At 55.5% G+C, this 105,425-nt stretch overlaps 5 protein-coding genes and 2 long non-coding RNA genes across 27 annotated transcripts; 5 read left to right on the top strand and 2 right to left on the bottom strand.

Annotated features, from left to right (window-relative positions):
• Positions 1-934: 934 nt before the first annotated feature.
• SORBS3 (sorbin and SH3 domain containing 3) lies at positions 935-22,463 on the top strand. 6 transcript variants are annotated; one of them, XM_026519023.4, is made up of 21 exons: positions 935-1,456; positions 4,037-4,193; positions 4,447-4,564; positions 6,029-6,222; positions 7,049-7,112; positions 9,252-9,290; positions 9,757-9,850; positions 11,841-11,928; positions 12,177-12,263; positions 12,362-12,415; positions 13,203-13,289; positions 13,868-13,914; positions 14,321-14,460; positions 14,670-14,722; positions 14,848-14,894; positions 15,078-15,192; positions 16,649-16,774; positions 17,974-18,264; positions 19,062-19,162; positions 19,707-19,813; positions 21,622-22,463. In XM_026519023.4, exons 2-21 carry the CDS (start codon positions 4,092-4,094, stop codon positions 21,681-21,683), a joined length of 2,016 nt encoding a protein of 671 aa, XP_026374808.2. In that variant the 5' UTR covers positions 935-1,456; positions 4,037-4,091; the 3' UTR covers positions 21,684-22,463. The 6 variants fall into 6 exon arrangements, with proteins under 6 accessions (XP_026374808.2, XP_044247083.2, XP_057166199.1 ...); XM_044391148.3 differs by having other exon boundaries at positions 4,007-4,193; XM_057310216.1 differs by having other exon boundaries at positions 979-1,456; positions 4,492-4,564; positions 9,784-9,850.
• Positions 22,464-25,716: 3,253 nt separating this feature from the next.
• PDLIM2 (PDZ and LIM domain 2) lies at positions 25,717-38,392 on the top strand. Of its 4 annotated transcripts, XM_048212167.2 has the most exons (11): positions 25,868-25,886; positions 26,111-26,231; positions 27,313-27,444; positions 28,140-28,291; positions 30,722-30,791; positions 30,899-31,050; positions 31,206-31,284; positions 34,736-34,818; positions 35,065-35,210; positions 36,683-36,800; positions 37,842-38,392. In XM_048212167.2, exons 3-11 carry the CDS (start codon positions 27,352-27,354, stop codon positions 38,017-38,019), a joined length of 1,071 nt encoding a protein of 356 aa, XP_048068124.1. In that variant the 5' UTR covers positions 25,868-25,886; positions 26,111-26,231; positions 27,313-27,351; the 3' UTR covers positions 38,020-38,392. The 4 variants fall into 4 exon arrangements, with proteins under 4 accessions (XP_026374800.3, XP_057166198.1, XP_026374802.2 ...); XM_026519015.4 differs by lacking the exon at positions 26,111-26,231 and having other exon boundaries at positions 25,717-25,886; positions 27,350-27,444; XM_057310215.1 differs by lacking the exon at positions 26,111-26,231 and having other exon boundaries at positions 25,717-25,901; positions 27,350-27,444.
• A 5,312-nt stretch (positions 38,393-43,704) lies between these two features.
• Positions 43,705-48,254, top strand: CUNH8orf58 (chromosome unknown C8orf58 homolog). 6 transcript variants are annotated; one of them, XM_057310208.1, is made up of 7 exons: positions 43,705-43,785; positions 44,973-45,484; positions 45,823-45,963; positions 46,086-46,203; positions 46,335-46,447; positions 46,685-46,773; positions 47,287-48,254. In XM_057310208.1, the coding sequence occupies exons 1-7, from the start codon at positions 43,737-43,739 to the stop codon at positions 47,396-47,398; spliced, it is 1,134 nt and encodes a 377-aa protein (XP_057166191.1). In that variant the 5' UTR covers positions 43,705-43,736; the 3' UTR covers positions 47,399-48,254. The 6 variants fall into 6 exon arrangements, with proteins under 6 accessions (XP_057166191.1, XP_057166190.1, XP_057166189.1 ...); XM_057310207.1 differs by having other exon boundaries at positions 46,661-46,773; XM_026519003.4 differs by lacking the exon at positions 43,705-43,785 and having other exon boundaries at positions 43,805-45,484.
• A 672-nt stretch (positions 48,255-48,926) lies between these two features.
• CCAR2 (cell cycle and apoptosis regulator 2) lies at positions 48,927-62,951 on the top strand. Of its 3 annotated transcripts, none has more exons than XM_026518999.3 (21): positions 48,927-49,156; positions 50,016-50,112; positions 50,385-50,476; positions 50,895-50,986; positions 51,186-51,300; positions 51,469-51,598; positions 51,783-51,879; positions 55,445-55,564; positions 57,413-57,635; positions 57,724-57,837; positions 58,190-58,353; positions 58,806-58,977; positions 59,065-59,295; positions 59,404-59,625; positions 60,165-60,309; positions 60,424-60,506; positions 60,909-61,055; positions 61,198-61,309; positions 61,412-61,600; positions 61,759-61,964; positions 62,143-62,951. In XM_026518999.3, the coding sequence occupies exons 2-21, from the start codon at positions 50,055-50,057 to the stop codon at positions 62,185-62,187; spliced, it is 2,757 nt and encodes a 918-aa protein (XP_026374784.1). In that variant the 5' UTR covers positions 48,927-49,156; positions 50,016-50,054; the 3' UTR covers positions 62,188-62,951. The 3 variants fall into 3 exon arrangements, with proteins under 3 accessions (XP_026374784.1, XP_044247121.1, XP_057166187.1); XM_044391186.3 differs by having other exon boundaries at positions 48,943-49,156; positions 60,427-60,506; XM_057310204.1 differs by lacking the exon at positions 48,927-49,156 and adding an exon at positions 49,644-49,729.
• A 250-nt stretch (positions 62,952-63,201) lies between these two features.
• BIN3 (bridging integrator 3) lies at positions 63,202-105,208 on the bottom strand. Of its 6 annotated transcripts, XM_026519009.4 has the most exons (9): positions 105,107-105,208; positions 83,802-83,850; positions 77,300-77,340; positions 76,826-76,887; positions 73,300-73,436; positions 72,765-72,805; positions 67,140-67,281; positions 66,842-66,976; positions 63,202-64,103 (listed from the first exon to the last, which is right to left on the bottom strand). In XM_026519009.4, exons 1-9 carry the CDS (start codon positions 105,112-105,114, stop codon positions 63,957-63,959), a joined length of 762 nt encoding a protein of 253 aa, XP_026374794.1. In that variant the 5' UTR covers positions 105,115-105,208; the 3' UTR covers positions 63,202-63,956. The 6 variants fall into 6 exon arrangements, with proteins under 6 accessions (XP_026374794.1, XP_057166192.1, XP_057166197.1 ...); XM_057310209.1 differs by lacking the exon at positions 77,300-77,340 and having other exon boundaries at positions 63,202-66,976; positions 105,107-105,188; XM_057310214.1 differs by lacking the exons at positions 76,826-76,887; positions 105,107-105,208.
• LOC130543368 (uncharacterized) lies at positions 84,650-86,607 on the top strand. The gene is made up of 2 exons (XR_008958689.1): positions 84,650-84,794; positions 85,696-86,607. It is a non-coding gene; the product is annotated as an uncharacterized LOC130543368 (long non-coding RNA).
• LOC130543367 (uncharacterized) lies at positions 87,407-98,863 on the bottom strand. Its single transcript, XR_008958688.1, has 2 exons — positions 96,748-98,863; positions 87,407-95,760 (listed from the first exon to the last, which is right to left on the bottom strand). It is a non-coding gene; the product is annotated as an uncharacterized LOC130543367 (long non-coding RNA).
• Positions 105,209-105,425: the final 217 nt, after the last annotated feature.

Here is a 105,425-nt window from a genome sequence, read left to right as displayed (position 1 = left end):
ATGATGTGGTTGGAAACACCCTAAAGTGCATGGTGTGGCCTCAGGACACCAGTCTTACACCCAGTAGGCATGCAGTAAACGTTTTCATATTTCTATTATTTATCGTTGATCATTCCCCAGATGGATCTGAAATTGCCCAATAACTACTTGCTATTTGGTTGGTTTGGGCGACCCAAGCCAAGGGCTAAGAAGTACTCCAGTTTTTCCATTACCAGTAAGCATTCCAGTTAAGCACCTTCACATTCTATATAATATGCTCTGTGCGGACACAGAGGCTTGGGGGAGAAGGCAAAGACGGGATGGCCAGAGGGATTGGGAGCCAACGGGCGCAGGCTCTTGGGACTGGTGTCAGAGCAGCGGGAACAGCGGAAAAGCAGCAAGATCAAAACAAATACGGTGTATGGGAACACCAAGACCCTGGTAACCCCATCCCCGCCAAAGGGACCCCGCCCTCATCCTCTTAGGGGCGCGGCACGCCCAGGGGGCCGCTCCCTAAGGCCGATTTCCTCCCAGGCTGCCCTCAGCGGTGCTTGCACGTGTGTGAGCATCCGCCCATTTGCTGGTGCACGCGCGTCTGTGTGAGTGTGTTTGTTTGCACACGCCCGGACGCGCGTTTACGAAAGCACAAAATCTCCCCAAGTGGGGAAGGAGGCGGCGGGACCTTAACTCGGCCCGCTGAGCCACTCTACTTGTTGGGGCGCCCTTATCTGGGCCCCAGCCTGTCTGCATCTCGGCCCTGTCTCCGAGGCTGCCGGCCCGGTATCAGTTGCTGGCTTGACCCAGGATCTCTAATCATTCCCGCCCTCTGTCCTGGCTCCGCCGTGCAGGGCTCCCTTCCCACACGCTGGAAATGTCGCTGGAAACTCTGAGTGGCGCTCTCCCCCCCCCCCGCCCCCCCCCCCCCCGCCACACACACACACACCGCTCGGACGCCAGCCCTGCGGTGGGGGCCTGGGAAGGCAGCTGGGAAACCAAAGCGGGCTCCCCGGGGACACTCGGCGGCCCCTCCCGGCGCCGCCCGCGGCCGGCTCGGCCCCCTCAGCAGGGGGCCACTTCGTCCCCGCTGCGCGCCCAGACGGAGGGCACTCGCACGCCCCAGCCGGCCGGCCAGAGCCCCCGCCCAGCAAGCTGGAGAGGGAGTCGCCGGCCCCTCCACCCTACGCGCGCGGCCCACAGAGCAGATTGGAGGGAGACAGACTGCGCCGCCCGCCCGCGCGCCTGTTGCGGTCCTCCCTCCCTGCGCGTGCCCTCGGCCGTCGATCCCCCTCTTCCTCCTCGGGCGCCCTCCCTCGCGCAGCCCGTCCTGACCCGGTCACGAGGGCGGGCGGCACAGCCCGAACTACTCCCTGCCCTCCCACCTCGAGGGCCTTCCGCGGCCGCACCAGGCAGGAGCCGGGCAGAGATGCTCCTGCCCTCCCCGGCGTCCTCAGTCCGTGCCACCTGCTCGCTGGGGAAGGTAGGTGCCGGGAAGGGGAGGGGGCAGAGAGGAGGCGGGGGCCCGCGGGCTGGGAGGGACCCGTGCCCAACCCGAAGGGAAGGCAGAGTGCCCCTCCCCCTGGGGTCCTCGTTCCCAACTCCGGGGTGGAAAGAGATAAAGAAGTCCAATCTGGAAAAAGCGAAATTCAAGAAAACCTGTCTTTGTCCACGTGGGCTCATAACTGGAAAATACCTGCAAGAGCTCCTAGGCCAAGCCCCCAAGGTCAGGGCTATACTTGGAGGTGGAAAGGAGTCTGCCAATTACAGACAGTGGAGCGACTTCACATCTTCCAGCTCTTTGGGTGAAGGACTGCCAGAATTCTGAGAGGTGCTCCTATCCTCAGATTTCCTGGCACCTCTCTGTCCTCTGCCAGACGCAGGACCAATGCCTCCATGCCCCCATCTCTCTATGAGAAGTCCCTTTCAGTTTCTCCTGGCACAGCCACTGAGAGAAAAGGTGCAGTCTTCCCCCACGTGCCCCGTCTATCGCTGGAGGGTGCCTGCCACAGGCAACAGTGTTGGGGAGGGGCAAGCTGGGCCACCAAGGAGAAGCAACCCCTGAAAAGTTGGATGGTATAGGGGGACGGCCTGTCTTCCCCATCCTACTAGAGGGCAGATTGGAGGGAGACAGACTTCTCATTGAACAGGGAAGGGTGGGACAGGAGGAGAGGGAAGGAGGCCTGGGTCAGCTGATGGTTGGGACTGCTGATGCTGACCTCGCAACTTGGTTTCAAGCAGTCAGCTGGGAAGGGAGGGGTTGCTGCTAGGAGCCAGCCTGCCCCAGGCCTCTGGATCTCCTGCTCTCCCCTGCCTCAATTTCCCCCTCAACGGGAGGGAGAACAGCGGGAACTGGGGTGTGTCTGCATGTTTTGCTTTTGGTCAGAATCCTAATTGGATCCAGCTGGTGAGCTGCCCCTCCTCCAGCCTCAGCCCTCACTCCCCCCACAGCCAGGGATGGGCATGGAAAAGCTATGTCTCCAGTGGGTCTTTCAAATGTCAGAAAAAATCCCCACTCAGAACAGAGACAGGGACCTGCCACCAGCCTTGTCTGTACCATCCAGCCCTCGTGGCCTAGGCAGGAACTGGGTACAGCAGTAATCACAGCCCCCTATTGTACCTTCACCCCCTCTAGTCTGCTGTTGCGTTGCTCATATGAACCCCCACTGCATACCCCCCAACTACCATTCAGCTGACATCCCTCTGTACCCACAACTCCCATGCTGCTCACATACCTCCCGCCCCCATGGTATCTCCCACGAGTCACATTCACAGCACTGCACTCCCATTCCACCACACACAAACACAGCACCTCACCAGGCCCTCTGGGCCTTCTCGTGAGCCCCCAAACCCCGCAGTCGCACACAAGCCTAACTCCGAACACATATGCCAGAATGGGTCCGGCCCCAGTGGTGGAGGCTGGCTCAGCTCCGGTCGGGTCCAGCTGCACAGGTGAGGAGGGTCAGGCTCCGCACCACAGCCTGCAGGGTAGAAAAGCCCTGTGGGACAGCCTGACCACCTCCCCCTCCTGGGTGCCTGCAGTAACCTTTGCATGGGAAGGAAGAGCCAGGCCGGCCAGGCAGGCATGGTGCTGCCAGATAGACCCTCTGTTCAAAAAACCCTCTGGAGGATAGGAGCACCTGGCTGGCTCAGCCGGTAGAGTGTGCGACTCTTGATCTTGGGGTTGTGAATTTAAGCCCCATGTTGGGTGCAGAGATTACTTAAAAAAAATCTTAAAAGACAAAACCAGCCTGGAGGTATAAAAGAAAGTGGTGTGTGGGGGTGGGGGACACTCAGCACCACGCCTCCATGAGCAAGTCTAACTTGGCTCTTGTCCACTGCTTTGCTTTCCATCCCATCCCTCACTGGCACCCTGAGCCCTCTGAGACTTCAGTCCCAGGGAAGAAGGCCAAAGAAGGGAGCTGATACTGCTTTGAGCTCAGAAGGAGTGGTTCCTGCTGCCTGGAAATGCCCCCACATGCTCCCCCTCCCATAACCTTGGCCCCGTTGGGCAGTAGGCAGGTGGCCTTGCTGTTGTTCAGGGCCTCTCCCGCAGCCCAAGTAACCCCTTGTGCCTGCTGGCAAGCAGATGCTCTCGGAGGGACTGGAGGAGGCAGAGGGAACTAAAACAAAGTCGTGAATGCTCAGGCCCTCCTCTGCCAGCAGCCCCAGTTCCCTCTGCCTTCCCTCTGGGGGAGCAGGCTGCACTGTGCGGTGAGAGCCCCAGAGGGGCTGGCCAGCGGGCCGTGTGCCCGAGGCTTTGTCCAGCAGGCCCACTCCTGGCCAGCCTCCCTCTTCTTTGCCTAGCTTCCCCCTCCCCCACTCCCACCCAAAGCTCCTGCCCGGGCCCTAACAAGCAGCCCATTGTGCCTCTGGGAGCCAGCATGGGCAGCCTGCAGGCCAGTGCCCACAGAGGCCTGTTTCCTGGGTCCTTGAGCTCCCCCCAGCTGGCCTGACCCCCTCCCACAGCTGTCCCCTCCTCCCCCAACCCCAAGGTTGAGCCCAGAGGGCACAGGAAGTCTGAGCCCAGCAGGGCTTTCCCTTCCCCCTTCCTTCCCCACAGAGGACACACAGAGGAGCAGCTGGCACACCCGGAGCCCTCCAACCTTGATCCAAGCATGCAGGCCCCACCCTGCAGCCTCGCCACAGGTCTAAGCCTGGACGACTTCATTCCCGGCAATATCCGGGCCCACGGAGGGTCGTCCTCCCGGGGGTCACGGGTGAGTGAGACAGTGAGGAGAGGGTTCCTGTGGGCCCAGAGTTGATGGGGACCTCCAAGGACAGGTGGGGGAGCAGAAGGATTAAAGGAATGGAGGGAAGGGGCAGAAGATAGCTCTAGAGAGCCTAGTTGGCTACCTGCAAAGGGGTCGGGCTGGCCCTCCAGCCCTCACTGTGGGGTAAACTGTGTCCATGCTTCCCACGCTTCTGCGGAACCTTCGGGCCTGAGCTGCTGCTCCTGGCCCCTCCCCACAGGTGCCTGTGATCCGGAATGGTGGCTCCAACACCCTTAATTTCCAGTTTCACGACCCTGCGCCCAGGACCGTGTGCAATGGGTACTTCCCCCAGAGGAGAGATGCTTCCCGGCACCCAGGTGGGTCTGCTCGGGAAAACCTGTTCCAGAAGCCCCACGTCAGGGGTGGGGGGGATCAGAGCCTCCTGGGCCCTGCCAACTGGCACCACCCTGTGATGGGCAGGAGGGGCCTGGAGGGCTCCTGAGGTCCTGGGCCTCTGAGCTCAGCTAGCTGCCCTTCTCTGTGTGAGCACTGATGGCCCGTGAGTGTGAAATCTGCTGAGGGAGAGAGAGGGCTGACGCATCCCTTCCCGTCCCCCTGCCCCCCCACCCAGTGCTGGGGGAAGGAAGTGTGCAGGGGACACGGCCTTGGGAGGCAGGGGGACCTCTAGCAGTCTGGGGAATAGCTTGGACTGGGGATGGAAGGGTGGAGGGATGTGAGCATATGTTGGTTGTAGAAAGAGCAGGGGGCCAAACCCCACAAGTCTGTACTCAGCCAAGCAGAAGTTTGGAGAGGCAGCTCTGAGAGCCGGTCAACCCCTGGGCTCGTACAAGTCATCCCAGCCTGGGCCATGGGGTCCAGAAGATCTCAGGACCTCCTGGGTGCTGGTCTACCCTGGGAGCCCCTTTTCTGAGGAGGGAGACGTCTTTTATTGAGCACTCCATGCAGACCGGCACTGTGTCAAGTAGTTTACTCATTTAACAAACAATTGTTGAACCTTAGAACATATGGGACACTGAAAAGTCACATTACCAGCCTTCTCTCATTTAATCCCTTGATGTCTTGGAAAGATAAAGCACAATTATCGACCTCTTCCCAGTGAGGGACCCGAGTCTTAGAGATGTTCAGTCACAGAGGCTCAGCTGAGATTCAAACCCTGATCCTTCCAGCCCCAACAGCCTTATGCGGCTACTCTGGTGACTTGGGGGCTGAAGGTTCTGGGGAAGTTGAGGACACAGTTGCCATGTCTGGTGAATGAGTTTCTGTCCCTTAGCAAGAGCCTTATGACTATGTGTCAGGCACTGTGCGGGCACGGTCACACATACTAGGTCTCTCTGGATGTTTGCCATGATTACCCTCGTCTTACAGACGTGGAAACGGAGGCACCGAGAGGTTGCTTGCTGTGCCGCAGGTCACACAGCTGGCAGAGCTGGTGTCTGAACTTTTTGTCCCCCCTTCAAGCCAAGCGTCTTTTCTGCCACACGCTGCTGCCTTCCCAGCTAGGACTGTCCCCAGCATTCTCTGCAAGTAATGATTCCCAGCCCTCATTCTGAAGGCTTTTGAGACAGCCCACAGAAAGGACAGGGTGGACACGGGCGCGGATTTCTCAAGACAAAATCCATTTTCATTCACTTTTACTAAAAATAAACAAAGGCCTGTGGTCCTGCTGGGGTTGGGGAAGAGCCTGCCTCATCAAGTCAAACAAACAAGGAGATGTTGAACCTTTTGAACCCATGGGATCAATGTTCTGAAGAGCTCAGAGACAGACCAGTCCAGGTGGGGCCCCTGCCTGTTGCTAATATTCTGTTGCTCGTTCCTCACAGACCCTGCTTGGTATCAGACCTGGCCCGGTCCTGGAAGCCGGCCCTCGGGGAGCCAAAAGACCCCTGCCTCCCAGCATCCCCAGAACTGGTCAGCCACGTGGACCAAGGACAGCAAGCGTCGGGACAAGCGCTGGGTCAAGTATGAGGGAATCGGGCCTGTGGATGAGAGCGGCATGCCTATTGCCCCCCGATCTGTGAGTCCAGGGCTGGGGGCCACTGATAGATGGGGCCCAGGGACCCATGCTAAGCTCCACTTCTGTGAACTGAAGTGGGAGCAACCAACAATGCACCCAAACCATTTCAGACTAAAGCAGGGGTTCCACCATGATGGATTCGGGGGGGTGGTCATCAGTAACATAAATTACAGGCATTCTTGTGGTCTGAATTGCACAAGTGGTCTATGGGGGGAAGGGAGCCCCTGCTGTTAGGGCTGCCCCGGGCAGGGACCACCTCTGTTCATAGCTCCAGGGCCTAGCACCGCCACTGAGTGAATGAGCCGGCAGAGTCCTGAGTGAGATGCCCTCACACACTGCGGCAGGCATGGAAGGAGCCAGGGCCCAGGCTCTGAGGGGCCTGCCCTTCGTCCACTCCCATGCCTATCCTGAGCCAGCCACCTGCCTTCAGTTCTGCATCTGAAGCTGAAGTTGGTAACATACCTCCCAGGGCTGTTTTCAGTCTCAGGGGGGCAGGAACTGTAAATGCCATTCTACCCCTAAATTATTGCATTTATTTTTCATTACCTAGAAATACATGTTTGTTGTAGAAACATCAGAGATATAGAAAAGCAAAGAGAAAAACCAGAAACCACCCCAAATCTCACAGCCTCGAGATGGATCATCACTGAGGGAGATCCTTCTCCACCCCTTATTCATACGTAATGTGCTATATGAAGTTACTGTTATTAGACCTATCACAACAGCCTGCTCACTTCAAGGGTGGCCAGAGAAAGGACTCAGGAAGGGAATACTTCCGTGGCTTCCTATTAAGAGGGTGGCCTGACTTTGTCTTTTCTGGTCCCAGAGTGTTGATAGCCCCAGGGACTGGTACCGGAGAATGTTCCAGCAGATTCACCGGAAAATGCCAGGTGAGACACCCTTCCAGGGCCCTCTCTCTGCTGAGTGGGCTCTGGCATTTGGGGCTGGGGAAGGGGGGGGCAGAAAAGGGAACTTAGCCTCTCAGGGAGGTCTTCTCCACCCACCCCAGGCTCAGTGGTGGGTCCTCCCTAAAACAGGCCAAAGGGGAGGAGCCTCCTAACTCCTTTCTGTCCTTCTGGACAATGACCAGACACCGTCCCTGGTCTCCTCTGAAAGTACCGGGAAGCCATGAGGTCACTCATATGTTCAGTCAGTCCCCTGACTAAGTAGTGAGCACTTACGGTGTGCTGAGCACATTCTAGGTGCTGAAGATGAGACAGGGAATAAAAAAGAATGTCACTGCCCCAGTGACGCTTAAGACAGAGGGAGAATAAACAGACACGTATGTAATACGGCAGATGGTGGTGAGGGCAAGGGAGAAAAAGGAAAGGGCAGTGCCCAGTACAGGCTGGTCATGGAAGGCCCAGATAGGTGGCATCCGAGCCAAGAGCTGAGGGAGGAAAGGAGCCAGCCCTGCAGAGCCAGGGGAGGAGCAGAGACCCAGAGGCAGAAGCGGACCTGGCCGGTTCTGCAGCAGCAAGGAGAGGCTGGACTGGAGTGACAGGGGCATTGGTGGGAGACGGAGTCAGAGTCATGGGATCTGGTCATGGAGGGCCTCTGGGGCCTGATCAGGGCTTTGGCTTTTACTCTGCAAGAGCTGAGGAGGCAAGGGGAGGTTCTGAGCAAAAGAGTGACATGCTCTGGAGGCTCACTCTGAGGCCCGCTTGGAGAGGACGTGAGGCAGTGGAGGACACAACGGACCGCTTAGGGGGCCCGGCTTTCATCCAGGGGAGAGGCCAACAGTGTCTCAGAGCAGGGTAGTGGCAGCGGGCCTGGTGGGATTCTGGAGACAGTCATGAGAATTTGCTGATAGATTGGATGTGGCATGAAGGAAAGAAATCAAGGATGACTTGAAACCTGAGCAAGTCAAAGGATGTTGCTTCCAAATTCAGGGAACAGGGAGGCAGCTTCGGGCTAAGAGGCTTCAGTTTTTGCTGAGGTCCATCTGGTCGGAGAGGTCAAGTAGGCAGTTAATATGCAAGTCTGTTGTTCAGGGGGTGAGGCCTACGCTGCAGATGGAAACACCTGGGATCACACAAGAAGATTTTGATTGAAAGCTCCCCAACTAATTCTAGTGTGAATCCCCGCAGTAGATGGGGCTTTTTAAGCCAGAAGACTAGACAGGATCGCCTGGGGAGATGGACAGAGGCCCAAGCACGGAGCCCTGAGGCACTTGGACGTGCAGAGGTTTGAGAGAGACTACGCAGGTACAACAGAGAGGAAAAGCAGAGGGTCTTCCTGAAGCCAAGTGAAAAAGGAATTTCAAGGAGGAATGATCCACTGTGACAGATGTTGCTGATGGGTCAAGTATCTTGATTTGGTGACATGGAGGTCACTGTGGTCTTTCTTAAGAGCGGTGGGGGCAATCGTGGTGGAGCTAAAAACCTACTTACCAAAAAGGGGAACTGGAGACAGTGAGTTAGTGATGGCCAACTGTTTGCTGCAAAGGAAAACAAAACAATCTGGGAGCTGGAGGATGGTATGGGATCTGGAGAGAGGCATTCTGGTCTGCATTTAAGACAAGTGCTGTTGTGGCACGTCTGCATGCCAAGGGGCTCAAGTGCGTTGGTGGGTCAGTAGCTTTTCCTAGGAGGCCCCTGAAAGTCGTGAGCGCAATGAGGAGTGGGTCTAGGGAAAGGGGGAAGGACAAGCATTGAGAAGCGGGTGCAGAAAGGGAAGGAGAGAAGGGGAAGTGGAATTTTCCCAACCTGATGTGGTGAGGGCAGGTTTACAAAGGTCAGGGAAAGGCTGTGTGTGGGAACGCCGGGAGGGAGGAGCAGGAGCTTTGGGCAAGCCCACTGCCTGGTTTGGCTCACTTGGGCCCTAAGCCTGCCAGAGGCATTTCAAACCCTCCAGAGAACTGCCCTCCTAATTCCTTCCCTCCCTCGGGACATTCTTCAGGCCCTGACTCAGCCCCTCGGCCCCTGCTCTAGGCAGGAGGATGGCTGCGAGTAGCTGAGGCAGCCTCAGGGGGCTCGCCATCCTCGCTTGCGGCCCCACCCCTGATCTGGTCCTTTCTGCTCCCGCAGACCTGCAGCTGGACTGGACCTTTGAGGAATCACCCAAAGGTGAGGGGGGCGGGTGGCCCGCCCGGGTGGCCCGCCGCAGCTTAGTGCCTGCATCTGCCCATCTTGTAAGCCTGGCTTTGAGGCTCCCCAGTTGGCTTAGTTCACCTTGAGAAGTTCGCCTAGGCCATTTCCGGTGAGCTCCAAATCCCCTGGGAGGTGGCGCTGAAGAGCCTCAGCTTCACTGTCCAGTGAGTGTCTTCGCCCTGGCTGTGCTTTCTCTGGGCTTCTCTCTCCTCGTCTGTAAAATGGGGACACTAGCTGCCCCAGAGTTGTCACGATTTAGTGACGAGTGTAAAGCTCTTGGTGCAAAGCCCCCACATAGTGGTCCAGAGCACCCCCAACCCTGTTCCCACAAGCCGCACAGGAGCAGGTATGGGAGTGAGTGGGTGTCAGAATCTTCAGTGCTCACCCAGGTACGCTCAAGCTCAGCTCTCACCTCCCCTGGCCTCTCTTCTCCCACCTTCAGTGGCTTCCTCCTGTGCCGCCTCTACAGACTCAAGGCACCCAAGGCCCCCGCAAAGACCGGCTGCCAGGCCAAGCCAGGCCTCTTCTCTGAGTGGGTGAGCCATCCTGGGAAGGGGGCCCAAGGGCCGCAGAGGGGCACTGGCTTCCTGGCGGGGACTGGCACCCCCTCGTGGCCACTGATGGTACAGCATCTCCCCACCCCATCTCGCCGCTCCGCTTCTTAGGGTCTCCACCACTCCAGATGTTCTCTCTCCTCCCTGCCAGGGCCAAAGGGGAATGAAGGGCTGGGGTGGACTTTGCACCCATTCCTGGTCAGGAATGCCAGTGCTGCTTTTGTGGTTGGCGGGAGGAACTCATCATGCCAAAGATCCACAGGTCATAATGGGGTGGAGAGCAGGGTGGCCCATGGCTAGGTGTGGACCTGTGGCCATTTACTCCAAAGCCTGAGAGAAAACAAAGGGTGTAAGAGGATCCCAATGTTCCTCCCAAGTGGGGGAAGATGAGGATGAGAGAGGAGCCCTTCCACATAAGTGAAGGATGTAGTCTCTTTGCTCTGCACAAACCACGCAAGCCCAGCCCAGGCTTCCAGGGACCTGGCGGGAGGCGGGGTGGGGGGCTCAACCAGACCTTGAGAATCAGCAGCTTTGCCTCCAAGTGAAATCAATGAGTTTCTTATTCCTTTACAGGAAGGGATTACCCTCATGAGCGTGGCCATACCTGGCCTGTGGCTCTTGGCATAATTAATAAGATAGAGGCTAAGAGCTCAAGATTTGAATCCAAGTTCAGATTCAAGCTGGTGTGCTGCCAATAGCCATGTGACACTGGGCAACTTTACCAGTCTCAGCCAGCTGCTGAGGGGACCACACGGTGGTTGTGAGGGTTTAGGCACATAGCAAGTCTCCATGTGTTATTATTTTTTAAAAGATTTTATTTATTTATTTATTTATTTATTTATTTATTTATTTATTTGAGAGAGAGACACAGAGAGAGTGCGTGAGCATGAGCGGAGGTAGGAACAGAGGGAGAGGAGCAGAGGGAGAGGGAGAAGCGAACTCCATGCTGACCAGGGAGCCTGACATGGGGCTCGATTCCAGGATTCAAGGATCATGACCTGAGCCGAAGGCAGTCACTTAACCAACTGAGCCACCCAGGCGCCCCTCCACGAGTATTATTAATATACAGGCTCAATTATGACTAGAGCTCCCTAAATTAGGAACGATGTATTCTATCCTCATTACCAGTGGTATTATTAATATTATTTCTAAAATAGAGTCATAGTTACACCCAATAAACCCTGACCCTCGTCAGACATTCCGTCATTTGATAAGCTTGGTACAGTGGTGGAAACGTCCAGACTCAACAGAGTCTGGCACACTTAAGCCAGCCAAGAAAGGAGCCCTGGAGGGGAACGAAGGCAAATGTGACAGTGTGGAGCCTTGGTGGCTGGAGTGGTTTCACAGATGACATCACTGACTGCAGCACCCCCAGGGAACTGAGGCACAGGGAACAGAAATAGCTTGCCCAGGGCTCCCGAGTCAGGGCTGCAGGCCCTTTGCCCTGCCTGGTTCTCCTTGGACTGGGAGGTAGTCCCACCCACACCCTTGGGCATGTGTGCAAGGCCGCTCGGCTGTGACAGCCAGGAAGACCAGCTTCATCAAAGCTGCACAGACATACATAGCCACAGCTGTGGGGCCAGACTGAACACACATGCAGGGTATTTCACTAAGGCCAGTGGGAGGGACTGGCCTCTCATGGAGCAGATGCCTGTGTTAGGCCTTCTGGGCGGTTCACAGATGTTCCCTCACCTGAGCTTGGCCATACCCTCACCAAGGTGGGACTCCTTCTCATGTTACAGGTATTGAATCTGAGGTTCTGAGAGCTCAGTCACTTGCCAAAAGGTCACAGCTAAGTGGTGGAGCTGGCATTTGAACTCAGGGCGCATAACTTTCCATTGTGTAACACTGCTTTCATAGGCTGTCAGTAGCAGGGGGCAGAGGGTGGTGGTAGCGTGTGCAGGGCTGTGTTCTCACTTACTCCTTAGTCTCCCTAAAAGGAAACTGAAGAGATGTGCTCCCCTTTCTTTAGAAGAAGCTGGGACCCCTCTGAAGAGTTTCCTAGAAGCACCTTCAACTGTAATCCTGGAGCATCCTCCCTACACCAGACCCCAAATCAGGTAGCCTGCCCAGCCTCCTCCCCTCACTGCCCCTGGCACTGTGCTCTTCGGCCAGACCCCTCTGCTAAGAGCACAGATAATGCCCTTTCAGTTGGGGGCCTGTCTTGTGCAGCTGGGAGAGCCCAGAATCCTTAGGAGGGCACTGGCAGGCAGAGGGGTGAGGCGGTGGCCTACAAGCCTGCTTTTTGAGCCTGGAGAGTGTCTTGGTACCCCTCTGCTCAAGCTGATGCCCACCTACTTCCATGCAGGTGCCCAGACGCCAAGAGAAAGCAGACAATGTCTGGACGGAAGATTCTTGGAACCAGTTTCTGCAAGAACTAGAGACTGGGCAGAAGGTGAGTGTCCTGCTGTCCCTCTGAGAGTGGACATACTCCTTAGCTAGTGCATTTTGGAAAGAGAGTTCACCCCTCTGACTCACCCTTCCCACCCTTAGCCCAAGAAACCGCTAGTGGATGACCCTGTTGAGAAGCCCTCCCAGCCCATTGAGGTGAGTGCCGCAGGATAGGGTGGAGGGGGAGGGAAACAGCTATGCTGGGGGACGAATGAGGGAGACTTCTGGGTGGTGTTAGCCCCAGTGACCATGGGCAAAGGCCACAGACCCAAAGTTCTGACCCTCTCCAGTCCCATACAGTTTACCTCTATATCCCCAGCACCTGGGACAGTGCCTGGCATTACAGTATGCACTCAAATGGGTGTTGAATACGTGTCTATTGACCAAAGCAGGAGCAGAGAAGGAAGTGGTCAGTGTGGACTTGTCAGGAAGTATTCTTGGAGGTGGAGCTGGGCTCTCTGAGTTGGGAGGGCTTGGCCGAGCAGAGAGAGCGCTCAATGGGGGAGTGCAGAGCAAAGGCTGGAGGGTCAGTGGGAGGGAAAGCAGGTGGAGTACAGGCTGTGGAAAGCCGCAGAAGACTTGAGAGAGGAAATAAGGAGCTTTATAGGCTCTTGAACAGAGAAGTGACAGGACAAAAGGCACTATCAGGAAGTACTACGGTACTATCATGTGCGTAGGGATGAGTGAGCTGGGTCGGATGCGAGGGCCAGTGAGAAGCTGTGGAAGGGCCATCCTGACACCCTGAGACACCGCTCCGGGCAGGCCCACAGGCAGGGAGCGGGTCCTGGCCCCGGGCCCTGAGCCTGCCCTTTACCCAAGCACAGTGTGCTTTGCTTTGACCTGCTGCCCACTAAGTTTCTCACATCTGACCTTCCATCAGTGCTCCCCCACTGTGCCCCCTACCCACCCACTGCCCAAGTCTCTCCCCATAATCCGCCCCCAGGTCTTGCTGGAGAGAGAGCTGGCCAAGCTGAGCGCGGAGCTGGACAAAGATCTGCGGGCAATTGAGACCCGGCAGCCGTCCCCCAAGGTACCGGTCTCCCAGTCCCCTCCTGGGTGATTCTGGGACCCGGAGACCCCCCCCCCCCCCCCCCGCACAGCAGCGGAGCGTGGTTGGGAGGGACGGGCAGAGCAGAGGTGTCGCCTCCAGCCGCACTCGGCACGACCTTGGACGGACTTCATCCCTGACTGCAGTCTCCTTTATAAAATGCAGGGCGTTGACTTTTCCAAGTGACCCCTAAGAACCCTTTCAGGCCGATTCCACGTCAGCCTGACGTCCGGGTGCCGGGGGCTCCCCGCCCCCACCTCGCCCCGCCGCCCCACCCCCGACCTCAGTCCGCGGGGACCCCAACCCTTACCCGGCCCCGGTTTCCTGGGCCGGCCTCCCCTCTTCCGCCACCCCACGGTTCCTCCCCCCGCTCCTCGGCTCCTCCCGGGTTCCCGGCCGGCCCGCCCTCCTGCGCGGGCGACTCTAGGACCCCGCGTCCCTCCCACCCCTCCCCACCCCTCCTGCCCTTCAGAGCCGCAAACTTTTCCGGAGGCGGCGGCCTCGGCTGCCGCGGGGACCCGGAGTCCCGGGCCCTGACCGCGCCCCGTCTCCCCGCACAGAGCTCCCAAGTGCCCCGACGGTCCCGGGAGCCGCGGCCCCCCGCGCGGTGAGTGGCCAGGCCGGGCGCGGGGGACGTGGCGCGGGGCGGCGGCGGCCGCGCGGGGAGGGGGCGAGCACCGCAGAGGGCGTGGGAGGAGGAGCCTGGAGGCCGGCGGGTGGGCGCGGAGGGAAACTGTCCCCGCCCGAGGACTGGGTGGCCGCGGCCGGCGGCGGAGCGAGGCCAGCGGAGCCTCGCGCTTCCCACGCGCCCTCCCGCCTCCCGCGGCCCCAGGCCGCACCCTTTCCCGGCCGCGACTGCTGGGGAAGTAGGACATCCTGTTGAGGGCCCGGGACGTGGGAGACGCCTTGGGAGGAAGCGGCGGGAGACAGGGGGTGATATTGGGGCGGCAGGGGTGAGTGGTGTAGGGTGTGAGGCCCCAGACAGGTGGCTCACGCACTGTGTGGCCGCGCAGCCCGGCCCCCGCCTGGAGCTCCAGTTCCCCGAATGCACTTTACCGGGGTTCCTCCCGGCCCCTGAGCCCCCACAGAATGGCGGATGGAGCAAGCCCCTTCCTAGGTCGCAGGGACTTTGTCTACCCTTCCTCGGCGCGAGGTAAGGACCAGATCCTGCTCTTTTCTCGCCCAGAGGCCGGCCACCGTGCATCCGATATGCTGGTGCTCCTTGGGGGTGGGGCGGGAGGAGGACGGTCATAGAGCCCCCTGCTAACACTGGCCCTGTCCTGGGATGGGGGGAACAGAACCCCAACCCGACACCACCCCCCAGACATGGCCTTCCCAAGCTGAGGTAGCACTTTTTCACAGACCCTAGTGCCTTTGAACGAGGGGGCAGCCCAGCCAGGAAGGAAGAGAAGAAGGTAAGGAGGGGCGGGAGCATTAGGGTCAGGGTGCATGGGGATCTGGAGTGGCTCTTGTGATGGCTCTTCTAGACCTGCCACCTGCTTCACTAAGGTGACTCCCTCTGTCCTCTCTCCCTGCCCAGAGGAAGGCTGCCAGACTCAAGTTTGACTTCCAGGCACAGTCCCCCAAGTAAGTGCCCTTCTCTCCAACTCCCCCCCCCAAATGTCTCAGCACCCTATGGGAGGAGAGGGAGGACAGGGCTGCCTCCGCCTCCCCCCGAGGGTGGAAGAGACTCTGGGTGCACTAGACAGGGTCTGAAGGGAAGGAGTGGGAGGACCTCACCTTGCTGTACGTCCTTGCCCTGGCCTGCAGGGAGCTGACTCTGAAGAAGGGTGATATTGTCTACATCCACAAGGAGGTGGACAAGAACTGGCTGGAGGGGGAGCACCATGGCCGGCTCGGCATCTTCCCTGCTAATTATGTGGAGGTAAGCAGAGGAGCAAGCAGGAGCCCAGCTGGGAGGGTGCATGCGTTTGCAGAGACTTAAGAGTACAGACCCCTTCATCCCTGCACAGCCCCTCTGTGGAGCTGATTGCTCCCCCACATCTTACCGGCTTCTTAATAGGTAAAACTGTGAACTCCAGGGGGCAGGGGCCAAGTCAGCCTCATTCATGCCCTTGGCCTCCCGCATGGTTGGGCCCAGTGCTTTGCCTGCACTCAGGACATGTTTCTTAAATGAGCCCATGGAGAACCACATGACCCCGCTCCTGCGCCAGAGGCCACCAGCCCAGACTTTCACCATTCAGCATCCATCTCTCTCACGCTGTCTTTGGGAAGGATCCTGAGGGCAACTGGCACGAAGTGTGTGACAGCTTACAAATCACATATATATTCATCACTTCCCTCATGTGTATCGTTCCTCTCATTAACCTGAGAAGTGATCAGTCATCCCCATTTTACAGATATGCTTGCTAAGGTTCAGAGACAAGTGGTTAAGTGCAAGATCCAGAAGTGTCTGGCTGGCTCAGTCGGTAGAGCATGCAACTCTTGATCTTGGGGTTGTGAGTTCGGGCCCAGCATTGGGGGTAGAGTTTACTTAAAAATATGATATCAGCATTTAATGATATAAATTTCCCTCTAAGCACTGCTTTACCTACACCGCACAGATTTCGATATTTTGTTGTTGTTGTTGTTTTCACTCAACTCAAACTACTTTCTTATTTCCTTTGTGACTTCTTTGACCCCTGGATTGGGTTGTTGTTTAGTTCGGGCTCTCGATTTCATAAGCATCAGTAGGCCTCCCCTACCTTCAGAACCTCGCTCTGATTCTGGAATTCCACAAGGTATAGCCAGATTTCCATGGTATCAGTAACTTACATCTCAGTATGAACTAGTTGGTATCAGTAACTTACATCTCAGTATGAACTAGTTGGTATCAGTAACTTACATCTCAGTATGAACTAGTTTATTAGCTTCTTGATTTTTTTTTTTATGAGTAGGGTGAAGCAAAGAGAACATGGGGATTCTGGGCACCAGGTGCAGTAGAAGGGAGGGAAAGAGGGACATTTGGTTCTCAGCCGTGATAAAATGTTAGATCCCCACTTTCAGATGAGGTGTGCCCTGCTTTTTGAAATTCCTCATTTACTTATGGCCTCCATTTTAAGCTCTGTGTTAGGACTGGCTTCCATCTTTGCTCTGACATTGCCTACTCCACACCTCTAGGGGGAATTCTTCCTCCAGTGGCCTTCTGGGACTAACCACCCTTTGGCTGTGCTCACCCTGGCCACCCCCACGCTTGTGTCTGGTGTCCGTGACCTCGCTGGCCTTGGGGGCAGATCGCGCTCATACCATCATCTCTTTGTTACCTCACTCCCCTGGGAGCCCCAGGTCTGTGCCCAGTTGCTGCCTGGGCTGAGTCTTTCTCGTGACCTTTCTTCCTGCAGGTGCTGCCTGCAGATGAGATCCCAAAGCCCATCAAGCCCCCAACCTACCAGGTGCTGGAGTATGGAGAAGCTGTGGCCCAGTACAATTTCAAGGGGGATCTGGAGGTGGAGCTGTCCTTCCGCAAGGTGCGGCCCGGCAGGAAGTGGGGGGCCGGGGGGGCGGTGAAGACATAGGTAAATATGTGTATTAAAAACATCTTTTTAAAGAGTCACGTGTGCCCATTTTCACACAGTATTTAAAATTTTTCCTAATCTCTCTGGATATGTTTCCCTTCATTTAGCCTATTTTTTTTTTTAAAGTTTGAAACTTCTAGAGTAGTTGTGGATTTTTTTTCAGTTGCAGTTTGGTAGGCTGTGAGGATCGCAGTCAGCATTTTTAGAAGAACAGAATGGAAATGTTAGAATGTCCTGCATGTAGAAAGGGTATCTGATCAAACTTTTAAGCGGCTACATATATACCCATGCACGTGTGTACTGGCTTGTTATTAGGGCATATTTTTCCCTGTAGATCATGGTCGAAGTAAGTTTGAGAAATGTCCCAGAAAACAGGGAACTGATCTCCGTTTGGTTGATTTCTGGGGCAGAGGCCATGCATGCCCCTTGTGAATGTCCTCCGGAAGAGGTGGCCCCAAGGAGAGAGAAGGAAGGAGGTGGCTGGATGGAGAGAGGTGGGTGGCAGGAGATGGCTGGAGACCACCCTCCCCAGGGCCACCTCACCCAATGTCAGTGAGCATGTGGGCTGGAGGACACACTGGCCGCCCTCAGAGAGTTTGTGTTTTGAGGCACTGGCGATGGCTCACCCAGCGAAGAGGCGGGGACAGGACCATGTCATGACAGTGGTGGCTCGTGCCTGTGCAGTGCTTCTTGCCAGGCTGCCACTGACAGCCTTTGCTCCTCACAGCAACAGGATTGTTATCCCCACTAAACACGTGAGAAAACCAGGCTCAGAGAGGCAAAGTAACTGATCCAGGGCTGCACGGCTTGGAACTGGCAGAGCCCAATCTGTTAATAGCCACCAGAAAGCTGGGGAGAGGATGCTGTGAAGTCCGAGGGGTAGGTGTCGGGTAGGCTTCCCAAAGAGGCTGGACTTGACCCACACCCAGTGCGGAATGTTGTGGGAAGAGCCCAGACTTCTGGGCTCCCTCAGGCAGCCTGGGCTCGGCTCCCCACTACCACTGCCTCATGATGTGATTTCCTGCTGACCTGCTCTGAGATGGCTCGCTCTGTGCAAGGCGCTAGGTCTACTGGAGACAGACCCCAGGGCCCCCTCGGGTCATGGTGCCCAGGAGGGCCTTGTAGGCGCTCATGCCCTTCTACACCCCCAGGGGGAGCGCATCTGCCTGATCCGCAAGGTGAACGAGAACTGGTACGAGGGGCGCATCTCAGGCACAGGGCGCCAGGGCATCTTCCCCGCCAGCTACGTGCAGGTGTACCGCGAACCCCGGCTCCGCATCTGTGACGACGGTCCCCAGCTCCCTGCGTCTCCCCGCCTGACCACCGCCCGTCTGGCTCGTCACTCTGGCTCCCCGTTAACGCCACACAGCCCAGTGGATCCCACCTCCCCCCGCCGCACCGGCTTCTCCTTCCCCACCCAGGAGCCCGGAGCCCAGACCCAGGTAGGGTGACCTGCCTCAGACCAGAGAACTGAGCCTGCTCCGCACACTGTTTCCTCCATTCCTTTGGTGGGTTTGCACTTTGGAATCCTTCCTGGTCTGCCCCAGGACAGAGCAGTGGGAGAGCTGGGCAGAGCCTTGCGTGCAGAGCCACCCTTGCCTTGTGGCCCTCAGAGCTGCAGCTGTAGCGGGGGAGGCGTGGGCCAGCCAGCTCTAGGTGTGACCCCAAAGCCAGTGCAGGGCTCCTGACCCTATAGACTCCAGTCTTGTGATCTGCCTGTATCAGTTTCTGGGACACGGTCACGTGGGGGTCAGAAGACTGCCATTCACCTGCCGTGTGACCTTGGGCGGGTGATTTACCCTCTCTGGCTTTGGGTTTTCTCAGCTGTGGAACAGTGGTAGTAATTCCCCCCTGGAGAGGGTACTTGGGTACGTTTGAACTAAAAGTTTGTAGTCCCTGATGGGTAAAAGATTTCATTGGTCCTCATGCTGAGGTAGCCCGTGAACAGGTGCCTTCGCGCCTGCGCTCATCCGTTCCCTCCGCAAGCTGATGTGAGCGGCACGGCCTCCCGTCCCCAGCTTTGGGCTGGCCTTTAGAATCAGACATCTACCCTCCCTGGGCCTCAGCTTCTGCACGCCTGTGAAGCGAAATGGTCAAACAGACCTCTCTGTGCCTTGGGGATTGAGAGGATAAGATGGGGACAGGATGAGAAATGCTGCTGCAGGGAAGGTGGGAGGGCCCGTGGCACTCTCCTCCCTCATGCTCGTGTGTGCCTGCCTTTCCTCCTATGGACCCCCAGGGTCTCAGCACCCCTGGGTCAGCTCTGTCTCATCCTGGAGGCTCCAGCCGTCCCCTGGACCTGGGAATTCCCCCAAACACCACTCAGATACACTGGACCCCGTGAGTACCATCTGGGGACGCTTGGTCAGGGGTGGAGTGTTGCTTGACAGGCAGTACTGAGCACACTGACCGCCCCCATAGCCTGGTCCTTCCACCTTAAGACGGATTTGGTAAACTCGTACCGCCGGCACTAATGGATGATTTGGTGGGGGGCCACTTGTCTGTGATGGTCCTGACCTGTCCCTGCCAGCCCTATAGCCTTAAAGCAAGCCTCCCACTCTCTGCCCTTCGGCCTCCGTCTCCTCACTGGGTTTCCAGCCCTGAGGTCAGTGCATGTGTGTGTGAAGTGTGGGAACTGGTAGAACAGACTTGAAGGCAGTGGGAGCTCCAAGGAGGAGGGGTTGGGGTGGGTAGGGCTTGGAGCACAAGGAGCAGGCCTGGGGGATGCATTGAAGCCAGAGTCACCATTCTAGGAGCTGGGCCAGGGGCTAATGGGATCATCTGTAAAATTAAGGGGATGTGGCAACACTTGGGTTAGATTCTCTGGGCCTGGTCTGAGGCAGGGGCCAGGCTCCAGTGGTTGCCATGATGCTGTCTCCCACAGGTATCGGGCGATGTACCAGTACAGGCCCCAGAATGAGGACGAGCTGGAGCTGCGGGAGGGGGACCGGGTGGATGTCATGCAGCAGTGTGATGACGGCTGGTTTGTGGGTATGTGGGCCTGGTGGCTGGGCTGGGGGGCAGACCGGAAGGGGGTATCTACCCCTGGGTGGGATAGCTGGGGGGTCCTGGGGGGTATGACCCGTGGGGCCAGTCAGAAAGGGGTATCTTGGGGGTTGCTGGGGAGATTTGGGTGGGCTGCCACTGCCTGCCAGTGCTGGTTCAGCAGAGATTGTGGTCTGACAGATGAGGCCAGGTCATTGATGAAGTCAGTGCAGACTCGGGGCAGCAGCGTTCCCAATCCTCACACCCCTGCTCCTTCCCACCGCATACCTGTCTCTGGAGCAGTTTTGGGGGAAGGAGCCTGTCCCCTGAAACACTAAGTTCCTGATGGAAAGGGCCAAGCCTCAAGTCTCACACCCATGTATCACCCCCACTCCCCCCAGTTTGCAGCTGGCTCCCCAGTCCTCAGGGCTGGCCCTAGGGCAGCTCAGGCAAAAGACTAAAGCAGGAAGCCTCAAGTTGGCCTTGGCCTGGTTCAAGGTGACCAGCCCAGCAGGCTTCACATGGCCTTTTCCTCAGGGTGGGCAGGGCCATATAGGCCTGAGCAGAGCTGAAAGCGTGGCAAGGCTGCCTGGGAAGAGGTGGCCCCAACGGCGGTCTCTTGACCTGGCAACCCATCCTTTCTCATCTGAATCCTAGCACCTCATTGCTGACTGAGTTTCAGACACCCTGCAATTATGGAGCACTAACTTGTTAACAGTTCTTGCCTTGGCGGGGGGTGGGCTTGGGGGGCACATTCTTGGTTTACTCTGTACACCTCTGCATTTGAATTTTTTTTTTTTACCACTCACAAAGTTTTGCAAATATAGACAAAAAGAAAAAGCACCACTTTTGTGGGATTAAAGCCACAACTGCTTTTAGAGTAAAGGTTTAGAAAGTTCAATGTCTTAGTCACACTAGCACATTTCTTTTTTTTAAAGATTTTATTTATTCATTTGATAGAGAGTACAAGCAGGGGGAGCGGCAGGCAGAAGAAGGAGAAGCAGATTCTCCACTGAGCGGGGTGCTCGAGGCAGATGCTTAGCCAACTGAGCCACCCAGGTGCCCCCACACCAGCACATTTCAAGTGCTCGGTAGCTACATGTGGCTAGTGGTTATCACTTCAGGTAGTGCAGGTCAGGGAAGGCTTCCTGGAGGAGGTGGGGGAGCTAGGCTTTAAAGGGCAAGTGAGGCATCTCAGGCAGCGCAACGGTATCAGCAAGGCCTGGGGGCAGGGTGAGCATGGCCTGCTCCTCAGGAAGTCAGGATGCCAGCCTGCCAGAAAGGGAAGGTCAGGACTTTAATTTCATTTTACGTTCCTATATCTTCTAGCATTCTCCCTTCTCCACCCCAGAACACGGGTTTCTTTGGGGTTGTAGCAGACCAGAGGCCTGGATTTTACTCCCACCTCTTCCCCTAAGCAATAGAGTGCTTTGGGGAATTCATTGGCCTTCTCTTTAGGCCTTGCCTGCCTGTCCCACCTCTAAATTGAAGGTGAGATCAGTGAGTTTCCTCCACATTTAAGTTCTGGATTCAAACTCCTGCTTCCTAGCTCTCCTGAGGAAGGTGGAGTAATCCAGTGCTACGTGCCAAGTTATAGGGGACTCAAATTCCAAGTCCTTGAATTTAGAAAGTGTAGCGTTGTCCATTTGCCCACTAGGGGGCAGAAATGAGTAAAACAAATCCTCCCTCCCCGGGACGGGGACTCCACCTGCAGTTCCGGGCACTGCCAGTAGGGGGAAGGTCACTCACCCCTACATTCCTACTCAAGAAGTCTGGGGAATTCCGTTTATGCTTTTTCTCTTTTTCTCTTTCAGGTGTCTCCCGGAGGACCCAGAAATTTGGGACATTCCCTGGAAATTACGTAGCTCCGGTGTGAGTGGTCTCCGTGGCAACTCAGAGTCCAGCCAGGATGGGGTGGGGAGCAGTAGCACTTACAGGAGGGAGAGAGGATTCCCCCCCCTCCATCCTCCTTCCCCAAGACCTGAGCTGCTGGCATCTGCAGACAACCCCAGCAGCTGTTCTTCAGAGCCCCCCCTCAAAGCCCCCTGGACTGCTTCCCACCCACAGTTCACAAACATTCCTCCAGCAGCCTTTTTATTTCCTCCCCTATCCCACTCCCCAAATATAGAGGTCTGCTTTGAACTGGAGACTGTTTCCAGGCCTTCTTGAGACCAGAGCCTGGAGCCCCCCACCCCGCCCTGCTATGGCGTTTCCTTTAACAGGGACTGGCTCCCAGCTTCACCCCCATGGGGTTCCTCTACCAAAAACCAGCTCCCTCACCTAACAGAGACCAAAGGCCGCCTCTGCCTAGAGCGGATTCCTCCCCTTTCACTCCAGCTTGCCCACTGCCCCCTTTGCCTTCCTGCTTCCAGCTGGGTTGGGAGTGAGGTGGGAGGGAGACACAGCACCTCCTTAGTGCCCAAGGCCTGGCCAGAAGTCTTGCTCGAAGGCCCCCTCTTCCCCCAGGCTGCCAAGCCCTGGGCTGTGCGTGTCATCGTGCTGCTGTTAAGGCCCAGGAAGGGCTGGGCCTCAGAGGACTGGCCTACGCCGAGCGTTCTCCGGGAGACTGAGGCGCACTGCCCTTCTGCCTCCCCAGCTCCTCCAACCCCCACGTCCCCTCTGGAAGAGAATGTAAAATAAATCTGGATGCCAGGGACCTTGCCAGTCCTTTTCCTTCCCGGCAGGAGAGGGCTCCTCCTGCTTAGGATTGTGGAATTCGTTCTGCACTTGGCTGTGCTGGGAACCAGGTGGGGCTGTGAGGCTCTGTGTGAAAGGGGAGGGTGGAAAAGCGCCATCACTGTCTGAAGGTTTCAGCCCTCAGGTCGCAGGCAGAATGGGGCAACCCCCAGGATCAGGCAGCCATCTGACAGGCAGCGCCGAGAGCCAGCGTCGCAGGGCCCAGGGTGAGCCCGACCGTGGGGAGAAACCAGAGCGGAGCTGAATGCGGCCTTGTGTGCGGGCTGCTTTGATCCCGGAGCCGCCGTGGGGTTGCTGGACTGGATGACGTTTCTAGCTGTTGTGCTCCTAATGTTTTCCTTCTGTGCGCTCCATTTCCACACCAAGCTCTCGGAGCTCTCCCGTGTGTTTGTTTACTTTCTTCTTTGGGCTCGGGTTTTTGCGCCATCGATTGCGGGAAGCTGGGAGTGGTAGGGCACGGCTCGGCCAAAGCAACTCTTCTTGCCCAGGACTTCAGAGTCCTGGGCTTGTGGCTCCTGCAGGGTGACGGCAGTGACCCAGGCTGGGCCTGGCTGCTGTGCTAAGGAAGAAAACTCCATTCCTTGGCAGCTTCCAGGAGTCGAGCAGGGCATAACGTGCTGCATGTGTGTTATCTGATGTAAGCGTCCCAATGACGGGGGTAAGATTCCATTTTATGGGACGAGAGACTGAAGCTGAGAAATCAAGTTGTCTGGGTCACATCATTATAAAATGCGAAGGTCCGACGACTCTCGCCACCTCTCTGCACAAAGCGTACTGAACACCCAGGCAGGCCTTGTCCTGCACAAGGAAGGTCATGCGTGAGGCCAAGGACTTCCCTGGGTTGGGCCTCTTTTATGTTCTTCCCGGCAGTCCTGTCTGCTAGGCCTGTCACTTGGGGCACCCCCACCCCAGGTGGGTGGGAAGAGGTGGTGGGGCCTAGGTCTGCCTGAGAATGACAGGGCCATAGCCTGGCCCCGGTAGTTTCCTTGAGCCTGGGTGTGGCCCGGGCCCCAGTGCTGGTTACACAGCAGCTGGAAGAACAAGACCTATGTGCACTCTGTTCCGTCCACCCCAGCCCTCACCATGATCTGCTCCTAAGTTGGCAGGTCCAGCCCCTCTTGTGGAAATGACCGTTCTTCAGGAACCCACTGGCCTGTTCCTGATCCCCGTCCCAGCTTCTTTGCATTCCCTGATGCCCTCAAAAAAGATACCAGGGTTGACTGAGACTTCCTTTCCCTGGGGCAGAAACCAAATCCACACCCTCGGCAAATCACCCCTAGGCCCTTTGGCTGTCTGCATCACAGCCTGGCCTGTACAGTGCCCGCCTCTGTGCCTTGACCCAGCGTGAGGCCGGAGGGGAGAGGAGGGTCACAGGGCCGAGGGGGACCTGCGGAGTCTGAGTCGGAAAGGGCTGTAGGCCCCTGCAGGTGCTCATCGCATTGGAGAGGTGAGCCCCGTGACTCGCCCAGGGCTGCGGAGTTGCTTAGAGCAGGAGAGTACTACTCCCTTCCGGTCCACGGGGTCTTGCCCTTGGGTCAGTCGCTTTTGTCTTGGTCATGAGTTTTGTGAACGCAGAACCCACAGAGCAGAAATCCTGCAGATTAACCTGGAGATGCTAGGGACTAGGGAAAAGTCAGGAGCACAAAGGGATATCAAACAGAGGCCCTGCCACAAATTGGGGGTGAAGGAAGGGAAATTAATCCAATCATCCAAACAATATTCGTTCGACATTTATGGAATGCCTGCTGTGTGCCAGGCATTTTGCTGGGCTCTGGGAATGGAGCAGTGAACTAATCACCCCCACCCCCACCCAGCCCCTGCCCTAATTGGAACCAGCAGCTTTATACGGGAGGGCAGTCCGCCCACAGGAGGCTAAGGTATGCACTAGCCCCATCTTACCCATGGGGAAAGTGAGGAAATTACCCGAGGTCACACAGTAAGAGGCACAATCTGAGGCTAGGTCTGTGTGGCCCCAAGGCTGTGCTTGCCTGTCCTGCAGTTTCCTGCTCTCTCGGGGGCTTCCAATCTAGTTGGGGCGGTAGCACATGTGTCACACAAAGTAGCCCTTCCAGGAGGCCCAGGACCGGTTGGTGGGAGAGTGGCTTACACACCCTCAGGGCGGGAACAGGGGAGGTCGGCTGCAGTCTGCCAGTGGGTCAGCGCAGGGAGGATGAGATCCAGGGCACAGGTAGGCGGGAAGAGTGGTGAGGGCACTCCTTGCAGAGGGAACTTGGAGGGAATGACTCATACCTGAGGCAGGCAAGTTACAGCTGTGCCCACAGGTGTGCTTCTCTGAAAACAGAGCAGCCTGACAGAGTGCAAAGTGGAGACCGATGGGAGATGTCAGAGCCCGCTGCCGTGGGCCCTGAGGTCTCTGGGTTGAGGGTTGCCAGGTATGATTCTGGGGAACCATTTGCCAGATGGTTCTGAGCTGGTGCCTGGGGCCTCTCCTGGGCTGCCCTCTCCCTCTCCCTAGAGCCTGGGTTCCAGGCGGTTGGTTGGCAGAAGGCTGGCCACATGGCAGCGAGGGCTAGTGGTGATTGTTGGGGCTGGCCCACCCCCCAGGCAGGGCAGCAGAGAGGGTGATGGGAGGGCAGCCAGGAATGGAAAAGGCATCAGCCCAGGAGAGTGCCCGGCGACCGCCAGCCAGGATCCCCCCAGCTCCTGGGCCGGGAAGGTCGCCCTGAGCCGAGCGGGCTTGCGAGGCATCTCTGGCAGGGAAGCTGTCGCAGCCCCAAGAGCCCAGCAGCCCGCAGCCACCGTTGGGGACCGGAGCTGAGGAGGGCGCGGGGGCCGCCCGGGCTTGGGATCTGTGGGTGTCGGGGCTGCATCCGCGCCAGCGTCGGAGTCGGAGCCGCGAGTGGGCGGAGGAGCCAGGCGGACAGCAGACAGACCCAGCCGGCCCTCCTCCGCCCCGGCGCGGGGTGTGGGGGTGCTCGAGGGCCCGGGTGAAGGCGGGTGGGCGCGGCCGGCCTGGGAGAGCGTCAGGGGGCGGCTGCCTCAGCTGTCTGCGCAGTGGGGCTCGCGACCGTCACCGGAACGCCTCCCCCGCCCTCCCGGAGCAGTTGGGAGGAGAAGGGCACCTCGGGGAGGACTACCGCAGCCTCCAGGGAGCTCTAGGGAGAGAAACCCCCGCGCACCCTAGCAGGGCGCGGGCCAGGTGGCCGCGCCGGGGCTGGGCTGCGCGGAGGAGGCGGCCTCCCGGGCCAGGGGCGGCGGCAGGGGCGGCCCCGGGATCACATGGGCGGAGGCAGGTCCTGGAGCCCCGGGCGGGCTCTCCCCAGAGTCGGGCAGACGGCGGTGGCGGCGGCAGCGGCGGTGTCTCCTCACCCTCCCTCCTTCCCTTCCCTTCCCTCCCGGGTCTGGCCTTCCAGCCCGACGGGTAAGCGGGAGCCAGGTGAGCGCGCCCACCTGCGCACCGTCCGCACGGCCGGCGACCTTCCCGGCTACGGAGACCTCGCAGCTCGGCGCGCCCGCGCCCCCTCGGCGCTGCTCTCAGCGCCCCGGCTCCGTCCTCCGCCCACGGCCCCTCTCCCTGCAGCCTCGCCTGGAGGCCGGTGCTCCCCGCGTGCTGGGCTTTCCTGATCCCAGGCGTTCCTCCTCCAGCGCCCGGCCCGCGGGTACTTTGGCCTCGGAGCGTAGAAGGCGCCAGAACTGGGAGAGCCGGGCCGACGGGCTGGGCACCTCCCCGTGGCCCGGGGCGCGGAGTCCACCGGCCGGCTCAAAGGTCTGAGAATCCAAAGCCTCTGTGAACCGCCGGCCTGGGGACCAGGGGACCTGGGGACCTGGGCAGGGACGGGGGCTAGGCCTGGGCAAAAGGCGAAGCCAAGGACCAGGGAGAGAGCAGACAGCCCTTCTTGCCTGGGTGCCCTCTCCCCAGGCTCTTAAACACAGGAAGTGGCCCTAGTGTCCTTGATAGATTCCGACAGCACTTGCAGTGTCCGGGCCTCCCCAGGGGCAGCCCCAGGGTGGGTGCTGGGCAGGGTGGTGGCCCAGGGCTGGCATTACAGCTTCCTGCCTGGGCTGGCTCCTGGCTCCATAACTAGAGGCTCAGGAAATCCTAGCAGGGCTGGGTCTGCAAGAACACTCCCTTGCCCAGTGGAGGGGGCAGTAGATGGGAGGCCCGTGGCCCCAGCTAGCAGGCAGCATCAGTCAGCTCGCCCTGCTCGCGGCTGCCAGGGGGTGGGTGTGCCCAGCTAGCAGATGAGCCCGTCCTTCTGGCTGGGGCTGTTCAGAGGGCAGCAGGCCCCTGGAGGAGGTGGGAAGCCTAGTCTTGTCTACCTGCAGCGCACTGCCAGGGGCTAGGCAGGCAGCCAGGAGGCCCCTCTGAAGACCCTGGACCCACCCAGCCAACTCCTTGAACAGTCTGTGGTGGCATCACCCCTGTGTGTTTGCTGTCACTCCTATTCGCAGAGTGCTGCCCTCCCCCAGAGTGGGGAGGAAGTACCTTGTGCAGTCAGTTTTGGGGACAGGAAGCAAGCACTGGTGGGACTTAGCCTTGCTGGTGGAGGAGGGGGAGAGGCAGGAAACGGTGACATCTCCTGCCACCTGCCAGCCCCTGCCCGCCTGGTCTCCATCCAGCAAGCCCTGTGAGGCACCCTAACAGCCTGCCTTCTGGGAGCTGCTCCGCTGAAGAAGGTGGCGGTGGCGGTGAAGGGGGAACTCAGAGTCATGGCTTCCCAGGGTGGGGGGAAGTGAAACGGGGTGGGGGGGGAGGAGTTAGTCACTTCCTCTACCCTCCCCCTCGCCACCCCCCAGCCCCTAACTGGCTGCTCTCTGGACCTGTCATCCCTTCTCTCTTGCTTCAGCCACCACCTTCCAGGGTCTCCATCCTTTCTTCCTCAGATATGGCACTGACGGTGGATGTGGTGGGGCCAGGGCCCTGGGGCTTCCGGATCACTGGGGGCAGGGATTTCCACACGCCCATCATGGTGACCAAGGTAAGGGCTGGTTCCAGGAGCTAAGGAGGTACCCCCAGAGTTTGGGTCTACTCTGTCTACCTGGTCTCCACAGGTACCTTTCTTTTTTTTTCTGGAGTCAGAAGGCCTGCTTCTAGGACTGTTAGCCTGGGGAGAACCGGGGCCCCATTGCCATGGGGATGTGGTGACCCCTTCAGGAACAGACTTCTAGGGAGAGAAAGGGATCTGGGCCAAGTACGGGGCCTGCTCCTTCTCCTTGGTCACCAACCCGATACCTGCTGGCAGCCACTTGGGGGAGGTTACCAGAACAGGAGCCCCAAGTCCTTGGCAGTTTCCTCTTGACCCCGGCCCGGCCAGGGAGCATTCATGCGGCAGCTACCTGCATGGTGTGGTTTGCACGGGCAGGGCTCTCTATGCAGAAGCATTTCCAAGCACAGCCCCTGAAATTCTGCCCTTTCTTCGGGAGGCTCTGTGAGAATGCCAGTCCTGGGGTGAGGGGGGTGGTTCCACTCCAGTTTTTGGAGGGGATTAGCTGATGAGCTGGACAGACACTGCTGGGCAGGGAGACAAAGGGGGACTCAGGCCAGCCTGGTTCAGATCCACTTCTGTGTTTCTTGGGCAGGACAGAGAGAAATTCCCTCTTCTCCGTCCCTACAGGAATGTCATCGCTGTCGCAGCAGGGCTCTCTCCGACCGCTTGTTCCTCATCCCCTGCAGGTCACCGAGAGGGGCAAGGCTGAGGCTGCCGACCTCCGGCCTGGCGACATTATCCTGGCCATCAACGGGGAGAGTGCCGAGGGTATGCTTCATGCTGAGGCCCAGAGCAAGATCCGCCAGAGCCCCTCACCCCTGCGACTGCAGCTAGACCGGTAGGCCTTCCACCACTGCTGGGCCTGCCGGCATTCTTCTCCGCTCTGCCAGCCTGCTGCGCGGTGGCTGCCCCCCCGCCCTGCGCTCAGTCCCGACCTGGCCTTCCTGGGCACTTGGGACTCATCTTTGAGAAGGTCCAGGCTCTGGAGCTGTAGCAGGGTGGGCTGAGGGGTGTCCCAGTGCCTGGCTGGGCATGCAGCCATGGGCAGGGCAGGCTGGCATCAACCACCTGGATGCCCGGGTTTGACTGGTTCCCAAGTGTGCAGGGTACAGGGTGTGGGCATGAAGTGGGTTGAAGAGGGGAAAGGTGTGCTTTAGGCTGGGTTTCCTGGGCCCCTGCCTCCAAGAAGGGGTGGCCTTTGTTCAGGTCCTGGGGGGTGGTTTGAGGAGTGTGGGGGCTCATGCCCCATAGAACCCCTCTGTCCCTCCCCATTGCCTCTCTGGGCTGTGAAGGTGAAGGCAGAGTCCCAGGCTTGGGTTTTCAGCCAGGAGGTCTGGGTTTTTGGGCGGATGTGTGTGTGGGGGGGACAGGTGGCCCCCTGGGGTGGGGCATCAAAGTGAGTCATGGGGCAAGAATGCTGGGAGACCCCCCCAGCCAGGAGAACCCTCGGGCAGGCCTGGGACCTGAGTCAGGTGCCTCCTGCCTCTCCGCCACCCCTCCCCTCCCTGGGCTCTCACTGGGCCTGGCTCCGTGCCCTCGCTTCACCCCCACCTTCCCCCAGGGTTACAGAAGCTGGCTCCCATGATGCTTTCAGGGTCCCGGCCCCTTTAGTGACTCCCTCTTGCCACTCAGGCTCATGAGTGTTTGCAGGAGTGGGACCCAGAGGAGGAGTGTGGAGAGTACCTCATGGCATCTGGGAAGGGAACCAAAATCCACAAGAGACTGCAGAGTGGGGTGGCAGAGGGGCAGGGAGTTGCTGACACCATCAGTTCCTCTAGGCTCCTCTTAGAGGGACCCAGTGCCGTCAGCGAGTGGGCCAAGTCCCTCCAGGCCTCCAGCTCCATGCTGGGCAGGTCAAGACTCCCTGCCCCTTCTTGCTTTTGTCTGGCCTGCTCCTAAACCTCCCGGTCTCCTCCGCAGGAGCGCCCGGAAGCTCTGTGGCAGGAAGTGATGCTTGGACTGGAGCCAAAGCCCGAGCTCCCCTCACTCTGACCCCACACCCCTCCCTGGGGAGGCTGAGGCTGTGCGGTGTGTGGTGACTGTGTGCTGGTTGACCCCTCTAGAGGTGGCCAGAGATCCAGGAATGGTGTAGTGGGGTTCGGACATGGCAGGCTTTCTTCACCCTCAGCTGGTCCCAGCCCTCCAATGGCCTTCTGTTTAAGACGCCAGTGGGAAGGGCCTTGGAGGGAGGTCCCCGGGGAGCTGAGGTGGGGGCACCTCTTTTGCTGGCTACCTTGGTGATTGGTGGGGAGCTGGGCCTGCTTGTTGCCCTGGCTCTCTGGGTCCTGCAGGATGGGGTGGGGGGACAGTCTCCACCCTTCGTTTCATGGAGGAGAAGCCTTCAGAAGGGACCAGGGAATGACTATCTCAAAGGCATTCCAGCCATGAGCAGCAAAGCTGGCGGGGGATAGCCTCGGGCTGGGCAGAGGAGAATGGGCAGCTGGCCCAGCCTTCGCTGGGCTTTAGGAAACGCACTTTCTCTCTCTCCATGGGTGAAAGATGAAGGATTATTTATATGAAACAGCAGTCTCCCCCAGAATCAATCTACCAACTGAGGCTGACCAGCAGCAAAGTCTGGATGAAATGCCAAAAAAACAAAACAAAACAAAAAGAAATAAAAGGAGGGGCGCCTGACTGGCTCAGGTGGGGGAGCACGCAACTCTTCATCTCTGGGTCTTGAGTTTGAGCCCCATGTTGAGCAGAGAGATTACTTAAAAAAAAGAGGGACGCCTGGGTGGCTCAGTCTGTTAAGTGTCTGATTTTGGCTCAGGTCATGACCCTGGGGTCCTGGGATGGAGCCCCGTGTGGAGCCCTGTGTTCGGGCTCCACACTAATCTAGGAGTCTGCTTCTCCCTCTCCCTCTGCCCCTCCCCCTGCTCCTGCTTGCCGCGTTCTCTCTCTCTCTCTCAAGTAAATAAACGAAAAATCTTAAAAAAAAAAAAAAAGAGAGAGAGAAAAAAGAAAAGAAAAAAGAAAAGAAAAAGACGGGATACTGTGAGTTTTTAATAAAACTGAATTTATGAAATTATGTCCATTCTACATATTGATGCTAAATTGCCCAGTCCTTTGAGAAATGATGGTGGTGGTTAATAATAGTTGTCTGTTTTGGATCTGGCAAAGTTGAAAGTTGACACCCTGATGTCCACATGTTTTGAATATTTTATGAGTCTTGCGAATCTGTTGTGGGAAGAGCTGAAATCTGCAGCCCCGGTCAGGTGAGCTGCGTTCCCGGACTCCTGTGACCTGCCGCCCTCTGGCCTCTCCGCAGGTCCCGGGCCGCTTCCCCCGGGCAGACCAACGGGGAGAGCTCTGTGGAAGTGCTGGCGATGCGCTTCCAGGTAGGATGGCGCCTTCTGCTGGGCAGTCCAGCGCCTGAGGTGGGCGGAGCCCCGAGGGGCAGGGCCGTGGGGGATGGGTGCCCCCTTCCCAGCCCTTCTCTCCACAGGGCTCCGTGAGGACGCACACGGACAGCCAGTCCTCCCTGCGGTCTTCCTGCTCCAGCCCCGTGTCCTCCAGCCCCCAGCCAGGCAGCCCCTTCTCTACCCTGCCCCCCAGCAGCCCGCATGCCCTCCCCGGAGAGGCCGTGGGCAGCCGCAGGTGAGCGCAGGGGTGGACACGACGGCCACAGGGTCCCGAACAGACCTCTGAGTCTCAATAGCTGGGTTTAGGGGAGCCTGAGGGCGCCCTCCGTGTCCCTGAGGCAGGCTGGGTGGGACGCCTGGCACCCGCACAGTCCATTTCCTGCATTTCAGTTTCCAGAGCCTGGCACACTCCCCGGGACCCACTGCTGCTGACCGCTTCTCCTACGGGGGCCGCCCCGGAAGCCGCCCGGTGAGGGTGCCTGGGGGGAGGAGAGAGCCTCCCACCCTGGCTGGTTCCCAGTGGCCCTGGGGGGGCGGCACAGGGCAGGTCCCCTTTGGGCAGCCAGCGCCTCCATCTCCCAGCAACAAACATGCCCCTCTCCTAGGCCAGGAGGCCACTGTGTCTGCTGGTGGGCCATGCTTACTGTGCCCCAGCCCTGCGTGGCCAGTCCCAGGTGGTCTCCTACCTCCTGTCCTCCCACTCCCCGCCGCCCCCCTCCTGCTAGCGTCCTCCCTCCCTGAGTGTTGCTCTTGGGCCAGGGCTGAAATCGTTTTGCTGCTGTTGTTGGGACGGTTCCCTTTGGCTCTGGCTGCATCTCCTGAACACATTCCTCCCCGTTCCAAGCCCCATGCCCGCCCCCAACTCCCATCACCCCATCCCCCTTCCTCCTCCTCTGACTCAGCCTAGAGAACCACCAGTGGAACTGTGGTTCTGCTTCAAGTTGCCCTTGGCTTACTTTCTGTCTGCCCTCCTCCCTGCCCTTCTACCCTGGACAACTCCCCCACCCAACCAGGTCCCACAGTGAACTAGTGACAGCCCCCCCCCCCCCCCCCCCCCCCCGCCTTGGTGGTATTTCTCCTCTCTAAGGGCAGGGGGTGGGGAAGTGAGGGAGTGAGGCAGCCAACAGTCCTGGGCTACAGCTGCTGGGGGCAGAGTTGAGGGGGCATGTCCAGCCTTTGGGGTGAAGGGGATGAGGCCCAGCTGCTGGAATCCTACCTCCGGTTGATTCTGCATTCCAGAAAGCAGAGCCTTTGGAGATGGCTGGGGGAGGGCATTAGAAACTGGGGGCTCTGGAGAAGGAAGGAGAGGGCTCCTGCGGGGGCTGCATGGCAGGAACTCGCCAGTGACTCCTTGTGGGCCCAATCAGTGGCCCGCCTGGCGATGTGGGCATAGAGACGCATTCGATAAGATCCCCATCTTTAAAGAATTTAAAGTGTAGTTGGGAAGATAAGACAAGCATATAAAGCAGTTTTGGAACAATTAAGAACTAAACAGTGTGGTCTTAATTATAAAAGCAGGAGGCATTCTGGGAGGGGAGAGTTGAGTGTGGGCTGGGTGGCCTGAGAAGGCTTTGTCAGGAATTTTGCTGGACGTCAGAGGTAGGACCGGGTAGGGTTTAGATTAGAGAATGATAAGCCAGGGAGATGGGAAAGCAGTGTACAAGCAAGACCTGGCGTGTTTGGGTCTGGTGGGCGTGGGGAGGGGCTTCTCTGGGAGATCTTTGGGCTGAGACCCGCTGGGAATGCGCTTAGCCCAGGGCATGGCTGGAGAGGGTCCATCCATCTTGGCCTTCTCCCTTGTGGTTCCCAAACTTGGGCAAAGGGGGGTTCTGGTGGTACAGGGAGTGGCTCCCGAGCCAGCCCCGGCACCTTGGCACCTGTTAGAAATGCACATTCTCAGGTCCCAGACTGGACCTACCGAATCAGATGCAGGGGTGAGGGTGTGGAGCAGGGTCACCAATCTGTGTTTTACGGAGTAGTATAAACAGGAGCCCTGGACTGGGTGGCAGGGAGACTTGGGGTAGTCCCACCTGTACCATCTAACCTTGGGAAGCCCCTCTTTCTCTCTCTGGACCTCATAGTCAGGCCCCATGCTCTGAGTTCCCTTCTTTGGCCCGAGGACTGTGGTCATTCCTTCAACAGACTTTTGTTGAGCAGTTGCTTCGTGTCAGGCACGCTGCTAGGCTCTGCGGACGCACTGGTGGACAAACAGAAATTCCTAACCCGATGAAGCTTGCACTCTGGTCTGTAAATGAGGCTGTGGTCAGGTGGTGTGGGAGGCACAGGGTCCCACATCTCCCTCCTGGGAGCCACCGTGTACTTTTAGCACCTTAAAGGCTCTAAGAAGTCCCATGAGAAATATATTTAATTTTATTAATTTCCTGAACTTACTTAACTGCAAAATTTCTCCTGGGATTCCCTTCCCCCTCCGCACACACCTGCCACTCACTTATTAACATCCCCGTGTTCACCAGAACACAGTTCGAGAGGTGCTGGCTACAGATGAGCTCTTGATGGGCAGGTGAGCAGCTTATCTGGACTTGAGGATGAAAGGTTCCTTCTGTGAAGGCAGGTGTCCCTAGCTGCCTGGGAGGGAGGGAGGAGAAAGGCAGAGCTGCTCCCAGTAAGGGAGTTGGGCTCCTCTCCACCAGGGCACGAAGGGGGTCAGAGGTGCCCCCACCCCACTCTGCTGTGGCAGTGGCCTTGCACTGAGGGCTGCACTGAGCCCCAGGCCCAGGTCACTACCAGCCTTTATGGGGCCCTTCTGGAAACTGGAAGTTGCCACCTCGGGTAGGCACGTGCCTTGGTGAGCAGATGTGAAGTGAGACAGCACCCCTCCCTCTGGCCGGCATGAGGACTTAGCTTGCAGAAGAGAGCCTGGGTGGATGTCGGCCCGCCCGCTGGGCACAGGCCGGCCCCAGACGGTGAGGTGGGACATGGTTCTTAAGTAACTGGTGCTGACTGTCCTTCCTGAGGAAACCATCTTACCGTCTGTCAGCGGGCCACATGGCACCACGAGCAAGAGGAATGGAGACCTGTGAAAGAGGGCTGCAGGGGTGAGGGTCTAGGGTTGTCTTCTCAAAACCTCAAGTTTCTGTTTTTAGCTGAAACATTCATGCAGTTTTATCATTTGACCAAGTACTTTGTCCCTGACTTGGGATTTTAAAATGGAGGGAATTTGGTCTTCTGGGGAACTGTGCCCTCAGCCCGGTGCACTGTGGCCCATCTGGTTGTCTCTGAGGTACCCTTTCCGTGGGGGCTGGCGATGGAGAGAGGAGGCAGGGTAGGAGGGGTGGGTGCAGAGGGGCAGGCCAGACAGTGGAGCAGCAGTGAGGCTGAAGGCGAGATCTCCACATAGACAGCAGGTATAAAGAGCCCAAGATGGACAGTACACACCTAGGGAGGGGGGCTGCTGCTGGGGTGTGGGTCCAGAATGGGGTGTGGGTCCAAGACTCCGTGGGGCAGAACCAGACCTCCGGGGCAGCCAGGAGACCCGGGCCCTCTCAGGAGAGGAGGTGTGTGTAGGAGAGAGGTCCCTCCTGCAGCCCCAGCCCTGACTCTAGGAGGGGTCTGGGGCCCTTCACTCCATCCCTGTGTTTCCTCCTCCTCACTGCGAAAGGATCTGCTCACTTCCTCTTTGCTGTTCTGCCCCTTGCCCAAGCTCCTTGCAGAACCATTACGCTTCCACAGTTGGGCGCTGGCCGCTCTCCCCTTCTGGGACTGAGCAGAGCAGTCGCTAGTACCTGGAGGGCAGGGTTGGGGTGATGGGCCCCCGCAGAGGGCCTGCGGGTCAGCAAGAGCTGGGAGCCCTCTGCTGTTGGGCCTGGGGAACAGCCGGGCTTGGCTCTGCGGCCCAGACGGCGGTGCTGGCCAAAGGCTCCAGCCGCTGACTCCTCCCCTGGTGCCTCTCTGTCCCGCAGGCCAGCCTCACCCGTGCCGGCGACTCGGCTGTGCGGGTGCTGCCGCCTTCCCCGGGTCCCCCTTCCTCCAGCCCCAGGCTCAGGTACCAGCGGGCCCTGGAGAGTGGGGTGGAATCCTGGAGGGCCTGGGAGGGCAGGAGACAGACGGGCTTTCCAGAGAGGAGGGATGGGGTGGTAGGGTGTGGGGGGGTCCCGGCTGCTTTAAGCCCAGTTGGCTCTCCTCTGAATCCCCCCAGGATCCTTCCCCTAGGGCACTCTTTCCCTGCCCCCATGCGGGTCCTCATACCCAGGAAGGGACCCTTACTCCCTGCTGCCTCCTGTCTCTGCAGCGTGGACTCGGAAGGGGGAAGCCGCCTTCTGGAAGAGGACTCAGAAGTCTACAAGATGCTGCAGGAGAATCGCGAGGCACGGGTCGCCCCCCGGCAGTCCAGCTCCTTTCGGCTCTTGCAGGAAGCCCTGGAGGCTGAGGAGAGAGGTGAGCCCCAGGGGCTTTGAGTGTAGGAAGCAGGTTCGTGCGGGACCCCTGGACCCTGACTGGACATGACGTTGCACTAGTATTTCTTCAGTGCTCACCACAGGAGGAGGCACGGAGGGGAAGTCCCTGCACTAAAGGAGCTTTCCATCTGGTAGGAGTTACAGGGAAAATTGTAAGGAAAGTGTCAAGGGAATGATAAAGGTGGGGGTGGCGCCTGTGGGGACTGGGTCTCCAGGGAAGGCTTCATGGAGGACGATGAATTTGACTTGACCCGTGAAGAAAGATCAAGACTTTAACAAACGACCTTAAGATGGCAGCAGGGAGTTCCAGCCTCAGAGAGGGCACTGGGGGGTGGGGTGGGCAGGGAGCGCCGCGGCCCGTGGTGGCTGGCAGCCCGAGAGCTTTGGTGTGGGAGCGAGAGAGTGGTGGGGCCTGGTCTTGGACGTCAAGTCCTGGCTGTGGGGTCTCATGTGCCAGGTGGAGGAGTGCCCTAGCCCAGGAGGGCCTGTTAAATCATGCCAGGCAGAGCCTCAGATGCTGAAGGGAGCGAGAAGAGAGATGCGGGCCCTCGCCAGCCATGCAGTTGTTCATCGGGCAGACATTTACGGTGCCTGTGTGATGGGCCAGTGAGTGTGGGGGCCGAGGACAGTCTGCCCTTGAGCAATTGTTTAGCGGGGCGGACGGGCCTGCGCAGCTGCTGAGATGGTAGTCAGGGTGCAGTGGTAGTGTGTGTGTGTTGGGGGACATTGCCTAGTGCGGGGGAGAGACGAGGAGGCCTGGCCTGGCCGTGGCTTCAGGGAGGCAGATGATGGGACAGTCGGGAACACTCACCAGTACGTATCTGGTGGCTGGTTTCAACTCTGACAGTTAGCTCCTGCTGTGTTCCGGGGGGTGGGGGGTGCAGGGAGTGAATCTGGTCCATCAGGGCTGGGAGACCTTGGTGCGCCCCCGGACAGGGTCCCCTCGGTGGGGGGAGCGCAGACAGTCAGGAACGGCTGGAGCCTGGCAGTCCTCGGTGCCAACAGGGACCATACCCGCCCAGTAACATCCGTGCTTCTTCTCAGTGTTGTTCCAAGGCTGCCATGCCACAGGGCCCATAAACGCCCTTTGAAAACCGTGTAAAGCTCTTGCGGTGCTGCTATCATCTACCATTACCATCTTTTAATGAATATCGTCGTGACTGGATCACGAGGGCAAACGCTTGCTTGGTGGGATGTGGACACGGCACAGACGCTCCTCGGCTGCCTTAGCTTGGGCTAACTGCGCCTCAGCCAAGGAGCCGCCGCCATCGCTCCCTTCTTTCATTGCCTCCCTGCCTCACACCCAGTGTTCCTTGAGAGGGGCGTGCGTAAGTGCACCTTTTAGGAGCCCCCTCTGAGCTGTGCTGGAGGAGTGTGCGTGGCTAAGGACAGCCTGGCTGCTGCCAACCCGGGTCGAGCTCTCAGGCGTCTGTCTGCCCCCACCCCTCCCAGGTGGCACACCGGCCTGCCTGCCCAGCCAGCTGAGCCCCCAGTCCTCCCTGCCCACCTCCAGGGCCCTGGCCACCCCACCCAAGCTCCACACGTGTGAGAAGTGCAGCGCCAGCATCGTGTGAGTACGGGCAGCCTGGGAGGCAGGCAGGCCCTGGCAGGGCGGTGGGGGGTGGGGCAGGCCATGGGATGCCCTCAGGAGGGCTCTGCAGACAGCAGCCAGTCAGGGCCCCTGGAGGCGGGGGTTTCTGCAGCGCACGGCGGGGGTGGGGTGGGGTGGGGTGGGGTGTATGTGGCTTATTTTCAGGCTTCTTCCAAACGCCTTGCTGGCTTCTTCTTGCTGCATCTCCTCCTTCCGGATTTCTTTCACCCTCCCCAGAGGAGGAAGAAATGCTACTGCTTCTGATTTCTCTCCAAAAATCTCAAAGCTTCTGGAGATCTGCCTCTAGATGAGGTGCCTCTCCTGGAAAATGTTGCTGTCCCCCCCCCCTTTGGAAAGGGGTGGGTTTTCCAGAGGTGGGTTCGTTTTTCTCAGTGGGTGGCATCATAATACAGCCATATTCTCGGCAAACTGCTGAAAGCCCACTCCCCCACCATCAGTTTCTTGCACGCAGCGCTAATGGTCAGATGACTCACTGCAGGCAAACCGTCAGCCTCTGCGGGCTTTAGTGTCCCGCCTGCGGAATGGGCTGCCATCCCTGTCTGCTGTGCCGACGGCGCAAGGAGAGTGGTATATGGGGTGCTTCTCAAAGAGCAGCTGCAGGGCTCCCCAGGACTGTCAGAGGGATCGCTGGCCCGCACCCCAGGGCTTCCGCATTTCCAACTGGTCCCCAGGGGATGCGAGGCTGTGGGTCCTCATACCTGGGACCACATTTTGAGAACCACTGCTCCATTAACGGCCCGAAAAATTCAGGCTGCAGTTTATCTGCGTTTGTGTAAAGGAAAAATGACTTTTTTTTTTTTTTAAATTAGAGGTCCTCGGGGTGGGGGTTGGGGGGTTATTGAAGCAAGAGTCCTGAAGGAAGGCCTGGGGAGTCAGGGTCTGACATTTGGGGACCTTCCCTGACTCTGGGCTGGGAACTAGGCTCCCTGGGAAGAAAGGCATACCTATCGCCCCACCTCCACCCAACCCCCCCAGTCTGACCGCTCTGCCCTCTCCCAGGAACCAGGCCGTGCGTATCCAGGAGGGCCGCTACCGCCACCCGGGCTGCTACACGTGCGCGGACTGCGGGCTCAACCTGAAGATGCGCGGGCACTTCTGGGTGGGGGACGAGCTGTACTGTGAGAAGCATGCCCGCCAGCGCTACTCCTCACCACCCACCCACGGCTCCCAGGCCTGAGCGCCCGGCTGTGCTCTCAGCCCGCCCTCGACTCTGTGGGCACCTCTGTGCCAGGGCCATGCCGATAGCAAGTTGGCGTGGAAGGGTGGTGGTGGGTGGTGGGGCCCCTTCCTCCACGCTAGGTGCGGCCAGGGCCTGGGGCCTGTCCTGGGCTGTGCGTGAGGACAGCCCCGCCACTTCCCCCTGCAGGACAGGCGGTGCCCCGAAGTCCGAGGTGGGCGCTGCATCGGATATCTTTGTGCAACAGGGGTTAAGCAGATTGGGACACAGAGAGAAATATGTAGAAAGAGAGGGGTGGTTAGCGGTGAAAGATATTCACTTTGTAAAGTTTTCAACATATGAGCTCTATAAATATATACATGGACAAAACAAAGTAGATCTTTCCTCTCCTTCTCTGCCCTGGACCCTGGAGATGAGCTTCTCTCTACCACTGGCTAGAAAGTCTTTATTGACATTTTTCCCCCTTTTTCCCCACCCCCCCACATGAACCCCTACTGAAGAGGCTTGTTTCTTTTAGCAGAAGGTTGTGCTCTTTCTAGACACCCTCCCCCCCCCTTTTTTTAAGGTTTTATTTTCAAGTAATCTTTACATCTGATGTGAGGCTCGAACTTACAACCCCAAGATTAAGAGTTGCATGCTCCACTAACTGAGCCAGCCGGGTGCCCCTCCTGGACCCTTTTTATTTATTTATTTTAGATTTTATTTATTTGAGAGAGAAAGAGCACAAAGCATGCATAGACGTGGATGAGCGGGGGGAGGGGCAGAGGCAGAGAGAGAAGCAGACTCCCCACTGAGCAGGGAGCCCGATGTGGGACTCATCCCCGGACTGCGGGGTCATGACCTGAGGCGGAGGCAGGCACTTAACCGACTGAACCACCCAGGCGCCCCACCTCCTGGACTTTTTTATAAAGATGCCAGTTTTACTGGGATAACCCCTGGTACTTTAGAGGCATGAGTTTCTCACTGGGAGCCTGGAGAGGAGGAGGGATGCTGGAGTGCGGGCAGCAGAGAAGCAGGAGGCGGGCCCGGACGTCCATTCTGTCCAGACCCAGCTCAGGGACACAGTCTCATGCTCACTGACACCAGTGAGCTCCTTGCTCTACTGGGGTGAATGCTGCCAGCCCAGCTGACTTACCCACATGAGCCCGGTGGGCAGGGGCGGGGGCAACATCTGGAGTACTCCTGCACTTGGCCGAGGCTGTCTGCACCCATCTGAGAAAGAGAATCCCCAGAAAGAACTTTGGACAGGGCTGCAGGTTAGCCTTGCCTGGGAAGGACAGGCCAGTGGAGCCCCACCCTGAGGAACCACCACCCACCAAGGTCCTCACCTCCAAGCCAAGGTTTTCTGTGTGCCCCTTCCCTGGGAGACCCTGCTGGCTTCACTGGTAGTTGATTTGAAAAACAAAAACAGGGGCGCCTGGGTGGTGCAGTCATTAAGCGTCTGCCTTTGGCCCAGGGCGTGATCCCAGCGTTCTGGGATCGAGCCCCGTGTCAGGCTCCTCAGCTGAGAGCCTGCTTCTTCCTCTCCCGCTCCCCCTGCTTGTGTTCCCTCTCTCCCTGGCTGTCTCTCTCTCTGTCAAATAAATAAATAAAATCTTAAAAAAAACAAAACAAAAACAAAAAACAAAACTGAAAACAATGGGTGACCAGTGCTAGGTGTGTCTGCCCTCATGCATGTTTGAGTTGGGGCAGGGGGCAGAGGTCCCCTACCAGATTTAGGGCTTGATTCACCCACCACCCCAGTCCTAATTCAGGAGGACATTTCAGAAAGGTGCCTGGGTGCTGCTGGGTGCTCCAGACCCACCCCGTCACCCAGTTAGCCTGAGGAAAGAGTCACAGCCTCAGCTTTATTTTGACAGAAAAGATCAAAGCTGGCCTTCAGAGACAGTGCTATCTGGCTCTTTTTGGAAGGAATCTTGGTGGAGACTGTTTGTGTTCGCTCCTCAGGCATCCGTTGACATAATTGACACCTTTGACATAATTGTCTCACCTTTTGCCTGGATGGCTGCCTTTGTTTTCATAGAAAAGATCAAGGCTTTCTGTGGCTCAGGAATACTTCAGGCCAGAACACCTGGTCGGCCACGGGATGGCCTCCTTGGCGCCACCTACTGTCAGGTGTAGCCCACGACAGGGGAGAAAGCCTGCAAAAGGGGCATTCACCCCCTCTGTGAATACCTGGGTCCTGGCACAGCGAGAATACAGAAGAATGTAGCATTTTTCTTGCTTTCCTGAAGGTAATAGTCAAGTGGCAGCAACTGAGCTGGCACGAATGAAATCATACTCCATGGCGCTGAGTGCTAATGTGGGACATAGAGGTGTGCCCTGTGAGCGCAGAGCAGAGACCACCTGTGTGTGAGGACAAACAGGACTTGGACAGGTGCAGTGGACAAATGCCGATGGATGGGGGTGAGTGCAGGTGGGATGCTCAGCTTAGGGCAGTGGCTGAAAGAGGTACCAAGAAAAGACTGGAAAGGGAGATGGGAGGCTTGAGTGCCAGAAGAAATGGTTTGAACTTTGAACCTTGAGGATCTGGGAACATTTTGGAAAAATGCAGGGAAGTGACAGGTTGGAAAAGGTGGGTGGGAATATTAACATGGTCAGATCCCCGCCTGTAACAAAGTGGGGTGGGCCAGCAGTGTTCTAAGGAGTAGAGAACAGATGGGAGTAGACACCCTTCTGAAATGGGCATGTCAGTGAGTTGCCAAACGCCTTTCAAAGGCTGGACAGGTTCGAGCTGAAAGTCACCCGTTGAGTTGTGGCAGATAGCTCTCCTTCCAGCGGCCGAGGCTTTCAGAGCGCTCCGCAGCTCCACAGCCAGCCCCAGCCTGGGAGCAAACGTCTTTGGAAGACGGAGTTATTAGCCAAACCCGTTGGTCAGAGGAGAAGGTTGGGGGCAGTCTTTGATCTCTTACCCGCGCCGTCAACCCCATCCCAAGCCAGCTGTGCACCCAGCCCTGTGACCCAGACTTGTAGGGGGGAGGAAGACCACCTAATTATAAGACTGCAATTTGTCCAGTGCTGTGCCCTCTCCATTTTCTGCATCTGGGGGAATACCTTCGGAAATGAGAAGATTCAAGTTAGAAGTTCCCTGAGAGGGCATCTACTATATACCCCTTCAGTTAGAAATGGGGAGGTGACATTCCCAAAGTTACACAGCTAGATAATTCTCACACACAAACGGGTAAGCGCCTTGAACCTCACAATTCTGAGGCAGGTAGTGTCCTCCTTGTTCTATAAATGAAGAACCCGTGGACAGGGGAGGGGGCTGGGAGTGGGACTTGGAGTCTGAATCCCGCATTTCTGGTTTGGGGTGGGGGCTTTTGCTCCTCCATCACCAGGGGCTGCCTTGCAGGCCACAAGGGAGGTCACCATGGCTCCCAGCCATCTCTACTCTGGCAGGAGCTGCCCCTAGCCTCTTGGCTTTGCCCTTCCTCCCACAGGGCCACGCTCAGTGCTGAGCTTGCAGGAAACGTGCTTCCTGAGGCTGGGACTCCCCCACGGAGGATGAAGGGCAGCTGGGCATCCCTGGCCTCAGCCTGAGGGTGGACTCTGCTCAGCCACGTGTCTCAGGAGCTCAGGGCAGCTGCTCACCCGTCAGGTGGGCAGCGAGGGGTGGCCGTGCTGCCCTTGCCATTCCCTCAAGCGTCACTCGAAGGGGAAGGATTCTCCTCTGGTGGTGGGCAGTCGTGCAGGGGTGCAGAACCGTCCAGGTGGTGAAGCCCTGACCTAGCTCTGGTCACAGGGCTGCTCCAGCCAGGGCTTCAGAAGGCCAATGCGAGGGAAGGCTGTGGCTCGCCATGAGGGATCCCCTTCACCATGCCGGCTCAGGCGTATCTGCATGGGGAGGAGGCACAGGCGCGTGGCCTGGAAGGGAGCGTGCTTGGGTGTGTGTTGGTGGGGGTGTGGGTTCTTGGAGCCCACACAAAGCCTTGTGCTGAGACACTGCATTCCTGCTGGCTGGGCTTCCTGTTCCAGATGCATTCTTGCCCTAGAGTCACCAGGGAGACTGCTTGGAATCTGGCCCCACATTCTCCAAATTCAGGGCGAGATCTAGTAAAGGTTCCCTCCCTTTACCTCCCCACCCTCTCATTTTGGAGGAAGGAAGCCACCTGATAGGCCAGCCCTCCGACCCTCCTACCTAGGGAGGGCTGGGGTGGGGTCTGACACTGCCTGTGGGGTTTGGTGCCACGCGTCCTGTTGGACAAACATAAAGCAGTTCCTGCCAGGCCCTGCGTTCTGTTTCCCTGTCTATATCTGCGAAAGAGGAATGGAGTGGGGTTGCTGTCTAGGAGGATAGGGTTAGGAGGGGGCGACCCGGAGGACCTATGCCTAGCAGGGAAGGGCTTGGCCTGGAAATCAAGGTGTTAAGAGACGGCAAGTAATTCAGGCACTAGGCTCTCATTCTTTCTCCAGACTTGGCGGGCCTCAGTTTCCCCATGTTATACAGTTAGAATCTTACAGGTTGCGGCTCTCTGATAAGGTTCCTGTGTAAGGTGTTTGAGGAAGGGTACGAGGGAGCAAAGAGCAGAAGAGGGTGGGCTTAATGTTTTCTCCCCTCCCAGTTAACGGCCACTTCCTTCCAAAGGCTCTGGCTCCAGCCCCTCCCCCAGAGGCTCAGGTGCAAGTTTGCACGTCCGCCCTCTCCCTTATCTGCCTCCAAGGGATTTGGGTCCTGCTGGGATTTTTCCAGCCCTGTCCCCTTCCTTAGGAAGATGAGGTTTCCTTAGAGGCCCGCAGCCCCTCCGGTCCACACGCTGTGTCACATTTGGCAGCTGCCTGGGCTCCTAGCCTCCTTTCAGTCTGGGAGCCTTTGAGGGTGAGGGATGGTGGAATCCCAGGACCAAAAGAAGGTTGGGGTGGGGACAGGAAAGTGTTTACACTTCCACCGCCTCCAGGCGGCTTCCCTGTCCCCCTGGCTCACGTCCCCAGATCCTGAAGCCCCCCTCCCCCAAGCCCCAGCTTTAGGGTGCTCTGGTAAGGGAGAGGTCTGGGACGAGGAGGGGATTCAGACCTAGCCCAGAACTCAAGGCACTTACAGTTGTTGGAAAGGATTTCCATGTAGACAGGGATCATTTCCCCCTTCTATCGCGTCAGGTTTTTGAGTGGCTGAGTGACTTGCCCCAGGCACACGGCTGGGAGCGCTGGGACAACATTGTCCCGGTCTGCGCTCTTCCCGCAGCCAGCACGTGGGGCTCCATTTCCTTCCGCGCTCCCGTCCAGTCCCCGCCGACCTTCCACCCCCATCCCCGGCTGTATTTCGGCGGCAGGAAGACAGAGCAGCATGTGAACGGGTAGTGGGGGGTGCCGGGTAACCCCGCACCTCCAGCCACACAACGTCCGCAGGCGGGGGTCTCCGCTCCCCCGCCGGGGGCGGGAGCGCGGGGCTGCCCGGAGTCCGAAAGACAGCGGATCGAGGCCTTTTGCCGGCTCCCCGGCGCGCCCGGCGCGGCCCTGCTCCCAGCCCCCGCCCCCGGCCCCCCGCGGCCCCTCCGGGCGCGCCCCCCACCCCCCGCCGCCCGCACACCTGCGCGCCCCTCCCCCACTCCCGCCCCTTCCCCCTCGCCCCCGGCCGGGAGGGTCCGGGGGCCGCGCCCAGCCGGGGCCGGACGCGCGTGCGAAGCCGCGCGCCAGACAGCGGCGGGGGGACGCTGGCCGGGATCGCGGGCGGGCTGCTGCGGCCGCGGCCGGGGCGCCGCGTCGGGGCCGGGAGCGGGGCCATGCTGGGCCGGCGGCGCGTCTTCGCCGTGGAGCCGCTCGGCGGCCAGGGTGAGTCGCCCACCCCCCTGGCCGGCCGGGGCCTCCTGCCCCGGAGCCGACTCCCGCGCCCGGGCCCCGGTCTGCGCTCCCCGTCCCAGCCCGTACACCCCGCCCGAGGCGCCCGACCTCGCCGCCTCCCTTTGGACGGGCTGAGCGGTGGCGCCGTGCGCGTTGGAGACCCCCTGGGTTTGGGCGTTAAACCAGCCACCACCGTCCATCCCACGCCCTCCGGCTCCACTTCCCTCGAATTCCCGATGTGGATCCTTCGCCCAGCCTTTGCCCCCGCCGGGAGGTCCAAAAGCCCCCTCCGCGGCGGCGGACCCCTTCCCGAAGGAGACTTCCTGGCTGGCTTCCTTGGCCGGAGGGGGGGGGATCTGGACCCCCAGCTCTCCCGCGTGGCGGGCGGTGAGACGGAGGCGGCCCTCCGTCCTCTCCCGCACTAGTTTGTGCATCAGTGTTTCAGCTGGGGACCCAGCGCGTGGGTAGGGCCTGCGCAGAGGGGACAGTCCTCCGGCGCTAGTGCTGCTTCTCCTACACCCCCTCTCCCCAGTTCAGGTTAAGTTTTTTTCAACTCTCCACCAAATCTTCACTATTTCTCATTTAAAAGGACAGAAGCCCGCAGTGGATATAGCTATTGTTATTTTTATTACCCTCCCCCAGGAGCTCCAGGAGAGACTTCATCCTGCATCCTGATGCTAGTTTGGACCCCAAGCTTCCTTCTTTGTGCCCGTCCCCGTCTCCCTGAGGCCAGAGGGTCCGGGTGGGCGTCACAGCCCTATTGCCCGTGGGGAGTGGTTGAAGAGACTGAGGCTCCCTATTCACGACCTGGAGGTCTTAAGCTGACCCCAGGCGCCGGAGCCCACGAAGAAAGCAGCTACCCCTCAAAAGGAAGATAGGCCGTACAAGGAGCTGGTGGATATGCTGTGCACAGCTTTGCCTGCCACGCAGCCCAAACCCCGGGGGGGGGGGTGTGTGTGTCTGTGATGGCCAACAGAGACTACTGGTGAAGGGAACCCATGTTAAGGTCTCCCAGCCAGGGATGGGGAGAGATCTGGGCGGGGCTGTGGCTGTCCAGTCCCGTCCCCTCCCTTCACCTCTGGCCCAGGACACTCCTCCTCGGGGAATGCTGCCAGTTGCCAGGAATGCTGGGGGCGTGAGGGGCAGCCTGCCCAGCCTGATGCTGACTCTCCTTGCAGATGGGGTTGCTGAGGACTTGGCACACGGTTGTGTAGTACCTGGAGTCAGCAGCACCTACAGACGGATCCCCGACGCTGCTCAAGCGTGCTCACTGGACTCCTGGAAGGGGGATGGCCCGCTGAGAGGTCTCGGGAGGCAGGAGCCACTTCTCAAACTGGCCTCCCGGGACTCAGGCGTGGAGATGGTGGTTGGGGACAGCCCCCTGACTACCTCCCCGGGCCTTTCTCAGGACTCTCTGGACTTTGAGCCCACAGGGAGCCCTGCGCCCCTGGGCCTTGCTTCCTTGGAGCCTGCTGCCCACCTAGGCCGGCTTCTGGCCAGCCGTAAGCTGGAGCAGGTGCTGGAGCGGTCCCGCCAGCTCCCGACCTCCCCTGCCAGCGTGTCACGATACCCCAGCTCCCTGAAGTCGCCCAGCGAGCCTGAATGCGAAATGCCCCTTTTTGGAGCAGGGGAACAGGAGGCCGCCGAGGCAGAAACTGCCCTAGGGGCAGGCGTGGAAGAAGCAGAGGTGGTGAGTGCCAGCTCTCAGGCTGGGTGGAGAGTGGGATGGAAATGCCTTTTACATGGAGGGGTGGGTTGCTGGCTGGTGGGGCCTCACTGACCTGTTCTCCTTGGAGCTGTCTTGGGGTGGGGCGTTCCTTGCCTCTAACTGAAGGGTTGTTCTCGCCTCAGCCCACTCCCAGCTGTGTGGAGGTGGGCAGTCTGGGGGCCGGCCTGGCAGCCTGCCTGGCTACATACTGGGAGGCCAGCTGGGGGTGTGTGCCTCCTCTCCCTGGCCTCTCTGCTCCCACCTGCTGGCTGCCGAAGATGGGAGCCTGGCTGAGTTCAGAACCTCGCTCCGTCCCACAGGCTGGGGGCCTAGGGCCTGAAGCCTGGGCCTGTCTCCCAGGGCAGGGTCTCCGCTACCTGGAACACCTGTGCCTGGTGCTGGAGCAGATGGCAAGGCTTCAGCAGCTCTGCTTGCAGCTGCAGACCCAGAGGCCCCCGCAGGTGAGTGAGCCTCAGGGTGGGCAGGCCAGTGGGGGCCAGGTGTGGGGGAGGCAGAGGAGGGCCGGGACCCCTGGAACCAGCCCTTGAGTTGGGTCTTGAGTGCCCGTCTGTCCTGTGCGCAGGATCCTGAAGCGGAGGAAGAAGAGGAGGAGGGGGAGCCACCCGTGGCCCCTTCACCTCCACCTTCTCGTGCCCGAGGCCATGAGGTGCATGAACAGCTCAGCCAGATGCAGGGGACAGGTGAGGGGCAAGCGCGTCTCCCTGTGTGTCTTGCCTGCCCAGTCCCCCCCTCCCCCCAGACCCTGTGAGCCCTGGGCTTGATGGGTGGCCTCCTGCTTCCGGCCCTGGGTAATCTGATTCTCTTTCTGAAGGGGCAAAACCAGCCGCACCCCTAAAGGTAAGGCTGCCCGGTGCCAACCCTCCCAGGCTGTTAGAGGCCACAGCAGAGCCAGCTCACATTTTTCCACCCTCCCAGGGACCCAAGGTAGGTGATGGGTGTGTATGGAGGCAGCGGATAGGATGGACTGGGGTTATGGGCTGGTCGGGATGTGTGCATAGCCTGAAGGCCAGGGACGCTGGGACAGTGATGGAATTCCTGATGCGGACAGGTGACTTGTCCTGGCTGTGCTGCCCACTGTCTCTGGGTCAGGGCTATGTTGGGAGGAGCTATCTGGTGATCCCCTCACCCTCTGCTCAGCGGGATCTCTCCCACTGGAACAAGGTCAAGGTCCTGCTCAACCGGATCCGTTGGAGGAGCCCGAAACACCCTGAGTCCCCTGCCCCTCCTGATGGCCCTGGGACCCAGCCCAGGTAAGGGCAGAGGAAGGAGCCCGATGAACCAGGACGCTGAGATGGTACTGCCAGTCGTGTTTTTTTGGTCCCTTTGAAATCTGAGAGACGTAGATAGTCCTGGAGAGGGTGCTGGAAGAAACAGAAGGTAGTTAAAGCATCCCATTTACAGGGGAGGAGGCTGGGGACTGGGCTGGGGAAGGAAATTGCTTTCCTGAGGCTACCTGCATGGTGAGTCCGTGGCTGAGCCAGGAACAGAGCATGGGAAACCCCTCATGCCCGTCCAGCAAGCCCTTGCCCCTCGCAGCTGAACCTTAGGCCACCTCCCGGATTTGCTGGGAGAGCAAGGTTGGGACACGAAGGATTGATTCCACAGATGATGGGGGGTAATGGTGAATAACTTGGCGGGGATAGGAAGCACTATGTCGATGTCCCCAGACTCGCCACAGCAGGTATGCAATGCTCCATCAGCTCTGGGCCATTGCTGCCTTCGTTTCCCCCTCCAAACCTAAAGCTACCTTTCCTTTTCCACAGGATTGAGTCAAGGGGCGTCCCTGAAAGACCTCCATGCCAGCCCCTCCGGAAGACCTTTATGCCATCATTTGTGGTTAAGAAGCAACGAGCAAAAAACCTTTCTGTATGCTGAGACCTCCTGGTGCAGGGACGTGACCCTGGGTGGAGGGGTGTGCAGCGAAGCCTTCTTCCTTGCCCTTTGTCCTGTTGCTGCTTCTGGGCACTGCCAGGAAAAGCTGCTGATGCTCACCCTTCTCTCTGAGGAGAGGGCTGGATCTTTCTCCTCTGGGCAGCCTGGCAGAGGAGCCCTGGTTCCCTGAGAGGCCCCAAGGTGCGACAGCCCCTTGGCTCCTTGCGGGTTGCCGGAAATCCCGGGGCCTAGTCAATGTGAACGAACTTATTTATCAGGAGTCTGCGGAGCATGTTTGGCATGGGGATCTACTGGGGCCTCGCATGTCACAGATGTGTATTTGTGCAAAATGATACATGTATGTCTGTGAGTCTCACTGTTGTGAACTGGCTGGATCCAACCGTCTCTTCTGAATCATGCACTCAAAGTGTTGGTCTTCTGGGGGAGGTGACTGCAGAAGGATGGAACCGACCTTCATTCCTCAGTGGGCTGTTACTGATTGGGAGTCCTGCTTTCCTTCTCCTACCTTCATGGGTAGCCCCAGGACAGAGGTGGGGGTACTATCTTGGTGCCTCTGCATGGAGTTTTGTCTGTGAAGCAGAGCCCCTGAAGGCCGAACCTGGAATGGAAGGGTCAGGGACAACATGGAAAATAGAGTAAGCTTCAAGGTCTGTCTTCAGCTGCTTTGGTCCCTAATAACCTTTACACATCAGAGACTCATACTAGCTTTTAGACCTTGACAAAAATCCCTTAACTTTTCTGAGCCGTAGCTTCCTACTTCATCTCCCAAATGGTTTAATGATACCTGCCCTACCTACCTCACAGTCTTATTATGCAGATAAAATGAGATCAAACTGTCTCAAAGTGCGTTGCGAATGTTACATGAACAGGAAGGGGGAGGGCATGGGGTTGGAAGGAGGCCAAACTGCAGGGAGGGTGGGAAGGCCAGAGGATAAAGGAGGTTGCCGTTGGAGACTAAAATGGCCAGTGATTAGCTGCAAGACTTGAAGCATGTCATTTCACTCAAGTCTTAGGTTTCATATCTGAGAGTTAGGGCACTAATTCCTGACCTTATCTTCCAGCGTTGGGAGGACCAAAGGAAATGTTTCTGCGAACGTTGTAAATGTCTACCAAAAAATTGTGGTGGTTTATTTATTACAGCACTAGGTTCCTAGCTCTTTGCTAATTGAAAAAGGGGGAAGGTGTGTGGGGGGGCGGGGGCGGGAGGTGTGTGTGCTGTCAGCGGAAGGGCCGGGCTAGGGATGAAGTCATTGGCTTGAGTCAGACAGGAATGTCTCCTAGAAACGGTCACTGATCAGGCACCCTCTTCCTTCAGTCAGGAGGGGCTATTTCCCTTGCGGCTGCAGCCCTGGGGTCTGCCAGAGTGAGGCCAGGTGCCGGGTGGTAGGTGCTCTCTTCTATTTAGGGGTCCAGTTCCTGCTGTCTTTGGACCAGGAACCAATGCTCTAAAGCCTACTTTTCTAATGGGACAGTTAAGCGGGGACACCGCCGAGGCCCAGCTTCCTAACGCGCATCCGATCGGGGAAGGCGCACTTCCGTTCCACAGTTGGAGCGGGATGGCAGGCCGGCGTGGGGGAAGGGAGAAGTCGGTGGAGAGGAGGGAGGGACCATATCCGGGAGAGTGGCAGCTTCCGACCAGTGGTCGCGCTTCCGGAGAGGCGCTTCCGGTGGTGGCGGCAGCAGCGGCTGTGGTGGTTCCGGGTGTCTTTGTCCCCCCGGTGTCGCGGCCCTGGCCCGCAGGTGGGTTGGGGGGCCCCCCGCTGCCCCTCTGCCCCTTCGCCCCTCCCCCGGCCGAGGGGCTGCGAGGGCCGGGCAGCAAAGATGCACGGGGCGCGGAAGGGGCCGAGCCCCCCTTCGGACTGCAAGTCCCGTCTCCCTGGCAACGGCCTCGGCCCTGGGGGCGGGCGGGAGGAGGAGAAACCGCGCGCCTTCGTCCTCCCACGGTGGCCCCGCCGCGGTCCGGCCCGGGAGGCCCGGTGCCGGCGGCTGCTGAGGCGGGAGCGGAGGCCCCAGGGAACACGGGAGCAGGAGGGCGGGCGGGCGCGCTGCCGGATTCGCGTTCGGCGGGGCCACGGGGCTACCTTCCCACCAGCCCGTCCGGGGAACAACGGGCCGGGCTTCCGGGGAGAGGGCCCACACCTTCTCTTCTCCGGCACCAGCCTCCTCCATTTTTCCGGGCCTTGCGTGGAGCATTTTGGCGGATGTATTTGAATGAATGAATGTCACTGGGGGCCTTTCCAATCCCCCACTCTCCCCAAGCATCTGCGGGTGGTGTGGCATCGTGAGAAGAGCGCTAAGTTGTTGGCGACCTGGGTGCGAGTCTCAGTTTTGTCACTAACTGGTGATGTGACCCTGGGCAAGTCTCAGTCTCTGTGAGCTCCAGTTTCCTCTTCTTTACAATAGCTTGACAGTATCACCCACCACTAACTTACTGTAAGGGCAAACAGGAACAATGTAATTTTTGCATTTCCTGCTCTTTATGTTCTCTCCATGTCCTCCATTCATTCTGCGAACCCTTCATTAAGATCCTCAGTTAGTTTTTGGGGGTCGATGGAGAATTTCCCTCTGAGCTGTTAACTTCTTTCTTTTCCAATTAAAGGTTTTTTTTCTAAGACTCTGAAAGAGGACAGCATTCCCAATGTCCCAGTTTAAGCGCCAGCGGATCAACCCGCTTCCAGGGGGACGCAACTTCTCAGGTGATCACCTTTATCCCTATTTGGCCTCATACTGGGTATTATGTGCTTTGGATTAGTCTTTTAAAATGTGGCTTTTGGGGTTTCCCTGGTGGAGTGCAATTTGCTGCCAACGTTTCATAGGAAAATAGGAGATGAGCACAGTGGGGGCAAGTGAAACCCTGTGGAGGAATTGCTTGGAGTCTTTGCCCTTTGGGTCTACCATATCTTCTGTCTGACTCTAGTGCTCAAAATGGTAGATGCAGGTCCTAGAGATTGCCTCTCTGTCCACATAGGCGCAGCTTCAACATCTCTTCTGGGTCCTCCTCCTGGTTTGCTCACTCCTCCTGTGGCCACAGACCTGTCCCAAAATGCCAGGCACCTTCAGGTAGGTTGGGCATTTTTTCTAGTGAGTTTCAGCGCTTGAGACTGCCACAGCATGCAGGGGTGTCTGGTGCGTTCATTCTTGCATCGCTGTGTTCATCCTCCTGGTGCTCCTGGGACGGGATGGAGGTGACTAGACATCTGACTGGGGAGTCCTAAGTTCTGGCTCTAGGGAAATCTTTCGGGTGCTTCTTGGAATTAAAGAACTGGAAATCCTAGAAGAAGCTTGTGACCTAAGAATCAGTGTGATCTCTTCCTCCTCCTTGCAGCAGATAATGACTGTTACACGTGTGTGCCTCCTTCCTGTGAATCTTGATGCCATACTTTGTTGAAGCTGGCTGGGGTTTGGCTGGAGATGAGATGCTAACGGCAGAGCGTGGACAAATGCTCTGTTACTTTCAGACTGCACTATTCTCTTACAGGGTGGGGAGAAGCAGCGGGTCTTCACTGGCATTGTTACCAGCTTGCATGACTACTTCGGGGTGGTGGATGAAGAGGTCTTTTTTCAGCTAAGGTAGGCTTGAGGTCAGTCCCTTGAATGCTTGTTGAATTCAGTTCTGTCACCGTGCTGGTGGGGCCCCTCTGAAGCCATTGCTTTGCTGTTTTTATGCAAGGTGTGCGAAATCTTGATGGGCAGGGCCTCCTAGGGGCAGTCAAGGTGGCTTGGCCAGGGTCTCTCTCCTGACTGGGTCTCTTGGCTTGTGTGCTGGCAGTGTGGTGAAGGGCCGGCTGCCCCAGCTGGGTGAGAAGGTGCTGGTGAAGGCTGCATACAACCCAGGCCAGGCAGTGCCCTGGAATGCTGTCAAGGTGCAAACGCTCTCCAACCAGGTATTCGTCTTTCCGGCGTGTGCATTGGAAAGGGGAGGGAGGGAAGCCCCAGTGCCCTGAAAGCTGGGCAAAAACTTTACTTTTGTCGAGGGGCGGGGCTGCATCTTTCCAAGATAGTGAGCAAATCAGCCTCCGGATGCCCTGAATTTCCTGGTTACTGTCCTGCAGCCCCTGCTGAAGTCCCCAGCACCTCCCCTTCTCCATGTGGCAGCCCTGGGCCAGAAGCAAGGGATTCTGGGAGCTCAGCCCCAGCTGATCTTCCAGCCTCACCGGATTCCCCCGCTCTTTCCTCAGAAGCGTGCGTACCAGTGGCATGGATGTTGGGGTGTGGCTTTATGGGGGTACTCTGGATGAATGGGCCTGTAACTCTCAGGTGGTTGCTCTCAGAATAGAAGTGGGTACTGCTGTCACTGGAGGAAAGGGACAGGGAAGTTGGGCAGATATGTAGGGTTTTTGAGTCACCAGCCATTTCTTCTCTGTAGCTCTCAGTCTCTTCCAAACATCCCACACACTTCATCTGAGCCACCTGAACAGATTTCCTGCTCGGGGCCCTCACGGTCGATTGGATCAAGGCCGAAGGTAAGAGAATGATCAAACAGGGAAGATATTTTATTTGTCTCTAGGAGCAGTGTCTCTTTGCCACCCCTACACCAACATTCTCTTTCTGCAACTAGATCCTGGGCCCTTTCCCCTGAAATAGGCCGACACGCTGAGATGTATATGCGAATATTAGAACTTTATAAACTGGTTCAGCAAGCAGGGATTTGATACAGTTTGTCTTTCAAAATGCCATATTGAATTTTATAATTTGCTCTTTTATTTCTAGTCCTTAAGACTGAAATGCCAAAAATCAAAACTATCCAGAAATAGTAATTGTCCAAAACATGTAGCTTTGCAGCGTATGTTTTAATTTCTAGTATAAAACGTTTCTTTCTATACATTGTACGCATCAGTGTAGCATTAGAATCTGTGGGGTTGCACTCTGCCCAGTAGTCCAGGCCCGTGCCTGGAACGTGTAGATAGCTTCCTGGCCCATGTGTAGCCGGCATGGTGGATTTGGGACTTTGGGGGTGTTCTAGGCCATCCTGTATCCTCTGAGAGTTTTGGGTACTGCCGGGAGCATGCTGCCTAGTCTCTCCAGCTGACGTGTTCCTTCTCTTGCCTTACTCTCCTCCTAAAACGTTTTGCTTATATCTCTAGGAGTTAAGCTCGGGATTAGTTTGCTTAAGGCTGGTTTTAGTTCTTCTGTCGGTCCTCATTTTAATTTTTTATTAGGGAAAATTGCAGATATAAGCAAAGCAAACAGAAAAGGATGATGAACCCTCATGTACCCACCCCCTAGCTTCAATAAGTATCAACATCTTCCATTCTTTTTCATCTCTCCCTCCATCTATCTACTCCCTGCCTTGTACTTGGTGGTGGTGGTGGTGGTTTTTTTTAAGATTAAAAATTTTATCGCAAATAGTGTATAGGTTGAAATGCACAAATCTCAGCCGGGCAATTTTGACATGGAAAATTGCACATAGCCCTCACCCCAGTTACGATCTAAAACATCACTCCAGAAAATTCTCTCATGTTCAGGTTCTTTTTTGAAGTGAGAACTGTACTGATAAGGAAACAACCCCCTATTTCCAGATGCCAGTAGATTATTTCATGACGAGGGCTGAGAACGAAATCCAGTGTGAACTCTTAGAAGGAGCGTGGAGTAACTCCGAGAACAAGTTAGGCAAAGGGAGGCAGCTAGTCTGCTGAAGCTGGTGTTTGTTCCCTTGGGCTAGGTCATTAGGAATTCTGACTAGGAGAATGGTTCTGTGGTCTGGGATTGTTGTCCACCGTGCCTCCACTACTTCAAACACCTTGTTCTGTTCTCAAATCACCGGTATATGCTCTGCGTACACCTACACCCCTTGTCCTGTGCGTCTTCCTGGTCTTCAGTTTCCAAGGACTTTCCACCTCTCACATCCTGTGAGCTTATTAAAGGCATCATCACCGAATCACAGCCAGTGTCCTGAGGGATAGTGTAGCCCGGGTGGAAATCAGTGGTTGCTATTGACTTTCTGCTCTAGGTTCATATTCAGTCTTTCTGTACAGTCACGTGTATTTGATTGTCCCGGACATGCCAAGCCCTGTGCAAGGCTTGCGTTACATTACTTTGGCCATAGTGCTTTGGTGTCATGGCTCCCAGAGAAAGGAGACGTTCGCGCCGGCTGGGAGGTACCACCGTCAGTCAGTACAGAGAATCTGCGAAGTAGGAAAGGGGGCAGTTGGAGTTAGGTCACTCTGGGAGAACAACAATTTACAAAGGAGTCTAGCTACTTGAGTGTTTTGGCCGGAAGCCAAGTTTTATTTTGAATTTCAGTCTTTGGGACGGAGGTAACAGTGTCTCCGTTCAACTGCCGGTACTGAACTGCTGAGGTTTTTGGACAGGCGTGTCCAGTGGGATGCCATCTCAGTCTCCTGCTGAGGTTCCCGAGATGTCTCCCACTGGTACTGCTTCTCATGTGTTCCTGCCGAGTCCCAATAAGGAGAGAAAACTGGCCATTGAATTCCAGGCTTCAGTGGGACATCCACTGGCACTAGGGTGGACAGCATTTACTGAAGAGTTCACTCCAGTTGTGGGCGAGCTGAAGACAGCTGTCAGAATGACTGTTAGAAGCGTGGAAGCGCTGACATCCCGGAAAGGCGAGAGTGGAAGGCAGCTTTTGGATGGAGACGCTAATAAACCGGGAAATGGGCCAGGCAGATAGAGAAGAGATGAAAAACTTTGTGTTAAAGGTAATGAATGTAGATGTCCAGGGCTGGAATGACAAGGGCAATGAGGCAGGCGGGTCTGAAAGGAAGAGCAGAGGCCTTCTGGTAAATAGACTGTGGTCAGCGCCGTACCTGGGCCGGAAGAACTGACAGGTGATTTTATTTCTCTTGTGAGACATGGGGGTTTTCCCTTAACAGTCTGGCACTTTATAATGGTCTGAAGGTTTTTCCTTTCCATTTTTACTTATTGAACTCCTAACATGGTTATACTGTAAGTAATTTATCATAGAAACGTAAGAAGTAGTGCGTGCTATTATGTAGCTAAGTACTATAAAAATGTCTCGCTCCTTCTTTCCCTTTACAGGTAACCATTCTTAAAGACCTTTAGAAAATAATTTTGAAAAGAGAAATTACTGCTACTTTTTTTTGGTCTGTGTTCTTTTGTGGTCTTTATATACGAGCGTACTTTTTATAATTTAATTTTTTAACTTTAGAGTCCAAATTATTTTTTACGTTGTGATTACAGTGATTAAACGTTTCTTCCATACTGCAGTGTAGTCCTCGTGACTGTTTTAATGGCTGTGTGATGATCGTGTTTGTTTTCTATAAAAGTTCAGGTGTTACTGGATATGGATGTGGTTTTCTTACTCTCGGCTTGAATTTTTTCCACTATTTATCATCTCTGTTTTTCTTTTGAATTAACTTCCTTGGGATAATATTTTCAAGAGTGGAATTATTGGATCAAAGGGTTTGAGTGTTTTTATGACTTCAATGTGTATTGCTAAGGGCTTGTTACAAGAACTGTCTCTTAAAACTTCCTTCATAGAATCCTTTGCATGGCACCATATATGTGTCTCATGTTAAAAATGAGTTAAAAATCTTTTCTCATTTCAAAAAATTATATGTTAGCTGTAAATTTTAAAGTTCAGAAAAATACAAAAAAGAAAATTATTCATAAGCTTTACCAGTCAGAGGCGTCCATCATTAATTCTTTCTTTTTAAGATTTTTTTTTTTAAGTCATTTCTGCACCCGCTGTGGGGCTCGAACTCACAACCTTGAGATCAAGAGTCACATGCTCCACTGACTGAGCCAGCCAGGCACGCCAGTACTTTATTTTTTAGTCTTTTAAAGCTTTTTTTGCACAGTTGAGGCACTACTGTATACATACTGTCGTGTACTAGTCTTTCTGCTCACCGTGGGTCTGTTACAAGTATTTAAATATCCATTTTACTAACCTTATAACAATGTGTTATACGGCTGTTAGCAGTGGCTTCTTGATCCATTTCTTTGATGTCGGGGATTCCGGTTGTTACCAGTTCTCTTAGGCCAGTATGCACTGAACCTTAACGTGACAGTGTGGTTTCTTCCTCCTGGTGGCGGATCAACCCCCAGCGATGACTATGACTCCAGGAAACGCAAACAGCGGGCTGGCGGAGAGCCTTGGGGAGCCAAGAAACCGAGGCACGACCTGCCTCCTTACCGGGTCCATCTCACTCCCTATACTGTGGACAGGTGAGCCGCGAGGCCGGGCTGGGGCAGGAGGCTTGCAGCTGCTAACAGTTTCTTGTGTAGATGACACACAGTCTACAAGAGCAGGAGCGTGTGTACGGGGTCATGTGCCTAGGACCTTTTGGTTTGTTTCTTTTTTTTTTTAAAGATTTTATTTATTCGACAGAGATAGAGACAGCCAGCGAGAGAGGGAACACAAGCAGGGGAGTGGGAGAGGAAGAAGCAGGCTCATAGCGGAGGAGCCTGATGTGGGGCTTGATCCCATAACGCCGGGATCACGCCCTGAGCCGAAGGCAGATGCTTAACTGCTGTGCCACCCAGGCGCCCCTTTGGTTTGTTTCTTAATGCGACAGTTTTTAATTTCCATATCTCAAATTTTGACCAGCATAGCACCACTGACATGGGTGTCTTGATAGAGCTCTGGTGATTCGATCATCAGAACTAAGAATGCCAGGCTATCGTTAAGGCTTACCCATCAAAACCCAGGTACCCAGTACCATTTCTGACTCAGGCACAAAGTATAGCTCCTAAGCACCTTGGGACTCGTTCTCCAGGGCACTTTGGAATCATTTTCAGAGCGCTCTAGCTCCTGCGAGGACCCCGGCCCACAAGCTTACCTATCTCACTTAGGAACTGATTGACTTAGAGGCAGAGGAGTGACTCCACATTCATCCAGCAGTGAGAGGCAGGGCTCCAGCCACCGCCCCGGTAGCAAAGTTCACCTAAGCCCGAGCTGAGGTGAGGGGGCAGCCTCCCGGCACCTGTTCCTCGAGGTGGAAGGGAAAGAGGCCTGTCACTGCCCTTCCTGGCATCACTGGTTCTTCTCCGTGGGGCTGGGCAGGGCCTCTCCTGTGTTCCCTGCTGAGCCACCTGCCTCCCAAGGTTCATGTCCTCACAGGACATCACGGAGAGGGGTGCACGTAGAGCCTCCTCCCGTCAGTCAGAACGTGACTGCTGATAGCCACGTGCACACAACTGTCTTTTTGAATATCTACGGAAGCCTCTTGTACTTATGTTTGATATTTTGCTTTTTCACTCAATGTGTCTTAGAATTTATTCCATGTTAACGTTGGTTAGATTGATCTCATTCTTTTCAGCACCTACACAATAGTCCACTGAATGGATAGACCGTTTATTTCACCAGTTCTCTATTTCCATGTTTTAATCATCCTAAGTAGTGTTGTCATAAACATCCTTCTACAGACGTCTGTGTGGAAGGTGCTAGTACTTTACTGAGGTCAGTTCCTAGAAATGGAGTAGCTGCTCCAAGGGTCTGACTTTAAACTCGGACATCCACTGCCAGTTCTCTCAAAGAGGCTGTGTCAGTTGCCTTCTCGCCCATGGGGCTTGAAGTGCTCACTGCCCCACGCTGCTGCCAGCGCTGTGTTACCAAACTTTGCGATCCTTGTCAGTGTCTTAGGCAAAAAGTGATAAGCCAATTTGCATTTCTTTAAGTATAAGTGAGACTGAGCATACGTTCACGGGCTTTTAAGTCTCCTTTCTTTTTCTGGTTAAGTACCGGTTGATGTCCGTTTTCCTAGTTTTCTCTCAGACTCGTAAACCTTCTTGTGAACCTTTTAATAGTTTGTGGGCTCCTCTTCGATCAAGACCGCCTTAGCTGTCACATACTACAAGTGTGTTTCTGTTTTTTCTTTCCCACTTCGACTTGACTTTGCCATTAGAGGCTGAAACGTTTTAGTGGTCAAATCTCATCCATCTTTTTTTCAGAGATGTTTTCCTTCCCAGATTAGAAAATAATTTGCCCTTTTTTCCCAAGTCTTTCATGGTTCCATATTTTAAAAAATAATTTGGTCTTTGCTCAGTCTGGATCCCCTTGCTTTCCTCCTCCAGCCCCAACTGTGACTTCTTAGAGCTCCAGCGCCGCTACCGCAGCCTCCTGGTGCCCTCCGATTTTCTGGCTGTGTGTCTGAGCTGGCTGCCGGCCTTCCCTCTGAGCCAGCCCTTTTCCCTCCACCCTCCAAGCCGCATCCAGGTGTCTTCTGAGAAGGAGCCAGCTCCAGATGCTGGTGCTGAGCCCATCCCTGCAGACGGTGACCCCGCTTACAGTTCCAAGGTGAGCGGGCTGGGGTCCTGCCCGCTTTGTGCCGTGGTTGGAGGCTGAGAAAGCTCTCGAGCATGTCCTCCGTGCCACCCCTGCCCAGGTCCTGCTGCTCTCTTCCCCGGGACTGGAGGAGTTGTACCGTTGCTGCATGCTCTTTGTGGATGACCTGGCTGAGCCGAGGGAGACGCCAGAACATCCTCTGAAGCAGATTAAGGTGAGAGCTGGAGTCCAGGAGGCAGGAGGCAGTCGTGGGTGATGGATGGCCAGGCCCTGTCAGGTTTTCAGCAGCTTGGCTCCTGTTCATGAGCTCGTAGAAACAAGGAGCCCCGAGCTGAAATAGCGCTTATTTCACCAGAAGGACAGCATGGCTCAGGATGTTCTCATCAGAAAAAGTTATGTGGCTAGTTCCCGTTCACGGGTAGAGAAATCCACCCTCCCCTGCTTCTGAACCCACGTGGAGGACTCTTTACCACATCCTGCTGCTCTCATTCCCCAGGGGTGGGCTGCTTCGTGGTGAGAGATCCAGGGAATTGTTTTTTTTTTTTATCTTGGATCCATTTTTGCAGTTTTTGCTGAGCCGGAAAGAAGAAGAGGCAGTGCTGGTTGGGGGTGAGTGGTCTCCCTCTCTGGACGGCCTCGACCCCAAGGGTGACCCGCAGGTGCTCGTCCGCACTGCCATCCGCTCTGCGAAAGCCCAGACGGGCATTGACTTGAGCGCCTGCACCAAGTGGTGAGTAGCCGCCCCAGGCTTGTCTGTGTGGGGCCCGTTGTACTGGCGAGACTGTTGAGGAGGTCAGTTCCTGTGCCTTTCTGACCTGGGAGTGCTCTTCTCTTCCCCAGTCCTACCTCCTCCCTCCCTCCAGCCCTCGCAGATGGTCGTCTTGGTCATGAGCACGAGTAGGGATGCGTATGGGTGTGGGGGGCCAGCCGACCCTCCAAGGCTCGTCCCATGCGACCCCCAGCCACATTTAGTGGTCCTTGGTGCTGGGAGCACTGGGTAGTCATTGTCTGCTTACTCGTGTCGAACCATTGATGAACCATTTCTTGAGGACTCAGTCTCTTGTTTCGTGTGCTCAGAGCTGCGTGTGCAGTAGGTGCTCATTCAGTGTTGACTGGAAGCGGAAGCACCTGCTTGTGAAGGTTGTGGGTCAGTCCTTCCCTTTTCCCTTCTGCTGCGAGCAGGTGGCGCTTTGCGGAGTTTCAGTACCTGCAGCCGGGCCCCCCGCGGCGGCTCCAGACAGTGGTGGTGCACCTGCCCGACATCTGGACCATCATGCCTACTTTAGAAGAGTGGGAGGCCCTGTGCCAGCAGAAGGCCGCAGAGGCAGCTCCCGCGCCCCAAGAGGCGTCCGGGGTAAGGCCGAGCCTTGCAGACCAGTGGGCAGAGTAGGTGCCCTGACCTCCGGACCCAGCTGGTCACAGCTCTCGGCTTTTGTCGCAGGAAGCAGAGCCTCCGGAGCAGGCAGCTGATGCCTCCGAGTCTGTAGCAGACACCTCTAAACAGAATGCAGAGAATCCGGAGGCCACGGCACAGCCGGAAATGGATACCGATCTCCCAGAGGCCCCTCCACCCCCCCTAGAACCTGCCGTCATGGCACGCCCGGGCTGTGTCAACCTGTCCCTCCATAGTATTGTGGAGGACCGGAGGCCAAAAGAAAGGATCTCTTTTGAAGTAGGTGTAGGAGTCTGGGGAGGCTGTGCAGTAGGCCGCACGGGATGGCAGGGCTTGAACATTCCCTTCTTCCCGCTGCTCATGGGCCTCTGCTGCCTCTTCCACAAGGTGATGGTGTTGGCTGAGCTGTTTCTGGAGATGTTGCAGAGGGATTTTGGCTATAGGATTTATAAGATGCTGCTGAGCCTTCCTGAAAAAGTGGTGGCCCTGCCTGAACCTGAGAAGGAGGAGTCGGCCAAAGAAGAAGAAACAGTCAAGGAAGACGCTGCCAAGGAGCCCAAGGACGAGGTACAGAGTGAGGGCGCAGCTGCCGAGTCAGACGCCCCTCCGGTGAGTACCTCTGCCGTGCGCACGGGCACCAGGGCTGCGCGCTGCGTGCTGGGGGCCCCGCGGGGCTCTGTTACTGCTCCCCTCCCTGCCTGCCCGCTCCTCATCCCCCTGCCTCACGGCCGCATAGCTAGGACGTGGTGTGTGAGGACAGGGGAAGCGGGCCCGGAAGTGCGGCCGACGCGCTGCGGCGGCACGGAAGCCTCCGTTCATTGTGCCATGAGGACAGGTGTTTGGGCTACTCGGTGGTTAACTCGAACACTCCTTTTTCTTAACGCTTTCTAAAGCATGTGGGTCTATCTCTTGCCTAAATACTATTGAGTAAACGTAACTTCTGAGGGACTGAGATCGACTCCTGAAGAGAATCCCAGGTGCCTGGGAACCGCCCCTGGCTCGCTCTGAGCCCCACGTCCTGGAACGCAGTAAATGAGACTGTAGCTAGAACCCTTCCCGCGGTGCCCGAACACGGTCGGTGCGCAGGTGTTGGCTCTTATCGTTGTTAGCAGTTACAGGTGACCGTTTTCATCTTGGTTTGCTTCCAGAAGGAAGATGGGCTTTTGCCCAAACCTCCGTCTTCCGGCGGAGAGGAGGAAGAGAAACCCCGGGGTGAGGCATCCGAGGACCTCTGTGAGATGGCCCTTGACCCAGAGCTGCTCCTCCTGAGGGATGACGGCGAAGAGGAGTTCGGTATGTGCCGGCCTTGTGCAGCGGCCGCCGGCTCTGTAGCTGGTGCTCTCTTGTCACTGCTGTGCGTCTGGGCCCGGGGGTCCCTGCTCCACGCTCATCTCAGGCTTCCTGTAGCAGGAGCCAAGCTGGAGGATTCGGAGGTCCGGTCGGTTGCCTCGAACCAATCAGAGATGGAGTTCTCTTCTCTTCAGGACATGGTGAGACCTCTTTCCTGCTGCCCCGCGCCACTGACGGTGAAGCTTAGCAGGGCCTCTGACTCAGCGCTGGGGGAGGGAGACTCTACTGTAGGACTTCTGGCACCCTCTGACTGACAAGAGACAAAATGTGGTTCTTGGCTCGCGGAGCGGGACTTTCCTAGGATCCAGGACACTTCAGTGTCTCCACCTGGGTGCATCCGAGTGGGGTGTCTCACGCAGGTGCGCACTCGGCTCCTCCGTGTGTGTGACAGCCCCCGGCGTGGAGGTGGCCCGGGGTCCTGTCTCCAGCTGGAAGGGGTGCCTGGGTGTGATCATGTCTGCTTCTCAGAGGGCTACATTCCAGGTGATCTCACTGTCGAGAGAACTCTTCGTAAATCTTGTTCGTCCTTGTTTCTCTTGCAGCCCAAGGAGCTGGACCCCTCTGCTGTGCTCCCTTTGGACTGTCTTCTTGCTTTTGTCTTCTTTGACGCCAACTGGTGTGGCTACTTGCATCGGCGAGACTTGGAGAGGATCTTGCTCACCCTTGGGCTGCGGCTCAGTGCAGAGCAGGTGCCGGCCCCCTGGCGTCCGTGCGCGTACCGGGCCCCCGTGGGTAGCTCGGGATACGCCGTAGTTCCAGGTGCCGGTGCGTCACGGGGCAGGAGCTCGCGCCTTCTCATCAGGGGCTGTCTTGGGTGCGTGTGTTCTCCAGGCCAAACAGCTGGTCAGCAGGGTGGTGACCCAGAACATCTGCCAGTACCGGAGCCTTCAGTACAGCCGCCAGGAGGGCACGGACGGAGGGCTGCCCGAGGAGGTGCTCTTCGGTGCGTCCCGCCGCCCTGCCGCCTTCCAGGGAGGATGGGCAGGGCGGGCTGCTTTCTCCTCCTGAGACCCTCTCCTCGAGTCGTCTTCATGGCCCCTTCTAGGAAACCTGGACCTGCTACCTCCTTCCGGGAAAAGCGCGAAGCCGGGCGCCGCCTCCACGGAACACAAAGGCCTGGTGTCCCACAACGGCAGCCTGATCAACGTGGGGAACCTGTTGCAGCGTGCAGAGCAGCAGGACAGCGGGCGGCTCTACCTGGAGAACAAGATCCACACACTGGAACTGAAGCTGGGTGAGTGGCCTGTGGCCGCAGGGACCTGGCCCGGATGGGATGCACAGACGCGTGTACTTGGAGACTAAGAGGGATCCCGCTCCTCGCGCTGCAGGCTTCTTGCCCTGGGCCGCGATGCTTAACTTAGCAGCAGTCTTTCTGCCATCTGCCCCCACCAGAGGAGAGCCATAACCGGTTCTCGGCCACGGAGGTCACAAACAAGACACTGGCGGCGGAGATGCAGGAGCTGCGGAGCCGGCTGGCCGAGGCCGAGGAGACGGCGCGGACGGCTGAGCGCCAGAAGAACCAGCTGCAGCGGCTGCTCCAGGAGTTCCGGAGGCGCCTGACCCCTCTGCAGCTGGAGATGCAGCGGATGGTTGAGAAGGTGAGCCTCCCCCGGGAGAGCTGGTCGGCCCGGCGACCTGTCGGGAAGCCCGGCCACCGTGTCCGTGCCTCCTGGCCCCGCCTGGGTTCGCCGCGGCTGCGGCCTGGTCTCCCAGAGAGGAGTATCGGTGGGCCTCCCATCTTGGCCCTTCCTCCTCGAGTCCTCATTCTCATTCTAGGCGGACAGCTGGGTAGAGAAGGAGGAGCCAGCACCTAGCAACTGAGGGGCCTGGTGCAGGAGCTGCCCTGTGAGGTCAGCGATGGAGCCTGCTGACGTTAGAGCCCTTTTGGTTCCAGAAAGAAGCTGGAGCAGGACCTGGGAGCCATAGGCAGGGGTGGCTGACCCCTGTGCTTAGCCTCCGTAGAGGAGCTCAGGCCGTCAGGGTGGGGTCTGTGCTGTGTGGGACGGATGAGTGGGGGAACCCCGGCTCCACTGACAACTAAATCCAACGCCTTCTGCACCCCTCGAATGTCATTCTGCCCTCCACCGTGGTATTTCTCCTGGGGCCCTTTAGTCTCGTGCTTTCTCCTGTCCTCTTCCAGTTTAGAATAAGACGGGAGGAAAAGGCTTTTCAAGTATGTCATAAGGTCTGATGCCAATAAACCGAAGAAACAGCCGTGGAGTCTGGCGGGGGTTAAGAGCCCTTCCTCTGGACGGCACAAATCCTGCTGGGTACAGGAGCAGGTTCTTGGGGGAAGGGTCTCCCTTGGCCATCGCAGGAATGGAGTCCGTGCTAGCGAACTCTTGGTGTTGGGCTGTGTCTGCCAGAGAGCACTGTGTTCCAGCCACCCCAGACTTGCCAGAAGAAACCAGCACCTCCCCGTGTTCAGAATGTGGTATTGGCTCTGGCCCAGCCTTTTTCCCTGTTGCCCCATAAGTCTCGCCTCTTTCCATAATCCGTGGTTTCAGTTTGACTTTGTACATAAAGTTGGTTTTTTTTTTTTTTTTTGGCTTTTTGTTTTTTAAATAAACCAAAGTCAAAAACAAGCCACGTGTCCTCCATAGCTCTTCCCTTCCTCCTCTTCTAGGTCGTCCTGTGCTGCCCCTTTCCTCCCAGCCCTCGGTCTAGAAGGTGGGGCGGGGGCAGCAGGAAGGGCCCGCCCCTGGTGCTCTGAGCCCTGCCCCCTGCTGGGCGAGAGAGGCAATGCCGCAGGGGTGCAGCCAGCTCCACGGGGCAGCACAAGCCTGACAAACCTAGGGCGCCTTTCTTCTCAGTCACAGCACAAGAACAGCTGGCGATTTTATTAAAAACTTTACTTGAAAAAAATAAAATCCCAAATAGTCCAGTGAGACAAACCCACTGTTCTTGCTTTGAGGCCTGTGAATCAGGCTGCGACATCTTGTGTGGTCAAGCAGCCTGTTGACACGAGCTGAGTCGGGTTTCCTAGGGAACCTACGAGGCTTGGGGCTCTTCTCTGCACTTGACCCAAGGGACAGAAGTGGGCTAAGCCAGTTTTTGTCATGCTGGGAGGCCGGAGTGAGGGGTCTCTCTGGCCTGGGGGAACCACAGCGCTTCTGTTCCCCATGGCGGTGTCTCGGGCCTCTTCAGTCTCACGTGGAAAGGCAGCGAGGGCGGGGGCCTTCTCCAGGATGGGTCTTTGGAGGTAGATGCGATCACGACCATGCAAGCAAGGCCAAGACCTCAGGTGAGCAGACAAAGCCTGTGCCTTCCGGAGGCTGGCAGCTTGCTCAGGCCCTAGGCCAGGATGCCCTTTGGACGGTTGTTCTGGAAATGAGAAGGCCCCTGGAGTTTTTCTGCCCTGCTTACCTGTCTGGGCTCTTGCTATGGTGAGGCGCTGGCAGCCTGCTTGCGGCTCTTGGTGCCAGGCTCACCGCAGAGGACTGGTGAGGTAGAGCAGGGGCCCCTGCTGTCCCCGTACTTCTCTCAGGGGAGGGCCTTTGGCCGGCTGACGCCTAAGCCTAAGCTTGACAAGGGCAACGACCAGAGAGGGTGACTTGTGTCCCAGGAGTCTTTGAAAGGGTGCTGGGGACTCAGTCATCCGCCACAATAGAGAGGGCTCGGAGCTCACTCAGTCTGGCCTCGTTCTCCTTCTCCCGCTGCTCATCAGGGTGGCCAGGCTGGTCGAGCTGCTGGGTCAGGTCTCCAAAGATCTTCTGCATCTCAGAGTAGTACCCAACCTGCAGAGAAGGAGGTGGGCAGCTGCTGGGCTCCTGCAGGTACCAGGCCCCATGGCCTTGCACCCCCGAGCCCAGCAGCACAGGTGGGGCCAGACGACGTCCCACAGGCCCATGCGCTGCTGTTCCCTCAAGCAGAGCGCTCAGCCTGAGCGCTGAGTGAAGCGCGCTGGTTTCCACTTTGCCCCTCCGTCACCGTCCTTGCCCTCAGCCCATCTCCCGAAGCCGCATGGCAAGTGGGGAGACCGAAGCCTTCGCCCCCGGCCCTTCAGGAACATCCGCTGCTGCCGCCAGGACGGCAGGAAGTCAAAGGAGGGAAGCAGCGGGTCCTTGGTGAGGTGGAGGAGGGGCTTCTGCCTCAGGAGCCCTCCAGGCAGCTGAGGGGTGGAGCAGCCTGTGCCAGGATGGGGAGGAGGACAGTGCCCAAGGCCGGGGTGGGGACATTGGCAGGACCCTTGGCAAAGATCCTGGGGAAGCCAGAGAGTCAGGCAAGGACTAGAGGCTGCTTTAGCGGAGCTAGAAGCCAGAGACCTTTGTCCATAGGGGAGAGGGCGTTGCTGGCCCCCAGAGCCCCGAGAATCGATCTTACAAGTAAAGGTGAGGGAGGTGACCCCTCCCTAGCCTTGTGTTCCCTCCTGACCTGTCCCACGGTTAACTGATAGCAGCCTGCTCAGCGCCGCCTCAGCTGTGTGGCCTGGAAGGCAGGGCTCCGAGAGCAGCTCGTTTGCATGTCCCTGTGTGTGTAGGCGTCCGGGGTGACAGGAGAGGCCTGCAGCGGGGGAGGAGGGGTGCGGGCGTGCCGAGGTACAGCGGAGACCCACCAGCCACTCTCAGACGGCGGAGGGCCGCTCAGGCCCAGCGCTTTTTCCAGAGGCCACTTCTGCCTCAGGCTCCGCCTCATGACCAAAAGCAAACACCTACTTTCGTGAAAGTGATCCATGCTATTAAAATCACTATTTGGACAACCCTAAATTGTGTCATCTCCAGCTCCAAGTCGTCTCTGGGGAGAAGGGACCCCGCTTCCACTCTAGCCACCGGAATGCTATTGCTGGCAAGCAAGGCCGAGCGGTGGGTTTGGTGGCAGGGCCATGGCTCAGCTGCTTCCGAGGAAGTGTCTCCCACACTCCCGCAGCTGGATTTCCACCGGGCTGAGGGGGAGCTAATGAAGGTCTGCCAGTCCTGCTGTCACCTGAGAGGACGGGGCCCGGACTAGTGCTGGGGGAGGGCGGGCCCCCGCCCTGCCCCCACTCCCACCCCAGAGCCGCACTGCGCAGGCTGAGTCACTAGGAATGCTCACTTCTCTAGTGACTAATGGCAGCGACAGCCTCTGGAGGGGGAGGCTGGTGCTGAGGAGGCAGTAAACACCCCCCAGCCACCCCGCTGCCTGGTTACAGGGTGTCCCTAGCCCCTCTGGGCACCCTGGAACTTCATCCCGTGAACAACAGAATGGAGGGGGCAGGGCAGCACGCTGGGGGCTGGGGTGGTGGTGGCACAGGACAGTGAAAGCACAGGTCTCCTTAAACACATTCCTCCACAGCCTAGGCTGAGTTGCTGGAAGGAAGCCCTCACCTCCAGGGGCAATGCTCTGCGGGCAGGCGCAGGAACCCTTCCTCACTTGTGCAAGTTCATGTTCTGCCTCATTTCTCCCTAGCAACCCAAGACATGGTCACTACCAAGTTCTGTCTCCACCATCAGTCCTGCTCAGGGTTCCTGAGCCCCGATGTCCAGCCCCATGTTTTTGGGTATCCTCCAAAGATGTTGGCCGGGGAGGCAGGAATCAGTCTTCATCGGGGCGCCTGTGACTGTTGACTGCAAGGAAGGAATGTGTCCACTGGGGGGCGCCAGACGCCCAGGCCAAGAGCAGAAGTGGGCTGGAGGCGGATGAGCCTTTAGCTCTGTTACCCACTGGGGAACTGAGGGAAAGGCGGCAGCGCGATGCTGAGCACCTGCCGTGGCCTAGAAGGTCCCACATGGCGGAGACGTCTTGCCTTTGGCACCTTAACCTTCTCTCTTACGAGCGGGGGGAGAAATCCCTGTTAACAGCTTGAAGAATGACAGGCCAGGAGGGCAGGAGCTATACGCACAGTTGTACGTTCTGTGTCCTTCCACCCCTGAGGAGTGGGAGATAAGGTCTTAGCCCATGTCCCGCTCCCGAGCAGCCTGGCCCGGGGGCTACTCCTGCACCTCCACCCACACCCAGCCCGAGGCCAGCTTGCTGTTCCGGAAGGTGCACAGTGGCCAGACACCCAGGCAGGGGCCTGGAGCACGGCTCTCCCCAGGGTTCAGAGAGCCCTCCAGAGGTGGCTAGAAGTCAGGACCCCCCGCAGCACCCTGCCTAAAGAAGAGGAGGAACTGGAGTGGGGAGGCGGGGGCACGGGGTCGCCCTGCAGGCCTCTGTGCTTGGCCTCCTGAGCATACCACGCAAAGAACCCGCCTGCCCAAGACAGGCGCTGACAGTGCGGCCTGCTGTCTTCTTGCCACAGGTGGGGAAAAGCCGTTCAACAAAAGGAACCTTATCCCAGAGCGGGGCCGAACCAGAGCAACGGAGGAGCCGAACAGAAAGTGGAGCAGAGCCTCGGAGTCGGGGTCTCCGGACGCAGTGCCAGGGCAGGGAGGCAGCACCGGTGTCCTCGCGGAGCGCGGCCGAGCACCCTGCCAGGGGGGGGTGCGCCAAGACCGGCGCTGGCTCCCAAGGGAGCGAGTGTCCGGCCTGCTCTGGGGCGGGGCGGCAGTGGCCTCACCTGGGCTCGGATCAGCGCCTCAAAGCTGGGCTGGAAGTAGTCAAGCCGACTGTGGTAGAACCGCGGCATCTCATCCAGGAGCTGCTTGTTCTTGGCCTCGAAGTCGTCCCGCACAGGCCGCAGCTCTTCTCGGGCCTGCGGAGCAAGACGCCGCGGTCAGGGCTCTGCGGGCGTCCCCGGCGTCCACTCTTGGGGCACGGTGAGTGTTGGGGGCGGGAGGGAGTGTCACGACACCTGGGCCTTGCTGCCACGGCCCCAGAGCTGGGCGTCCACCCCCACCTCTCCCTTCTCTTGGTACCTGGTGGAGTTTGGCCAGCACGGGCCCCGTCTTCTCCTTCTCCTCGTACTTCTCCACCTTGGCCTGCAACCTCCTGTAGTCCTGCAAGGCCTGCTCCCGCCGTTTCACCGCCATGTTGAGGCTCGGGAAGACGCTGCCGAACCTGCGAGACACAGCCCAGGTGGGTCGGGGCCCTCCGTGGAGCTGCAGCCTCGCAGCTCGGGGGCCGCTCAAACCTACACCGTGAGTGCCCGCGAAGCGCCGGACCCCGTTCCAGCTGGTGGGGCTGCGCGCCAGGAAGGCCGCTGAGGCCCCGGCCCGGCGGAGCGCCCGCTGCCGAGGGGCCATGTGGGGAAGGCCGAGGGAAAGAAGGCAGGGCTAAGGGCCACCCCGCTGACCTGAGGTGAGCCACGGGGGCAGGAACGCAGGGAAGCCGCTGCTCCTTCCCCGCCCGCGACACACCCCCGCGCGCTGAACGCTCCTTGGACTCATCCGCCCAACATCCTCCTTTCACACCACGAACGGAATTGTGGCGACATGACACGGCTTGTCCAAGGCCACCATGAGGGAGTGACTGTCCAGCCGAGAACTCAGGTGTCCCAGTTCTCTGGCACCTCCCACCCACCTCGTGATGCCACCAGCAGGCGACAGCTGCAGTCAAAACCTCGTCTTGGCCTATTTCTGTCAGAGGACCATGGGAAAAGCAGGAACCCTCTGGTTCTCGCGTGGCAATGGCTACACCGTCAAACTGGATGTTTGAGGAACATGGCTCAAGGACATCTGCTTGCCCCACCACGATGACAAAGCACCACAGGGAAAGGCTGAGGAGGACGCCGTTCACACAGAGTGGCAGTGGATGCTTTGGCCCCTGTGGGCATCATCTTTGTGACAAGTGTCATCTTTAACTGGGAAGTGCGACGAGACCGTGAGATAGATACAGGGCAGGACCCCATCCCAGGCGGGGAGGCTGGACTTCCCTTGATTAATGAGTGCTGGAGAAGGCAGGGAAACCTGCGAGCAGGTTTTCTGGACAGGAGGGGATAGGTGCTTCCTCGAATGCAAAGTCCGTAGGGCAGGCGCTGCTGTCGCTGCAGCGGGAGGGGTCCACCCTGCAGACCCGGAGCGCCAGCAGCCCGGGCAGATCTAGCCCTGCAACCGAGACGGCGGCAGCACGTGGTTGTTCGGGGCTGCGAGGCACAGAGGGGGCGACTCAGAGCCAGGGGCGCGCGGGGGGGGGGGGGGGCTCCCCTTCGCGAGGGCCAGGCAGCTCCCGGGCCATGTTTAGGTAGTTCAGATGCCACATCAGGAACGATTCTCCAAGTCTGCCGCTCAAAGGAGCATGCCCACGAATTTGGTTTTCTTTCTTTTCAAATTTTTATTTAAAATTCTAGTTAGATGAGTTTGGTTTTTAAAAGCCTCAACTAATCAAGAGTGCCCGTGACACAGAGTAATGAATAGTTTTTGCCAGAGAACAGAGAATATAAATTTGACCAGAGCACTGAATTCCCCAGCCAAGGCTAGAGGTGCAGGCAGCCGATTCTGGGGGCACTAAAGTGAGTCCCTCTGACTGACGGGGTGTGCTCATGGGCTCACTGCCTAACTGGAAAGGCCAGAAGTGGGCAAGACACGCCCTTAGACAAATCAGTCATCAAATCAACACCGAACGACTGATCTCCCTGCAGAAGAGGTCTCCTCGGCGCTGTGCAAACTGGGCGTGGGGAGTGGCTGCCTCCAGGACAAAGGTGTCCCTCTACCCACAACCCACGGTAGGTCTGAACAACTGAGACCATCGGCTGGGACTGGCCTCGCCATTTGGGCCTCTGGTGGGGGCTCTGATGGGGTCTCAGTTGCTAGGTGAGCCCCTCTCCCTTCCTGGCAGGAGTGTGGCCAGCAGCTGAGAGGCATGGGGCTCAAGGGAGCAGGTGCAATGGAGCCTGAGAAGCCACCGCCACAACCCCCTCCCTCCAGCCAGACTGGCCCCGCTGGGCACCCTCATTCTCTCATGAGAAGTGACCTGACTGGGTGGCCCCAGGGCCTCTGCTGTCCGCGCTGCTGGCGGCCTGGGGGGAGCGGGCACAGGACAAGGAGGAGGCAGGAAGCGGCAAGTGGAGTTTTCTCCTATTAGGAAAGAGGGCAGCAGCGCGACACAGCACGAGGACCTCGCCACAGGGGCCGGGCGGGACAACCACGTCGCTGGCTGGCCGAGCACTTCTGGCTAACCTTGCACCCCAGTAGCACTTGTCTCTTTGCTCGTCCTCGGTTGTCACCTGGGGTCGATTCCCAGGGCCTGGGTCAAAGGCACCAGAGACGCTGACTAAATGCAAGCACTGGAGCAGCTTACAAAGGACACCGGAGTCCCATCCGAGGGCCAAGTCCCGAGCCCCGAGGAGTAAGCAAGGCACGGGTCCAACTACAGATTTCCACGTGATGCCGGGCAACCTCACGGACCGGCAGTGTAAGAGTGGGTGTGCCCCCAGGATGCTACTCAGCCTCGGGAAGCAAGACCACCTGTCCCCTGTGGGGAGGAAGCGGCTACAGCGCCAACTGGTCCCGGCTCTGTTAGAGCCTCCAGCAAAACCATTTCTTCACCATGGTAACTTCTGCCTCCTAAAATGGCGCTCCTCAGTCACACCAAGAGGCCTCAGAAGGCTTAGCTGGCTTAGGTCACCGCAGATGGGTCCTGAGTCTCTTGGCACCTGGGGGGCTTTGGGCCCTGGGCTACGGGACTCCCTAGGGGGAGAGGCAGGTGTCATGCCCTTCTTACGTTAAGTGGGCAAATTCAGAGTGGGCAGGGAGACCGGACAGCGCATTTGAGGTGGCTGACGAAAGTGTGGGGGCCCAGGGCTCTGTAATCCTGGCTCTGGCTCCTGCCCCACTGAGGCCCCGCCTCCCCATTAACTATATGGACACAACACGGGACTCTGCCAGCCCCCCGCGTTGGGCAGTGCGGGCACCACGCCGGTGTGCAAGGCCAGGAGCTCGTACGACAGCAGGCCCCAGGTGCGGAGTGTCCAGTGCTCTCCTCCACCCTCAGGGTGGGGAAGGAAGGGGGCAGGGAGGTGCGGATAGGCATAGGCTAGTCCTGGTGCCTGGGCCCTCCCAGACTTGCTCCCAGGACCCTACAGAGGCACCTGCTGACTTCAGCTGACAGGAAAGGTGGGGGACCCAGCTCTCCCTAAGGCCTGAAGTCCGCCCTTTCACTGGGCTGCTGCAAAGAAACAAGGCTGGGAAGTCACACCCCCTCTGCTCAGTTTCCCACTTTCCCCGATAATTAGCAGTGACGTGGAACACGGAAGGCCTTGGGCCAGAGCCCCAGGGCAGACGCCACCCTCCATAGGCAGCTCAACCCACCACTTCAGCCCAGGGACATGTCTGTCCCCTCCTCCTGAGCAAGGACTGAGCCACTGCAGGGGTGGGGTTCAGGCCTCCCTCTCTACACATGGGGAAACCGATCCAGAGAAGCAGGGACCCAGGCTTGTGGGCTGGCTGGGGGCAGGCTGGCCTGCCTAGGACTCGCCCCACTCCACTGCGCTGCACCACCTTGGCGATGATGGATAACCCCGGTTCTTCTTCCTGAGAGTGCCACTGTGGCGTCCGCACTAGGTCACAAGCTCCTAAGGTCTGTGCTGTGTCTACCCCCTGGAGAAGGGAGAACAGGGCTGGGCCTACATCAGACCGTCGCTGAAGCTCTGCCCAGGTGACCATCCTAAGGTGCAACCAAACTGCCCCCCCTGGGTAAGCGGCGGGATGAGGAGGCAGAGAGAGGGAGGAGGGAAAGGGGGAGGGAGAAAGAGGCCGGCTGGGAGGTAGGCTGGGAGCAGCCGGCCCTGGTGGGGAATGCCTGCCATTCCTCAATCTGTGCCCACACAGCCGGGATCTTCCACCCACCAGGAAAGGGAAATTGAAAGCATCCCCATCCGACCATGTGAACGCAGCCCAGAGACTGGGGGATTAGAGGCCGAGCCCCCTGGGGGGAGGCTGGGGGCGGTGGGGTGGCCATGTGGCGATGTTCTTCATCAGAGGACAGGAAAGCTGCAGTTTCCTGTTTCCGGTACCGGGGTCCCTGGGAGCTTCTCTCCTGGCAAGAGGCGGCAACAGGCAGTGCCGGTTTTATGTGGTTGGGGGAGATCGCATGTCGGCGTTGGGATGGAGAAGCCAGCCGGGGAGGCGGGCGGGCGGGCCCGGGGGCTCAGGCAGAGGTCAGCGGATCTGCTGCGGAGATGGTGCCCACCCCCTGTGCCACTCACCCACCTTCCTGGCAGGTGGTGGGCTGCTGGGGCGGTGGGAAGCAGCCGGGATTTCTCTCCATTTGGCTCTAGAAGCCAAGCATCAGATTTCAAGGCCGCCTCCTTGGTTGTGAAATCGAGATGCGAGTCAGTCCCCTAGTTCTCCGAGCTGGTGTCCCCTGACTAGCTCTGCCAGCCGTGGGTGTCCATGGCAGCCCCTGTGGTGGCCCCTGGTCCTTTCCCCCGAGTTGCCAACCCTTGGCCCTGGAGACCGAGTCAGAAGGCCACCAGCAATGCAGCTCCTGCTGACACCTCCCTCCTGAGCCACCAGCCTCCTCAGCACCCTGTTCCTCATGGGACCTTGCAACCCGGGGCTGAGCAGGGACTAGGGGGTCGGGGTCCAGGGAAGGAGGGCGGTGCAGGAAGAAATCCCTTCCCACCGAGGCCGAGCCTCCACATAGCCCCAGCTTGGAAACAGCTTTCCCCAACCCCACCCCTTGGACCTGAACAGGGAGTGAAGAGCTCCATAACCCCAACGCCAGGGGCTGGAGGACCAAAACCTGCTCTCTTCATCTCCCTCCGGGCCCCGATCCAGGCCTAATGGTAATTAGCAGAGCCTCATTACCCAGGCCTGGTGAGGCAGCTGCCTGGGACCACCACAGAAGAGGTAATAAAGTGCAGCTGCCGGGCTGGAGCGGGAGCCTTTCTAGGTCAGAGTCAGTTCGGGAGACGCCAGGGAAGAAGACGAAGTGATCCGGGAGCTTCAAGGCAACGCTCCTGCCTGTCCCCCCCCCTCGCCCGCCCCCTCCAGGGACTCGGGGAATAGGCCCGTCTGATCACTGCCCAGGGCCTGCCTGAGAGAAAATGAGTCTTACAGAAGAATTTCTGACTCTGACAGGTCACGAGTTAGGGGACCTTCCCAGGCAGGACCCCGCTCTGCACCCTTCCCCATGTGCGGCCACCCCCATATTTCAAAAGCCGAGCGCTGCAGGCAGCTGCTCTCCCAGTGCGGCGGGGAGATGAAAGGCCTTGCCCATCCCCGCTGAGGGCTGGCCAAGATCTCTGCTCGCCGAATTCAGCGAGCTCCGCGCCCTCTGCTTCTCGATCAGGAACAAAGGGAAAAATGGCCAAGTGACCACCGGAGCAAAGGCCGTCTGCTGCGGCAGATCAGAAGTGCCTCGTGGTCACTGAGTGCACCCGGGCCAGGGGCGTGCTCTGGGGCCACCACGGGCATCACCCCGACGGCCACGGGTCACAGGGCTAGCGTCCCTCTTGAGTTTCTGGTCAGCCCCGTGTGCATCTGGGGACAGGCTGCTAGAGATGATATCTGGTCGCCAACTGGCCAGTTGACCTGTCTTTCCAATAAGTGCCCCGAGCCCAGGTCCCTGAGGCCTGTGGTCCCCAGATGATCTTTACTCACTTTTTTAAGGGTTCAATCACGGTCTTTTGAATTTGGTTCACCTGTTAAAAGAAAAAACCCAATGACATCAACACTGAGGGGAAGTCAGACTCTGCCTCAAATGGGAGGCTCCAGGTACCTGACATGCAGGGATGGGGCAGGGACAAGAACTGGCGGGACCGGTGAGGTGGCACAGGGCAGAGATGATGACCAGCAACAGGGAGTACCGTTCTGGTTCTGGGTCAGGTCTCCTGCCCGCCGCTGTCCGCGGGCCGCTAGCAGCCCTGCTCCGTGGGGAGCCTGGGTGGGCAACTGCGGCAAGGGTGAGGGGCTGCGGGCGAGCAGAGCTTCCCTGTCTCTTTCGTGGTCTCCCAGTGGGTGAGCCATGGAAGCAACCAGGGCCGAAGCAGGGCCAGCACAGAGTTCCCAGGGCTTGCAACACTCAGGCCTCAGAGGGCTTGAAGGCGGCTGAAGACTGAGCCCCGTTAAGGACTCCGTGCAGGCGCTCCGCCCACGCGGAAGCCGTGAGAAGGGGGCAAGCAAGACCCCCACTTACCTTTTCCTGGTTGAAGGCGTCCATCCGCTTCATGGCCGTGTCCAGAGCTGTCACCATGTTCAGGAAGTCCTGGTCTTGCTCGCAGAGGGGATTGGAGAGTAAGTCCAAGGATATCTTCACAGCAGATTTGGACATGGCTGTAAGAGGTCAAAGCTCAGTGAACCTAGGAAGGGACAGGTCTTGTCGTCAGGACTCCCCTCCTCCTTCAGTCCAGGGGCCGCACCTTGACCTCCACCCTGGCCAGAGACCACAAAAGCTTCCAAGTACCACAGAGCCATGAGTCACAAGTCCTTACTGTACTCTGTTCCTGACCATCTGATGCTGCGCTGGGTAATTCTTTCGAGTAGCTTTACCTTGTGCAATGACTTAATTTTCTGAACTCTAGATTTTAACAGAATCATTTGGGTGGGAAGCTGTAAAAAAATATTTCTAGCTCTATAGATTTTAATTCAGTAAGTCTGGAATCCAGGAATGTGCATTTTAAAGAAACTCTCGGGGGACGCCTGGGTGGCTCAGTTGGTTGGGCATCTGCCTTCGGCTCAGGTCACGATCCCAGGGCCCAGGGATCAAGCCCTCTCCCCCCGGGGGGGGTCAGGATCCCTACTCAGCAAGGAGTCTTCTTCTCCCTCTGCCACTCCCCCTGCTGTGCTCTCGTGTGCTCTCTCTCAAATAAATAAGTAAAATCTTAAAAATAAATACATAAATAAACTCCCCAGGCAGTCTGGAGATGAAGCTTGGTTTGGGACTCCCTCGTGGACAAGAGTAACAGCGTTCCACACCAGGGCTGGCAAACACACTGTAAAGGGCTAGAAATCAAGAGCTTAGGCTTTTGGGGCCATGTGTTTTCTGCTGCCACTACTCAATCCTGCCATAGACAATACCGACAGAATGGGGGCATAGACCCTACGGAGCAAGCATGGCCTTTTCCCAGTTCCTTCCTGCCCCTCTAGACTTTGTTCACAAACAATGGGGACTTAAAAACCTGCACCAGACCAAGAGCCCCAAAGCTGCCAACAGGTTTCCACTCCCCCCCCTTGTTTTATTTAGGGCTCCAACAACCCAGGAGACATCTGGGGGAGTGCATTTTGGGTCCATTTTCCAGATGAGGCAGGTGAGGCTCAGAAGGCTTATGACTTCCTCAAGGTCAGACAGCTGCAAGTGCTGAGCCAGGCCCGGCCTCTGGGCACCTGCCTCCCCGGCTGCTGCGCTCCCGACGGTCGGGCCTGGAGACAGCTGGGGGCAGGCCGCACGGGCTCTGCCAGGGTGTCTGCTTATGCTGTCCAAGGTCCTCCCCGGGGCCATTTCCCCACGGATGGACACCACTGCCCTGCTGTACCGTGTCACGTGTTCTGAGACCCTGTTTAACATATGGGGAGCCTGAAAATCACACGGCAGCTTGAGGCAGGAGGGAACTCTATTGGCAGCTCTGGAACTTTTGGTCCCATACAAGTTTTCAGGCCTCCATTATTTGTTAAATAAATAAATAAATAAATTCTAGAGGGGTAGGAAGAGAGACTGGAGAAGCCTGCCCGCTCCGTGTGTCTGTGCCAGTTTCAGGGTCTCAGGGGAAAACAAGTTTCTGAGTGTATTTCTTACTATTTTACGCCATGAATTGAAGATACAAGCAACTGCAGGACACATCGTTACGGTACGAGCCATCAAGAAAGGACAAAAATGCCAACTAAATGCTATCAAGTGCTACAGTGACTTGATTTCAGAGATGTTATTAAATGTGAAAAAACATCTCTGCATCGATGAAATAAAGGCCACTCCAGTTCATGACAGATGTGGCCTTGCGTGGTCACTGCATCGAGGAGGGAGCAGCCCTAAACCCAGCTCCAGCCCCCCTCGGGGAAGGGGAGAAACAAGTCCACGGGCGGGGGGGTTCTCACTCAGGCCCCTCCACTTGCCAGCGAAGAGGCCCCCGGTGGAGGACCGGCCCACCCAGAGCCCTGTCCTGGCTTTCTCTCGAATCTAGGCGCTTGCTGTCCTCACCCAGCAAACAGGCAAAATACGGGAAAAGCCCGGAAATGTAAACGTCCCTGAAATGTTGAAGCAATGGAGCAAAAAACCCTCTTTCAAAGCTATAAAGTGACTTTGCAGGCTTAGGAGTGAACATCATGTATAATTTGCCTGGATTATAAGATGATCTCAGACAGTAGAACGCAAGGTTAAAAACTCAGACAAAACTGGAAACCTGTTTGAAAAATTTCTTCCACTTTTTTTTTTTTTTTTTTTTTTTTTAGTATTTGAAGAAAAAACCCCGAAAATTCGGGGTGGGGGAGACTTTCTTCCCAATTTTCCTTTTCTTTCCTAAAGCCTTAACATTTCATGCCTTTGTCTCTGTCTTTGTTCGAACCATCTGAAGTCCATTAACAGTGTGGAAATCCCCCCCGGGAGTCCTCAGCGGCCTCTGTGAGCACCACCCAGGCCCCACTCTCAGGGACTGGGAGGGCATGGCCAGCCCAGTGAGAACTGGGAGGCTGGTGGTCTTTGAACCTTAAAGAGAGCGGGGGTCTTGGACGCCACATGGGTCTCTGGAGCCCTGATGCAACCTCAGAATGTAAGGGTCAACAAAGACTGGTCATGTGCAGACGATCTTGCCTGGGCACACGGGATGGGATTTTAGAACTCGTCCAGGCAGCTGAGGAGATTCCAAGATCAGGAAATTTGATTCTCCTCAACTGTCTGGAGCAGTTCTCAAAATGGGGTCCCTGGACCAGCTGCAGCAGCACTGACTGGGGGTGGGCCTTCCAGGGACTCTGACACACCACCTGTGGGGTGCAGGCCTTGCACTGGGCTGGGGTGCCGCTGTTTCAGGAAGGCCTTCTCTGCCCAGACTATGCTTCTGACCCTGGGCTCCAGGGGTCCTCCATTTATCCTGATTTCTTTGTTCGAAAACCACGCTCTCCACTTTGTGGATCCCCGAAGTTCCACTGCTTCCAAAGCTGCTCCCTGTGAAAACACTACCTTCCCTTTACCTGTGCTCAGACCACACCGTCGCCTGGAGAAGCACCAAGGAAAGCAAGCAGTGGGTCACAGCCTCTCCTTTTTTTTCTTTTTTTAAAGATTTTAAAAAATTTTCTGATAGAGTAGGGGGAGCGACAGGCAGAGGGAGAGGGAGAAGCAGACTACCCGCTGAGGAGCGCGACTTGGGACTCGATCCCAGGACCCGGGATCATGACCTGAGCCGAAGGCAGACGCTTAACCGACTGAGCCACCCAGGCGCCCCTATCGCAGCCTCTCCTGTACTAGAAAGGCAGTGGCGAACATTAAAGACGCCACCCAGGTAACCTGGAGCTACCCACGAAACAAATAACAGATGGGCTCTGACATCAGACCCTTGGCTTGCTGCACACAGTCTGGAGATGCCGGGGCAGTCGTGTTCAGACCCACCGGAGTCCTCTGGATGAGAGGTGGCATGAGGCCCTGTGCACAGAGCACGGGAGCCAGCCCAAAAGTGACGGAGGGCCGGAGGGCCACCTGTGCCCCCAGGCCAGGCCTGGCTCGGGGATATGCCACCTACCCAGGTCAGCATCGGTGCTCTTCTTCATGTCCTTCTGCAGCCTCCTGGTCTGCTCCTCCAGCCTGCAAGGCAGGGGCGCGGGCCTGGGCACCTGGCATTTCCAGCTTGCTTTAGCCCCCTTCCTTCCCATCCACCTGAGTTAAGCCCAACCTGACGCTCTGGAACACCTCCCAGGAGAAGAAGGGGCCCCTGCGCTGCGGGGATCTGTCCCACTGACGGGAGGGCCACTACCAGCTCTGCACAAGGCCAAGCACCCAAAGGCTATGAGTTAACGACTCTCACACAGCCACCAGCTGCGGGAGAATTTCTGGCAGGCTGTGAACCGAGCTGCCCTCGACTCCCGGGGTGCTGGCGGGACACAGGAGCGGCCCACTGCTGGCAGTGCTGGAAGGGGTGGTGCAGGAATGGAGACCTGGGGGAAGGCTCCTGCCCCTTTCCCCACCAACTCCCGTCCTTCTGGGCTTTGACACTCACTGCTGGAGTTTTCCATACTCCCTCTCAAAATCTCTCTCCACCTGTAACCAAAGAGATAACTCAATCATCGGAGAAATGACAACACGTTGGAAAAAATCTGCCCGCCTACCAAAACTCCCCGCACGCCCTCCCCCGGCTGCAGAGAACCACCCCGTCCAGTCCATACAAGCACCAGCAGATCGTTAACGACAGTATCCCTGTTTTCCCAAATTAATTAAGTGTTTGATTTAGGGCAAAAGACTCCCCTCCCAGATGGGCCAGCCAGGCAAGTAGCAGCGGATTGTGGCTCTGTTTTCCGTCACAGGGAATGAGGCGCCCGGCTGTGTTCCCTCATGTGGCAGGTGAGGTGCTCAGCATGTGACGGATCAGGGAGCCCAGCGGAGAAGGAGGCGGGTCCCCTCCCGCTCCGGGGCCCTGGTTTCCTCACAGGGCCTACCACCTACGAGGTCTGAGGTTCGGGGTCGGTCAAGAAAGCCCCGTCTCCGCTCTGTGTGCTGGGATGTAGCAAGCACGAATACTATTACTACCGACTCAGGCAAGGTTCTCTTAAAACTCTGCGTAAGTTATCCGATTTCCCTGATGCCAGGAAAATTTACATCAGATGGGTGTGAGTCCTGGTCCCAATTCTGCCGCCTACGTGTCAGGTGAGGTCAAGAAAGCCAGGTGCACGTCTAGCACCTGAAGGTCCCCATCCATCAACTGGGGGCCCTGGCAACAGTCTCTTAGGAGAGTGGCCCGTGAAGTGTACGACATCTGCGAGCCAAGGGAGGGGACCGAGGCCTCTCCTACTTCCCTTCCACCCCGGGCAGGACCAGCTCCCCGGGCAGCTCACTGAGCCTCGGGGCTGAGGTGCTCCAGGAAACCAGCTCACGCTCACAGGGTGCTCAGCACGCGCTTCCGGCCACGGCTCCTCCTCCAGAACCGGAGGAAGCAGGTGTGCTTCTGGCCCGCCCTGCCCTCTGGAGCCCCTGGGACAGAGCTGAAGCAAACCGCACACAGCCACACCACAGTGAGGGGCAGAGCCGGGATGCGGGCACGGGCGGCCTGGCCCCAAGGCCCGTGCTCTTAACCAACATTCTGAGAAAGGGGAAAAAGGTATCTGCTGATGGATTAAAGTCATGACCTGAGAAAGGTGCCTTCTTGACCGCTCCCTGAGACTCCTGCCAGTGAGAGCCCTGAACCCTGATTCTCACTCTCCTGACAGGTCGGCCGAAGCTCACAGAGTGTGCAACTGAGCGAAGTGTCAAGGCCCCACTGCTCTGCAGCAGCACACGCTCCCGTCACAGTGCCCTGCGAAGGCGCACTCGGGAGTCCCATGGACCCCATACTCCTCACGTGCATTTACGTAACTCAACATAGTCCCAGAATGGCAGAACGTTATTCGGGCCAGTTATTTCATGTTACAAGCGAGGAAAATGAAGCCCGGAGGCAGGGGGATGATTTACGGAAGGATGCAGGGCTGGTCAGCGGCAAAGGAAGGCGAGAATTCAGGCTCCTAGCTTGGCACCCTCCCCCGCTTTGAAAATAACATTCGTTCATCCCACAAACATTTATTGAGCACCTATTAAGTGCAATGCATTTCACCAGGTGTGAGGGCTCCCCAGGGGAATACACCGGATGTGGGGCCTGGTGGGAGGGATGGAACAGTCACGAGCGTACACGTGTAACCCAAAGCATGGGCAGGGCCCCGTGAGAAGGGCTTGGAGAACCTGCCTAGCCAGGGTCCCAGGGCATGACAGTATGTCGCCGCCCCTGCACGGACATACTTCACCTTCCTCATCTGAACTGTAAAACTGAGAGGCAGGAACCCAAGGTCTCTCCTTACTCTATGCGCCCAGCATCTGGGGCCTGACACAAAGCTGGGAAGTAAAAATCACCACTGGTTTCCCCCCATCCTACAGTCTTTGCCCTTTTTTCAACAGACGCCCCCTCCCCCATCTCTCCATCCAGGAACCTGACATCTTCATCATCGCCTTCCTTATGATCCATCAAAAGCTGCTCTAGAGAAATTCCAAATTCGCTCCCACTAAAGCATATATTCCTGATCAAAGCTTCAAGTGTCACCTATCCCTGGGGCTGTGTAGCTGGGCAGGAATCAAAGTCTCAGCCAAAGCCCGAAGAGCGTCTGGCGAGACTGCAGGCGGGGGCTTTGTTCTGGGGCAGGGGGCCTGGCCCGGACCCAGCAAGCCCGCACGGAGGCAGTCCAGCCCTTTCTCCGGTGGCGCCGCCGAGGACGGTGGGGGACAGGAGCGAGCAGAGACAGATGAGACCTGAACTCTCACACCAGCTGTGCAGCAGTAAAAATACTACCTAACATTCTGAGTCTCGGTTTCTTTCCTGGTGGAACAGGATCACTCTGGTTAGCCTGTCCCTGTGAAGCTTTCCAGGGGTTGACAAGGCAATGAGGTAGCAGTGTCGGCCCCGCCGGCTTGCCTGGAAGGATCCCCCAGCAGTCTGTGCCGAGCCCAGAGAACGGTCCCTAGCCCGCCTATGGTGTCTCCCTGTTCCTCTCCTACATGCAGGGGCGCTGGGAGGACCAGAGCAGGCTGCGGGTGCAGACCGGACTGTAACCCCTTGGCTGAGAGGACAGGCAGCACATAGCATGCGGTTGGTGGATAGCCAGGCCTCTGCCTAAGCCTGGATCCTGTGCCTGCGGTTGCACCGGGGCCTCCCTTCACTGGACACATCCCTTCTCTTACTCCGTAGGATGTGACCGCCTAGCAGAATCTTCACATACGAAAAGCCTTTCTTCCCAAAAGAACGGAATTAAATGGAGGAGGTCTTGGTCCGAATCCAGCTCTCCTGAAGATCAAGAACGTGGTGTCGGCGCTCCTGGAGGGGAGGCAGGCTCGGAGAAGGCCTGCCGACCCACTGGAGCTACAGCCTTGGCTCCTGGCAATCTCTTTTGCAATCCCCACGTGTGCTGATGGGTGTGTGGGATGCCGGAGAGCACCTGGTCCCCCTGGCCGGGACTGCTTGGACTTGCACAGAGAGCGAGCGACCGTGGGGTTCCAACTGGGTTGGATCGCTCTGGCTGGTGAGAAACTTGAGGTCTCGGGCTGGCAGCTGAGAAGTATGTCAGGGTGGGGCTGGATCCTTCTGCCGCTGCTCAAGGCCATGTGACAGCCTGCGAGGTCCATGAATGTTTCCCTCTTCTGCTTCTGGTAGCCAGGTGGGGGCTCCTACAGCTCACAGGTCTCCAGATCTCTTTCCTCCCCCGGGGAAAGATCCAAGGCCACACCACCAGGGCTCTGGCCCCTCACAAAACGGTTAAGAGAACAGAGGGATACACTGAGTCTCAGTCCAAGGTATATATCCACTCCGAGGGAAGGAGCCAAACACAAAAGATCTGAACATCTTTGAATGCTTGATGCTTTTGCCAAAGAGGCGATTGGCCCCCGGTCAACAATGCAAGTGTAAACACATGTGCAGACTGTCGGAGGGTCGGGGTGGGCCAGGCCGGCGAGCTTGGCGCGGGGGACCGAGCAGCACACGGCCGGCTGCCGCCTGAATTCTCCAAGGCTGCAGGTGCTCCCCCCACGGCCCGGGGTCAGGCTGGCACGGAGCAGGAGTAGGGATGTGCGAAGTGGATGAGCGGGCGGAGCCCCCACCCAGACCGCCACTCGTGAAGCGGAAAGGGCGCCGGGCAGGCAGGGCGGGGCTGGGCGCTGGAGCTGCGCTGCGGCAGATCAGAGCTGAGGCAGAGGGCGCGCCAGGTGTTCCAAGAAGCCTCTCTTTGAGGGGTGCTGGCAGGCGGTGGGGGGGGGGGGGGACACAGCTTCCCTCTGGTATGTCGCAACAGGATTAAACGAGGCTGAGCGACTCCCCGCTCTGCCAGTGGACGTCTTTCTCCCGGGAAGGCTTGACTTAGGGGCTGCTCGTCCGCCCTGCCCCGCGGAGCACCCACGAGCCGGGTGTGCTCCTCCCCGGCGAGACCCGGGGTGCCGGCTGCGAAGCGCTGCGCCAGCCGCGCGGGTTCCGGGGGAGGCGCGGCCGCTTTCTGCCACGCCAAGACGCTCCCGCTACTCTGTGGGGCTGGAGGGGCAGGAGGGGACCGAGCGGCAGGCTGGGGCTGGGAGGTCGGGGAGCTTCTGTCCTTCCACTTCCACACGGCCAGCCCCTGCTGAGAACACGCCATTCCAGCCAGAGCCTCAACAATAATGGGATTCCTGTTAACGACCTGGGCCCAGGAGAACAGTGTGAGCGGACACACAATGCTTTCTTTGTGTCTGATCGTTGTGTGCCTTGAGCCAAAAACCTCCTGAAACTCCCTGAAGATAACATGAGTGTTTCTTCCCATGACAGGGGCACCAGGCCTTCCCGTCAGCAGGCAGCCACATCTGCCCCTCTCCGACAGTGCCCGGGCAAGAACGGCGCTGTGCCGCCGATGTTCGGGAGCAGCCGCCGGAGACGCCGACACAGCGGCCCTGGCTCGGCCTGTTGTGGAAGCCAGGAGAGACCGAAGGGACAGGCTTCTCACTCCTTCTCCTTCAGTGCCTCTGGGGAGTTGAGGGAGCAAATAAAGGCCCGGCCTAGCGTTTCCCTGAACTAGGGGGTCCGGCTGCTGGGGCTAGGCTGCGTCCCTGGTGGTTTAGAAAGAGTCAAATCCACTCTCTTCCCATCATGGAGTTAATACTTATTGAGGGCTTGCTATGTGCCGGATGCTGTGCTAAGTGCTTCATACGCATGACCTCATCCGAGACTCCCGAATAGGTCAATGGCACAGGTACCAGGTTCATCTGCACTTACGAAGGAGGAAAGCAGGGCTCGGAGAGCGTAAGGGCCTCGCCCATGGTCATCACACACAGCACGTGGCAGAATCCAGCCAGGAAACCCCCCAAATCCGGCTTCTTAACCACTACTTGACGCCCAGTCTGTCTGGGGGAGTGGATTTCAGAAGTCAAAGGACCAGGATTCTATCTCAAACAAGAGCCATGTGAGGAGGAGAAGAGGCAGCCCAGGGGCCCATCCGTGGGCCTGATTATAGGGCCATCCAGAGGCACTGGGATGGGACTCCTCAGATTAAAAGACCCAGAGATCGGTCAAAAAACTCTGGTAAAGAAGCTAGAAACTGAAACCTATACTTTTCTGTGGAGAACAAGGGCTATCTCCATAAAGGTAAGGGTGCTGGGAGAGTTTTCTGTTTGTCTGTTTTTTGGTAGTGAGTGTTGGGAATAAAAGACCCTTCTCAAAACCACTTCCCTTTCAGATCTGCCCTGGATTAAACTCTGGAGACTCACGGCCACACCTTCCCACTTCCTGTAGCCGGCTAGAGCCCAACACTTGCACGCCCAGATTCTCTGCGCTTCGGCTGAGGGCCTCCGCAGATGGCCAGCCTCTGCACGGGAGGTACGCTCTCCGTCTGTCCTCGGCCTGCCTTCACTTGAAAGAGAAATGCAGGCCCACTTCCTTTTAAGTGGCCTGACTTTGGATTTTCCAAAGACTGAGCCACTGGTCAGATGTGTGCCGAACTTCCCTTCTTGCCAAACTGCAGCAGTATCTTTCCTGTAGTTCTGAGTCCTGAGCCAAGGTGGGGGGGAGGTTATTAAGACGAGGAGAAGCGTCAGGAGCTCCAGCAGGCGGACGGTGCTGGGCTTCCTGGAACTGTCACAAGCAGAGGCAGTGTGCGGCTGTGCTTTCCCACAGTAAAACCAAGAGCCTGCTTAGATTTGTGGGTGAGGGGGTTCGAGAGGCCGTTCTTTACTAGAAGTCCCTCACCTTGGGAGGCCTTCACAGCCTGAGTGAGGCAGCATAAAGGAATGGAATGTGCATGGAACAGAGGCTCCAACTTGGGTTCTAATTTCAGCTCTGTCAGTGTTAGATTTTTACAACTTTAGAAAGTCACTGTGACTTTGTGGGCTTTGGTTGTCTCGTCAGAAAAATCAGGTTGGACTAGATGATCTGTAAGCGCTCCCATCTCTAACTTTCTAAGAACCTCTGATTCCTCTCCCATTCTGGAGATAAAATAGGGATAAAAACTGTGGGCTCTCAAGGGGGGTAGGATTCAATCGTGCCCTCCCGCCAATTCTGGGTCCTGGCCAGGATGCCTTTGGCAATAGAGAGAAAGGGACCCCACCCCCCACCCCGGAGAAGCTTCCCGGTCTTCACGCAGCCTGAGGTAGCTGGAGATAAAGGCCTGGGTCATGTCTTCGGCAGGGGCCTATGTTCCAGGAGTCCTCTTAGGGAAGCGCAGGCTGCCGCCAGATTGCAGAGATGGGCCGTTCAGAAGCCAACGGATTCCTCCTCACCCATCACCTACCTCCTGGACCTGCCCGAAGATGATGTGGACGAGCCCAGACTGATCCGTGGAAGGAGAATGTCCCAGACTAGGAGGCCCCTGCAAGCCCCAGTCTAGGTGAGGTTCTAGAGTGATGCGGCTGGGAAGAAGGCGGCCCGGGTGCAGCCCTCCCAGGCCCACGATGTGCTGAGTCAAAGCTCTGCTTCTCTGCAAAGACCACGTGAAACAGACTGAGTCTCAGAATGAAAGAATCGGGTTACTCACTGTTTTGGGGACAATCTGTTTCTTGGGCTGCCCAATCTTGAAAGGAATCCTATGAGAGAAAGAGACAAAGGGAGCTTTTAGGAGAAATGGGGAAGGATGTGGCTGAAAAGCATTGATGAAGTCTAGGCCGCTGTTCCCCAGGAGGGCAAAGAGTGGCGGCGGCTCGCTCCCAGCCCCCGTGCCGCACGCCCCATGGGTCTACGGCCAGTGGCAGCCAGGCCGGGCTCCGGAGTGTCAACGGGAGGTCCTGGGCACCACCTCCTGCCCCAGAGCATCTCTCCTACCAAGAGCCTGGTGTGCAGATGCACTGCAGAGGTGAGGGCGGGAAAGGGGAGCCACTGTTGACTCAGTCACTGTCAAGCTGTGCCCCGAGGAGCAGCAAAGTCAGAAATTACAGGCTCGCTGGGGTAGCTATCAGCCCGGAACACGAGCATTCACGGAACACCCTGAGAACCACTTCTCATCTCTATTAGGTGCTTCACTACTTCTCTGGAGAGGGACAAACGGTAGCCCTGCAGAGCTGCGTCTGCGGCCGGAGAGGGATGACAAACTAGAGGCGCGTAAAGCACCAGCTAGGCCGGGTTATTCCCGGGAAGAACCGACAGAGCTGAACCGCGGCTAACTTGGACAGGACTCCGAGTCTAGCTCAAGTCTGGCTGGAACCTGCTGGGAAGCTCTACACCTCAGGCTCCCCACCTGGAAGCGGAGGACAGCTTGGCATAACAGAAGGAAGGTCAAGGTCTAGGCTGTAAACCAACACCACTGCCGCCTCCACCTCTGAGGAGCGGGCCGCCCTCTGGCGGGTAAAGATGGCCCTGGGATGCATTTCCTACCGTGCGAAAGGACAGGGTTAACCTGGATAATTCAGGCGCTGCCTCGAGGCGCTGAGAATTCTGATTCTACACGTCTGAGAAGCGCGGACAGGCCAGAAGCAAACACAGCGAGTGCCAAGTGCTGGAGAAACGGAGGCCCCCCGAAGCCCCTGAGCTAACAGTGAGTTAAGCACCCCTGGAATCAGCTCAGGGGACAGGGCAACAGCAGGAGAGCTCTGAGGAGACAATGCCACTCCTACTCCCACTCCTTTCGGTGCTCAGGACGCCTGGAGCCCCTCCAGTTCAAACCTCCCGCTTCCACAGCCAGCCGCACCCATCCATCCACTGGCCCCTTCCCTCCGCACCCCCTTCTGCCCAAGCCTGCTTTCTCTTGGCCCAAACTGACCAACACTGTTGCTAAACCCAATGGTATAATTAACCACCGATAATAACCCCAGACAACGATCCGGTTGAGAGGATGGGCCAGCCTGAGTCACAGTGGTTTAAATTTAATTTCTGGAGGACATCCTGTTTATTGTTAACCCAGCCCGGTAATTTGGGAGCGTTAACCCTTTGGGGGCTGGCTGACTCACGTGGCTTCTGTAAACAAATAATCAATGGCTATATAATTAGCGGAGGGAAAGGTAAGCTCTGGAACTGAGGAGAGAAAAGAACTGCTCTTTCCCTTCTTCAGATCTAAAGAACAGAGGTTAGAGGGGCCGAGCTCTGGAGTCCCCTCCTCTTGCCCCCAGTTACTCTTCCCAAAATTAGGGATTGGCGTTGATTGACACGATGGTTTTGGACAGCGAACAGCTGCCCTCAAGGACCATTTTGGTGACAGTGCAAATGAGGTCCTGGCGGCACTGAGAAAAGACGGACTCTGTTCTGCGAAGCATATTGCTGTGTAACTAGCTCTAGCCCGGAAATCAGAAAGCTGCTCTCGCCTCTGACTAGTTTTGTGATGCGGACAAACCCCGAGCTCTCTGCAGCTCTGTTTCTTAAACACTAAAACAAAGGAGATGGACTAGAGGGTCCCTTCAGCCCGGCTCAAGCTTGAATTCTAAACTGAATCTTTGTTGCAGGAACATGGGAGCCGGATGAGAATTCTCCAGAATTCTCAGAGTGGTCTTTGAAACGATGCTAACTTGGAGTCTAGTACTACAGACAAGCTACGAAGAAATCAGGAACTTCGATGCTATTACTTGTGGTGCCACAGCCTCTCTAAATCTTAATTTGGAATCACAGTATTTTTAGAACTGCAAGTTACCATAGAAATTGTTCCAGTTCAACTCTCTCATTTTGTAGATGGGAGAGCCAATCTGCAGAGTTCAGTGACTAGCCCAGGGTCATGCTGCTGGTTCACAACTGAACTTCTTTCTCTGCTCCTCAGGGTTTACTGCTCTTTCACATGAATTTGTTATATTTATTCGAAGGAACTAAGAAAAATCATCTGATCAAAATACCTAATCTTAACATACTAGGGAATTTCAAATGGGCTCCTTAATTTTTTTAAAAGACCGGAAACACAAGAAATGAAGAGAGCAGCGTTATTGGGAGGAAAGAGGCTGGTCTGACCTGGCTCCTTCTGCACAAATGACAGGTTACGTGTACCACTGAGTGCAAAATGTCATCAATAATGTCATCAGGACAACAGGTACAAGACTCGGACTGTCCAGGGCAACTGGGACATATGGCCACCTCACCCATATGGGATGCCTTCCCTTCTCCCAGCTGCATCCAAAGCTGTTCTCAAGTCCAAAACCTTGCTTGCCTCCTTCTAAATGTCTAAGACTTTATTTGGCATTTAAAAATAGTCTACCTTTTATAGTTAATTGAAGTTTATTCCTTTAAAAAGTAAAATATAATCATCAGAGAAAACGTGGGAAATACAGAAAAGTATGAGAGGGAGGAAAGGAGGGAGAGAAGGGGAGAGGGGGAGAGCGTGAGACAGAGAGAGAGAGAGAGAGAGAGAGGGAGAGAGAGAGAGAGAGAAAGGGAAGGAAAAGAAGGAAAAAAACCCGAAACGCAGCTCACAGTCTCATATCTAAAGATAACCAAGGCTAATGTTTTGGTGTTAATTATATTTTAAAAGTTTGCAGAAAAAAAAAAAAACCTGAAGCAAATATGCCAAATGTTAGTAGTGGTTAATTTGGGGTGGTGTGAGTGTGATTACTGTTTTCTTCTTTGCACTTTCCATATTTTTCAAATAAACTAAAAAAAAAAAAATCCCTTGTTTTTTCCTTGACTACAAAAATAACACCCGATCAGTGTCAAACACTTGGGAAACACGGAAAACACAAAGGACACACAGACACAGAAAAATAAACAGTAACACCCTGAATCCGTGTGTACACACATGGACATGGGTACATATGCATATTTACCTAACTTTTAAAGAACAAAGGAAACAGATCATGAAGGCTTTTCTATGCCAGTATGTGGCTGTCATCAGACTGACCTGTAAGAGCTACCTAGCATTTCATTCACCATTTTATTTTTGTGCCCCACATCACTTCCTGGTGGTCATTTCAACTGTTTCAGATTTTTCTTCGATTATAAAAAACTCTTAAGAGCGAAATCTTTGTGTACATCAAGGATTAGTCATATAGGATAAATTCTTAAGAGCTGGAATTGCTGGGTCAAAGGATATGCACATGTCCAAGACTTTGATACATTTGCCAAATTGCCCTAGAGGGAGATTGAGACAGTTTACTTTTTTTTTTTTTACATTTTACCACTAGCCCTTTGGCCTGTTTATCAGGATTTTTTTCTGGCTTAGTGTTTGCCTTTCCCTTTTGTACGTGTGTGTTTAATGTACAGAAGCTTCTGATCAGTATGAAGTCAAGTCTACCAAATCGTTTCCTCTTCTTCATCTGAGTTTGCTTTCATCAGAGTTCTACGTGGGCATAGTTTAATGGGACAACAAGGTTTGTTAAGTGAGACGTTAGGTTCTGGCCGCCCTCCCCCGCCCTCGCCTCACTTGCCCAAGACAAGCGCTTTTGACTCCGACGGTTTGAGTGGCATCTGCCTTTCCATCTCTAAATAAAAATGCTTCTGCTGCTATCTCTTGTTAGGTTTTAGGCACTAGCTCCTTTTTGTTTTGGAAGGGGAGATTTAAGAAACCAACCAACCTTTTCCAGGCCTCCACCCCATGACACAAAGGCACATTTGCATCTCCTCTTCTGGATACGGTTATGTGATTTCGTTAGATCAATACTAAGTCAACTATTAGGAGAATAATGTGATTTCTTTTCCTTCCAAATGTGGCAGCGGCCAACAGATTTTTCCACCTCAGCCAAACCTTCAGAAGACTGCAGCGTTCTGAGCCAGGCCCCCAGCTAAGCCACTCCCAAATTCCTGACCTGCAGAAACTGGTACTGTTGTTTTGAGACACGCGGGCTGTGGGGTAATTTGTTACACAGCAGTACAGACCTAGTAACACTGCACGTTTCTGCTTTCCCTGAGATTGTCCTTTTTCTTTCATGTGCTGAATTTTCTGAGCATTTATCCTTCACTATTTCTCCGCTGTCAGAATCCACTGTCAATACATTTATTCGTATCGGGGTTCACTTCTGGAAGCAGTGAGCGCGGCAGCCTCTGAGCAGCTCGGCCCCTGGGGCATAGCTGGCCGCCCAGGCTCTCCCCTTCTCTCTCCTTGCTCAGATTCCTTTTGCCTCTCCCAGGAATTCTGACACCTGGAATCCGTGTCTTCCTCTTTGTTGGTTTACTCCACATTTGGGAGGAGTAAAAGTGTGTGCGAGATACTTTGAGACTTTGCATAACCAAAACGTTTTTTACTCTGCCTCACACCAGTCAGTTTGACTGGGTATAGAATGTGGGCTGGACTGCATTTCTTTCAGAATCTCAAAGGCATTGCTTGGCCAGCTTCTCCTTTCCCAGTACTACTGTGGTGGTGAAGTCGAAAGCATGCTGATTTCTGTCCTTTGTAGGTGACCTACATCTTCACGCAAGCTTATTGGATCACGTTTGTCCCCGGTGGTGTGAAATGTCACAATGATGTACCCTGTGGGTCCAACTTCACTCATTATGCTGGGGTACACGCCAAACTCTTTCAGTCTGGCAATTTATAATCTTTTGTTCTGGGATTTAAAAAAATGTGGTTGTGGTTGGTTTCTTCCCCCCATTTTCTCTGCCTCGTATTTCTGAAATTCTTGTAATTCCAATGCTGACTCTCCTTGGTTGCTTCTCCAATTTCTATTTTTCAACATTTCCTTACCTTGTCAAGTTTTCCATTTCCGCTATTGCATATTTTTTGAAGTTTTTATTTTTTCATTTATGTAAGTCATCTCTACACCCAACGTGGGGCTCGAAATCACGACCCCGAGATCAAGAGTCGCACACTCTCTGGACCAAGGCAGCCAGGCGCCTCCATTTTTGCTATCATATTTTTAATTCCCGAGAGCTCTTTTTAATTTTCAGGATGTCCTGTTTTGTTTTTCAAATTTATTTTTATTTTTTTATGGTATCCTGTTTTTTATTTCACGGATGCCTTCTCTCTCTAAAGACCTTAATGATAGCTTAGGAAAATGTTTCTTCTTCCTGGAATCTCAGTTTCCCCTCAAGGTGTCTTCTGCTTTTGTCTCCATTTTCAAAAATACTCAACACTCCCCTCGGGGTGTGGTTAATTCTTGGGTGTCTGCTCACATGCGTGACAGGAGACAAAACAGCTGATTAGAAGCCGTGAGTGCTCTGATGAGGTCTGTCTACAGTGTAGAGTGGCCTGGCTGAGCAGTTTCGTAGGGAGCCCCTGACGTCGGTATCTATTATTCTTTACTTCTCTGGGCAGAGAAGATTCCTCTGCTGTCTTGTCACAGGCGTGTTCTGCGGGCTCGGTGAGTAGAAGTAGTCACGCGCGCACATGTACGTGTACGTGTGTGTGTGTGTCCTGCAGGTGCCATGGGGGAGTGGAAGGGTTGTCTCAGCACTCCCCGCGTATTCCTTCACTTCATCCTCCTGCCTTCAAGATGGCAGTCCTGCCCTCAACTGGGTTTACAGTGGATCTGAGTTTTGTGGGCCTTCAGCTTATATGATTTTGCCCTTATAAAGAAAAAGAATGCAAATTTACAAATATAAGAACAGGATAGGGTGCCTGGCCGGCTCAGCCGGTGGAACATGCAACTCTTGATCTCAGGGTTGTGAGTTCGAGCCCCATGTTGGGTGTAGAGATTACTTAAAAATAAAATCTTTAAAATTTTGTTTTAAAAAACCCCAATATAAAAATAGGCATGAAAGTGTTTATTTAGACAGAGAAAAGAACATAACAAATTACAAGTTATAAAAGATGACAACACGAACATCAGAAAATCAAGAATAACCTAATATTTTTATTAATCATCCGCCTGACACACCTCTGTATTCATTTCCCTACAGTTTTTGGCTGCGTAGTCTATGATTGCCTCTTCATGTGACACAGAGTGGGTAACAGCATTTTCTTAGAGAGAAAAGAAAGGTAATTCAGCCTTTCCTCTAGTATGGTTGACTGAAATTTGTTTTCTATTACCGACAGCTTAGAAAAGCTTTTTTTCAGCTTACCAGCAATATATAAATATAATACAAATTTAGGACTGCTGTAAAATTTAGGAAGATTTCATGTTTCTTTCATAAATAAACTGTAAGATTTCAGGACACATTTCAGGTTTTCTTGTTTGATGACTAATCTTAACCACTCTCTGAATTAATGCAGGTAACCGGCTTGTCACTGATGTCCCTGGAGGAGGGCACATCATGAGTTTTGTCATCTTCGTTATCTTTCGCGTTAAGAAATTTAAATGTTTTATCACTGTGTTCATATGATTTGCTCCTCCTCTTTATTAACTAGATTATCAATCATCGCTCCTATTTAAGACTGACCTCGTTCTCGTAATGAATTACTAGCTTTTAGTACAATTTGAAAATGTTTTGTTGTACTTTGATTTCAGAATACCTATTGGTTTAATTGCTCGCCTTTGTCACTTTTGTTTTGTGTTCCGTGATTTTTGACCCAATTTTTCCCTTAGCTTTTTTTCTTCCTTTTAAAAATGTTTTCCAGCTCTACTGAGATACAACAGATGTACATAACATTGTGAAAGTTCAAGGCGTACAACTTTTTTTTTAAGTAGGCTCTATGCCCAACGTGGGGCTTGAACTCACAACCCCGAGATCAAGTTGCATGTTCTACTGACTGAGCCAGCCAGGCGCCCCTTTCCCTTAGTTTTTAAGTGCGTTTAAAGAGGACCAAAAAAGGTACCCTTTGTATATCTGCAACTCAGGAATCTGCAATTTCTTGTGGTTTTATCAAAGTTTTCAAAAAATGTCTGCAAACTGCAGCTAAAACAGCATACTCCCAATTCAATCCTCCAGTAGAATCCCAAAAAAGGTCTTTGCTACTCCAAAGCCGCCTGACGTGAGGGGTAATATAAAGCAGAAAAAGGAGGACATGAAGGCAGAGGTTTTCTTAACTGAGCGCAGTATAAATACATTTTTGATGTTTACAAAAACACAGGATCATACGAACACACAGCTAAGGTTCCTTCTGGGGCCTTGGACGAGGTCCATGCAAGCCAGGGGCCCTGAGGCTTAAACTTTATTAAATAGTTTTCACACAGTAAATCCACCTTTGTGTGCCTAGTATAGGAACTTCCTGTTTCATACTCTCCAACGGGTGGGGCCCCTTCATTCTTCCGCTGGGGTGAGGCAGGGCAGTCTCCCAGGGACACTGGGGTTGGGGAGGAGATGGCAGGGTTCTAAACTTACTCAGAAACAGCTTTCAACCAGTCCTTCTGATGGGAGCGCTTGGCTTCACCCCACTTCTAGAAGTACCTACTGCCCCCAATTCCTGAACTTTTGAGGATTCCATAATGTAAGTTGCGATGGCTCTTGGTTTTCCTAAATGCCAGTTTAGGATTTGGCTTTCTTGGAACTTAGACAGTTACTGCATGTAACTGCATTCTGATTCCCAAATGTGGTCGATATCTCTATTCTCCCTGAATTTGTAGATCTGTGCCTTAAAAACAGAATCACTTCACTGTGCTTTTTGTGGGATTTGTGAGGGAGATAAATTAGATGTATGTATTCAACTTGTCACCTTTACTTGGAAGCTGATTTATTAAGTTCTAAATAACAGCTTTATTGAGATATAATTCACATAACATTCATCCAGTGTACAATTTGGGTGTTTTTAGTACATTCAGAGAGTTGTGTAACCATCACCACAATCTAAGTTCAGAGCATTTTCACCACTCTGAAAGAAACCCCGTATCTGTTAGCAATCACCCCCCATTTCTCCCCTCCCTCCAGCCCCCTGGCAAACCATTAATCTACTGTGTTTATGGACTTGCCTAGGATGGACATTTCATATAAAAGGAATTATGTAATAAGTAGCCTTTTGTGTTGGCTTCTTTCACTTAGCAAAATGTTTTCAAGGATCATCCACATTGTGGCACATATCAGGACATCATTCCTCTTTTATCACCGAATAATATTCGATTGCAGGGATATACCATCTTTACCCACACACCCACTTTCCACTTAATTTACTCACTGGGTGATGTTTCTACTTTTTGGCCATTAGGAATGCTGTCGCTATGAACACTCAGGCACATGTGTTTGTAGGGACATACGTTTTCATTTCTCTTGGGTATACACCTAGGAGTGAAACTGCAAGGCCATATGGTTAAGCCTATGCTTACACTCCTGAGGAGCTGCCAGACTTTTCCAAAGTGCCCGTGCCATTTTACAATCACCAGCAGTGCATGAGGGTTCCAATTTCTCCACATCCTCACCAACACTTGTCATTGTCTTTTTTATTTTAGCCATTCCAGTGGGTATGAGGGTTATTTCATCATGGTTTGATTGACATGTTTCTAATGAGTAATGATGTTGAACATCTTTTCATGTGCTTATCAGTCATTTGTACGTCTTCTTTGGAGAAATATCTATTCAAATACTTCGTTTTAAAAATGGGTTGTCTTTTTTTATTGTTGAGTTGTAAGAGTTCTTGACCTATTCAGGGTACAAATTCCCAGTCAGATATATGATTTGCAAATATTTTCTCTCATTTGTGAATTGTTTTTTTCACTTTTAATGGTGTCCTTTGAAGCACAAAACTTTTAGGTTTTGAAGAAGTCTAATTACTTTTTCTTTTGTTGTTTGTGTTTTTTGGTATCACGTCTAAGAATTCTTTGCCAAATTCAAGATCATGAAGACTCACCCCTATGTTTTCTTCTTAGGATTTTATAGTTTTAGCTTTTACATTTAGGGCTTTGATCCATTTTGAGTTAATTTTTGTGTATAGCGTGAGGTAAGGGTCCTACTTCATTCTTTCACATGTGGATATCCCGTTATTCTGGCGTTGCCGAAGATTATTCCTTCCTTGTTGAACTGTCTTGGCATACTTATTAAAAAAAAAAAAAAATCAACTGACCATAAATGTAACGCCTTATTTCAGGACTCTTGATTTGATTCCACTGATCTATATGTCTATCTTTATGCTAATACTACAATGTCCTAATTACTGGAACCTTTGTTGTAAGTTTTGAGACTGAGAAGTGTTGAGCCCTCCAACTTTGCCAAGATTGTTTTGGCTATCTGTGTCCCTTGCATTTCCATAGGATATTTAAATCCTTAGTCCATTTAGAGTTTGAGTGTATGGTTAGGCAGGTGTTTTAATGTAATTTAAAAAACAAATCACCTTTGAGAAATCAGTTCATTAGTGTGAAATACTTCCATTCCATACCACAGACCTGGCTACTCTTTTGCCAATAACACGGATTTAATTATTTACATTTATAACAATTCTTATTATCTATCCAAACAGAACCCTTCTCATTACATTTCATTTCAGGTAATTGGCTATTTTAATTTGTCTTAATATTTAAGATAAACTTCAAAGTCATATGCTATATACCCCTCCCCCCGACAAAATCGGGATACTTATTACTGAAAATGCATTACATTTATAGATTAGCTTTTGAGATCCTACATTTTTACAAATGGATTTGCTCATTCGGCACCATAATATGTCTTACCATTCACTCAAGTCTTTTTATCATGTGCTTTAGTCTTATGAGCTTTTTCATATAGGTCCTCTACTTTTATTTTGTTGTATATCAAGATCTCAAAGGAACACTTACACGTGACATTTTTAGCTGTACACGTGCCCTACACTGGAATCAATTCCACTTGGTTATACTGCAAATGGAATTCTCTTTTCACCTAATTGTCCTGGTACACAGGAAAGCTACTGAATATTAAATATTTACCCTGAAACCAGTCATCACACCTACATACTTATCCTAGATAGCCTGAGAAATTCAGCTAGGGGAAAAAAAAAAAACTAGGTTTTCCAAATAGACTTGAAAATAATGACAAAACTTCTTTTCTGTCCCAATATTTTGTATCCACTTCTTGTCTTGTGTATAGCATTGGCCAGAAATTGTAGAAAAACGTTTCTGAATTTACTAAGAATGCTTCAAGGCTGATCTTTCACCATTAAATATGAAAAAGGCTACTGGTTTCAGCCAGAAAACCTCCAATTAGTAAGGAAATATCTTTTTGTTCTTAGTTTCCTAAAAGATCCAAAGATTGGGTCTTTGAGTTCTGGCACAGAGTCATCTCAGCACACATTCAGATGACCGGTTTGCTCTCTCAGCCCCAGCGCCGTGATCCACTGTACATTCTGCTCGGTCAAGGCTCAGGCTAACCAACTTCGCTACGTGTAATCTTGCTTTCTGATTATGACACGTGAGCCCTCCAGTGCAGGGACTGAATGTTAGGCTTCTTTGCAATGCCTGCGAGTACTGTACTAGGTACACTGCTACTTTCAACCTTTCACTGAATGAATATTCAGTAAATATTTACTGAGGACCTCCTTTATACCTAGAACTACTCTAGGTTCTAGGGCTATCAGGATGAATGAGACTGACTCATTCTGTGATCTCAGGGAGCTTATAGCCCAGTCTGATGCACACAGTAAGCACTGGGTAAGTGGCTAAATAAAGGAGTAAACCAGTATGATGCCCCAAGGGCCTTGTGTAACACCAGACTCTCACTTAAGGTTCTTAAAACAAGTTACTCTCAGATAAGGCTTTATAAACAACAAAGAAAGGTAAGATCATTGTCTTCGGCCTCCCAATCCTTATCTGATTAAATCAAAGCTAAAAAGGGTCTCTCCAGCCACAAGCAGCAGCCGCTGGGGTCAGGGGAAAGTCCACTTGGTGCAGACGGCGAAAATGGAGCTGCCCTTTGGCACTGGCAATAAAGCCTGGCTGGACACGGTATCCGAACACGGGTTGTGGGAAAACTATTTTATTTCCTTTTAAAGATTTATTTTATTTATTTGAGAGACAGAGTGCCCGTAAGCAGGGGCAGAGGGGCAAAGGGAAAGGGAGAGTCTCTAGCAGACTTCCCGCTGAGCACAGAGCCCAACTCGGGGCTCATTCTCATGACCCTGAGATCATGACCTGAGCCCAAATCAAGAGTCAGTCCTTTAACTGACTGAGCCACCCAGGTGTCCCCCAAAACTAATAATTTGAAGAGCTTAGGAGGAAATATGATGGGAGAAGAGTCTCCTGGGTTTATTCCAAGGCTGCCAAATGGCAGCTATGCTCCCTTCTGCCGGAGAAATAGCCTGAAAACTGGGGCAGGTACCCTGAGGGAAGAACGGATTCTCTGCCCCCGAAGCGCTGAAAGGTGGCCAGGGGACAGCGAGAAGACAGAGCAGAAGGACGATGCTTCAAGCTGCTCTTCTGCTTCTTCTCCTCACGGCCTCCCTGATCTCCTCCCTGTGGTTCTAGAACCCTGCTGGGACGCAGGGACTTCCTCGGGAGAACAGCTGCTCCGGAGCAGGCGGCAAGAGCAACAGCACTGCTGCATCTCTGAGAGCAGCGGCGCCCTGGCCCAGCGGGGGTGGTGGTGCCGAGGGGGGCAGGCTCCGGGACCAGGAGAGGCTCACTGGGCCTCAGGACCTCGGTCCCCCTCCTCCTCACGCTCTCCCCGGGGTTCTTCCCTTGGTGTCGGTGGGTACGCAGAGGTCCGGACAGAAGACAGGGCTTGCTCCCCACAGAATCTCTCTGCTCTGGAAGAAATCAAGAGGGCTCGGAGCTCCCGGCCTCCGGACTAGGATTCCTTAGTTGGTTCTACTTGCCAATCTGTAAATATGAGCACCAAGGGCAGGAGAAGGGATATTTTGGTCTCAGCAACAAAACGGAGAAAACAATTCTCTCAAGCCTACTCTTCTGCAACCTCCAAAGTGCCCCACCTCAAAAAAGAAAAAAGTTCTATGTGTACAGAGGGAAAGGGGGGAAAATTCACTTTCACAATAAAGAAAAGTCAACAGGATGTTCTCCAAAGCTACAAATATACTTTTTCAAACAGTAAATATCTCTATTAGCAGCATGATGCCAGTTGGCTAATTCTGTCTGTCTCTGTAAAACCTTTCCAAAAAAACTCCTGCTCTTGTGTAATGTCTATTTACAAAAACAGCTCTTTTGCATTTTCAATTTGCTAGGTTTCTCAATCTTTTGTTTCCCCACCCCCTCTACTGCAGAGGCACAAGAGGCAGGCCCAGATGGCAGTTGGGTGGGGATCCCCTGGTCACCCCAGCAGATTCCTCGAGCCCCGCCTTCTTTGGAAAGTCCTCTGCTTCCATTACAAAGAAGAGCAGAAAGACGCTGAAACCTACACATTCCTCCCTGGTCTTCACCTTGGCCTCTGGAAATAATTTCTACTGAATCTGAATGAGCCTAGGCCTGGCTTGGGGGTGGAAAGAGCCCTGAAATGATTCAGTCTACCCCACCCTACATCTTTCTGATGGATCACAGTTTTGGGGGGAGGGAGGAGGTGAGGGAGGTGAGAACGAAGGGAGGGCTGAGCAAAGAGTAGGCGGCAGTTGATAGTGGCTGAAATCCTGGCTCCCCGGGGAGTGGTCTGGGCCTGAGTCACTGTCTCGGCAAGAGCAGGAAGGTGGGCGAAAGGCAGCAGCTTCTGCAGGCTGGAGGGACAAGCCCCTCCTCCCCCCATCCTTCTGTCACCCTATCCTTGGGTCACTGCCTTCTCTGGTCTGCGGCCCCACTAAGGCTACCACCACCTTGACGCTCGGAGGGGAAACCGAGGGCTGGGGCCAGGGCAGGGCTTACGGAGAGGCAGCTGGCTCCGGCAGAGCAGCTGCTTGCTGGAGGTCATCCTCTCTGCAGGGCCAGCTGGCCACACGGCCACACGGCCACCCGGCCACGGAGAGTTCAGCCGAGCAAGGGCAGGACAGGACAGACCCCATCAGAAGGGGAAATGGACCAAGCTGTAAAACGGCCACTGCCAGCACCTCTGACCACAGCCTCTCCACTCCCCCTGCCCCCGTCAGTCCTTCCCCTAAATCAGCCAGATCTAAAACCAGAGCACACACAATACTACCCTGACTTGCCACCGGTCCGAGGAGGTATGTGTGTGTTTAAAAATAAAAGGCATGACTCTGTGACTTGGCTGATTCGTCACCTGGACTAGAACAATCCCCCAGCTCAGCTGTGATCCCTCCCTTCCCCACTGCTCCCCAGGCTGACCTCTGAGAAGTTGAGACAGAATGAATCACAGAATGTTCAGGGAGCTCTCACAGAACGTGAGATCTTAGCAATCCTCCAATTCGAGTGACCATTTATTGAGCATTTCCTATCACTGGTTGGCGCTGGGCGCCTGGGACACACCAGTGCACTGAAAGCGGTCCGCTCCTGTAGTCCTCGCTGGACACAGTGCGCCGAGTCGGGGGGCAGACTCTGGAGCCGAATTCCTCCCTCTGCCAACTGCCGGCTGGGAGGCTTGGGACAAGTTACCTAACCTCCGGTCTCTCAGTTTCCTTGTCTACAGAATCAGGCAATAACATACGTACCATGTAGGGTCGCTGGGAGGGCCAAATGAGTTTCGTTCCTAAAATAGTTCCTGACATACAGTCAGCAGCCTCTAAGTATTTGCTGTAAAGATAGCGGTGGTGCTATTTTGATGACGATGAACGAAGTGAGGCCCGAGGGGGTGGCTCGCACACGGTTACACAGAGGTAAGCACGGTTAGGAAGGCTGATGTGATTTCTGCAGCTTTGGGGGCAAGCAGCAGTCCTGCAGGATAGCGCGTCACTGCCGTCACTGCCGGGCCCAAGTTAACCCATTTGTCTACAGTGAAGGGGGACTTCCTCCCGAGTAGCAAGAGGATTTGTGACAGAAGTCTGGAGGCTGAGGGAGCATCTAAAGTCAAGAAACGAGGGGAAGGCAGGCAATTCGGGGAGGTAGTCTGTTTGTTTGTTCTGTAGCTCCTTAGAAAATGGGTTTCCCCATTTTATAAAAGGAAAACAGAAGGCATTCTGAGGTGAAAGGCTTACCCTGCTCACTCAACAAGCCAGAGAGAAGCCTCCAGTGCCTGCTTTCCAGTCTGATGGGTGAACCGCGGCTCAGACACCGACAGACTCTGAGAAGCACCAGACCAGCTGTTTAGCTTCTGCGGCACCGTCTCTAATCTCATTTTCACTTTTGTCTCTAACTAACCAGGAATCCTACAAAGAGCTTTCACTCGACCTTTTCCCTCCTCTGCTGAAGGTCTGAAAGCAGGACGGAGGAGGAGGAGGGCTGAGATGGAAACTCACTTCTAGGCCTACCTCCCCAGGCCACCCTCACCTACTGGCCGTGGGAGGCAGTAATTCTCTTGCTATGAACAGTGAGGTCAGCCCTAGCCGCGATGCCAGTCAGGCCAGGCATGACAAAAGTTAAGAGAAACTATGATCAATTATTGGAAACATTCAGAACATTACAGAGAATAAATACTCATGCGCTCACCTAACACTATCAGGTTCTAACACAGAGCCACACTTGCCTCAGACCTTACTCTAAAGCGATGCAGCCCCGGGACACTGCCGAAGCCCCCCGAGGGCTACAGCCCGGTTCCATCTCCTTCTCTCTTTCCTCCTCACCCTGGCGGGGAGCCACTGCCCTGCATTTAGTAGGTACTATTCCCAGACTTTCACTACATACGTTTAAATCCGGAAGCACAACACAGTATTGTTTTATAGGCCTGAACTGTATGTGAATGTACGATATTGAATGTATCACCTTGAAACTAACTTTTTATGTCCAGCATTTTGCTTCTGAGACTGGTCCATGTTGACAGACACAGCTCTACTTCGCTCATTTTAGTGACTCCACGTTTCCTCATATAAGGATACCACATTGTAGAGGCCGGACGTCTACAGACAAGGAAGCAACTCCCCTCCCCACGGCCTCCCTCGGCCCCAGTGCAGGAGATTCTCTGCGTGAGCCCGTGCGAACCTTTCCAACCGCCACAGGTACTGTTCAAATCTCCGAAGTGCCTGTATCAACTTCTATCACCACTCTCCATACCACCCTGCACCTCGGATGCCAGTGGGTGCGAGTTCCCACTGTTCCTCATCCTTAGATACTTGGCGTGGCCAAACTTTACAATTGTTGCCAGACGGATGGCTGTGCGATGGCATCTTGTTGGGGTCATCTGCTTGTCCCTGATTACTAATAAACCAGCATCTCGGTATAGGCTTTTGTCCGCTGGGGCTTTCCTTCCTATAAAGTGATGACCGTTTTCCCGTCTATGGATTAAGTCCTTATAAAGCACATGGCTGGAAACCATGCAAACCAAATCAACCAACAACACTATCCTGAGCTGGCTGGAGTCACAGGTGTTGGCTCGCAGCCTGAATTCCTGCAATTAACTCCTAGATCAGTGTTTTTCTAACTGGGGTCCCGCATCAGTCATGTGAGCTGCTACACATCATCCCACTGTAAACCTATCAAAATTAGTCATGAGATCAACGAAGTACACCATTCTTTTCAACATGAAATAGAACATAACAGAAAATAGCGAGTGCATCACACATACCAGGTGAAGCTTTTATCTGAAGTATAACTGTAGGCGTGCTGCGATATCAAAGGCATTTCTGACTGCAAGTTGTGGTCAAAAAATTTTGGAAGCCACTGTCCACGTTAGCTCCCTGGCTCCATTCTTCCTCTTCTCTGAGCTCTCGTACAGACCACCGCCAAACTAATCCGATGAAATCATTGATTTCCCCATGCCACTTCCATGCTCAAAACCCTTCCATTTGGAAAAGCCTAAGCTCAGTTTCGGCTCTTTGGTGAGGCACTGCGAGCACTGGCAACATGGCCCTGACTACAGTGCCGCCGTCATCAACCAAGCCTCCCCCCAAAGCCCTAGTCGCTAAGGCCAAGCCGGTCTCCTGACCAACCACGCCGAATACTCTTGAGGCATTCCGTCAGCACGCACCTTTTCCACGCCACTCTCCTACCCTGGACCCCTCCCTCCACTGCTCACTGAAACACTGCATGCTTGCTAGTCAGGGTTCAGCTCACACCCCGTCCTCCGGCGGAAGTTTTTCCTGACGATGCCACACCAACATTTAGTGATCAGCTGCCATGCCTGTGAATCTCTGGAGCTTTCCATACGCTGGCTGAGACAGGCATTGGTTCTTACGGCCTTTTCAATGTCCCCCAACATGGAGCACAGGCCCTTGTACAGTAGAGATGGTCAGGGAGCATTAAATCAACACACAGTCATGGAGCACAATCTGGGTGCGACATGCCAAAAGGGGCCCTACTTAATGGATTAGCCACCGAAATAACGGGTTCAGGGGAAGGAACTCTAATAGCTTAGCTGCCAACTCTGAAGTTACCCCAACACATGTACATAAAGAGTATAACACAGAAGAAAACATCTTTGACGAAGAAGCTGTGGGATTCAACACACTTGGCGCTTTCCGAATGTGGAAAACGTCCCCTCCCCTCCCATTACAAACAGCTGAAGCAAGACGGTGCCCAAAGCTACGTCAACTACAGAATCACACAGGCTCCTCAAAGGATCCGGCACGACCATGCTCTCCACAGAAGAGGAAAAAGCTTGGGGAGAGGCCGGCCTGTCTAAAGAAATGAGTGGGAAGGTTGCCCGATGCAGAGAGGCCTCAGAGTAAGAAGCTGAGAGGGTCCAGAACACCTGGATGTGTGCCGACACGGGACTTCCCCCATCGCGTTAAGTGTGAGAACTGGCAACTCCTTGAAATTCACTACCACCCTGGTAGTGGCCACACGTGCCAGCAAAGTCAAATACCTTCCTTCGGGGCCCAATCAGAACGGTCTTCCTTTTTTTTCTTTTCTTTTTAATTATTTTTTTTTTTTAGTAATCTCTACACCCAACTCAGGGGGCTCGAACTCAGGACCCCCATATCAAGAGTCACGTGCTCTTCCCACTGAGCCAGCCAGGTGCCCCTGGCCTTCCATTTTTTGAATGTCTCCATTCAAGCATAGAGAACAGTCAGGAGCTGCAGATTTTAGCTCTAACTCGGCCAGGTATTCCGTGAGTGAGTTCTGAGAAGCTGTCACAGGCAGGTAAGAAGGCCTGCACTGCGTACGAGGGTACATTTGAGGACGAAATCAGATAATGGAGGGGAAAGTAACTTGAAAAGTTAAGAGCACTATACAAATGTACGACGGCAAGGGCCACACTAAAGGGAAAAGAGGCTCCACTGCGAACATGTGTGAAACAGAATGCGTGGTTGGGTCTCACCCAGCAGTTTACCTTCCTTTTTTTATATTTCACTCACTTCATTTGACATTTACCGATGAGGTACCTACTATGTGCAAACAGTAGACACACACAAAGCTAAAGAAGGTGTAGGTCCTGCCCCCACGCAGTCTGTGCGGGAGAGGGACACATCTGTGGTCCTTGGAAGGATGTGAAGTACTACAAGCGCTCTATGCAGCACGGGAGAGGATAGTTTGGGGACGGGGAAAGAGGGGAGGGGAGAACAGTCTCTGAGAGGCTCTGAAGCCACTTCTTCCATCATCGATTTAACGACAGCACTCTTAGACGCTCTTTGTTTCAGGAAGTGGCTTATAGGTTCCACACGGTTTTTATCTGAAAATTTTTCCTGAGCTAAGGCAAGTCAGGAAATGGAAAAACAGTGCTCGTTCATACATCCAATAACCATGTACGACTGCTGGGGACACTGCTAGGGATACAGTGATGACCAAGACACAGTCCCTTTCTCGGTCATGAACAGACTAGCGGGGTTACTGACAAGTAGACCAACAGTTCAAGTACACATGCTAATGAGGGTCAGAGGAGGGGCACCCGACTCGGCTTGGCAGGGTGTGGGGGGCTGCTGAGGGAAGACCCTCAGAAGAGGTGAAGTCTACCCGGACTCTGGGTATGTCGGCCTGGCGGATGAGGCGGGAGGGAAGGGCATTTCAGGGAGAGGAACAGTGCATACAGAGGGGCAGAGGCACCAGAGGCCAGGGAAACCTTAGACACAGGAGTAAAGGTGGACAGCCAGGTCCAGGAAGACCTTATAAGCAGTGGCCCAGAGTCAGGCCTTTATCCTGAAGATGATGGGGAGGGCATACAGGGTGAGAACATGGGGGCAGGGAGAGGATGGATTCCAATATTTAAGGGGCAGAGAAGAGTCCCAGAAGAGTCCGAAAACAATCACAGTCTCCATGGGTTTCACAACAGGCTTGGGTGGCACAGCATCAGCGGGGATTATCCACTGCATGTCACAGGTGGGGAAAACAAGACAGAGGAAGGCTGAATGCCTGCCTAGGCCATGCTGTGAAGGAGGGAACCAGAACCCGAACTCACTCCTCTAACTCCCAGCCACATTTCTCTGCACGGACCCTAATTTCCTTTGTTCTGAGTCAAACTTCCAGACCCCTAGTAGAGGAAGATTTCCTGCAGGCCTTCTTTTCCCTGGTCACTTAAGCATAAGAGCATCAAGGTGTGTGGTTCCAGAGAAGGCTACAATCCCTGGAGACAGATAAACCAGATTGATAAAGCAGATTATATTCTTAATTCTACTGAATTCTCCCTCCATACAATAATAAAGACACAGACAAAAGAAGAGAGAGAAGAAGACAAGCAGGAGAGGAGAGGGAAGCGCTTGACTTAGGCCCAAACGGTGGATCAGTGACCTGAGATGTGAATATCAAACGCCTTCTTGCTAGCAGGGCACACCACTGGACCACCAGCTAAGAAGACACGTGGGTGGCTGGTGGATGAATGGATGGGCCGATGGTACAGGAAGGCAGCAGGTACCACTAAACAAACAGGGGGTGGGCGGGCTGCATGCACAGAGGAAGCAGGGAACAAAGACCTCTCACTCTCCATGCAAAGTCCACAGTGTGCAAAGGGCATCAATATTGGACATTTCTCACTGTGACATTTTGAAAGCCCAGCCTAGCCCAGAACAATGGTTACCCTCTGGGGACCATGGGCTACATGCCCCTAGGCTTTATTCAATGATGGCCAGCATACCCCGTGTGCTTGGTGAACTTGACCTTGAGCATCGGCCTCCTATGATGGCCCTACGTCACTCTGGTCTCTTCCCCCACTGAGAATTCCAGTCTCGGATGAATGGATGGATTCATTCTGGGAGCAGGAAAACCACTCCAGGAGCGAATCAGAAGGACCCAGCCCCGCTCCCTTTGCCAGCCATTGAGCCAGGAACTGAGTGTGATTGTGCGTCCAGGCGCCGGTGCTGCTCCCCCTTCAGGGAGACAGGGTCAGGGTCCACGTCAGAGATGACGTAGAGGCCCTCTACAGAGGAAGAAAAAGGAATGTCAGCTTTGAAGGACAAAGCCACCCTTTTGGTTCTGACCCTCAGTCCAAGGAGATGCCAAGCTGCACGTGTACTAGTAAATTAATTCTGCAGGATAAAAATCTCAGCTTTTGCTGAAGAGTTAGCTGTCAATTTCAATTTGCTGCAACCTGACAGGCCTTAGGAAACAGGCTATTACTTTTTCAGAAAAAAAGCCTTCTTCAAGACAGGTGGAAACGGCATGTTTCAGATCACCAAGAGAATCTTTTACCCTGGTGTCTGCTCTGTTCTTCTTCTGATTTGTGAAGAAAAGACTGATTTTTTAAAATCGCAAATGCCAACCTAAGCAATACAAAGCATTTGTACTTCCTGGTTTTTACCTTGAAAAATTAAGCAAGATAATTCCAAAGATTCCAGATGTGCCTGGCAAGAGGACATCTATATCATAAGGTCAGGGGATCCAGGCTTACACTTTAAGGAAGTAATTCCTCTAGGAAAGGGAATTGAAGGATTATCACTTTGCTCATCACTAACTAGGTTATAACAAGATGGGAAAGTCAACTCTTTAAGGCTCTAGCCCCCTATAGGCCTCCTGGAGCCAAGGTGGAGGGAAAAGGAGCAGCTCCTGCCGGGGCTTATTAGGGCATCGCTCCGGGCTTCCTCACGTGTTGGCACCAACTGTCTGACATTTGCCCATCAATCTTTGTCTAAGAAGCAGGAGGGAAGAGGGGACAGAAATGGTCTAAATTTTACATTAGAGAATTGTCCTTAACACTGACGGACATTAGCTCCTTGTGGCCAGAGCGTAGTTCCCACTAATGGTCAAATGTGAGCCTGCGAGAGCCTTCCTGAAGGCTATTCTACTATCTTCATTCACTCACGACTAGTTCTCATACTTTGACTTTGTGTAAAGAAACAAGCTGGACTAGGAGGACAGAGTGGCAAACACATTCCCTATGCTAATGGACCTTGGATTCCAAGAAGTTTGATTCATCTAGTACATCTCTGGGGGTCAGTGTATCCATATAAGCAAACTATAGCTGGGCCCCCTGAGGTTGGGGGTTGTGGATATGCAGGTCCTTTGGGTCTGAAGGTAAGGCCCTTTGGGCAAACCGAGTCTTACAAAACAAATCAACCATTAAATATTATGAAGTCTCTGCTGAGAGCCTTCATCTACTATGGGCATCATACAGCAACGTACCTTTAACTCTGGAGCTGTAACTCTACTACTCTGAGACTCCTTAGCGTCTTTTCTCATGGCCTGCTAGTTCCCATAATGTTTAAGCTTACCTACGTTGATGTTCAAGAGAAAGCAGTGAGTGGGTAATGGCCCTGTAAATGATTAAAAACTAGTTCAATCCCACACTGGGAGTGTGGGTGTGGGTTTTCAATTCCAGACCCTTTCAAAAGAGAAGCAAGTTCTGTCTGTTGAAGACTGTTAAGTGGTGCAAAGACTAGTCATCTGAAAGCGAGTGGGTTTTTGATCAGTGAACTGGGTCCAGGCTGCCAGAGTGAGGGCCACGGCTCTGGGGCTACGGGAGAAACAAGGCATTTTACTCCACCTCAACGAATTTACAAGAGGAGGAAACAGGAAACTTCCTCACTCCAAGCAGCTGGGAGAAGACGGGCCCCGGTTCCATGTAACAGAAAGAGTCAGGAAACAGACGCGGGATCCCAAGCCAAGGGAATCCCCCGCCCCATCTCCCGGTGAGTCCTGCCGAGAGACGAAGCCTCCGGGAAAGCACCGGAGCAAGGGCCCTCGAACGACCAAGGGCGGAGGGTCCGCGCGGGCAGGGCGGGCAGCGCGGGCGAGGGGACTCAGGCGGGCGCGGGCAAGACGCATGGCGGGCCCACGGCTCCAGCGGCTCTGCCGCCCGGGCCTCACTCACCAGCTCATGGTCCCGAACCTGGCCCTGCCACCGGGGTCCTCCGCCGAAACTGGGTCCTCAGGGATCACTTCCGGATTCAGCCAGTCTCCAGGAAGTGACGTACACTCCGCCCTCTGTGCCCGGAAGAGGCGGGGGTGGGCGGGGCCCGGGCGGGGCCCGGGGCGTTAACCCTTCCGCGGCGGTGGGCGTCCCGCGCAGTGGCCCGGGTCCTCGACCTCATGCTTTGCCTTAGGACGGGCTCAGCCTGTGGCGGCGGCGTGGGGACCCCCCGGGTGCGTTTCCTGCCTGAGATACTGACTTGTAAAATTCTCATTAACTT

The sequence above is a fragment of the Ursus arctos genome, unplaced genomic scaffold (genome assembly GCF_023065955.2).
Source record: "Ursus arctos isolate Adak ecotype North America unplaced genomic scaffold, UrsArc2.0 scaffold_11, whole genome shotgun sequence".
NCBI classification, from domain to species: domain Eukaryota; kingdom Metazoa; phylum Chordata; class Mammalia; order Carnivora; family Ursidae; genus Ursus; species Ursus arctos.
Note: the sequence above shows the minus strand (reverse complement) of the source record. Positions and strands in the feature narration are given on the sequence as shown.

Coding starts and splice junctions, on each gene's coding strand:
- SORBS3 (XM_026519023.4), top strand. CDS start 4,092: ATGCAGGCCCCACCCTGCAGCCTCGCCACAGGTCTAAGCCTGGACGAC. Junction 12,264..12,361: donor AACTAGAGACTGGGCAGAAG/GTGAGTGTCCTG, acceptor TCCCACCCTTAG/CCCAAGAAACCGCTAGTGGA. Junction 19,814..21,621: donor TGATGACGGCTGGTTTGTGG/GTATGTGGGCCT, acceptor TTTCTCTTTCAG/GTGTCTCCCGGAGGACCCAG.
- PDLIM2 (XM_057310215.1), top strand. CDS start 25,745: ATGGGCGGAGGCAGGTCCTGGAGCCCCGGGCGGGCTCTCCCCAGAGTC. Junction 30,792..30,898: donor TGCTGGCGATGCGCTTCCAG/GTAGGATGGCGC, acceptor TTCTCTCCACAG/GGCTCCGTGAGGACGCACAC. Junction 34,819..35,064: donor TCCTCCAGCCCCAGGCTCAG/GTACCAGCGGGC, acceptor CTGTCTCTGCAG/CGTGGACTCGGAAGGGGGAA.
- CUNH8orf58 (XM_057310205.1), top strand. CDS start 44,816: ATGGGGAGAGATCTGGGCGGGGCTGTGGCTGTCCAGTCCCGTCCCCTC. Junction 45,485..45,822: donor GCGTGGAAGAAGCAGAGGTG/GTGAGTGCCAGC, acceptor TCCGTCCCACAG/GCTGGGGGCCTAGGGCCTGA. Junction 46,204..46,334: donor CAGCCAGATGCAGGGGACAG/GTGAGGGGCAAG, acceptor CTCTTTCTGAAG/GGGCAAAACCAGCCGCACCC.
- CCAR2 (XM_026518999.3), top strand. CDS start 50,055: ATGTCCCAGTTTAAGCGCCAGCGGATCAACCCGCTTCCAGGGGGACGC. Junction 51,880..55,444: donor CGATTGGATCAAGGCCGAAG/GTAAGAGAATGA, acceptor ATCAACCCCCAG/CGATGACTATGACTCCAGGA. Junction 61,965..62,142: donor TGCAGCGGATGGTTGAGAAG/GTGAGCCTCCCC, acceptor TTCTCATTCTAG/GCGGACAGCTGGGTAGAGAA.
- BIN3 (XM_026519009.4), bottom strand. Junction 76,888..77,299: donor GAGTATGGAAAACTCCAGCA/GTGAGTGTCAAA, acceptor CCTGCCTTGCAG/GCTGGAGGAGCAGACCAGGA. Junction 73,437..76,825: donor GAGCACCGATGCTGACCTGG/GTAGGTGGCATA, acceptor GACCTCTTACAG/CCATGTCCAAATCTGCTGTG.